This window comes from Chiloscyllium plagiosum, unplaced genomic scaffold (genome assembly GCF_037043375.1).
Source record: "Chiloscyllium plagiosum isolate Xiang-an unplaced genomic scaffold, Cpla_swu_hap1 HiC_scaffold_3, whole genome shotgun sequence".
Lineage (NCBI taxonomy): Eukaryota > Metazoa > Chordata > Chondrichthyes > Orectolobiformes > Hemiscylliidae > Chiloscyllium > Chiloscyllium plagiosum.
Genome location: NW_028270141.1, coordinates 56,703,744 through 56,847,922, shown reverse-complemented (window position 1 = coordinate 56,847,922; position 144,179 = coordinate 56,703,744). Strand labels below are relative to the sequence as shown.

The window sequence follows — 144,179 nt, the reverse complement described above, 5'->3', positions numbered from 1 at the left end:
GTGCAAAGCCGGTCGGGAAGGTAAGTGATTACTTTTAGAGTGGGTGTGTTCTAAACCCCAGGTCCTACAAAGTAGGGTCTCCCTCCCTCCCTCCTCCTCTAACCTTAATTAAGAGTCCACAGACGTGCCACAAAAAGAGGGTCTAAGGAAGTTTAGATCGAAAAGTGAGGCTTCAGCTCAGGACTCTTTGACAAGGAGGTTGAGTGAAGTGATTACACCACAGTTGAAGAGGGTGAAGAGGCCCAGCTGGTTCAGTGCGCTACGTGCTTGATGTGGGAGGTCAACGACTCTGGTGTGTCTGGCTCGTATATGTGTGGAAAGTGTGTGCACATTCAGCAATTGACCGAGCATATTGCAGCGCTGACGAAAGAACTCGAAGACCTTAGGCTCATCCGAGAAAACGAGATCTTTCTGGACAAGACCTTCAGCGATGTTATTACACCAATCATGCCAGAAGAGAGCAGAAGACAGCAAATGATGAGGAAGGCAGAGAGGAGACAGGTGCAAGAGACCCCGGGAGAAGTACCTGTCAGGAACAAGTTGAAGCTTTTGGAAGCAGAGACTGATGACACTGCCAGTTCGCAAGGCGGCCAAGTTTGTCAATCAAAAGTTGCCGCAGAGGCAGAGCGGAAGAGTCTGACATCGCATAGAGCCGTGGTAATAGGGGACTCCATCGTGAGAGAAACTGACCGGGGTTTTTGTGGCAGCAGACGGGATTTAAGGATGGTGTGTTGCTTTCCTGGTGCTAGAGTGAAAGACATCGCGGACAGAGTGCAGGAAATCCTCAAGGATGAGGGTGAAGAGCCAGAGGTGGTGGTACATGTCGGCACAAATGATGTCGGGAAGAAGAGGAGGAACATACTACAGCGAGACTTCGGAGAACTAGGAAGAAGGCTGAAAAGCAGGACATCCAAGGTGGTTATCTCCGGTTTGCTTCCAGTTCCTCGGGCTAGTGTGGCCAGAAACAGGGAGATAATGGACTTGAACGTGTGGTTGGGGAACTGGTGCAGGAAGCAAGGATTTAAGTTCTTGGATCACTGGGGTATATTTTGTGGTAAACATAAATTCTACAAGAGAGACGGCTTGCACCTTAATAGGTTAGGGACCAGTATTCTGGCAGGCAGGTTTTCTACTGCAACACCGCTACATTTAAACTAAGTAGCGGGGGGGGGAGGGGACAAGCTGGATGTTTAAAAAGGAAATTGAAGGGAAAGTTAGAACAAGAGAAGTCAAGAAAGACAACTGTATTAATGAGGCAGAAAACTCGGAAAGGCATCATGCTGTAAGGTTGAGTGAAATAAGGGTTGATGGGAAGGGTGAGAGCAGTAACAAATTAAAAATACTATACATGAATGCACGAAGCATTAGACATAAGATGGATGAGCTTGAGGCTCTTTTGGAAATTGGCAGATACGATATTGTGGGGATAACTGAGACGTGGCTTCAAGTGGACAGGGCCTGGGAAATGAATATTCAAGGATACACGTGTTATCGTAAGGACAGACTGACGGGCAGAGGGGGTGGGGTGGCCTTGTTGGTAAGGGACGATATTCAGTCCCTTGCGCGGGGGGACCTAGAGTCAGGAGATGTAGAGTCAGTGTGGATAGATCTTCAAAATACCAGGGGTAAAAAGACCCTCTTGGGAGTCATCTACAGGCCCCCAAACAGTAGTCTGGATGTCGGATGTAAGTTAAATCAGGAGCTGAAATTGGCCTGTCGCAAAGATGTCACTACAGTTGTTATGGGGGATTTTAACATGCAAGTAGACTGGGAGAATCAGGATGGTATTGGGCCACAAGAAAGAGACTTTGTGGAGTGCCTCAGAGATGGATTCTTAGAGCAGCTGGTGCTGGAGCCGACCAGGGAGAAGGCAATTCTGGATCTGGTATTGTGTAACAAACCAGAATTGGTCAGAGACCTCAAAGTGAAGGAGCCACTGGGAAGTAGTGACCATAATACTTCAATCTGCAATTTGAGAGGGAGAGGGTACAGTCGGAAGTGACAGTACTTCTGTTGAATAAAGGGAATTATGGAGCTATGAGGGAGGAGCTGGCCAAAGTTCAATGGTGCAATACCTTAGCAGGGATGACCGTGGAGGAACAATGGCGGATATTTCTGTGTATAATGCAGAAGTTGCAGGATCAGTTCATTCCTAAAAGGAAGAAAGATCCCAGGAGGAGGCATGGACGGCCGTGGCTGACGAGGGAAGTAAAGAAACATATAAAGTTAAAAGAGAAAAAGTATAACATAGCTAAGATAAGTGGGAAAACTGAGGACTGGGAAGCTTTTAAAGAGTAACAGAGGATTACTAAGAAGGAAATACGCAGAGGAAAAATGAGGTACGAAACTGGCCAAGAATATTAAGGAGGATAGTAAAAGCTTTTTTAGGTATGTGCAAGGCAAAAAAATGGTTAGGACAAAAATTGGGCCCTTGAAGACAGAAACAGGGGAATATATTACTAGGAACAAAGAAATGGTAGAGGAATTAAATGGGTACTTCAGATCTGTGTTCACTTGGGAAGACACAAGCAATCTCCCTGAGGTAACAGTGGCTGAAGGACCTGAACTTAAGGGAATTTATATTTGCCAGGATTTGGTGTTGGAGAGGCTGTTAGGTCTGAAGGTTGATAAGTCTCCGGGGCCTGATGGTCTGTATCCCAGGGTACTGAAGGAGGTGGCTCGGGAAATCGTGGATGCGTTGGTGATTATTTTCCAGAGTTCAATAGATTCGGGGTCGGTTCCTGAGGATTGGAGGGTGCCTAATGTTACACCACTTTTTAAGAAAGGTGGGCAAGAGAAAGCAGGAAATTATAGACCAGTTAGTCTGACCTCAGTGGTGGGAAAGATGCTGGAGTCTATTATAAAGGATAAAATTACTGCACATCTGGATAGTAGTAACAGGATAGGACAGAGTCAGCATGGATTTATGAAGGGGAAATCATGCTTGACTAATCTTCTTGAATTTTTTGAGGATGTAACTATGAAGTTGGACGAGGGAAATCCAGTAGATGTAGTGTACCTGGACTTTCAGAAAGCTTTTGATAAAGTCCCACACAGGAGGTTAGTGAGTAAAATTAGGGTGCATGGTATTGGGGGCAAAGTACTAGATTGGATTGAAAATTGGTTGGCTAATAGGAAACAAAGGGTAGTGATAAACGGCTCCATTTCGGAATGGCAGGCATTGACCAGTAGGGTACCGCAGGGATCCGTGCTGGGACCACAGCTTTTTACAATATATGTTAATGATATAGAAGATGGTATCAGCAATAACATTAGCAAATTTGCTGATGATACAAAGCTGGGTGGCAGGGTGAAAAGTGATGAGGATGTTAGGAGATTACAGGGTGACCTGGACAAGTTAGGTGAGTGTGCAGATGCATGGCAGATGCAGTTTAATGTGGATAAATGTATGGTTATCCACTTTGGTAGCAAGAACAGGAAGGCAGACTACTACCTCAATGGAATCAATTTATGTAAAGGGGCAGTACAGAGAGATCTGGGTGTTCTTGTACACCAGTCAATGAAGGCAAGCATGCAGGTACAGCAGGTAGTGAAGAAGGCTAATAGCATGCTGGCCTTCATAACAAGAGGAATTGAGTATAGAAGCAAAGAGGTGCTTCTGCAGCTGTACAGGGCCCTGGTGAGACCACACCTGTGTGCAGTTCTGGTCTCCAAATTTGAGAAAAGACATTCTGGCTATTGAGGGAGTGCAGCATAGGTTCACGAGGTCAATTCCTGGAATGGCAGGATTACCTTACACTGAAAGACTGAAGCGACTGGGCTTGTATACCCTTGAGTTTCGAAGATTGAGAGGGGATCTGATTGAGACGTATAAGATTATGAAAGGATTGGACACTCTGGCAGTAGGAAACATATTTCCACTGATGGGTGAGTGCCGAACCAGAGGACACAGCTTAAAAATACGGGGTAGACCATTTAGGACAGAGCTCAGGAGAAACTTCTTCACCCAGAGAGTGGTGGCTGTGTGGAATGCTCTGCCCCAGAGGGCAGTGGAGGCCCACTCTCTGGATTCATTTAAGAAGGAGTTGGATAGAGCTCTCAAAGATAGTGGAATCAAGGGTTATGGAGATAAGGCAGGAACAGGATACTGATTAGGAATGATCAGCCATGATTATATTGAATGGCGGTGCAGGCTCGAAGGGCTGAATGGCCTACTCCTGCACCTATTGTCTATTGTCTAAGTGATCAGTGCTGAGATGATGGATGCCATGAAGCAATTGGTGCATGTTTTTCAATGTTGTTGTGCTCGATACAATTGTAATCACTGTGAAGCAATTTGTGTCAAGGTATTCATTACTATTAGGATCAGTGCCTTGGTAATCAGTGTGAAGCAATGGTGTCCAGGTGATCAATGTGAAGTAATTGGTGCCAGCTTCTCAGGGTCGTGGTAATCATTGCCATGGTGATGGGTGTGAAGCAATTGCTGCTCAGTTGTTTGATGCCATGGAGTTCAGTGTAAAGCAATTGGTGCCAAGCTGACCACGGAAGCAATTCTTTCTACAGAGATCATTGACATGAGATCGGGGTGAAATGTATCAGTGCTGAGGTGTTGGATACCATGCAGACCAGTGTGTAGCAATTGGTGTATGGTTTTCAGTGTCATTATGATCAGTGCCATGGTGATCAGTGCAAAGCAGTTGGTGCCAAGGGTTTCCATTCTATTGGGATCAATGCATAGTGATCAGTGTGAACCAATTGTTGCCAAGGTGATCAGTGCCTTGGTAAATTGTGTGAAACAATCAGGCCCACATGACCAATGTGAAGTAATTGGTGCAAAGATTTTCAGTGCCTTGGTGCTAAGATGATCAGTGCCTTTGCAATCAATGAAAAGGAGTTTTTTCCTTGGGGAACTTTGCCATGGTGATCATGGTGATGCTATCAATGTAAAGCAATTCATGACATGATGATTAGTGTGAAGGGATTGTTGCCAAGGCTTTCAGTGTCATACTGAGCAGTACCATTATGATCAGCATGAAGCCAAATGGTGCCATAGTGATAATGTGAAGCATTTGGTGCTAAGGTGTAAAGTGTGGAGCAATTGGTATCATGTGTTATAATCAATGTTAAGCAGTTGTTGCCATGGTGATCAATGTGAACAATTTGGTGTCATGTTGGTCAGTGCCACAATGATCACTGTGAAGCAATTGGTAATAAAGTGATCAATATTTTGGTGATGAGTGTGAAGCTATATGTCAGATGGTTGACAGTGCCACAAGTGATCATAAAAGTGGTCACCAATATGCAGTAATTGGTGCCAAGGATGTTCAGTGCCTTCGTGATCAGTGCTGCAGTGATCGGTATGAAGCAATTGGAATCAAGCTTTTACGTTCCATGTGATCAGTGCCTTTAGTGGTAAGAGTGAAGCAATTGGTGTCAAGATTTTCAGTGCTGTAGTTTACAGTGCCTTGGTGATCAGTGTGAAACAATTGCTGCTCAGGTGATTGATGCCAAAATGATCAGTGGGAAACAATAGGGGCCAAGGTGACCAGTACCTTGGAAATCAGTGTAACCAGTATTTCCCAGGTGATCAATATGAAGCACTTGTTGCTGTAGTGATTAGCGTGAAGAACTTGCTGCTAAGGTAATCAGTGCTTTGGTGATCAGAGTCAAGACATTGTTCTGAAGTTTTGAATGTTGTACTGATCCAGTACCATTATGATCAGCATGAAGCCAGTGGTCTCATGGGGATCAGTGTGAAGCAATTCGTGCCTTGATCAGTCCCATAATGATCACTGTGAAAATTTGGTGCCAAGGTGATAGAACATTACAGTGCAGTACAGGCCCTTCGGCCCTCGATGTTGCACCGACCTGTCATACCAATCTGAAGCCCATCTAACCCATACTATTCCATGTACATCCATATGCTTGTCCAATGACGACTTAAATGTACTTAAAGTTGGCAAATCTACTACCGTTGCAGGCAAAGCATTCCATATCCTTACTATTCTCTGAGTAACGATCAGTGATCAGTGCTTGGTGACCAATGCAAAGCATTCGTACAAAGGCTTTCAGTACTGTAATGATCAGCATGTTACACTTGCTGCCATGATGATTGATGTGAGGCAATTGAGACCAATGTGACTGTGACCATTGTAAAGCAATTCGTGCCATTGTGATTAGTTTGTAACAATGGTGCCATGGTGACAATGTGGATTAATTGGTGCCAAGGTGATGTGTGAAGCAAATGTGTACCTTGTTAATCAATGCTATTGTGATCAATAGAGTCATTGAGATGTACAGCATGGAAACAGACCCTTCGGTCCAACTCGTCCATGCCAACCAGATATCCCAACCTAACCTAGTCCTACCTGCCAGCACCACGCCCATATCCCTCCAAACCCTTCCTATTCATGTACCCATCCCGATGCCTTTTAAAAGTTGCAATTGTACTAGCCTCCACTACTTCCTCTGGCAGCTCATTCCAGTCATGCACGACCCTCCTGCGTGAAAAAGTTGCCCCTTAGATCTCGTTTATATCTTTCCCCTCTCACCCTAAACCTATGCCCTCTAGTTCTGGACTCCCCAACCCCAGGGAAAAGACTTTATCTATTTATCCTATCCATACCCCTCATGATTTTATAAACCTCTGTAAGGTCACCCCTCAGCCTCCTACGCTCCAGGGAAAACTGCCCTAGCCTCTTCAACCTCTCCCTATAGCTCAAATCCTCCAACCCTGGTAACATCCTTGTAAATCTTTTCTGAACTCTTTCAAGTTTCACAACATCTTTCTGATAGGAAGGAGACCAGAATTGCACGCAATATTCCAACAGTGGCCTAACCAATGTCCTGTACAACCCCAACATGACCTCCCAACTCCTATACTCAATACTCTGACCAATGAAGAAAAGCATACCAAATGCCTTCTTCACTATCCTATCTACCTGTGACTCCACTTTCAAGGAGTCAGGAATCTGTGCTTCAAGGTCTCTTTGTTCAGCAACTCTCTCTAGGACCTTAACATTAAGTGTATAAATCCTGCTAAGATTTGCTTTCCTGAAATGCAGCACCTCACATTTATCTGCCACTTCTCAGCCCAATGCCCCATCTGATCAAGATCCCGCTGTAATCTGAGATCACCTTCTTTGCTGTCCACTACACCTCCAATTTTGGTGTCATCAGCAAATTTACGAACTATACCACTTATGCTCACATCCAAATCATTTATATAAATCATGAAAAGCAGTGGACCCAGCACTGATCCTTGTGGTGTTCCACTGGTCACAGCAATTGGTGCCACCGTAATCAGTGTGAACAATTGGTGTTCCGTGATCAGTGTGAAGCACTAGTACCAAAGCTTTAAATATCATAGTGATCAGTGTGATGCAATTGATGTCATGGTGATTAGCGTGTGGCAATTAGTTGAAAAGTGTGCTGCTGGAAAAGCGCAGCAGGCCAGGCAGCATCCGAGGAGCAGGAGAATCGTGCCCGAAACTTTTCAGCTCTGGTCTCCAGCATCTGCATCTGCACTTTCTCCTAGTGTGGCAATTTGTGCCAAGTTGACTGGTGTGATGGTGATTAGTGTGACCAATTAGTACCAATCCTTGCAGTGACTTGGTGTTCAATGTGAACCATATGGAGCCAAGTGTGAATCAATTAGTGTCATGTTGTTCAGTGCTATGGAAGTATAAGTTAAGCAGTAGTGATCCATGCCACAGTGATCAGTGTGAACAATTGGTACCATGGTGATTAGCTTGTAGTAATTTGTGCATTACTAACCAGGATGAAGCCATTGGTGCCTTGGTGATCCGTGTTAAGCAATTGGTGCCAAGGTGTTCAACGCCATGGTGATCAAAAAGAAGCAATTGGTGGTATGGTGACTAGTGCCACAATGATCATTGTAAAACAGTTAGTGACAAAGTGTTCAATTCTTTGGTGATCGGTATGAAGCAATTTGCCCAATGATTTTTAGCACCTTTATAAAAGCAAATTACTGCGGATACTGGAATCTGAAACTAAAAGAGAAAATGCTGGAAATCTCAGCAGGTCTGGCAGCATCTGTAAGGTGAGTAAAGAGCTGACGTTTCGAGTCTAACTGACCCTTTGTCAAAGCTCAAAGGGCAAAGGGTTAGTTAGACTCGAAACGTCAGCTCTTTTCTCTCCTTACAGATGCTACCAGACCTACTGAGATTTTCCAGCATTTTCTCGTTTGGTTTTTAGCACTTTAAGTGATCAGAAATCTGGTCATCAAAGTGATGTAATTGGTGGCAAGGGTTTTCACTGACATGGTGATCAGTGCTATGTTGATCAGTGTGAAGCAATTGCTATTCATTTGATTGATGTCATAGAGATCAGTGTGAAGCAATGGTGCCCAGGTGATCAATGTGAAGAAATTGATGCCATGGTGATCAGTGTGAAGTAATTGGTGCTAATGCAATCAGTGCTTTGGTGACCAGTTTGAAGCAGTTGATACTAAGATTGTGATTTGGTTGGACTGGGCTGTACAAAATTAAAAATCACACAACACCAGGTTATAGTCCAACAGATTTATTTGGAAGCACTAGCTTTTGGCGCACAGCTCCTTCATCAGATGGTTGTGGAGAATAAGATTGTAAGACATAGAATTTATAGCAAAGGTTTACAGTGTGATGTAACTGAAATTATATATTGAAAAAGACCTGGATTGTTCGTTAATTTTCTCATCTTTAAGAATTACCATTTTGGTTTCAGTTCTTTCATACATAAATCGCAAAATTTTTTTAAAAAGTTACATTCTCAAGTGAACTTTAATAATTGGTGTCATGTCGGCCCAGATAATGTATTGAAAGTGTGATTCTCCTTGTGTGAGGCTGTCTGTGCCACAATGGTCAGACTGATTCTAATCTAAAAAAACAGATTTACAGATTCTTACATGGATTTTTCATTGTCATAGTGATCAGTGTCATGAGGATCGGCATGTATCGGCTGGTGCCATGGTGGCAATGCAAATCAATTGATGCCATATTGATAGTGTGAAGCAATTGTTGCATTGGTGATCAGTGTCACAGCAATCAGTCTAAACAACTGGTGGTATGGTGATCGGTTTGTAGAAATTGATAATATTGCTGATTGGTATGAAGCCATTAGTGCCTTGGTCATCAGTGTCACAAGATCATTGTGAAGCATCTGGTTCGAGGGTGATCAGTGCTTGGTGATCATGTGAAGCTTTGGTCAAGACTTTCAGTGATCAGTATGAAACAATTGGTGCTAATGTTTTCAGTGCCATGGTAATCAGTGTGAAGGTCTGGCCTCAAGGCTTTCAGTGCCCTAGTGATCAGTGTGAGGCAATTTGTGCCAAGCTTCTCGGTGTGACACTGATCAGAGTGACCAGTTGGTGGCAAAGGTTTCAGTGTTTTGGTCATCAATGTGAACCATTTGATGCCATGGTGATAAATATGAAGCAATTTGTGCCATGTTGATCAATGCTGTGGTGATTAACGTTCAGTAATTGTTGTCATGGTGATCAATGTCACAGTGATCAGTGTGAACAACTGGTGCCATGGTGATTGGTTTGTGGTAATTGGTGCATTGCCAATCAGTATGAAGTCATTGCTGCCTTGGAGTGATCAGTGTGAAAAATTTTATGCCTTGGGGATTAGTGCCACAATGATCACTGTGAAATATTTGGTGTCAAGGTGATCAGTGCTTGGTGACCAGTGTGAAGCATTGGTAGCATGGCTTTCAGTGCCATAGTGATCACCATGCAGCATGTATGCCCTGATGATTGATGTGAAGCAATTGTTACCAAGCAGATTGATGGTGATAAGTTTGACTAATTGGTGCCAAGTGTGTCAGTGTCATGGTGATCAGTGTGAAGCATTTGTTGCCATGGTGATCAGTTACCAGCAGTTGGTGCAAATGCTTTCAGTGCCATGGTGGTTAGTATGACGCTTTTCAGTGCTATCGTGATCAGTGTGATGCACTTAATGTCATGGTGATCACTGTGAGGCAATTAGTATCAAGTCAATCGGTGTAACAGTGATCAGTGTAACCAATTGGTGACAAGCTTTCCAGTGCTTTGGTGATCAGTGTGAAACAGTTGATGCCATGGTGATCAGTGCCACGGTCATCATTGTGAAACAATTGATGCTGTGGTTTTCAGTGCCCTGATGATCAGTGCGTTGCTGATCAGTGTGAAGGAATTGTTGCCAGGGTGACTGTGCCTTAGTGATCTGTGTGAAACAATTGGCGCCATGATGATCAACATGAAGCAGTTGATGCCAAGCATTTCAGTGCCATTGTAATCAGTGCTTTGGTGACCAAAACTTTGAGTGCCATGGTAATCAGTGTGAAGCAAGTGGTGCCAGGCTGATCATTGTGTTATTACTTGGTGCCAAGGTTTCCAGTTCCTTAATGATCAGTGTGATGCAACCAATGCCATAGTGACACAGTAATCAATACAACGCATAGTGATCAGTATTACAGTGTTTAGTGTAATGAATTGGTGCCCTGTTGATCAGTGCCTTGGTGGTAGTGTGAAACAATTAGTGCCATGTTGTTCATGCGAAACAATTGGTGCTATGATGTTCAGTATGACGTAATTATTTCCATGTTGATCAGTTCTTCAGTGATAAGTGTGAAGCAATTTGTTCCATGGTAGTCATTTCCATGCATGCTGATCAGTGTAAAGCAATTGGTATCAAGGTTTTGAATGCCATGATGATCATTGCCATGCTAATGAGTGTTAAGCAATTGTTGCTCAGGTGATTGATGCCATAGAGATCAGTGTGAACCAATCGGTGCTACCGTGCAAAGTGCATTGGTAATTAGTGTGAAGCAATGGTGTCCAGGTGATCAATGTGAACTAGGTGCTCTGGTTTCCCCTCTCAGTCCAAAGATGTGCAGATTAGATGAGGCAAACCTGCTGCATATTTTCAAATGATCTGTATCCCTTTGTTCCCTGCACATTCATGTATTTGTCTAGATACATCCTAAATGACACTATCGTTTGTGCACCTACCATCTCTGTTGGCAATGTGTTCCAGGCCCCCCCCACCCTCTGCATAAAGAACTGCACATATCACCCCTAAACTTTCTCCCTTTCATTTTGAACTCATGACCCCTCGTAATTGAGTCCTCCACTCTGGGAAAGAGCTTCTTGCTATTCACCTTGTGTACACCTCTCATGATTTTGTAGGCCTCAATCAGGTCCCTCCTCAACCTCCTTTCCAATGTAAGTAATCCTAATCTACTCAAACTCTCCTCACAGCTAGCACTCTCCATTCCATGCAACAACCTGGTGAACCTCTTCTGCACCCTCTCCAAAGCATCCACATTCTTTTGGTAATGAAGCGACTGGAACTGTATGTAGTATTCCAAATGTGGCCAAACCCATGTCTTATACTGCCAACTTTTGTACTCCAATACTCCATCTGATAAAGGAAAGCATTCTGTATGCCTTCTTGACCACCCTACTGCCACCTTCAGGGAACAATGGACCTGAACACCCAGATCTCTCTGTACATCAATTTTCCCCAGGACTTTTCCATTTACTGTATAGTTCACTCTTGAATTGGATCTGACTTATACGTTTAATAGTAAGGTCCTAGGGAGTGTTGTTGAACAAAGAGACCTTGGAGTGCAGGTTCATAGCTCCTTGAAAGTGGAGTCGCAGGTAGATAGGATAGTGAAGAAGGCGTTTGGTATACTTTCCTTTATTGGTCAGAGTATTGAGTACAGGAGTTGGGAGGTCATGTTGTGGCTGTACAGGACATTGGTTAGGCCACTGTTGGAATATTGCATGCAATTCTGGTCTCCTTCCTATCGGAAAGATGTTAATAAACTTGAAAGGGTTCAGAAAATATTTACAAGGATGTTGCCAGGGTTGGAGGATTTGATCAAAGTTTGGGTGAAGATGGAGGATTTGAGCTATAGGGACAGGCTAAATAGGCTGGGACTGTTTTCCCTGGAGCGTCAGAGGCTGAAGGGTGACCTTATAGAGGTTTACAAAATTGAGGGGCATGGATAGGGTAAATAAGCAAAGCCTTTTTCCTGGGGTCAGGGACTCTAGAACGAGAGGGCATAGGTTTAGGGTGAGAGGGGAAAGATATAAAAGAGATCTACGGGGGCAACTTTTTCACACAGAGGGTGGTATGAGCTTCCAGAGGAAGTGGTGGAGGCTGGTATAATTGCAACATTTAAGAGGCATTTGTATGGGTATGTGAATAGGAAGGGTTTGGAGGGATATGGGCCAGGTGCTGGCAGGTGGGATGGGTATCTGGTCGGCATGGACAGATTGAACTGAAGGGTCTGTTTCCATGCTGTACATCACTATGACTCTATCATCTCGCATTTGTTCAACTGGCAGATGGATTGAACTCCATCTGCCAGTTCTCTGCCCATCTCTCCAATCTTTCTATATTCTGCTGTATTCTCTGACTGTCCCGTTCACTATCTGCTACTCCACCAATCTTAGTGTCGTCTGCAAAATTGCTAAAGAGGCAACCTACACCTTCCTCCAAAACATATATATCACAAACAACAGTGGTCCCAGCACAGATCCCTGTGGAATACCACTGGTCACAGACCTCCATTTTGAGAATGTCCCTTCAACCAGTATTCTCTGTCTTCCGTTGCCCAACTGGGTCTATGTGCGATACTCTTTGGTGGATTGGTGTGGACTTTTGGGCTAAATGGCCTGTTTCCACACTGTTGGGATTCTATGATTCTATCAATTGGTGTCATGGTGATCAGCATGAAGGGATCGGTCCTAATGTGATCAGTGCTTTGGCGATCAATTTGAAGCAATTGGTAGTAAGGTTTTCATTGTCATACTGATAAGAGCCATTATGATCAGCATAAAACCAATGGTGCCTTATTGATAGGTTGAATCAATTGATGCTGTGGTGATGATGTGAAAAATTTGGTGTCAAGGTGATAAGTATACAGCAGTCAGTGCTATGGTGGTTAGTTTGCAGTAATTGGTGCATTGCTGATTGGTATGAAGCAATTGGTACTTTAGGGTGATCAGTGTGAACCATTTGTGCTTTGGTGATCAGTGTCACAATAATGACTGTGAACCATTTGGTGCTAAGGGGATCAGTGATTGGTGACCAGTGTGAAGCATTAGTACCAAGGCTTTCAGTGATTAGCATTTTACATGTGATGCCATGGTGATCAATAAGAATCAAACTGATCAAAGTGGCAGTGATCCGTGTGATAAATTGATGTTAAGGATTTCAATGCCTTGGTGATCAGTGTGAAGCATTTGGTACCAGGGTGATCAGTGCAACAGTGATCAGTGCACCAGTTGGTGTCAGTGTGTTTTCAATTCCCTGGTTATCAGTGTGAAGCACTGGTACCAAGGATTTTACTCTGCTTAATCAGTGTGAAATAATTGGTTTCACAGTGATCAGTGCCAAGAGATTTAATGTCATTGTGATCAGCCTTGGTGATTAGTGTGAAGCAATTGGTGCCAAGGTTTTCAGTGCTATTGTGACCAATACCTTGGTGAGGATTGTGAAGCAATTGGTGCCAAGGTTTTCATTTGCACAGTATTCAATGCCTTTGTGATCAGTGCGAAGCAAATAGTGCAATGGTTTCTATGCCACTGTGATCAGTATCTTGGTGAGGATTATGAAGCAATTGGTGCCCAAGATTTTCAGTGCAGTAGTGATCACTGTGAAGCAGTTGGTGCCAAATTGATCAATGCTTTGGCGATCAGTGTGAAGCAATATGTCAGATGGTTTTCAATGCCCTAGTGATCAGAACCTTGGTCATCAACATGAAGCAACTGATACCAAGATTTTTCAGCATCATGGTGATCAGTGTGAAGCAATTGATGCCAAGATTTACAGTGCCGTCGTGATCAGTGCCTTGGTGAACAGTGTGAAACAAGTGGTGCCAAGGTTTTCACTTCCACAACAATCATTGTGAAGCAGTTAGTGACAAAATGATTAATATTTTGGTGATCAGCATGAAGCAATATGTCAGATGATTTTCAGTGCTCTCATGATCAGAAACTTAATCATCAACTAAGTGAGACAATTAGTGCCAAGGTTTTTCAGTGCCATGGTGATCAGTGATCATAAGTCATAAGACTCTTAAGAGTTATACAGCACAGAACTAGACCCTAGTCCAGTCCAATCATAATCCCAAACTAAACCAGTTCTACTTGCCTGCACTTGCGCCCATATCCCTCTGAACATTTATTATTCATGTACTCATCAAAATGTCTTTTAAACATTGTAACTGTATCCACCATTTTCGCTGGAGGTTCATTCCACACACGAACCACACTGTTTTAAAAAAAAAGTCCTTCATATCCTTTTTGAATCTTTCTTCTTTCACCTTAAAAATATGTCCCCTAGTTTTGAAATTTCCACCACCCTCAGGAAAAATCACCTCCCATACCCCTCATGATTTTAAAACTTCTATAAGGTCACCTCTCAACCTCCTACGCTCTCAGTGAAAATAAAAGTCCAAGCCTATTCAGCCTCTCCTTATAACCCAAACCCTCCATTCCCAACAACATCCTGGTAAGTCTCTTCTGAAACTTCTCTTAATATCCTTTCTATAACAGAACAACCAGAACTGGACACCGTAGTCCAGAAGAAGCCTCCTGTACAACCTTAATATAATGTCTCAATCCTGTTACTCAGAGGTCTGTGTAATGAATGCAAGTGTGCTAAACTCTTCTAAACACCCTATCAATATGTTACACAAACTTCAAGAAGTAATATACCTGGACCCCTAGGTGTTACTGATGTACAACACTACTCAAGGCCCTACTTTTAATTGTATAAGTCCTGCCCTTGTTTGTTTCACCAAAATGCAATACCACACAACAGTGTGAAGCAATTGGTGCCAAGGTTTTCAGTGCCACTGTGATCAGTGCCTTCATTGTCAGTGTGAAGCAATTGCTGCTAAGGGGTTCAGTACCATAGTGTTCGGTGCCATGATGATGATATGAATCTGTTTTTGCCAAGGTGATAAGTGTGAAGCATTTTTTACCATGTTGTTCAGAGCAATGGTTATCAATATAAAGCAATTTTTGCCATTGTGATCAATATCGTAGTGATTACATGAAGAATTGGTGCCACAGTGATCAGTTTGTAGTAACTGATGCATTGCTGATCATTATGAAGCCATTGGTGCCATGGTGATCAGTACAAAAGCAATCTGTCGCTTCAGGATCGGTGCCACAATGATCACTGTGAAGTATTTGGTGCTAAGGTGATCAGTGCTTTGTGACACTACGAAGCATTGGCATCAAGGCTTTCAGTGCCATAGTAATCAGCATGTGGCAGTGATGCCATGATTGGTGTGATGCAGTTGGTGCCAAGCTGATCAGTACCTTTGTGATCAGTGTGACCATTTAGTGCCAAGTCTTCAGTGCCTTTGTGATCATCCTCATCATTTGTGCCACCTACAGTCAGACCTCACCACCAGAGTTATATTCCCCCCGCCCCACCCAACAACTGTTATCAGCATTCCGCAGAGACCATTCCCCCCATGACTCTGTCGTTAGGTGCATGCACCTTCCTGTGCCACCACGACACATGTAAAGCCTGTGCCCACATCTCCCGCTCACCTTCACCCAACACCCCAAAGGAACCTTCCACAAGCAACAGAGATTTACCTGTACTGTGTCATGTACTGTGTCCGTTGCTCTCAATGTGGTCTCTTCTACATTGAGGAGATATGACGCCAACTTGCGGAATGTTTCAGAAAACATATCTGGGATACATGCACTAAACAACCCCACCACTCTGTGGCTGAACACTTTAACTCCCCCCTTCCCCTCTGCCAAGGACAATCAAGTCCTGGGCCTGTTCCACCGCCAAATCCTAATCACTCAGTGCCTGGAGGAAGAAAGCCTCATCTTTTGCCTTTAAATTCTCCAACCACACAGGATCAATGTGGATTTCATCAGTTTCCTCATTTCCCCTCCTCCTACCTTATCCGAGATCCAACCATCCAACCATCCAACACTGCACTGCCCTCTTAAACTGTCCTACTTGTCCATCTTCCTTCTCACCTATCTGCTCCACGCTCTTCTCTGACCTATCATCTTCACCCACACATTCATCTGCCTATCGTATTCCCAGCTACCTCTCCCCCCCCACCCCCGTCCCACCCCCTCCCACGTATCTCTCCACCCCCTCCCACGTATCTCTCCACCCCCTCCCACGTATCTCTCCACCCCCTCCCACGTATCTCTCCACCCCCTCCCACGTATCTCTCCACCCCCTCCCATGTATCTCTCCACCCTCTCCCATGTATCTCTCCACCCCCTTGGGTCACAAGCCTCATTCCTGATGAACAGCTTATGCTCAAAACGACAATTCTCCTGCTCCTCGGACGCTGCCTGACCGACAGTGCTTTTCCAGGACCACAGACTTTGGCTATGGTGATTAGTGTGAGCCAAACTGATTGATGTGATCAGTGTGACTAATTAGTGCTAAGTTTTTAGTACCATGGTGATCAGTGGCACAGTGATCAGTGTGCAGAAATTGGTGCCAATGTTTTCAGTGCTATATTAGTCAGTGTGACTAATTGGTGCACGGTTTTCAGCATCTTGGTGATCAACTGTGAAGTATTTGGTGCCAATGTAATAAGTGCTATGGTGATCAACTGGTGCCAGTGTTTTCAGTGCCATCCATGTTGGTCAGTATGACGATTTGGTACCAAGGTTTACAGAGCCATTTGTGTCCTAAGCCTTGGTGATCAGTGTGAAGTAATCGATGCCAAGGTTTTCAGTGCCATTATGGCCAGTGCCTTAGTGATCAGTGTGAAGCAATTGCTGCTCTGGTGATTGATACCATAGGGATCAATGTGAACTAATTGATGGCAATGTGATCAGTATGTTGGAAATCAGTGTGAAATAATTGGTTCCCAGATGATCAATGTGAAGCAATTGGTGCAATGGTGGTCAAGGTGACGTGATTGATGCTAATGTGATCAATGCTTTGACCAGTGTGAATCAATTGTTGCTAATATCAGCCCCATGGTGACAATGTGAGTCAGTTGTTGCCAAGGTGATAATGTGAAGCACTTGGTGCCTTGGTTGTCAGTGTTAACCAGTTGGTGCCTTGGAAATCTGTTTGAAGAAATTGATACATTGCTGATCAGTGTGATGCCATTGGTGCCACGGTGATTAGTGTAAAACATTTCATGCCTTGTTGATCAGTGCCACAATGATCACTGTGAAGCATTTGGATCCAAAGTGATCAGTGCTTGGTGACTAGTATGAAGCATTGCCAAAGTGATCAGCAAATAACAATTGATGCCCAGGTGATCAATGTAAAGCAATTGATGCCAGTATGACCAGTGTGAAGAGATTGGTGCTAATGTGATCAGTACCTTGATGATCAGTATGAAGCATTTGGTGCAATGGTGATCAGTGTGCAGCAATAGGTGAAATGGTTACAGCATCTTGTTTATCAGTATGAAGCAGCAATTGTTGCCATAGTGGTCAGTATCACAGTGATTAGTGTGGAGCAATTAGTGCTGTTTTGGTCAGTGTGAAACAGTTGATGCCTGATGCTCAGTGCCATGGTAATGAGTGTGAAAGAAATAACGCAATGTTGATCAGTGTGGACTCATCGGTGCTCTGCTGATAAATGTCATGTTGATCATTGTGAAACAGTTGGTGATAAAGTTTTCAGTTTCAAAGTGATTAGTGGCTCTGTGATCAGCAGGATGCCAATGGTGCCATGGTGATAATGTGAAGTAGTTGGTGCCATGCCAATTAGAACCACAATGATCAATGTGAAGCATTTGTTGTCATGGTGATGAGTGCCACAGTCATCAGAATGAAACAATTCATTGCCATAGTGATCAGTGTGATGCAATTGATGCCATAGGGATTGCTATGAGCCAATGGGTGTTATGCTAATTGGTGTGAATGTGATCAGTGTGACTGTAGCATTTGGTGGAATGGTGATCAGTACAAATCATTTGCCAATCTGAGCAGTATTATGATGATCATTTTGGCCAATTTGTGCCATGGTGATCAGTGTGAATTATTTGGCATCAAGCCTTTCAGTTCATCTGTGATCAGTGCCCGGCTGATCAGAATGAAGCAATTTATGCCATGGTGATGAGTGCAAATCAATTGGTGCCATAGTAATAATACATTCTATGTTTAGCAGTGTGAATCATTTGATGCCATAGGCTTCACTGCCCTGGTGATCAGTGCTTTGGTGATCAGTGTCAAGGAATTGTTGCCATGGTGACAGTGTCACAATGATCAGTGTAAAATAATTGGTGCTTGATGATCATTGCAGTGGTGATCATTGTAAAGCAATTGGTGCTGGCTTTTCAGTACCATTGTGATCTGTGCTTTGGTGATTAATGTGAAACAATTGGTACCAAAACTTTCAGTGCCGTGATGATCAGGTAATGCAATTGATGTCATGGTTTGAGGCAGGTTCCACTATTTAAAGAAAATAATATCGTTTATTTTTTAACACTTTAAAGTGCACATTAAACAACTATTCACAACTCTAAGCTCCCTTTCTCTTAACTGTTTATTATCTGCCTAGACCTCTATAACAAAATGCTGTTCCATTAAGACACTTATTAAAATGACATCAAATTAATTTCAAAACCACAAAGCAACTGTCATCTTTGGTGTCTGTCTTCTTCCGGTTGAAGATCTCCCTGGGTCGTTTTTGTTCTTTTTACTGTGAATACATTTCATATGAAAAGGTATCTTTTTGATAGAGAGTGTTTTCTAATTTCTTGGGTCTCTCTCACGATGGCAGTTGCTTTCTCTGCAATTTTCAAAATGTCTGCATTTTTAAACTCCCAGCATCGTATTGACTCTTTGGTTTGATGTTGGCAAAACAGAAAATTCAAACTCGATTGGGTTTTAGTATCCTGGGGCATGATTTAAACTGGGTAAATTTGAACTGTTGTCAAAACAACAACCAAAACTCAGGTAGCCATTTCACAGCTAAATGTTACATATTTTCAATTTTCCAGTACAGTCTGGTACTGCTATCTAGCCATATACACAGGTGCTTGTAATCTTTCAGTTCAGAACAGCATTCATTCTCTCTTAAGGCTACAGGACACACCTTTAACTTCATAACACAAGGGTGACAACGATCAGTTTGATTATTTGGTGCCAATGTTTTCCATGACATTGTGATCAATGCCTTGGTAATGAGTGTGAAGAAATTGCTGCTCAGGTGATTGATGTCATAGAGATCAGTGTGAACTAATTGATGCCAAAGTGCCCAGAGCCTTTGTAATCAGCGTGAAGCAATTGGTACTCTGGTTATCAGCATGAAATTATTGGTGCCATGTTGATTGGTGTGAAACAATTGGTACCATGGTGTTTGGTGTCAGAGATCAGTGTGAATCAGTTGGTGCCAATGTTTTTAGTGCCATGATATTTAGTGCTAAGGTGATCAATGTGAAGCAATTACTACCACAGTGTTCAGTGTCTTGGTGATCAGCGAGGTGCTGAGTGTGAAGCAATTGCTGCTCAGGTAATTTTTTTAACTTATATTTTTTAAATTCACACAAGGGATGTGAGCTTTGCTGGCAAGGCCAGCATTTATTGCCTATCCATAATTGCCCAGAGGACAATCACCTCGCTATGGGTCTAGGGTCACATGTAGGCCAGACAAGGCAAGGATGGCCATTTCCTTCTCTAAAGGACATTAGTGAACCAGATGGGTTTTTTTGACGATTGGCAAGGTTTCAAGGTCATCGTTAAACTTTCAATTCCAGATTGGGGTCATAGACATCAGTGAGAACCAATTGGTGCCAAGCTGATCAGTGCCTTGGTAATCAGTGTAAAGCAATTGGTGCCCTGGTGATCAATGTGAAGCAGTTGATGCCATGAATTTCAGTACTGTAGTGAACCTTAGTTTTCTCAATGTGACCAATTGGTGCCAAGGTTCTCAGCACTGTGATGTTCAGTACTTTGATGATCAGTGTAAAGAAATAGTTGCCAATGTGTTCGCTGTGAAACAATTGGTGCCAGGTTTTCAGTGAAATAATGATCAGTGCCTTGGCCATCAGTGTGAAGAATTGTTGCCACAGTAATCAGTGTCGGACATTTGGTGCCATGTTGTTCATTGCCATGGTAATGAGCGTGAAGCAATTGCTGCTCAGGTAATTGATGTCATTTAAATCAATGTGAAGCAATTGGTGTCGAGGTATTCAGTGTCATAATGATCAGTGCCACTGAGATCAGTATAAACCATTGGTGACATTGTGATCAGTGCTGTGATGATCAGTGTGAAGCAGTGGTACCGAGGCTTTCAGTGCCATAGGGATCAATTGATGCCATTATCATTAGTGTGAAGCAATTGGTGCCTAGGTGATTAATATGAACCCATCAGTGCCATTGTGATCAATGTGAAGCATTGGTACCAAAGATTTCAGTGCTGTTAGTGATCAATTGATGGCATGAGATTGGTGTGGGACAATTGAATCCATGTTGACTGGTGTGATGGTGACCAGTGTGACCAATTGATGCCAATTTTTTTCAGTGTCATAATGATCAGTGCTACTGTGATCAGTGTGAAGCAATTGGTGCCCAGGTGATCAATGTGAAGAACTAGTGCCCTGACGATCAGTGTTAAACCATTGATACAAAGGCCTTCTCTGCCAAAGTGATCAGTGTGCAGCAATTGATGCCATGGGGATTGGTGTGAAGTAGTTTGGGTGCCAATGTTTTCCATGCCATGGTGTTCAGTGCTTTTGGTGATCGGTGTGAAGCAATCGGTACCAAGATTTTCAATTTTTTGGTGATGAGTGTGAAGCAATTGGTTCCATTGTTTTCAGTATTGTAGTATCATCAGTATGAAATCATTGGTACCATGGTGATCAGTACAAAGAGTTTTGTGCCAAGATAATCAGTACTCTGGTGGTCAGTGTGAAGCCATCGTGCCATGGTGATCAGTATGAAGCATTTTTAATGCCAAATTGGTCAGTGCTTTGGTGAAGAAATTGGTGCCATGGTGATCAGTACAACCGTGATTGATCATGGCAACAATTGCTATTAATAAGTGTGAAGCAATTGGTGCCAGTGTTATCAGTGCCATGGTGATCAGCATGAAGTAATGTTTGCCATAGTGAATAGTGTCACAGTGATCAATGTGAAATAATTAGTGCCATGTTGATCAGTGACATGGTGATCAGTGTGAAACAATTGGTGCCATGTTTTTAGTGCCACAGTGACCATAGTGATCTATATCGTGCCACTATAGTGATCAGTGCTTTGACGATCAGTGTGAAGCAATTAGTGCCAATGTTTTCAGTGTCATAATGATGAGTGCCACTGTGATCAGTATGAAGCCATTGATGCCTTGGTGATCGGTGTGAAGCAATTGATGTCAAGATTTTCAAATCTTTGGTGATCAATGTGAAGTAATTGATGCCATGATGATCATTGTCATGGTAATAATGAGTGTGAGGCAATGGCTGCTAAGGTGATCGATGGCATGGTGGTTCGTGTGAAATCATTGGTGCCATGGTGATCAGTGCGAAGCATTTTGTGCCAAAGTAATCAGTGCCTTAGTGATCAATGTGAAGCAATTGCTCAGAAGATTTTCAGTACCACAGTGATCAGTGTTTTGGTGATCAGTGTGAAGCAATTGGTGTCATTCTTTTCAGTATTATAATTATCAGTGCTACTGTGATCAGTACAAAATCATTGCTACCATGGTGATCAGTGCAGCATTTTGGGCCAAGGTGATGAATGTTATGGAGATCAGTGTGAAACAATTGGTGCCATGGTCATCAGTGCAGCGGTGATCTGTTAGTAGCAATTGTTGCCATGATGATCAGTGTGAAACAGTTAGTGCCACTGTTATCAATGTCATGGTGATCAGTGTGAAGTAATTTTTGCCATAGTGATCAGTGCCACAATGATCAATGTGAAACGATTGGTGCCATTGATGATCAGTGTGAAACAATTGGTTCAATATTTTCAGTGCTATAATGGCCATTGCTACAGTGATCAGTGCTTTGGTAATCAGTGTGAAACATTTAGTGCCAATATTTTCTGTGTCATAATGATCAGTGCCACTGTAATCAGCATGAAGCCATTCATGCTTTGGTGATCAATGTGAAGCAACCAGTGCATTGATGATCAGTGTTAAGCAACTGGTCCCAAAGCGTTCATTACCATCATGATCAGTGTGCAGCAATGGATTCCTTGGGGATTAGCGTGAGGCAAATGGAGCCAAGCTAATCCATTTAACAGTGATCAGTGTGTCAAACAGTCCCAAGACTTCCATGCATTGGTGATTAGTGTGAAGCATTTGATGCCATGGTGATCGGTGTGCAGCAATAGGTGCCAATGGTTTCAATGCCTTGTCATTGCAACACAAGAACCAGGAGCAGGTGTAGACCATATAGCCGTTCGAGCTCGGTCCATTATTTGTAAGATCATGACTGATCTTTTCATGGCCTCAGCTCAACTTATCCACCTTCTCACCATAACCCTTAATTCCTTTACTATTGAAAACATTATCTTTCTTAGCTTTAAAAGCATTCAATGCAGAAGCCTCAACTACTTCACTGGGCAGGGAATTCCACAAATTCATAACCCTTTGGGTGAAGAAGCTCTTCCTCAATTCAGTCCTAAATCTGCTAACCCTAATTTTGAGGCGAGGCCCTCTTGTTGTAATTCCACCCACCAGTGGAAACATCCTCCCTGCTTTAATCTTGTTTATTTCCTTCATAATTTTATATGTTTCTATGAGGTTCCCCATCATTCTTCTAAATTCCAATGAGTATAATCCCAGTCCACTCAGTCTCTCTTCACAAGCTAACCCTCTCAACTCCAGAATCAACAGAGTGAATCTCCTTTGTACCCCCTCCAGTGCCTGTACATTCTTTCTCAAGTAAGGAAACCAAAACTTGAGGAACCAGTCCATGCCGAACATAATCCCAAACTAGACTAGTCCCACCTGCCTGCACCTGGCCCATATTCCTCAATCCTTTTCAATGTAAATGTCTTTTAAACACTGTAATTGTATACACATCCACCACTTCCTCAGGAAGTTCATTCCATACTTGAATCACTCTCTGCGTTAAAAAAAAATTGCCTCTCATGTCTTTATTAAATCTCTCTCCTCTCACCCTAAAAATGTGCCCTCTAGTCTTGAAATTCCCATCCTAGGGAAAAGACATTAACTCTACCATTTACTCTATAACTCTTTGGGTGACCTCTCAACCTCCTATGCTCCAGTGAAAAACGTCCCAGCCTTTCTTTATAATTCATCCACATCCAAAAACCTTCCATACCTGGCAACATCCTGGTAAATCTGTTTGAACACTCTCCAGCTTGATAATATCCTTCCTATAACTGGGCAACCAGAACTGGTCACTGTACTCAAAAAGAGGTCCTGTCAATGTCCTACACAACCTTAACATTACTTCCCAACTCCTATACTCAAAGGACTGAGTAATGAAGGCAAGTGTGCCAGATGCCTTTTTAACTGTTTATATTTGACACAAACTTCAAAGAATTATGTACATGCACCCCTAGGTCCCTTTGTTCTACAACACTAAGCAAGGCCCTACCATTAATTGGGTAAGCCCTACCCATGTTTGTAGTACCAAAATTCAATATCTGTTTGTATGTTTCTAACAGCATTCTATGGAACATCAGAACAATTCCAAGATAACAAATTGATGAGTGTCATAAATTGCAAGGTGATCACTGCAGTTTCTTGGTACTATGGTACTGACTATTCAATTAATTATTGAATACCACATCCAAAATGAGTGTGTGGAGAGAAATACCCCATCCATTGATATGAGTGGCTGCCTGAAGATAACACTCGAACTATTAACCATGAGAACCAGATTTCAAATCTTGATGTTTCCAGTCAAGTCAGAATTGTAATGAAGCTGAGAAATGGTTTATGCCACAAGCAGTATCTTTCCATGCTATTAATTCTCATTTTAATCTTTAAGGAGAAACATCTGAGGGTGCTAAATATTTTGGGGCTTTTTATTGGTGTTTAATTTTAAATAACTTACACATCAATGTTCTTGTGTAATGCATTATCTCCTGTGTTGGTTTATATGAAGTGATTTCTCTCTGGGGTGAAGCACTGGCTTGTGGGGAAGGTCATGCCACCAATCTCCCAGCATTGGCTGATTTTGTGTGTGTGCAGCTAAGACAGATCCAGATTACAATCCAGCTTCAGAGTTAACATCTTCCTGGATTTTAAAGGTTTAGACCTAAATGTTGCCATTTTGTTTTAAGAAATGAGGATTTGTGTGACTCATGAAGGAATTTGGTATTGCAGTGATTATGATAGTGGGCCAGTATTGAGATATACAGTACTGCAGTACTGGACTAGTATGGAGGTGTACAGAGTTATGCAAAGGGAATAGATTATGCACGTAGGGAAATTGTGTCATGTGGTGTAAAATTATGTCCCAATACATGTGTGAATCATAATGTAACACATGTATTGGGCCAAGCAGTGGAATGTGGTGAAACGGTTAAAAATTATGTCCCAATACATGTGTGAATCTAACCGGAATGGAGGTGTTGCTTAGTCCCGTGTGAATCTTATTACACACCTCCCCGTGTGAATCTTCTTATCTGTATGTAACCAGAATGGAATGTGTTTAGCCTTGCTCTGCTGTTCACATGAATGTTTATATCTGGAAAAGAGTATATCAGCTGGAAAAGTCTCCAGTTCGGTGAGTCTGCTCCGGGGTTACGTTTAACCGCCGAGCGTGGGTTGTTGGCAACCGCTCTACGAGAACTGACGGCTCCCAGTTCCGGTAACATGTAGAGTGAGTATAAGCCAGACCCGTTGTAAGTATGAGACCTGGTTGTGGCGACGCTGCGGGGAATAAAATGCTCATATTCTAGCAGACTCGCCTCTTGGTCGTTTGTTCTGTGTCAGACTACTCTCCTACGAACCTGACCTTGAGAATTTTTTAAAACAGTCATAACTAAACAAGAAATGGGTGAGATTGCACCTGGAGTACTGTGCACTTTTGGTCTTCTTAGTTAAGAAAGAATACACTGACATTGCAGGCAATCAGAAAAAAAAGTTTGGTTTATTTCTGAATGAGGGGAGTATCTTATGAGGAAATGTTGAGTAAGTTGGACTGATTGAAATTTAGAAGAATGAGTGGTGATACTATTGATCATGGAAGACTGAGGAGATTGGGTCACAGTGTATGGTTAAGAAAGAGATTGATAAATGTTTATATTTTAAGGCATCAACGTGTATGGGAAGAAAACAAACCCTAAGACCATAAGACATAGGAGTGGAAGTAAGGCCATTTGGCCCATCGAGTCCACTCTGCCACTTAATCATGGCTGATGGGCGTTTCAATTCCACTTACCCACACTCTCCCCATAGCCCTTAATTCCTTGCGAGATCAAGAAATTATCAATCTTTGCCTTGAAGATATTTAACGCCTCGGCCTCCACTGCGCACCTTGGCAATGAATTCCACAGGCCCACGACTCTCTGGCTGAAGAAATGTCTCTTCATTTCCATTCTAAATTGACACCCTCTAATTAAAACGCTTTGCCCACGGGTCCTAGTCTCCCTGCCCAATAGAAACAACTTCCCAGCATCCACTCTTTCTAAGCCATGCATCAACCTGTCAATTTGTATTAGATCTCCCCTCTACCTTCTAAACTCTAATGAATACAACCCTAGGATCCTCAGCCGTCCATTGTATGTTGGGCCTACCATTGTATGTTGGGCCTACCATTCCAGGGCCTACCATTCCATCTGACTCTCCACTGGAAACACTCCAGTGTCAGTTGTCTTTCCTGAGGTGTGGGGCTCAAAATTGGACATAGTATTCACAATGGGCCAAACCAGAGCTTTATAATGTCTCAGAAGCACATTTCTGCTTTTATATTTCAACCCTACTGAGATAAATGACATCATTACATTAGCTTTCTTAAATCATGGACTCAACCCGCAAGTTAACCTTTAGAGAATTCTGGACTAGCACTCCCAGATTGTTTTGTACTTTAGCTTTATGAATTTTTTCACCATTTAGAAAATAGTCCATGCCTGTATTCTTTTTTCCAAAGTGCAAAACCTTGCATTTGCTCACATTGAATTTCAACAGCCATTTCCTGGACCACTCTACTAAACTGTCCAAATCTTTCTGCAGCCTCCCCACCTCCTCAGAACTACCTGCCTGTCCACCTAACTTCATATCATCGGTGAACTTCACCAGAATGCCCCCAGTCTCTTCATCGAGATAATTTATTTATAAAATGAACAGCTGGGGCACCAACACTGAATCCTGCGGGACACCACTTATCACCAGCTGCCATTCTGAAAGAGAACCTTTTATCCCAACTCTCTGTCTTCTGTCAGACATCCAATCCTTAATCCATGCCAATAGCTCATCTCGAACGCTATGGCCCCTCACCTTATTCAGCAGCCTCCCGTGAAGCACCTTATCAAAGGCCTTTTGGAAGTCTAGATAGACCACATCCACTGGGTTTCCCTGATCTAACCTACTTGTGACTTCTTCAAAGAATTCTAACAGGTTTGTCAGGCACGACCTCCCCTTACTAAATCCATGTTGACTTGTTCTAATCCGACCCTGCATTTCCAAGAATTTAGAAATCTCATCCTTAACGATGGATTCTATAATTTTACCAACAACCGAGGTTAAGCCTATAATTTTCCGTCTTTTGTCTTAATCCTTTCTTGAACAAAGGGGTTATAACAGTGATTTTCCAATCATCTGGGACTTTTCCTGACTCTAGTGACTTTTGAAAGATCACAACCAACGCCTCTACTATTTCCTCAGCCACCTCCCTCAGAACTCTATGATGTAGCCCATCGGGACCAGGACAATTATCACTTTTAGACCTTTTTGGCTTTTTTAAGCACTTTCTCTTTTGTAATGGCTACCATATTCAACTCTGCCCCCTGACTCTTCTTAATTATTGGGATATTACTCATGTCTTCTGCTGTGAAGATTGACACAAAGTACTTATTAAGTTCTTCAGCTATTTCCTTATCTTCCATAACTAGCTTTCCAGCATCAATTTGGAGTGGCCCAATGTCTACTTTTGTCTCTCATTTGTTTCTAATCTATTGAAAGAAATTATTACTATAATTTCTAATATTATTGGCTAGCTTACCTTTATATTTGATCCTCTCCTTCCTTATTTCTCTCTTTGTTATCCTCTTTGTTTTTGTAGCCTTTCCAAACTTCTAATTTCCCAGCGCTCTTAGCCACTTTACAGGGTCTGTCTTTTTCTTTCATACATTTCCTGACTTCCTTTGTTAGCCATGGCTACCTAACTCCCCCAGATAATCTTTTCTTTTCTCTGTACTGTGTCCTCAATTATACCCAGAAACTCCTGCCATTGTTGCTCTACTGTCTTCCCCACTAGGCTCTGCTTCTAGTCAATTTTCGTCAGTTCCTCTCTCATGTCCCTGTAATTACCTTTATTTAACTGTAACACCGTTACATCCAATTTTGCCTTCTCTCTTTCAAACTGCAGACTGAACTCTACTACATTATGATCACTGTCGCCTAAGTGTTTCCTTATTTTAAGATCTTCTATAAAGTCTGGCTCATTACATAACAGTAAGTCCAGAATAGCCTGTTCCATTGTGGGGTCCATCACAAGCTGTTCCAAAAAGCCATCTTGTAAGCATTCCATGAATTCCGTTTCTTTAGATCCACCGACAACGTGCGTATTGAAATCCCCCATGATTACCATGACCTTCCCTTTCTGACATGCCCTATCTGTTTCCTGGTATATCTTGCCCCCTGGTCCTAAGAAGCATGAGGAGGCCTGTACATAACTCCCATTATGGTTTTTTTGCCTTTGTGGTTCCTCAACTCCATCCACACAGACTCCACATCATCTGACGTTACGTCATTCAGTGTCATAGATTTAATTTCAATCTTAACTAGCAAGGCAACCCCGCCTCCTCTGCCTACTTCCCTGTCTTTTCTATATGTTGTAAATCTTTAGATATTTAACTGTCAGTTGCTGTTTTCATTAGAGAAAAGAAGGTTTAGGGGTGACTTGATAGAGGTGTACAAGATGATTAGGGGTTTAGATAGGGTTGACCATGAGAACCTTTTTCCACGTATGGAGTCAGCTATTACGAGGGGGCATAGTTTTAAATTAAGGGGTGGTAGGTATAGGACAGATGTTAGGGGTAGATTCTTTACTCAGCGAGTCGTGAGTTCATGGAATGCCCTGCCAATAGCAGTGGTAGACCCTTCCTCTTTATGGGCATTTAAACGGGCATAAGATAGGCATATGGAGTATAGTGGGCTAGTGTAGGTTAGGTGGGCTTGGATCGGCGCAACATCGAAGGCCAAAGGGCCTGTACTGCGCTGTATTTTTCTATGTTCTATGAAACCCCTGCAACCATGTCTCTGTGATGTCTACCACATTGTAATCATTCACGATGATTTGTGCCGTTAATTCATCTACTTTGTTACGAATACTACAAGCATTCAGGTAAAGTGCCTTAACGTTAATTTTATTATCATTATTGGAGATATTGGAAATCATAAGATGTCCTAATATATCCTTCCTTTTTGCTGCATTCCTGGTCTACCTCGAATTTAAACCCACCTGCACACATGCTATTCTGCTGCTTATCTTTCCATTTAACTCCATACTCCCTGTGGCTTTCACTCTCCCTTCTCCCTGACTCAGAAGTTTAAAGTCCTACTGACCCACCCTATTTATCCTTTTCGGTAGAACACTGGTTTCAGGTCGATTCAGGTGGAGACTGTCCCAATGGTACAGATCCCTCCCTCCCCAGTTCCAAAACTGATGCCAATGCCATGTAAAATGGAATCCCTCTTTGCCACGTCTTTACTTCCCTAACTTTCTTATCCCTATGCCAATTGGCATGTGGCTCGGGCAGTAATCTGGAGATTTTGACCCTTGTGAACCTATAATTCAATTTCCTTCCTAGTGCTTGATAATCCCCAAACAGGTCCTCCACCCTAGCTTTGCCTATGTTGTTAGTCCCAACATGGACCACAACAACTGGATCCTCCTCCTCCTGCTCCAATATTCTTTCAAGCCGGGCAGGCAACACACCATGTGGGACTCCCAATCCGGCTTGCATAGGATACTATCTGTCCCCCTAATTATAGAATTGCCTTTAACAACTACTTGTATTTTTGCTCCTCCCTCTTGAATGGCCTTCTACACCATGGTGCCGTGGTCAGCTGGCTCATCCTATCCACAGCTCTTTCTCTCATCCGTACAGGGAGCAAGAATCTCATACCTGTTGGACAAGGTCAAGGGTCCTGCACTCCTGAACTCAGAATTTCCCTACCAGCCTCACTTAGTCACACCCCTGAACACACACTGAATTTGAATTACTTAATCTACCAGGTGTGACTGCCCCCTGAAACGAAGTATCAAGGTAATTTTCCCCCTTTTGAATGTGCTGCAGAGTTTGAAGCTCAGATTCCAGATCATCAGTTCTGATCCAGAATTCTTCCAGCAACCAACACTTGCTGCAGATGATGTCACTGCCATTAACAATGGAATCAGCTAGCTCCCACATCATACAGCTGCAGCACATCACCTACTCAGCCATAAATATTTATTTAATTGACTTTTACATATTTGTATCATCGATAGTCACAGGTGAGGTGCGGGAAGACTGGAGGTTGGCTAACGTGGTGCTGCTCTTTAAGAAAGGTAGTAAGGACAAGCCAGGGAACTATAGACCAGTGAGCCTGACATTGGTAGTCCGCAAGTTGTTGAAGGGAATCCTGAGGGACGGGATGTATATATATTTGGAAAGGCAAGGACTGATTAGGGATAGTCAACATGGCTTTGTGCGTGGGAAATCATGTCTCACAAACTTGATTGAGGTTTTTGAAGAGGTAACCAAGAGGATTGATGAGGGCAGAGTGGTAGATGTGATCTATATGGACTTCAGTAAGGCATTTGACAAGGTTCCCATGGGAGACTGGTAAGCGAGGTTAGATCTCATGGAATTCAGGGAGAACTAGCCATTTGCATACAGAACTGGCTCAAAGGTAGAAGACCGAGGGTGTTGTTGGAGGGTTGTTTTTCAGACTGGAGGCCTGTGACCAGTGGAATGCCACAAGAATCAGTGCTGGGTTCACTACTTTTCATCATTTATATAAATCATTTGGATGTGAATGTAGGAGGTACAGTTAGTAAGTTTGCATATGACACCAAAATTGGAGGTGTAGTGGACAGCAAAGAAGGTTACCTCAGATTACAACAGGATCTTGATCAGATGGGCCAATGGGCTGAAGAGTGGCAGATGGAGTTTAATTTAGACAATTGAGAGTTGCCTCATTTTGGGAAAGCAAATCTTAGCAGGACTTATACACTTAATGGTAAGGTCCTAGGGAGTATTGCTGAATAAAGAGACCTTGGAGTACAGGTTCATATCTCCTTGAAAGTGTGTCGCAGGTAGATAGGATAGTGAAGAAGGCGTTTATATGCTTTCCTTTATTGGTCAGAGTTTTGAGAACAGGAGTTGGGAGATCATGGTGTGGCTGTACAGGACATTGGTTAGGCCACTGTTTGAGTATTGCGTGAAATTCTGGTCTCCTTCCTTGTCGAAAGATGTTGTAAAACTTGAAAGGGTTCAGAAAAGATTTACAAGGATGTTGCCAGGGTTGGAGGATTTGAGTTATAGGGAGAGGTTGAATAGGCTAGGGCTGTTTTCCTTGGAGCGGCGAAGGCTGAGGGGTGACATCATGAGGGGCATGGATTTGATAAATAGACAGTCTTTACCCTGGGGTGGGGGAGTCCAGAACTAGACGGCATAGGTTTTGTGTGAGAGGGGAAAGATATAAAAGAGACCTAAGGGACAACTTTTTCATGCAGAGCGTAGTACGTGTATGGAATGAGCTGCCATAGGAAGTGGTGGAGGGTGGTACAATTGCAACATTTAAAAGGCATCTGGATGGGTATATGAATAGGAAGTTTTGGACGGATATAGGCCAGGTGCTGGAAGGTGGGATTAGATTGGGTTGGGACATATGGTCGGCATGGACGAGTTGGACCGAAGAGTTTGTTTCTATGCTGTACCTCTCCATGATTCTGTGATTTAATTTATTCATTAAATCATTTCTAGTACTTCTCTACTACGGTCTTATTCAAACAACCAATTAAACTTTTAATCAACCACACGATACACAGAAATGTAAACTGCAAAGCCTTACCTTATCAACACATGAGAGTCCTTCTTGATCAGAACTCCCACTCTTCCTGCTGCTGGAACGGAAATGGAGGGTTCCGTCAATCGATGTAAGGTTTTTTAAAACCTTAAAGCAGTGATTCACCTTCCCTCTCGGCCCCCTGATCGACGTTCCCGCTCTTCCTGCTGCGAATCTGTGGACTCTTATTTACGTTAGAGGAGCTGAGTGATAGGTAAATTCTTCAATAGCAATCACTTGCCTTCCCAACAGCCTCCCAGCTCTGACCTCACTTTCGCCCAGCTCCTGCTGCTCTCTTCTGTAAAAAAAAGTACTCCTTCTCCTAATTTCTCTTCAACTCAGAAACTAACTATTCATTGGTGTATTTTGTGGTTTAGTATTTTGCAATAATAAATTTAGCTATTTAAATGAAAGCTCAGATTATCATGTAACTCATCTCCATGGTTATATTGCAGTGGGAACAAATTATATCACAAAAACAAAATGATTACGTAGTCCTCATGTATTAACTGTCTTTCTCCCTCATTTTCCAATCATCCTACAATAGTAAAAAAGCTTTTATCTGAGAAGATCTGGTATATTTGAAGTGTGCAAGACTATTTATTCCCTGGTAAATTGCTCAATCACTGTGGTACATATGGTGTTGCAGTTTACATGTATGCAATCTCTGACCTGTTCCAAAGTCGGTGCCTATTAAATGATTGGTGATAGTTGCAGAAATAAATTCTGGAGAGGTGGCTCTCTGCTATTTGGTCTTACTGACTCTGTAGCTCTGGGAAATGACTTTTAAAAATTTAAATTTATTGATAAAAGTTTGAATTTTCCAGAGGGAGCTAAATTTGCTGCTTTGATCAGAGCTAAAAGCTAAGAAATGGAATGATGGCAATAGCATTTGGCAAGTCAATTCAACCAAAATGTATCACTTGTGTTGAATCCATAGCAAAACAGCTATTTGCAGCATTTGAGAGAGGTAAGTATGCAAGATGTTGCAAGATAGCAGCGAAGCTTGTCCATTCTGCTCACTCCTTTTCTTGCTCTTTATTTTTATTCCTGGTAGTGTTTCTTTTTTCTTCTTCTTCCCCTTCTTTCCTCTGCGTCCTGGCCTTCAATGCTGACACCTGGTGCACGGCGGCCTCTGGTGAGCAATGATTCCCGGTTTTTGGAGAGCAATGATTCCTGGCCTCCAGCGATAACTCCTGCCTTGGTGCAGCAGCCTCCTGTAGCAGCCTCTCAGCCTGACATAGCAGCCTTCCTGCATTGGCACGGCGACCTCCCAACTGGTGCAGTGGCCTCGCATCTAGCCAGGCATCCTCATGGCCTCCCACAATGGCATGGTGAGCTTCCGGACTCCTGCAGTATCATTCTCCCAAAGGGGCCTGCTGTCAATGCATGGTGGCCTTCCGGCCTGGCACAGCAGCCTCCTCCCATGGGGACCTCCTGGCATGTCATGGCAACCTTCCAGGCTCCTGCTGTGGTCTCCTCCTGTAAGGGCCTCACACCATGGTGTGGTGGCCTTCTGGCCTGGCGTGGCAACATCAGACAGTGGCTTCCTAGCATGGCATGGTGTCCTTCCAACCTCCTGCACCAGCCTCCTAGAGTAGCGTGTTGACGCTACTCTGTGGAGCCAGGGTCCAGTGCCGACTGGAAGCTAAGTGCCAGCATGGTCTGCTGTACTGAACACCTTTCTGCAATGCTGGATATTTTATTATTGTAAGAAATCTTGTAACAAAAGTTGACTATCCCTAATCAGTCCTTGCCTTTGTACTTTTGTGTCTAAGTTGGCACTGTAATTGGCAACAGAAACTTCTCACTATATTCATTGAGTTTACGCAATAATAAAGGCTATTCTATTCTAAATACAGATTGTTCAATTTTTCTGAATAAGTAAACAACAAAGTTACAGGATCTTAATCCGAATTTCTAACTCTAGTTATTTAGTTGCTTAACATTACTCACCTATAGCATTATGCTCATTACAATATATCTTGTTCTTAATCATTTCCTTTTTGAAAAGACCGAATCGAAGTAGCTTTAAACAAGACTTTGTTCTACTTCGCTGTTGGTTCAAGGAAGAGAAACTTCTAATCCTTAGCCTGATTAGTTTTTTCTCTTACGTCCTCAAATTCTGTGAGTAAATTTTTTAAAAGCCTGTTAACTTACACACGTCCTGTACATTTTATTTATCGATCTGGGTCCTACATCTTCAATCACTTCTCCATTATTTTTAAAATTTCATAATTCGCAGCCTGTGCGAAAAAGGATTTGGGCTGCCTGCTCACATAAATCCAACCGCCTCTCTGCTGCAACCCTGAGGGATTGCTGCACTGTTGGGTGTGCTGTCTTTAGAAAATATATCAAGTAAAAGTTCCATCTGCTCTGAGGTAAATGTGAATGATCCCAGGCCACTCATGCCCAGTCTTCTGGCCAATATTTATCCTTCAACGACTTCCTTGAAATCAGATGATCTGGTTATACTCACATTGCTATTTGTGGGATCTTGCTGTGCACAGGTTGGCTGCTGCATTTCTTACAACACAGTAGTGACTAAACTTGACAAGTACTTCATTGGCTGTTAAAGGCATTGGAATGATTTGTGATTGTGTTATTGGTCTGGCACACAATGGAAGTGGGAGGGAACCATTTAACATCTTCCCTTGCCAATTTGTGTTTACTGAGGATGCTGCCTATGTGATATGGTCAATCAACGGGAAGGTATGAGTGGAATAAGGCCTCTTGAATGCATTCCAGATGCCTTTTCTCTAGAAGCAGTCAGGACGGGTACATTTGCCCAATGGCAGGGAAGAGGATATCGAGCCTGACCTCTATGGTGTATGGGAAGATTTAGGTTGGGTGCAAGGTGTTTGTCCTGAGTGTTTTGGGTGCCTTCCAACTTCACCTGCCCTCTGCCGTATCACTTCCAGCCGGTACAGGCCAAGGAGATTGCACTTGTAGTTCACCAAAATATTCGTGCCAAAATAATCACAGTCACTGGTTGTATGTATGTGAGTGGGAGTGTATATGTATCTCCTTGTGTTTGTCAACATACGTATGTGTTTTCATGCATGTGTGTGTCTCTGTGTTCCTATATATTTGTGTGTGTGTCCTTGTTCGTGTTATTGAGTGTGTATTTAAATGTGTCTACGTCCAGAGCAATTACGTCCAGAGCAATTACGTCCTTTCTATAATATGGTGACCAGAACTACACACAATATTCCAGTTGTGGCCTCACCAGTATTTTATACAGTTTCGTCATTATATCCTTACTTTTGTCTTCTACACCTTTGGTAAAAAAGGAGAGCATTCCATATGCCTTCCTTAAAGCCTTATCTACCTGCTACCTTTAGGATCTGTGTACTTGCACGCCAAGATCTATCACTACATTAAGCCTCTCTATGTATTCCCATTTATTGTTTAGATTAGATTAGATTAGATTACATTACAGTGTGGAAACAGGCCCTTCGGCCCAACAAGTCCACACCGACCCGCCGAAGCGCAACCCATCCATACCCCTACATTTACCCCTTACCTAACACTACGGGCAATTTAGCATGGCCAATTCACCTAACCTGCACATCTTTGGATTGTGTATTTTCTTTTACTCTTTTACCTCCCTACATGCATTTATCACACTTATCAGAGTTGAACTGCATCTGCCACTTTCCTGCCCACTCCACCAACCCATCTCTATATAATTTTGGAGCTTACAGCTATTCTATACACAACCCACGACACTGCCAATTTTATGTTGCCTGTAAATTACCCAAAAGTGCCCCAATGTTCAAGTCCAAATTGTTAATGTACAAAACAAACAGCAGGGGTCCCAAAACTGAACTCTGCAGAGTACCACTTTAAAAGGTTTCCATTTGCAAGGATAGTCATCAACCATTAACCTTTGTTTCCCGTTACTAAGCCAACTTTGAATCCAGTTTGACACATTACCCTATATCCCATGGGCTTTTACTTTTTTGCTGTCTGCTGTCAAAATGCTGTCATCTTGTCAAATGCCTTATTAAAATTTCTGTCGACAACATCCACATTAGACAACCCTCCATGTCAATTCCTCAAAGAATTCAATTAAATTTGTAAGGCATGTCCTTCCCTGAGCAAAGCCATGCTGACTATTTCTGACTAGTCCAGGTCTTTCTAAATGACAGTTTAGCCTGTAGTTTCCTGCTTTCTGCCTTTCTCTCATTTAAAAAAAAAGTTACATTTGCTTTCTTCCAATCTATGGAAAATTACACAAATTGCAGAAATTTTGGAAAATTGAAAAAAACAATGCACCAACTACATCACTTGGCAGTTATCTTAACATGAAGTCTGTCAGGATTCAGGGGCTTATCAACCACATCTTAATTTACTCTGGAACACTTCCCTGGTGATTGCAATTTTCTTGAGTTCTGTGTTTACCTTCCTTTTCACAACTTACTACTTCTGGGATGTTACACGTATCTGCTGCAGTGTAAACCGATGCAATGCACTTTGGCAAACCAAAAGAATTGAAACTTGGAACCAATTACACTGTAAATCGATTGACTCTGTGGACCAGTTGGAAACTTCAAAGCTGAGTTTGACAAATCATTTTTTGGTTGGATGGTAATAGAGAAAAGGCAGGTTCATGCTATGAAGATACAGACCAGCCATGATCCAGTTGAACAGGCTTGAGGAGGTGATTAACCTCTTTCTGTTTTTATGAAGATGGACTGGCTGCTGTGCTTCCCTCATTTTAATATGCATTCAATTTAGCTTTAGGTAAACCGTTTATTGGTCCATAGTTGTGGGAGAAGCAAAGGTGGAGATTCAGAAGCATGACAAAGTGGACCCCTATTCCTCTCTTACCCTCAGAGTCACAGAAATAGTTTCTTATTCACTCACTGGCCAACATTTATTGCGTGTTGTGAGTACATCACCACATCACCTTTAATTTGGTTACTTAAATCTCTGTTCCAGCAACACATTTTCAGTACTTAAATCTCTTAGGCAATCAAGTACTAAATCCCTAATGATTTAAACTTTATTGCATGCAGCTAACAAAATGTGACCTCTCAAGTAAATAAGTTAAGCTTCACAAGCTAACTTGGCTATTACCAAATTAATGGTGGAATCTGGTTAGGATTTCAAGTACTGGTGGTTTGTGTCTCGAAGTTTCCAAGGTTTGATCCTTATACAGTGTTGTTCTTTGAAGTTCTGCTAAGTGTGGAGTTCTGGTGTTTAATTTTTGCACAGATTGTTGTCCTTCAGGTTATTATTAATGCTTTTTAAAAAAAAATTCTTTCAGCCAAATTACTACAAGTCTGCAGCTTGCCTTCTTATCAGAAGCAGCTTCTCTATCCCTTGTTACATTTGACCTTAACTTTCTGTTCAAAGACATAGTTTTCCTGTAGTTAACTCCTTAAAGGCTATCGTTGTCCATTGTGGTAATGAAGCATTCAGTTTACCAAGCAAGTGTCAAAGCAGTTTTATCTCCTTTTCCAGACATGGTTAATTGCTTTCAATTCCTGTTTGTCTATGTCCTTCAATAGCTTATTCCAGACAGAGTTATTACTGATTCTTTCTGCAAGTAACAGTTTATCTTTCTTGATTTGATCAATCTGTGAATAGTTACTAAAATTCTGAAGTCTTCAATATCACAGTTCCCTCCTCTATGTTCAATAGCTTTAATAAGATGAACAAACACGTGCAATTAGCCATTTTCCAACATATTGGTTCATATCCAAGCTGAGTTGCCACACCATGCACAATTTAAAAATGTACCATTTCACCATGCAATACAGATACAGGCAAACCAATATTCAATAATTAAATTGCAAAATAATGGTCTGTACATAAATCACAAGAAATAAAAATGCATAAAGCAAAAATAGAGTAATAATCATGCATTATGCTTCACAGTTTTAAACTTAACATGTTTTAACAGAGTTATAACAAACTGAAATGATATGAACTCATACAGTCATGTGTACGCTACTTGCCCCAATTTCAGATATTATCCTACCAAGAATATTTGTTAATGATTTTATATCTGTCTAGATTCTCTGACTATTCTGCTAAACCTTATCCTGTGTGACTTGTGTGCCTTTCTTAAACATACCTGTTATACCTGTTCCTGTGCAGGGCAACATAGTTCTCATATTTTTGCCGATAAGTCATAACCATTTCTTTAGGAGAAAGTAAGGACTGCAATACTGGAGAGTCAGAATCAAAAAGTATAGCACTGAAAAAGCACAGCAGATCAGGCAGTACCTGAGGAGCAGGAGAGTTGGCGTTTCAGGCATAAGCCCTTCATTCCTGACTGTACCATTGATCCAAATCATTTAGATAAATTGTGAAAAGTTGAGGAAATGGGGTTTAAGATCTGGGTTTCTACTTCTTATCCCAGTCAGACAAAAGAAATTGCCCTATTCAATTTGGAGGAGTTTCCCAGGCAAACCTCCAGACTAAGAATCCATGAGACTAGATATGGAAAAGATTGCCTCTGATACCACACCTCTTTATATATAGGAATAGCTTCTTGTAGCCTCTTTAAAAGCTACTGAGGGAAGGCAAGTGTGCAAAGCAAGGGAGAGGACTAGGGCAGCCAATCAATGAGGGGATTGGGTGACAGATTGGTGAGATTATGGGTGAAGGGGTAGACTAGGTCAAGATTTGGCTATTAGTGCTGCTCCAATCAGGTTTAGGCTGGGGTGGGAGTCATGATCTGGATTTCTGTGTTGGATTGGAGAGATTTGGACATTTTGGGGATGTTGTTGGACCCATGTTTTGGGTTTTGGAGGTTGTCACCCTGGGGGATTTTGGAGGAAGAAATGGAGTTCGGAGAAGTTTCTGATATCTATGGGACAATGGGGCAGAGTCAGAGTCTGGGGGAATACCAGGTCTTTGGAGACCACTGGTGGTGTCAGGAATTATTGGGTTGTGGAGTGGGAATCTGGTGTCAGTGGAGAGGTATAACTGTGTGGGGTCAGTGTTAAGTCCTGGAGCCCAGAAGTTAGCGCATGTTTTGATTCTTTTTCTTAGCTAACAACTCAGGTGGCTTGAATCTTCTGAAGTTCCAATTCTGAATCAGAGTTGGCTACATTTTCAGAGGGCTTCAGATTGTAGGTCAGAAATTTCCACTTGATGAGTAATTCCATCAGTTAGTACATCAGGATTCCACACAATCCTCGTGCACAACTCTTGTCTACACATTGGCAATGACTATCTCATGGAAGCTATGAGTCAAATATCCTAAAAAATTGTTGTATCAATCTACAGCTTACTGTTGCCTTCTCCAGGGCAATGAGGGATGGGTTTAAATGCTAGTCCAGTCAGAGGCACTCACATAATAAAAGAAATGTGAATGATCGAAAGGGTGAGTCAACATTTGGAACTAGGAGAGCTGGGAGAGTGTGGTCTGAGAAAAATACAGGGATCAAATTGGCAGAAATCAAATAGAAAAGAAATTGCAGTGGCTCGAGATTAACCCTGTACTGAGAGAAGGATGACTTTATGCTTGTCCTGTTTTATTTCAACTTGCTGCCAATTTCATCTCATGAAAATGGAAACGTTTCCACCTGCAAGTGAAAATTACTGTTGTTCCAGCTCAGAGTAGGAAAATAGATGATGAGGTTGTCTACAGGTAAAGCGCAGCAGGTCAGGCAGCATCCAAGGAGCAGGAGAATAGATGATGAGGTTGTCTACAGGTAAAGCGCAGCAGGTCAGGCAGCATCCAAGGAGCAGGAGCCCTTTCCTGAAGAAGGGCTCATGCCCGAAATGTCGATTCTCCTGCTTCTTGGATGCTGCCTGACCTGCTGCGCTTCTCCAGCAACACATTTTCAGCTCTAATCTCCAGCATCTGCAGTCCTCACTTTCTCCTGTCTATAGGTAAAGCATAGAATCCTACAGTGTGGAAATAGGCCATTAGGCCCAACAAGTCCACACTGACCCTCCAAAGAGTAACCCACCCAGAACCATTTCCCAAGCCCATTACTCTACATTTACCCCTCACTAATGCACCTAACCTACACATCCCTATACATTATGGGCAAGTTAGCATCACCAATTCACCTAACCTGCACATCTTCGGATTGTGGGTGGAAATTAGAGCACCCAGAGGAAACTCATGCAGACATGGGGAGAATGTGCAAACTGCACACAGACAGTTGCCCGAGCCTGGACTTGAACCCAGGTCCCTGGTGCTGTGAGGAAGCAGTGCTAACCATGTTTAGGGCACACTGACAATCAATAAGTAAATCTGTCTCTTCAGTGTACAGCCTGATTCCTTTATTCTCAAAATAGCCTGATGGAGAAGATGGGAGTAATTACCACAAAACACCCATAGGCCCTCTTCAATATTCATCAATTATGTTAAGTTGATGACTCCTTCCTGTGTAGCTTGCTCTCTACCCTCTCTCCCAGCCCTTTTAAAAGTGCTTTATCTGTAATTGTATTTGCATAAGGAAGAACCTGTAGTATTGGCACCAGTAGAGTCAGTATAGTATGAAATTCCAGCACCAGTGGAGGGTACATTCCATAAATAAACTTGATGTGATACCTGTAAAGCTGTTTATGGCACTAGTGGTCATGCTTTAAATAATACTAGGTATAGGACAGTTTCTGCTAGTCATGTTACTAATAATACTGGTTATGGCATCAGTTATGCTGGTTATGCTGCTAAACTTGTTTGTGGTACCAGTGGTCATGTTCCAAGTGATTGGTTTAACACATTGACACCAGGGATGGCAGGAATGAAGTCTGAAGAAAGACTTGTTAGAAAGTTAAAAATCACACAACACCCGGTTATAGTCCAACAGGTCTAATTAGGAGCACTAACTTTTGGAGCGTTGCTCCTTCACACAACGACCTGATGAAGTATCAGCACTCTGAAAGCTAGTGCTTCCAATTAAACCTAGTGGACTATAACCTGGTGTTGTGATTTTTAACTTTATACACCCCAATTCAACATCGGCATCTCCAAATCATAGATTTGTTGGGACTACTGGCTGGCCAATATTTATCGCCAAACCCTCATTGTACTTGAGAAGCCGGGAGTGGAGCTGCAGTCTTCTAATCTTCTTGAGCTGAGAAGAATGAGGGGGAATCCCATTAAAACCCATAACATTCTAACAGGATTAGACAGGGTAGATACAGGAAGGGTGTTCCCAATGACTGGGGAGTCCAGAACCAGGGATCCCAGTCTAAGGATACAGGATGGATTATTCAGGACTGAGATGAGGAGAAATTTCTTCATCCAGAGAATATTGAACCCTTGGAATGTCCTACCACAGAAAGCAGTCAAGACCAAACCATTGCATGTTTTTAAGGTTTTAGATATAGTTTTTAAGACTAAAGGGATCAAAAGGTAATGGAAGAAAGGGAGACCAGGTTGCTGAGTTGGATGTTGTGATAATGCTGGTCCTTTAACAAGGTTATGTTGTTCTTGTTTTTTTCAGGAGGTCATAAAGACACAGGTTCCGAAATGTTTGGTTTGATTTACTTGAGGGAGCTTTTAAGTTTTTTGAAAAAACCCACTAGTACAATGAAAGGCGAGTAGCCAGTTCTCCCAGCTCAGTTTTCCTGTGGTTTGGTTTGAATTTTAGCAGTCTGGCTGTTCAGAGCAAGCAGTCGGTTTTGAGGCTGCTGTTCAAAGAAAATACTACGTGAAAGAAGGTGTTCCATGCTGAAAGGTCTGGCCTGGCCCATAACAATGTTCAGCCATGATCATATTGAATGTCAGGACAGGCTCAAAGGACTAAATGCACCACTCTTTTCTCCTATCTTCTGTGTAAAATCCAGAATGACAATCTCAATGCAGTACTCAAGGAGTACAACGTTGTTGGCAGTGCACATGTGGTGTTAAATTGAACCTCCAACTCTCAGCATAAAAGGTCTCCTTAGCTCTGCATGCAAAGAACAGCAGTGGAGATTATGCCATTAAATGTCCATAAACTGATCTTTATCACAATACAGTTGTGGGAGCTTGTTGTGCAAAACTTTCATGCAGCTTTTTTCCTACACTACGACAGTGACTTCACTGTAAAAAGTGAAGGTCTTACAGCTCTTTTGTCAATTCATAAGCAAGGGAAGGGATATGATGACCTCGAGGTATTGTCATTGGACTATTAATCCAGGGACCCAGGTAAAGGTCTGAAAACCTGGGTACAAATCTATTCAAAGTAGATGGTGAAATTTGAAATCAATAAAAATCTGGAATTAAGGGCCTAATGATGACCATAAAATTATTGTTGATTATTGGGGAAAAATACCCATCTGGTTCACTAATGCCCTTTTAAAGAAGAAAATTGTTGTCCTTACCTGGTCTGGCCTATATGTGATCCCAGACCAAAGCAATGTGGTTGACTGTTAACTGCCCTCTGGGCAATTAGGGATGAGCAATAAGTGCTAATCAGTGATGCCCACATGTAAGTGAATGAATTTTAAAAAAAGGGAAATTGCAGCACTGTCCTGCGTTCTTCTCCCTATGATCATAACTGCACAGCATAACTCAATTTTTTTGCCTCGTTAACATTTTGAAAATTAATATTGTTCATTGGTGAAAATAAGAATTCTGCATTTAAAATTCAATGTATTGACATTAAACAATGACAATATGATGCTGTTTCTATCTTTTCAATGTTCTACACTTTTCACAGGGTGTATATTGGAAGAAATGCACACTATAGTGCTAAATTGAACCATGGCTCACATTGTGTAATTCTTCATTCCTGCAGCAGTTACTGGATGATCTTTACACAATTTACACATTCAATAACTATGACTGGTAGTGGTTCCATTACATTGCATGATTTGATACTATTTACTGGTTTGCTGTTTTGGAATAGGAGGTGCACGAAGGTGCAGTAGTAGTACTGGATGATTGGAGGGAAGCAAATGTTGTTCCTCTGTTTAAGAAAGGGAATAAGGAAATCCCAGGGAATTACAGACCAGTTAGTCTTATGTTGGTGATAAGCAAGGTACTGGAAAGGATTCTGAGAGATAGGATTTATGACTATTTGATTAAAGATAGCCAGCATGGCTTTGTGAGGGGCAGGTCATGCCTTACAACCCTTAAGAGTTCTTTGAGGATGTGACGAGACAAGTTGACGAAGGTAGACCAGTGGATGTGGTGATTATGGATTTCAGTAAGGCATTTGATATGATTCCCGATAGTAGGCTCATTCAGAAAGTTAGGAGGTATGGGATACAGGGAAATTTGGCTGTCTGGATACTGAATTGGCTCTTTGAAAAAAGACAGCGAGTGGTAGTGGACGGAAAGTATTCCGCCTGGAGGTCGGTGATAAGTGGTATCCTGCAGGGATCTGTTCTTGGGCTTCTGCTCTTCGTAGTTTTTATAAATAAGTTAGATGAAGAAGTGGAAGGGTGGGTTAGTAAGTTTGTTGATGACACAAAGGTCAGTGGTGTTGTAGATAGTTTCAAAAGCTGTTGCAGTACACAACAAGACATTGACAAGATACAGAGCTGGGCTGACAAGTGGCAGACAAAGTTCAACCTGGATAAATGCAAATGATTCATTTTGGAAGGTCGAATTTGAATGCTGAATACAGGGTTAAAGACAGGATTCTTGGCAGTGTGGAGGAACAGAGGGATCTTAGGGTCCATGTACATAGATCCCTCAAAGTTGCCACCCAAGTTGATAGAGTTGTTAAGAAGGTACGGTGATTTGGCTTTCGTTAACAGAGGATTGAGTTTAAGAGCCTCGAGGTTTTCCTGCAGCTCTATAGAACCCTGATTAGACGACACTTGGAATATGTGTCCTGTTCTGGTCGCCTCATTATAGAAAGAATGTAGATGTTTTAGATTAAATTACTTACAGTGTGGAAACAGACCCTTCCGGCCCAACAAGTCCACACTGACCCGCCGAAGTGCAACCCACCACACCCATTCCCCTACATTTACCCCTTCACCTAACACTACAGGCAATTTAGCATGGCCAATTCACCTAACCTGCACACTTTTGGACTGTGGGAGGAAACCGGAGCACCCGGAGGAAACCCACGTAGACACGGGGAGAATGTGCAAACTCCACACAGTCAGTCGCCTGAGGTGGGAATTGAACCCGGGTCTCTGGTGCGTTTAGAGAGAGAGTGCAGAGGAGATTTACCAGGATGCTGCCTGGATTGGAGAGCATGTCTTATCAAGAGAGGTTGAGTGAGCTAGGGCTTTTTGCACTGGAGAGAAGAAGAAAGATTAGATTAGATTAGATTAGATTAGATTACTTACAGCGTGGGAACAGGCCCTTCGGCCCAACAAGTCCACACCGACGCGCAAAGCCAGCCAGACCCATTCCCCTACATTTTACCCCTGCCCCTTACACTACGGGCAATTTAGCATGGTCAATTCACCTAATCTGCACATCTTTGGACTGTGGGAGAAAACCGGAGCACCCGGAGGAAACCCACGCAGACACGGGGAGAATGTGCAAACTCCACACAGTCAGTCGCCTGAGGCGGGAATTGAACCCAGGTCTCTGGCGCTGTGAGGCAGCAGTGCTAACCACTGTGCCACCGTGCCGCCCAATTACAGATTTTTTTTTTTTACAGATTACAGAAGAGAGAGAGGTGTACAAAGTAATGAGAGACATAGATAGCCAGGGACTTTTTTCCCAGGGCAGAAATGACTGTCATGAGGTGTCATAATTTTAAGGTGATTGGAGGAAGGTATAGGGGAGATGTCAGCGGTAGGTTCTTTACACAGAGAGTGGTGAATGCATGGAATGCACTGACAGCAGTGGTAGTAGAATCAGAGACATTAGGGACATTTAAGCAACTGCTGGACAAGCACGTGGACAGCAGTAAATTGAGGGATGTGCAGGTTAGTTGATCTTGGATTAGGATAAATGTTTGGCACAACATTGTGGGCTGAATATGTTCTATTGCATAAACAATGTGAGACACATTGTATGAAATTTTGGGAAAGACTGGAATGTAAAAATGTGGAATTCTATGTCAGTCAATTTATACATGTTTCTATAATCAGTAGAACCAGTTCTTTCATTCCCACTACTAGAGTGTAATTCTTTATTCATGTCTAGCAAGGAACAGACCACCTCACCCCACCCGACTGACTCACAAATCTTGCCACTCGAGGGGACTGCTCAGTTTGCCTCAGCATAGCACCAGCCCTGATCTCAATGGATTTACTCACTCTGTTGTCAAAAGGTCAGGGTGTGCTGCATTTGGACAATGGCTCTTGTGAAATAGCTGAACTATAATGTTATCTGGTGATGAGCTTTGGAATCCAATGCAGCCCAAATTATTTTACAAGTGCTGCTAGATCACAAATAACGATGCAGCAGGAAACCAAAATAATTAGGCAGATCAGCTAAAATCTGTAAGAGAAGGAGAGGCTGACAGCATGTGTACTGGCACGTTGTCTGAACTGGAAGCTGCTGATAATGTCAAATGTTTAATCAACTTGAACAAAACAAAGAAGGGGAGAACATAGAACATTACAGCGCAGTAGAGGCCCTTCGGCACTCGATGTTGCGCCGACCTGTCATACCAATCTGAAGCCCATCTAACCTACAGTATTCCATGTACGTCCATATGCATGTCCAATGACAACTTAAATGTACTTAAATGTACTTGGCGAATCTACTACCATTGCAGGCAAAGCATTCCATACCCTTACTACTCTCTGAGTAAAGAAACTACCTCTGACATCTGTCCTATATCTATCACTCCTCAATTTAAAGCTATGTCCCCTCGTGCTCACCATCACCATTCTTGGAAAAAGGCTCTCCCTGTCCACCCAATCTAACCCTTTGATTATCTTATATGCCTCCATTAAGTCACCTCTCAACCTTCTTCTCTCTAACGAAAACAGCCTCAAGTCCCTCAGCCTTTCCTTGTAAGATCTTCCCTCCATACCAGGCAACATCCTAGTAAATCTCCTCTGCACCCTTTCCAAAGCTTCCACATCCTTCTTATAATGTGGTGACCACAACTGTACACAATACTCCAAGTGCAGCCGCACTAGTGTTTTGTACAGCTGTAGCATGTCCTCATGGTTCCGGAACTCGATCCCTCTATTAATAAAAGCTAAAACACTGTATGCCTTCTTAACAACCCTGTCAACCTGGGCGGCAACTTTAATGGATCTGTGTACCTGGACACCGAGATCTCTCTGCTCATTTACATTACCAAGAATCTTACCATTAGCCCAGTACTTTGCATTCCGGTTACTCCGACCAAAGTGAATCACCTCACACTTGTCCGCATTAAACTCCATTTGCCACCTCTCAGCCCAGCTCTACAGCTTATCTATGTCTCTCTGTAACCTACAACGTCCTTCGTCACTATCCACAACTCCACCAACCTTAGTGTCTTCTGCAAATTTACTAATCCACCCTTCTACGCCCTCATCCAGGTCGTTTATAAAAATAGCGAATAGCAGTGGACCCAACACCGACCCTTGCGTACACCACTGGTAACTGGACTCCAGAATGAACATTTCCCATCAACCACCACCCTCTGTCTTTCAGCAATTACTGATCCAAATTGCTATATCTTCCACAATCCCATTCCTCCCTATTTTGTACAATAGCCTATTGTGGGGGACCTTGTCGAACGCCTTGCTGAACTCCATATACACCACATCAACTGGTTTACTCTCATCTACCTGTTTGGTCACCTTCTCAAATAACTCACTAAGGTTTGTGAGGCATGACCTACCCTTCACAAACCGTGCTGACTATCCCTAATCAAATCATTCTTTTCCAGATGATTATAAATCCTATCTCTTGTAACCTTTTCCAAAACTTTACCAACAACTGAAGTAAAGCTCACTGGTCTATAATTACCAGGATTGTCTCTACTCCCCTTCTTGAACAGGGGAACCACATTTGCTATCCTCCAGTCTTCTGGCACTATTCCTGTAGACAATGGCGATTTAAAGATCAATGCCAAAGGCTCAGCAATCTCCTCCCTGGTTTCCTAGAGGATCCTATGATAAATCCCATCTGGCCCAGGGGACTTATCTATTTTCACACCCTGCAGGATTTCTAATAGCTCCTCCTTGTGAACCTCAATCACACCTAGTCTAGTAGGCTGTATCTCAGTAATCTCCTCGACAACATTGTCATTTTCTAGAGTGAATGCTGTTAAAAAATATTAATTCCCTTATCTCCTCTGACTCCACACACAACTTCCCACTACTATCCTTGATTGTAAAATGTGAGGATAAAGGGCAACACTGTGAACACACAATACAAAAAGGCAGCATAAAAGGTGAAGAAAAAGGCAAAGAATGAAGGTACTGAGCTCTCTCCACTGTAAAACTAGAAGCCTTCACAGTTCACATTCCAACAAGAAGCTGCATCAACGCCCGAAGAGTTAATATTGGCCATAAAATTAACTGATGGAAATGTGTTGCTGGAAAAGCGCAGCAGGTCAGGCAGCATCTAGGGAACAGGAGAATCGACGTTTCGGGCATTAGCCCTTCTTCAGGAATGAGGAAAGTTGGTCCAGCAGGCTAAGATAAAAGATAGGGAGGAGGGACTTGGGGGAGGGGCGTCGGAAATGTGATAGGTGGAAAGAGGTCAAGGTGAGGGTGATAGGTCAGACTGGGGTGGGGGCGGAGAGGTCGGGAAGAAGATTGCAGGTTAGGTAGGCGGTGCTGAATTTGATGGATTTGACTGAGACAGGCTGGGGGGAGGGGAAATGAGGAAACTGGTGAAATCCGAGTTCATCCCTTGTGGTTGGAGGGTTCCCCAGCCTGTGTCCTTCTTTTGCAGGGCAATGGAAATCTGTGGAGACTAAAGACTAGAAATTAATCACATTTAAAACTAAATACATCATCAGCTTGTCAAGATAGATTGTTAAGAAACTGATAATGGAATCATGTTTGTTGTTATTTTAAGTGGAATTGTTAACCAGCGAACACTGAGAAAAACTCAGTGGATTACTATCAATTTCACACTGTCCTTATTGAGATGCATTTCTATTACATTTTTATTTTTAAACTGTGAATATGAAAAGGAAGTGAAAAGAGGAAATATGTAAAACTGTACCAGAATCTAAACTAGACAGGCTTCAGTCAGAATGGATTTTCAACATTTTCCATTTTCAGTCTTTGTATAAGACTGGAAAATAATCTCAAAAACAATAATGGCAGCAGCAATTATAGCTAATGCTCCAGAGATTCAACTTCTCATTCTTTATCTCTCAATTACTTTACTACGGCCCATGGTACAGTTGGGATTTGAATGAAAAGATTAATCAATGAGACAAGAAGCAATTCTTTCATTTGAACCCAGCTATGTGTGTGTGGAATACACTCTTATCAAGTTTACTACTAACCGATATTTTCCCCTGCATCTCCAATGCTTCCAAGTGGAAAAAAACATCTTGGCTCACCCCTTCTCTCCTCTGTAACTGAATCTATTCCCACAAGCCACCTCACAGCCTTCAGAACCCAGAATGTTATGATCCTTCAACTCTGGTAAATTCCTCTTTGCTGTCACTGGTGGCCCTGCATTTAGATGTCTTAATCCTACATTTTCCAGAAGGGAGTGGTTCACCGAAAGAGTTAATGTTGAGTTCAGAGTTCTTGAGTTCAGAGCAGGTTCACTAGTCTGATATTACATATGAAGGCACTGTTGTATAAGGATAGATTGAGTAGATTATGCCTGTCCTCGTTGCAGTTTAGAAGAATGAGAGGTGATCTTACTGAAACACAAGATCCTTTGAGGACCTTGGCACGGTGGGCGGCACGGTGGCACAGTGGTTAGCACTGCTGCCTCACAGCGCCAGAGACCCGGGTTCAATTCCCGCCTCAGGCGACTCTCTGTGTGGAGTTTGCACATTCTCCCCGTGTCTGCGTGGGTTTCCTCCGGGTGCTCCGGTTTCCTCCCACAGTCCAAAAATGTGCAGGTTAGGTGAATTGGCCATGCTGAATTGCCCGTAGTGTTAGGTGAAGGGGTAAATGTAGGAGAATGGGTCTGGGTGGGTTACGCTTCGGCGGGTCGGTGTGGACTTGTAGGGCCGAAGGGCCTGTTTCCACACTGTAAGTAATCTAATCTAAGTAATCTAATCTAAAAAAACCTAAATTTGCTGACCTAATGGGTTAGATATTAAAAGGTTGTTTCCCCTTGTGGGAGTGTCTAGGACCAGAGAGCACAATCTCAGGCTTGGGAGTTTTGCATTTAAGGCAAAGATGAGAAGGAACTTCTTCTCAGAAGGTCATAAATTTTGGAATTCTTCACTACAAAGAGCTTTGAGGCTGGATCATTAAGTATATTCAAGGCTAAGACAGACAGATTTTTAATCAGTAAGGAAATTAATGGTTATGTGGAAGCGGTAGGAAAATGGCATTGAGGATTATCAGACCAACCATGAGCTCATTGAATGGTGGAGCAGATTCAATGATTGAGAGGCTGACTTCTGCTCCTATGTTTTATAACTTCATTGGGATGGTCACTGTTCTGTGTGTGTGTGTGTGTGTGTGTGTGTGTGTGTGAGAGAGAGAGAGAGAGAGAGAGATGGTGCTGGTAATTGTTAATGCTGAGTTAAGGTCTAAGTTTAGTACTTATCTAGTGGTTAGAGTAGGCTGTTAATTGTCTACATTTTCTGGGAGACTACTAATCTTGTAAGTGCTGTCACCACAATATTAATGCAATTGTTGAGACTGTTAGTTATGGATTACCACTGCAGTGTCAGTGGTGTTACAGTAATAGTCAGTGCTATTGAAATAGTCATTGCATCACTGTAATAGTATCATTAATTGTTTGCTAAGCATGATTAAAATAGCATCTGTAAGTCATTGTAATAGTTTTTTCTGTCAGCATTCTGCAAAATTACGCAGTGAGAACAGCCTGTGTTATGTTATCATTTCTGGGAAATAATTAACATTTACAATACTACTCTAAAGCCTTCCTTCCAAATGCACATGAAGTATTTAAATACTAACAGAAGTAGCAAGTTCACATAGTCCATGAAGAAACCTCAGGACTGACTCAGTTTTTAGCATCTTAATTAACATGCTAAATCAATTAAACCTTGCAGAAATGGAGTTGTGTATTTGACAAATTTGAGTAGTAGGAGCAAAGTTTAAGCAGTAGAAATTAGTCTTGGGGACAAACCATATAATATTAGGCATTGTGTATAAGAACGATATTACTAATATACGAATCTGATGGTGTGAGTCAGTCTTCAATGCTTAGGAGCTTCTGATTCCATTGTTTTGCTTAGTCGAGGTCTTTCCAACTACTTCTCCCAACAAACATTACATAAAGGAAGTTCACAATGGGAAAGGCCCAAGCAGAGCAGGGCTTTGCCATCCTCAGAGGAGAAAGTGAGGTCTGCAGATGCTGGAGATCAGAGCTGAAAATGTGTTGCTGGAAAAGCGCAGCAGGTCAGGCAGCATCCAGGGAACAGGAGAATCGACGTTTAGGGCATAAGCCCTTCTTCAGGAATGAGGAAAGTTTGTCCAGCAGGCTAAGATAAAAGGTAGGGAGGAGGGACTTGGGGGAGGGGTGTCGGAAATGTGATAGGTGGAGAGAGATCAAGGTGAGGGTGATAGGTCAGACTGGGGTGGGGGCAGAGAGGCCAGGAAGAAGATTGCAGGTTAGGAAGGCGGTGCTGAGTTCGATGGATTTGACTGAGACAAGGTGGGGGGAGGGGAAATGAGGAAACTGGTGAAATCCGAGTTCATCCCTTGTGGTTGGAGGGTTCCTAGGCGGAAGATGAGGCGCTCTTCCTCCAACCGTCGTTTTGTTGTGGTCTGGCGATGGAGGAGTCCAAAGACCTGCATGTCCTTGGTGGAGTGGGAGGGGGAGTTGAAATGTTGAGCCACAGGGTGGTTGGGGTGGTTGGTCCGGGTGTCCCAGAGGTGTTCTCTGAAACGCTCAGTAAGTAGCCGGTCTGTCTCCCCAATATAGAGGAGGCCACATCGGGTGCAGAGAATGCAATAGATGATGTGTGTGGAGGTGCAGGTGAATCTGTGGCGGATATGGAAGTTTCCTTTGGGGCCTTGGAGGGAGGTGAGGGGGGAGGTGTGGGCGCAAGTCTTGCACCTCCTGCGGTTGCAGGGGAAGGTGCCGGGAGTGGAGGTTGGATTGGTGGGGGGTGTGGATCTGACGAGGGAGTCACGGAGGGAGTGGTCTTTATGGAATGCTGATAGGGGAGGGGAGGGAAATATATCCTTGGTGGTGGGGTCCGTTTGGAGGTGGCGGAAATGACGGCGGATGATGCGCTGTACATGGAGATTGGTGGGGTGGTAGGTGAGGACCAGTGGGGTTCTGTCCTGGTGGCGGTTGGAGGGGCGGGGCTCAAGGGCGGAGGAGCGGTAAGTGGAAGAGATGCGGTGGAGGGCATCGTCGACCACGTCGGGGGGGAAATTGCAGTCCTTGAAGAAGGAGGCCATTTGGGTTGTGCGTTTTTGGAACTGGTCCTCCTGGGAGCAGATGCGGCGGAGTTGAAGGAATTGGGAGAATGGGATGGCGTTTTTACATGGGCCAGGGTGGGAGGAGGTGTAGTCCAGGTAGCTGTGGGAGTCGGTCGGTTTGTAGTAGATGTCCGTGTTGATTCGGTCGCCTGAGATAGAAATAGAAAGGTCGAGGAAGGGGAGGGAGGAATCTGAGACTGTCCAGGTGAATTTGAGGTCGGGGTGGAAGGTGTTGTGAAGTGGATGAACTGTTCAACCTCCTCGTGGAAGCACGAGGCGGCGCCGATACAGTCACGAGGCTGCGCTTTTCCAGCAACACATTTTCAGCTTTGCCATCCTCAGAGCCTTCTCTATTATGACTAACAGAGAAAGTTTCACTCTAAAATACCTTGTGCAGCAGATACTCAAATTATTTTCAGCATAGCCGTGAGTAATATCATGTGAGTGATCAAAATGAAAGTTTGAGACAACAGATGACAACTCTGGTGCTATATCTCACCAGACTCAGACTAGCTCTCTCTCAGTTTTAGCGGCTGGGAAACTGTTAATTCTTTTTAACACATTTGACTCTTTTTTTTAAAAGAAAGGCTTTAAAATTATTTTATTGCAGGTTCATTTGATTTCGTAGATTTTTTATCTTTCACATGTGGTACTGTCTGGTTCAGCATTTATTGCTCATGCCGCGTTGCCCTTGCAAAGGTGATCATCAACTGCCCTAGTTTGTTGCTGCATTTCATTTGGGTTTAGGTAGACCACAATGTGATGAGGTAATCCCAGAACTTTGACCCAACAACACTGAAGGAATGCAATATATTTCCAAGTCAGGATGGTGCGTGACTTGGAGGGGAACCTGCAGACGGTATCTACTGTCCTTTTCCTTATAGATGGCAGTGGTTGTGGGTTTGGAATGTGATGTCTAAGGATCTCTGGTGAACTTTGTGGATAATACACACTGCTACTACTGAGGAGGTGGAGGAACTGGATGTTTGTGGATATGATGCCAATTAAACAGGTTGCTTTCTGCTGGATGGTGTCAAGCTTCTCAAGTGTTTTTGGAGTTGCACACATCCAGAAAAGTGGAGAGTATTCCATCACTGGTGCCTTGTAAATGGTGGACACTTTTTGGGGTTCAAGTTAATCTCTAATGTACTTGCTACTCTTCGGCACAAGATAACACATTATTGACAGACACAGTGCTTTTAATTGAGCAAGAATTTATTAATAAAATAAGCAATGTGATATGACAAATTTACAATGCTCATGACAAATTTTGAACTCACATGCCACAGAGGTAGTGGATCACATCTATAAATTGCTTGAACTTTACAAATGTAGAGGCTGTATTCCAGTCAGTACACACATGGGACAGTCTTAGCATCAAACAAAAACATGCACCTCAAATTCACTGTGAAAATTAATCAAGTTTAAGATGGACTGGAAGCCTCTGTGGGGAGTCTGTGTGTGTTTGTGTGTGTCTGTGAATGTGAGAGAGAGGGAATGTGTGTGAATATTTCAGGTCAGTGACCCTTCTTAATTATTCTGGTCATCAACCTGAAATATTAACTGTTTCTCTCTGCACAGATGCTCTCAGACCAGCTGAGTATTTCCCCCAAGTAGTCCCTGGTGTTTTTCGTAATGTTTACCCTTCAAACAAAATCATTAAAATAATAACTTAGTCATTATACCATTGCTGCTTGTGGGAACCTGCTGTGTGCAAAGGACACACTTCAAAAATAATTCATTAACTGTAAAGCCCTTAGGTATGCCCAAAAATTCCTATATAATTGCAAGTCTTTCTTTCTGAAGGACAGAGGTGATGCAATACAAAATTATGCTTCTCACCAAAGAAAGTCAGCTGTTCATCCTAAATCTAAGATCATATTCAAATTCTACCATTCATATACCTCATAATAAAACAATTAAACTGAAAGCTAATACTGTGTAATCAAGCTAATACTGTGTGTCATTTATTAAGCTGGATTTACAAACGATCACATTCAATCAACATTAGAGTCATAAAGAAATGCAGCATGGAAACAGACCCTTCGGTCCAACTTGTCCATGCTGACTAGGTATCTTAACCTAATCTAGTCTCATTTGCCAGCACTTGGCCCGTATCCTTCTAAACCCTTCCTAATCATATACCAATCCAGATGCCTTTAAATACTGCAATTGTACCAGCCTCCACCACTTCTTCTGGCAGCACATTCCATCCGCGTGAAAAGGTTGCCCCTCAGGTCCCTTTTATATCTTTCCCCTCACCCTAAATCTATGCCCTCTAGTTCTGGACTTCCCCACCCCATGCCCCATAGACTTTGTCTATTTATCCTATCCATGCCCCTCATAATTTTTTAAACCTCTATAAGGTTACCCCTCAGTCTCTGACGCTCCGCAGAAAACAACCCCAGCCTATTCAGGCTTTTCCTATAGCTCAAATTCTCCAACCCTAGTAACATCTTTGTAAATTTTTTCTAAAGTTTCACAACATCCTTCCAATGGAAGGAGACCAGAATTGCCTGCAATATTCCAAAAGTGGCCTAACCAATGTCCTGTACAGCCACAACATGACCTCCCAACTCCTATACTCAATGCTCTGACTAATAAAGGAAAGTATACTAAACGCCTTCATCTACCTGCGACTCTACCTTCAAGGAACTATAAACCTGCACTCCAAGGTCTCTTTGTTCAGCAACCCTCCCTAGGACCTTACCATTAAGTGTATGAGTCCTGCTAAGATTTGCTTTCCCAAAATGCAGCACCTCTCATTTATCTAAATTAAACTCCATCTGCCACTCGTTAGCTCATTGGCCCATCTGATCAAGATCCCGTTGTACTCTGAGGAACCTGCCCACTACACCTTCAATTTTGGTGTCATCTGCAAACTTACTAACTATATCTCCTATGTTCACATCCAAAAAGTAGAGGACCCAGCACCCGATCCTTGTGGCACTCCACTGGCCACAGGCCTCCAATCTGAAAAGCAACCCTGCAGCAGCACCCTCTGTCTTCTACTTTTGAGCCAGTTCTGTATCCAAGTGGCTAGTTCTCCCTGTATTCCATGAAATCTAACCTTGCAAACCAGTCTCCCATTGGGAACCTTGTCGAATGCCTTACTGAAGACCATACAGATCACATCCACTGCTCTGCCCTCACCAATCCTCTTTGTTACTTCTTCAAAAATCTCAATCAAGTTAGTGAGACATGTATCCCACGCACAAAGCCATGCTGACTATCCCTAATCAGTCCTTGCCTTTACAAATACATGTAAATCCTGTCCCTCAGGACTCCTTCCTACAAGTTCGCCACAACCAATGTCAGGCTTACCAGTTTGTGGTTCCCTGGCTTGTTCTTACCGCCCTTCTTAAACAGTGGGCCCATGTTAGCCAACCTCCAGTCTTCCAGCACCTCACCTATGACTATCGATGATACAAATATCTCAGCAAGGTGCCCAGCAATCACTTCCCTAGCTTCTCACAGAATTCTAGGGTACACCTGATCAGGTCCTGAAGATTTATCCACTTTTATGCATTTCAAGACATCCTGCATCACCACCTACAGAGGTATGGACGTTTTTCAAGATGTTGCCATCTATTTCCTCATATTCTATATCTTCCATTTCCTTCTCCACAGTAAATACTGATGCAAAATACTCATTTAGTATCTCCCCCATCTCCTGTGGCTTCACACATAGGCTGCCTTGCTGATCTTCGAGGGGTCCTATTCTTTTCCTAGCTACCCTTTTGTCCTTAACGTATTTATAAAACCCTTTGGATTCTCCTTAACCCTATTTGCCAAAGCTATCTTGAGTGCTTTTGGCTCTCCTGATTTCCCTTTTAAATATACTCCTACTGCCTTTATACTCTTCTGAGGATTGCTTTATTCATTGTTGCACTTCACATTTTAGCCTTATTTTCATCTGAAATATATTTCAGTACACTGTGTCTGAAACATGTGGACAGCAAACTGTCATGAAAGTCAAGAGTAAAGCCAAACTTGGTCTCAGGTCAGGTAAACATGTGCTTTTCTCAGCATTATAAAATGCCACCATTAGCCCAGACATGGTCAGAGCATGGACAAGCAGAGAGCTTTCAAGAACTAAAATACATGGTCAGAGAGCTCTGCCTCCATCACCAATATGAAGTCATAGCTGCACTACAGTCTCAATCTACAGGTATTCTAAAGAGAACGTCTCTGTGAGCTTCTTAAGATTTAGATTAGATTACAGTGTGGAAACAGGCCCTTCGGCCCAACAAGTCCACACCGACCCGCTGAAGCGAAACCCACCCATACCCCTACATTTACCCCTTACCTAACACTACAGGCAATTTAGTATGGCCAATTCACCTGACCCTGCACATCTTTGGATGGTGGGAGGAAACCGGAGCACCCGGAGGAAACCCATGCAGACACAGGGAGAACGTGCAAACTCCACACAGTCAGTCGCCTGAGGCGGGAATTGAACCCGGGTGTCTGGCGCTGTGAGGCAGCAGTGCTAACCACTGTGCCACCGTGCCGCCCACTATCTGTTGCCATTGACTTAGAGTCTTCTGTGTTCTCAAGCAGGCTCTGAGGATTATTAACATTCTTTGCCATTTGATTGTCACTTTCCTATCCAATAATGGAATCAGCTCTGGCTATGTCACTGACAGTGTTGCTGCTTTGATCTGACTGCTGTTTGTCTGCTCCTAGCCCAGTTTCAGTGCAGGAAGCTGATTCTCTCTGGGCTCTAGCACTGCTTCTCAGGCTACTACTCCCAGTGCTGCATTTTCTCCTTTCTTCACCCAGAGGTTTCTTCTCTGCTGGAAAGGATGCTTTGGTAACTGTGTTTCTTCCTCCTAAGTTGTCCTTCCTCTGAGGGCCCCGGACAAAGTTCTCTGCTGCCATATAATGCAGCCTGGCGAAACGCTGCAGCCTCCTCCGTTCCTTCCTTGATTTGATTGCGCAGACAAAGTATTCCAAAGCATTATGTACCATATTGGACAGAATTTCTTCAACCAAAGACTCCTGCATTATGAAGCAGACTAAGTGAATCTGGAAGCTCTCAAACTTAAACTCTCCGAGACCTTTTAGAATGCAGGTGATTCTTAGATAATTGTGTGTTGGGACCTTTATAAAAAAAAGCGAAGTCAACTTGGAAATTAGTAAGCATGATGTACTCAAAAGCACAATAAGCACTGGCTTAAAAAATCAAAAGCAGCAAATGATGGAAACACTCTGCAGGTGCAGCAGCACTATGCAGAGAGATAGAATTAACACCCTGGATTTATCCTTGGCCATTTAGCTATTATTCCATTGTAGATGGGAGTTGTAAATGGAGACACTGCTGAAACACATTGTAAAGGATTGTCCAGAAAACTGAATTTTCCACAGGACTATCCTCTACCACGTGGAGTCTTCCACAAGTCTGCATTTAAATCAAAGTTCTTGGAGGATTCCAATGAAATTAAGCAAAATAGCTGCTCAAGAAAAGGTAGATTATTAAAAATGTAGTCTAACTCCTATACAACTGATCCCATACTAACCTCACACACCTCCAACTGCACCCTACCACCAGACCCTAACCTGAGCTCCTGTCCTGCTCCTGACTCACTACCTCTCCCAAAATTCCCATTCCCCTACTCTGGACCTGACCAACCCTGCCCTACCCATTCCCCCATTGTAGATTTGGCAAACTGTTTGCCCACAAGGAGCTAATTCCCCATCACCCACTCCTGAACAACTCCCTCCTTTTCTTGCCCATCTATCCCCCCTCCAGATCAGCTGTGCCTCTGCTACCACCCCCCAGCTCCATTCACCCTGGGATCCCACTCTCCTTTTCCCATCTCCACCTTCCTCCTCTAAAAACTCCATGAAATCCTGGCACATTGTGCTATAACCATTATTTAATTGACTGTTAATGCAGTCACCACTGGTAGGCCAATGAGAGTGCCTCGGCCACTCTGTGTTTCATCCCAAAAAATCCAGCACCATTGCATAAACCTGGACATAGTTACTCTTTGCTTTTTTAATTTAAGAAATTCCTATGATAAAAAAAGGTACAATAAAATTAATTTGAAGACCTTTGATAGCTGGTTGCAAATCAGTAGTACGTTTTCACACTTTTACTTTAGTGAGACTTCATTAAAATATCTCGTTGTACTGGTCCTGACCCACAGAGTTCAGAAAGATAATAGTTTGAAATGTAAGGAATTAGTCTCTCAGGCAACACTAAAACAGACTGCATTCTGCACCCTGGCAAATACATACAGGTACCAGAGACTGTCTTATGATGAGAAGTTGAGTAGGTTGGGATTATGTTTATTGCATTTTGTGAGAGAATGATAGGATGCCTTGTTGAAACATACAAGATTCTTAGGGAACTTCATAGGGTGGGTATAGAAATGTTGTTTCACTTTGTGGGAGAGTCTAGGACCAGAGTGTATAATCTCAGAATAAGCAATTGCAAGTCCAAAGTAGAGATGAGGAATTTTGTCTCTCTCAGTATTTTCAATCTGTGGAAATCATTACTACAGAGGGTGATCAAGGTTGAGGTAGACAGATTTTTAATCAGTCAGGGAATCAAGGGTTTTGCAGATAAAGCAGAAAGCCTTTCTTGATGATCAGCGATGATGGCAGAGTTGACTTGATGGGCTAAATGGGCAACTTCTCCTACATCTTATGGTCTTTTGAGTGCATATGAGTGTGCTTGAAAATTCAACACCTGTGTGAAAGAGTCAATGGATATTTAATTCCAAATGTTCAGACTCTGCTGATCTCCATTCAAAACATTATGTGGTACATAGCTGTACAAATTGGGGAAAGTTGATTGAATCCCTGGTTTGTGTCAAGTTAGATTACTTGAGTTGAGTTATACATGAGGAGACTGTTTTGTTTGGTGTTACTGCAAAAATGAGAGACAGGGGAGAAAGCAAGACTCTGTCCTTTTCCCAATCTCTCCTACAAGAAAATGTTCAATTTTGATGTTCAATGAGGGCCATTGTTGTTGCAGTAGGTGTTCAGGTTGATAAGAATCTGCAGGCCAAGAGGAGAGGAGGAAGAGATAGGATGCTTTCAAACCAGATTTACATGCTTGCAGTAACCTTAATCTCTTCTGCCATCAGCTCTTCAGTGTGCCAGTTCAGGCCTGGTTCTTGTAGTGGAAACAGCCTAGTTCATTAATGCAAAACATTCATTATAAAGTGCACACAAAATGAGGGCAAAGTTCAAACAATTACTTTGCAATAATCAAAAAAGTGAAGCCAACCATTGGATATAGCACATAGAACATAGAACAGTACAGCACAGAACAGGCCCTACAGCCCGCGATGTTGTGCCGACCACTCCTAATGTATGCACCCTCAAATTTCTGTGACCATATGCATGTCCAGGTGTCGCTTAAATGTCCCCAATGACCCTGCCTCCACAACTGCTGCTGGCAACGCATTCCATGCTCTCTCAACTCTGTGTAAAGAACCCGCCTCTGACATCCCCTCTATACTTTCCTCCAACCAGCTTAAAACTATGACCCCCTCGTGTTAGTCATTTCTGCCCTGGGAAATAGTCTCTGGCTATCGACTCTATCTATGCGTCTCACTATCTTGTATACCTCAATTAGGTCCCCTCTTCTCCTCCTTTTCTCCAATGAAAAAAGTCCGAGCTCAGTCAACCTCTCCTCATAAGATAAGCCCTCCAGTCCAGGCAGCATCCTGGTAAACCTCCTCTGAACCCTCCAAAGCATCCACATCTTTCTTATAATAGGGCGACCAGAACTGGACGCAGTATTCCAAGTGCGGTCTAACCAAAGTTTTATAGAGCTGCAACAAGATCTCACGACTCTTAAACTCAATACCCCTTTCTAACACCTTTCAGATGACAGGCGTGAGACATACTGGTCTGTAATTGCCGGGGATTTCCCTATTTCCTTTGTTGAAGAGAGGAATTACATTTGCCTCTCTCCAGTCCTCAGGTACGACTCCAGTGGAGAGCGAGGATGCAAAGATCTTCGCAAGTGGCGAAGCAATCCCATTGTTAATGAAAGCCAAAACACCATATGCTTTCTTAACAACCCTGTCCACTTGGGTGCCATTTTAAGGGATCTATGTACCTGCACCCCAAGGTCTCTCTGTTCCTCCACACTGCCAAGAATCCTATCCTTAATCCTGTACTCAGCTTTCAAATTCGACCTTCCAAAATGCATCACCTCGCATTTATCCAGGTTGAACTCCATCTGCCACCTCTCAGCCCATCTCTGCATCTTGTCAATGTCCTGCTGCAGCCTACAACAGCCCTCTATACTGTCAACGACTCCTCCAACCTTTGTGTCATCTGCAAACTTGCTGACCCATCCTTCAATCCCCTCATCCAAGTCATTAATAAAAATTACAAACAATAGAGGCCCAAGGACAGAGCCCTGTGGAACACCACTCACCACAGAGTTCCAGGCAGAATATTTTCCTTCTACTACCATTCGTTGTCTTCTGTTGGCCAGCCAATTCTGTATCCAGACAGCTATGTTCCCCGAATCCCATTCCTCCTGACCTTCTGAATGAGCCTACCATGGGGAACCTTATCAAATGCCTTGCTGAAGTCCATATACACCACATCCACAGCGCGACGCTCATCAACTTTTCTAGTCACATCCTCAAAGAACTCGATAAGGTTTGTGAGGCATGACCTGCCCCTAACAAAGCCGTGTTGACTGCATTTAATCAAGCCATGCTCTTCCAGATGGTCATCAATCCTATCCCTCAGAATCCTTTCTAACACCTTTCAGATGACAGACGTGAGACATACTGGTCTGTAATTGCCGGGGATTTCCCTATTTCCTTTGTTGAAGAGAGGAATTACATTTGCCTCTCTCCAGTCCTCAGGTACGACTCCAGTGGAGAGCGAGGATGCAAAGATCTTCGCAAGTGGCGAAGCAATCCCATTTCTCGTTTCCCAAAGCAGCCGAGGACAAATCTGGTCCAGGCCTGGTGACTTGTCAATCTTAATGTTTGACAAAATTTTCAGCACATCAGCTTCCTCTATCTCTATCCATTTCAGCATGCACACCTGCTCTTCAAAGGTTTCGTTCACTACAAAGTTCGTTTCTTTCGTAAAGACAGAAGGAAAAAACTCATTTAGGGCTTCCCCTACCTCCTCAGACTCCACACACAAATTCCCTATGCTATCCCTGGTCAGCCCTACTCTTTCTTTGACCATTCTCTTCTTCCTCACATAAGTGTAAAATGCCTTTGTGTTCTCCCTAATCTATTGTCCCTAATCTTTCTCGTGCCCCCTCCTGGCTCTCCTCAGACCATTTTTAAGCTCCTTCCTCGCCTGCCTGTAATGCTGTAGAGCTGAGCTTGACCCTAGCTTCCTCCACCTTATGTAAGCTACCTTTTTCCTTTTGACGAGAAGCTCCACCACTCTCGTCATCCAAGGTTCCTTTATCTTACCACTTCTTGCCTGTCTCAGAGGGACATATTTATTCATCACTTGCAACAACTGTTCCTTAAACAGTCTCCACATGTCTATAGTGCCTTTACCATGGAACAATTGCTCCCAATCCATGCTTCCTAACTCATGTCTAATCGCATCATAGTTTCCTCTTTCCCAATTAAATATCCTCCCATTTTGCCTAATCCTCTCCTTCTCCATAGCTATGTAGAATGTGAGGCAGTTGTGGTCACTATCACCAAAATGCTCTCCCACAACAAGATCTGATACCTGCCCTGGCTCGTTTCTGAGCACTAAGTCTAGAATGGCCTCTCCCCTTGTCGACCTGTCAAAATACTCAGTTAGGAAACCTCCTGAACACACCTTACAAAAACAGCTTCATTCAAATCTTCTGCTCAAAGGAGGTTCCAATCACTATTGGGAAAGTTAAAGTCACCCATCACAACAACCCTACTACGTCCGCACTTTTCCAAAATCTGCCGACCTATGCTTTCTTCCATCTCCCTGCTGCTATTGGGGGGCCTGTAGTAAACCCCTAAAGAGGTGACTGCTCCCTTGCTGTTCCTAATTTCCACCCATACTGACTCGGTAGGCAGATCTTCCTCGACAATGGAAGCTTCTGTAGCTGTGATACCCTCTCTGATTAGTAGTGCTACACCCCCTCCTCTTTTTCCCCCCTCCCTATTCTTTTTAAATGCTCTAAACCCTGGAACATCCAGCAACCGTTCCTGCCCCTGAGAAACCCATGTCTCTGTTATGGCTACAACATCATAGCACCAGGTACTGATCCATGCTCTAAGTTCGTCACTTTTATTCCTGATACTCCTTGCGTTAAAGCAAACACACTTTAACTGATACCTTGGTTCCTTGCCAGGAAAATCCTCCCCACTAGCTGGTCTACCTCTTGCTGTTGCCTCCCCTGCATCAACTCTCACCTCCGGTATACAGCTCAGGTTCCCATCCCCCTGCCATACTAGTTTAAACCCTCTTGAACTACTTGAGCAAACCTTCCAGTTCAGATGCAACCCGTCCTCCTTGTACAGGTCCCGCCTTCCCCAGAAGGCATTCCAATTATCTATATATCTGAAGCCCTCCCTCCTACACCAGCTGCGCAGCCACGTATTAAGCTGCGCCCGCTCCCTGTTTCTCGCCTCGCTATCTCGTGGCACCGTTAGTAAACTAGAGAACTTTACTCTGTTCGTCCTGCTTTGCAGCTTCCATCCTAACTCCCTGAAATCCACTTTTTATATCTTCGATCTTTTTCCTGGCTATATCATTAGTGCCAATATGTAACAAGATTTCTGGTTGTTCACCCTCCCCTTTTAGAACCTGATACACCCGATCGGAGACGTCCCGGACCCTGGCACCAGGGAGGCAACATACCTTCCGGGAATCCCAATCCTGACCACAAAATCTCCTGTCGATTCCCCTAACTATCGAGTCCCCTACCACGAGTACTTTTCTATTCTGCCCCCTTCCTTTCTTTGCCACAGTGTCAGGCTCAGTGCCAGAGAACTGACTGCTATGGCTTTCCTCTGGTAGGTCATCCCCCCACCCCCTAGCAGTATCCAAAACGGTATACTTATTGCTGAGGGGAATGTCCACAGGGGATCTCTGCACTGTCTGTCTGTCCCCTTTCCTCCCCCTAACTGTAACCCATTTATCCTTGTCCTGAGCCTTAGGAGTGACCAACTCCCGGTAACTCCTCTCAATTACCCCCTCAGCCTCCCGAATGATCCGTAGTTCATCCAGCTCCAGCTCCAATTCCCTAACACGGTTTTCAAGGAGCTGGAGTTGGGTGCACTTCCCAGCGGATGTCGCCAGCGGAGACGTGTGCCATGTCTTCCACCTGCCACATTCTGCAGGAGGAGCAAGCAATTGCCCGAGCATCCATACCCAACTTATCTGAACACGCACTCAGTACTAAAGTAGAAAGCTTAGTTCAAGTTGTTATAAAATCAGTAACAAACTTATATTCAATAGAGGAAGTTTAGAATGAACCTTACCTTATTAACTAGGTTAGAGGAGGAGGGTGGGTGGGAGACTCTACAGTTGTAGAGTCTCGGGTTTAGCCGCCTTGCTGATATATATGGTCACTGCTTTCCTTCCTGGCTGCTGCTCTGGTCCTCGTCACTTCCCCCGCTGCTCCCGCTCCTTCTGTGAAAGGGAAAACACAGCTGTCCGCTACCGGTAAGTAATTTTAAAACAAAACTGCCTTACCTTAGCTGCAGTCTTCCGGGTTCGTCTTACCTCCGCTGTTGCTTGCACTCAAAATGGCCGTTGGCGTCGAAGGGCGAGTATTTATACTCACTGCTTTCCTTCCCGGCTGCCCCTCTGGTCCTCGTCACTTCTCCCACTGCTCCTGCTCCTTCTGCGAAAGGGAAAATACCGCTGTCTGCTACCGGTAAGTAATTTTAAAAAAAACTGCCTTACCTTAGCTGCAGTCTTCCGGGTTCGTCTTACCTCCGCTGCTGCTCGCAGGTGTGGTTATGTTTCAGCTTGTCATGATCTCCTTTCGACTTCGTGAATATCTCATCAATATAAACACCTGGACACAAAATGTATAAAATATATATCAAAACAGTACTTTGATTTTATATAGCTATATTAGGAGGCATTGGAGAAGATACAATTTTTTATTTTAAGGTTCTTGCCAATGTTCCCTCCAAGCACATTGTTTGCTTAGATGTCACTCAGATTGCTTTTCGCCTTTAAGAAACTAGGCATGCGACTACATAGTATTTAAAAAGTACTTATCATTGAGATGAACAGGCCACATACACACGCTTAGAGAAATTCAGAGGAGTCACTGTTTATAAGCATCAGGAAGATTGAACAGGGTGCAGATCTGGGAAGTAAAAAGTTGGGAATAGTTGCAGTTCTTTAAGATTTTGAAAAGGGTTGGATAGGGTAGACAGCGAGAGGTGGTATTTGCTTGTGGGGAGTTCAAATCTAGGGGCTGTAAGTGGAAGGTAATTGCTAATGAATAGAATTAGGGTGAGGGCGAGATTAAGGTTCAGGAATTGAAGGCAAACATCAGTGTGATTAGAATGTGGCAGAACATCTGGACTAGTATATGACGGAAACAGTATTACGTCAGTTGCTATCTGGTGGTGCTAACTGCAGAGTTCTTGACTTACCATCTGGTTTTAATGTAGTCTCCTACATATAAACCTTCAGATTAGCGTAAATGATGAAGTGTTTTGTTTCCCATGGTGTTGTCTGAGTATAAATCAGAAACAACTATACTCCCACCTCCATTTTGACCATCGTTTTTCAGATTGGGCCTTGATTAGCTCAGTTGGCTGAATGGCTGGTTTGTGATGCAGAGTAACACCAACCATGTGGGTTCAATTCTGGCACTGACTGAGTTTGCCATGAAGGTCCCTCTTTCTCAACCTCGTTCCCTCAGGTTAAACTCAGCACCAGTCATCTCTCTCCAATGAGACAGCAACTTCTATGGTAGAACTATTGCCAGTTCACCTAACAAAGGGGAAGTGGCAGCAAAATGATAATGTTACTGGCCTGGTAATCTAGGGGATATAGGTTCAAATCCCATACAGTATATGATAGCATTAGTTTCAGTGACTAATCTGACTAATTGAAAGCTGCTGTCAGTAATGGAACCATATTAGCCCAAAGTTAAAAATCACACAACACCAGGTTATAGTCCAACAGGTTTATTTGGAAGAATTTTTAACTTTGTACACCCCAGTCCAACACTGGCACCTCCAAATCATATCAGCCCTGATTGTTATAAAAACCCAACACAGGAATGTCTGCTTTCCTGACTTGGTCAGGCCCAAATGTGACTCCAGAGCCACAATGATGTAAATTAACTGCCCTCTGGAATACTTGGCAGAGCCACTTGTTTCAAAAGCATTTAGGGGTGGGCAAAGTTGTTGACTACATCCACCAGAAAGTTGTGTCCACATCCCACAAGAGAATTTAAGAAACTCAAATTTCAGGATCTTTATTAAATTCTCCCCAAATCTTCACAATCCCAGCTTTCCTGTACATAATTGCAGTCCCACAATTCTGGTCCAATTTCTGGTCAATCTCTTTTGTACCCAAGACTTTACATCTTCCCTAAATGATGCTCCAGATAACGAATTGCAATTGGCTCCCAATGCTTGTAGTCTGAGAGGCAGGAAACTAGTGCCAGATGATAGCATTCATTTGCAGTGACCACAATGATATAGTTGGTCAGAACGCATAGTGAGAATAGAGTGTGTACAATCCAGGGACGTGCAAGATTGAAACTTACTGGGTAGCCATGTCATTACATGTACAAATCTCTTGCTGCAAAGAAACATCTCTTTGGATTGAATGAAATGTCAGCTTTATGATCTCTCTGCAAAAGATCAGATTAACGAGGATGAGCTTGGTGCAAACTAACAGGACAATTAAAATAGCTGCAAACTGCAGCTTGACTGCTCCACAAAGTGGTCACTCAATCTCACATGTAATGATTGTTGTACGGGTGAGACTGTGCTGAGTACAAAAATATAATCAAGTCAAAGGAACAAAGAGTAAATCACTTCTCTGCAACCCCCTCTGCCCTGGGAGGTGTGCTTTCAAGAGTTGGATAGTGAGGAGAGAGGAGGTATAAAAACATTTGTTCTTCTGTGTTATCGGTTTTTGGGGAAGGAGAACTGAAGGGTAGTCCTTTCAGAACATCGAAAATGGAAAGCCAGAGGTGGGGATTGGGATAGAGGAAATGAAGGCCTCATAGCAGAGCTGGTGGAAATAATGGAGGACAAGGCTGTTCGTAAGGACAAGGTGAATGCTATCACAGTTCTGGAGGGTGAGCTAAGGGTTGAGGCCACAAGAGTGGTTATAGCCAACCCCACAGTGTAGGTGTGGGAAGAATAACCAGTTGAGGAAAAAGGAAGGCATGTTGGAAGTACCAGCTGGGAAGTTGGCATCATCTGGACTGATGTAATGGATATGGTGAACGGCCAACAATGCTCTCAACAATACCCAAAGAGAGTTCCTTGATTTTGACCAAGCAATACTGAAGGAATGGTGATACATTTCCACGTCAGGATAGATGGTACTTAGAGGTGTTGGTTATCCCATGGACCTATTGCCCTTGTCCTTAGATTCCATCACACTTCTGACTTGTACCTTTTGAATGATCGATGGGCTATTGGGAGTCAGGAAGTAAGTTACTCACTGCAGAATTCCTAGCTCTGACCTCCTTTTGCAGCCACAGTATTTATATGGCTAATTTAGTGCAGTTTCTGGTGCATGGTAATCCCCAGAATGTTGATAGTGGAGGGTTCCATAATGGTAGCACCGTTATCAAGGGGTGATAGTTAGATTCTGTCTTATTGATGATGGTCATTGCCTTGTGTTGTGATGTTGGGTTGAGTATTTATGGATTGAAAGACAGGGTGTTAGAATTTTGTTTAAGTGAAATGATAGCGGGGGAGAGTGCATGGTCCCTTGAAAAGATCATGTGTTTTACCAAAGAGAGTATCTGTGGGCAGCAATTTGCCGGTTGCAGATGCTCGAATTGAAACAAATGTATCAAAGGCTATACTGTTAGTAGGCAAAGCAACATTTTTATCTAGACAACAGATTTTTAAATTTAAACCAGGCATAAGGCGACTAAGGACCAATTAAATTTAAATCTGATAGTTTTGACAACCTAGAACTGAGCTGATTGCAAAGAAATTAATAGGTCATCAAGGGTATAAAAGAAGAGGGCATTTGAAAATCAGCGGAGAGCTAACTGTCACCAGAAGAGATGGTGATGGCTAGCACTGTTAGGTTTCCTTCTTGAGATTCTTACATGCTTGATGCAACTGCAATACGCCAACTTTTGTGAACAGCCTAACTCAGTACGTTGACAGGCCGACGAGGGGAGAGGCCATTTTGGATTTGGTGCTCGGCAATGAGCCGGGGCAGGTGCCAGATCTTGTGGTGGGAGAGCATTTTGGTGATAGTGACCACAACTGCCTCACATTCTACATAGCTATGGAGAAGGAGAGAAGCAGGCACAATGGGAAGATATTTAATTGGGGAAAAGGAAACTATGATGCTATCAGGCGTGAGTTGGGAAGCATGGACTGGGAGCAATTGTTCCATGGAAAGGGCACTATAGACATGTGGAGACTGTTTAAGGAACAGTAGTTGCGAATGATGCAACTGAGACAGGCAAGAAGGGGTAGATAAAGGAATCTTGGATGACGAGAGCAGAGGAGCTTCTCATCAAAAGAAAGAAGGCAGCTTATGTAAGGTGGAGGAAGCAAGGGTCTTGCTCAGCTCTGGAGGATTACAGGAAGGTGAGGAAGGAGCTCAAAAATGGTCTGAGGAGAGCCAGGAGGGGGTACGAAAAAGGCTTGGCAGGAAGGATTAGGGAGAATCCAAAGGCATTTTACACTTATGTGAGGAATAAGAGAATGATCAAAGAAAGAGTAGGGCCGATCAGGGATAGCATAGGGAAATTGTGTATAGAGTCTGAGGAGGTAGGGGAAGCTCTAAATGAGTTTTTTGCTTCTGTCTTTACGAAAGAAAAGGACCTTGTAGTGAATGAAACCATTGAGGAATAGGTAAGCATGCTGGAACTGATAGAGATTGAGGAAGCTGATGTGCTGAAAATTTTGACAAACATTAAGATTCACAAGTCACCAGGGCCAGACCAGATTTGTCCTCGGCTGCTTTGGGAAGCGAGAAATGTGATTGCTTCGCCACTTGCAAAGATCTTTGCATCTTCGCTCTCTACTGGAGTCGTACCTGAGGACTGGAGGGAGGCAAATGTAATTCCTCTCTTCAACAAAGGAAATAGGGAAATCCCCAGCAATTACAGATCAGTCAGTCTCGCGTCTGTCATCTGCAAGGTGTTAGAAAGATTTCTGAGGGATAGGATTTTTGACCATCTGGAAGAGCATGGCTTGATGAAATGCAGTCAGCATGGCTTTGTAAGGGGCAGGTCATGCCTCACAAATCTTATTGAGTTCTTTGAGGATGTTACTAGACAAGTTGATGAGGGTCGAGCGGTGGATGTGGTGTATATGGACTTCAGCAAGGCATTTGATAAGGTTCCCCATGGTAGGCCTGTTCAGAAGGTCAGGAGGAATGGGATACAGGGAAATTTAGCTGTCTGGATACAGAATTGGCTGGTCGACAGAAGACAGTGAGTGGTAGTGGAAGGAAAGCATTTTGCCTGGAAGTCAGTGGTGAGTGGTGTTCCACAGGGCTCTGTTATTGGGCCTCTACTCTTTGCAATTTTTATTATTGACTTGGATGAGGAGATTGAAGGATGGGTTAGCAAGTTTGTAGACGACACAAAGGTTGGAGGTGTCGTTGACAGAATAGAGGACTGTTGTAGGCTGCAGCATGACATTGACAGGATGCAGAGATGGGCTGAGAGGTGGCAGATGGAGTTCAACCTGGATAAATGCGAAGTGATGCATTTTGGAAGGTCGAACTTGAAAGTTGAGTACAGGATTAAAGACAGGATCCTTGGCAGTGTGGAGGAACAGAGGGATCTTGGTGTGCAGGTACATAGATCCCTTAAAATTGCCACCCAAGTGGACAGGGTTGTTAAGAAAGCATATGGTGTTTTGGCTTTCATTAACGGGGGGTTGAGTTTAAGAGCCATGAGATCTTGTTGCAGCTCTATAAAACTTTGGTTAGACCGCACTTGGAATACTGTGCCCAGTTCTGGTCGCCCTATTATAGAAAAGGTGTGGATGCTTTGGAGAGGGTTCAGAGGAGGTTTACCAGCATGCTGCCTGGAATGGAGGGCTTATCTTACGAAGAGTGGTTGACTGAGCTTGGACATTTTTCATTGGAAAAAAGAAGAAAGGGAGGGGACCTAATTGAGGTGTACAAGATAATGAGAGGCATAGATAGAGTCGATAGCCAGAGACTTTTTCCCAGGGCAGAAATTGTTAACACGAGGGGTCATAGTTTTAAGCTGTTTGGCGAAAAGTATAGAGGGATGTCAGAGGCGGGTTCTTTACGCAGAGAGTTGAGAGAGCATGGAATGTGTTGCCAGCAGTAGTTGTTGAAGCGAGGTCATTGGGGATATTTAAGAGACTGCTGGACATGCATATGGTCACAGAAATTTGAGCGTTCATACATTAGGTTTACCTTACATGAGGATCAATGGTCGGCACAACGTCGTGGGCTGAAGGGCCTGTTCTGTGCTGTATTGTTCAATGTATTTCAGCAAGTACAAGCTTTTGGAGGATTACTTAACACTCTTCGTGATGTTTGTGGAGTGTGTCAAGCGATGTTCTCTGAACAAGGGAACTGTCCTCCCTTTGTACAGGGTTTTACATCATTCAGTCATGCACGCAAAACACAATCCAAGAAAAAGTTTCTCTTGTTCAGACAGCGTTGCTTGACATGCTCCGCAAGCATCGCGAAGAGTGTTAAGTGATCCTCCAAAAGCTTGTGTTGCTGAAATAAATCGTAGTTGTTCCCAGAAGTTGTCATATTGCAGTTGCATCAAGCATTTAAGAATCTTAAAAAGGGAACTTAATATTTGGTGACAAGAATGGGATTCCAACATATATGGAACTTCTTGGCAGACTAAGTAAGTGATCGCTTACGTGATGGTAATGTGAGACAGATGGGCCCACTAGGTAAGATTTACTTTGATCTCTCTCACTAACCTATCACTTAGTCGACCCCTCATCCCCTAAAACTCTGTAGTGACTGAATCTCTGAGATAGCTTATGCACTTATATGCCAATGCGTTCGTTCCAGGGAGGTTAGAGTCCCCCTGGAATATGGAGTTTAGAGTTCTCAGAACTATAAGTTACCCAAAAGGGAGGTTAGAAACCCCTGGAAATCACAGGTTAGTATCTTCTAACAGCAGGGTCTCTTACGCCCCAGAACATAGTACATAAAACGAAGGATAACTACTGTATCTGTCTCAATCACCCTGTCTGCGATCAGTTGTTAAGAGGGGAAATCCCTCACGTGAAGGTCACCCTGAAGTGGGCATGGAGAATGAGGACACTGAACTATTATATAGAGATAAGTTAGGAAGTTGCAACTTAAAAAAAAAAGGGGCAGACATTGGATAAGTCGGGTGCCAGAACCTTTTGCATCCCCAAAATGAGGAACGGTTCAGGCGCCTGATAGGATGTTTAAATAAAAGAATTGGGAAATGAAATTTGGCTGATGGGAGGAACTTGGGACATAGAAAAATGTTTAAAACCAGAGGAGGCAATTTGGAAATGTAATGGGGCGACTAAATGGAAAACTTTAATATCCGTGGGGACAAAGACTGCTGAGGAAATAAAATCTAAACAGACCAGCTGGGTGAGTAATGCACGTCAAAGAGGGCTCTGAGTGTGTGATCATGAGGGAAACCCTAACTCTTGGGAGGTGCTGAAGAATCAGTGTGAAGATTATGATTTCGGTAGAGAAAAATAGGAAAAACTGAGAAAGGATAGGCAAAGTAAGGGATCAGGGTTGAAATGCCAATCTGGACAATTGAGGTACCTCCTGACATGTCTGGTCTGCAAATAATGTTTCAAAATCATGACACTGATGACCAGCTATGATCACAATGCGGATCTCTGACCTCCTCAGGGTCACCTATTCAGAATTCACTATATGTCTAAAATCTCCTCAAAGCCATTCTCCTTCCCAAGCAATTGGCCATAATCAAATGTGCTGCCCATGTAATGGACAATACGGACATCAGCGGTGGCAATGCCAGAGCTGATCGAGCTGCCAAAGACGGGGCAACAGCTCACAATTCTATTGTGTTCTCCATGAACCTGCAGGTACCAAATTGATCACCTGCGTGGAAAACAATGAGCATACTATGAGCATTAGTAAGACATATGATAAGGTTCCCCATGGTAGGCTTATGCGGAAAGTCAGGAGGCATGGGATAGTGGGAAGTTTGGCCAGTTGGATAGAGAACTGGCTAACCGGTTGAAGTCAGAGAATGGTGGTGGATGGTAAATATTCAGCCTGGAGCCCAGTTACAGGTGGAGTTCCGCAGGGAACGGTTCTGGATCCTCTGCTGTTTGTAATTTTTATTAATGACTTGGAAGAGGGAGTCGAAGGGTGGGTCAGTAAGTTTGCAGACGATACGAAGATTGGTGGAGTTGTGGATAGTGAGGAGGGCTGTTGTCGGCTGGAAAGGGACTTAGATGTGATGCAGAGCTCGGCTGAGGAGTGGCAGATGGAGTTCAACCCTGTCAAGTGTGAGGTTGTCCATTTTGGAAGGACAAATAAGAATGCGGAATACAGGGTTAACGGTAGGGTTCTTAGTAAGGTGGAGGAGCAGAGGGATCTTGGGGTCTATGTTCATAGATCTTTGAAAGTTGCCACTCGGGTGGATAGAGCTTGTAAGAAGGCCTATGGTGTATTAGTGTTCATTAGCAGAGGGATTGAATTCAAGAGTCGTGAGGTGATGTTGCAGCTGTATAGGACCTTGGTAAGGCCACATTTGGAGTACTGTGTGCAGTTCTGGTCACCTCATTTTAGGAAAGATGTGGAAGCTTTGGAGAGGGTGCAGAGAGATTTACCAGCATGTTGCCTGGAATGGAGAATAGGTCGTACGAGGATAGGTTGAGAGTGCTAGGCCTTTTCTCATTGGAACGGCGAAGGATGAGGGGTGACTTGATAGAGGTTTATAAGATGATCAGAGGAATAGATAGAGTAGACAGTCAGAGACTTTTTCCCCGGGTACAACAGAGTGTTACAAAGGGACATAAATTTAAGGTGAAGGGTGGAAGGTATAGGGGGGATGTCAGGGGTAGGTTCTTTACCCAGAGAGTGGTGGGGGCATGGAATGTGCTGCCTGTGGGAGTGGCAGAGTCAGAATCATTGGTGATCTTTAAGCGGCAATTGGATAGGTACATGGATAGGTGCTTAAGCTAGGACAAATGTTCGGCACAACATCGTGGGCCCCTGACCCAGAAGATGCATGGGTGTTCACATTCTGCTTCAAAAGGCCTCTGGATCCCTCCAGTCAGCCAAGTGTGTATACCTGATGCTTTGTTACCAATGCTTATTGACTGTTTTCATACTGAGGGAAAAGTGAGGACTACAGATGCTGGAAACCGGAGTTTAGATCAGAGTGGTGCTGCAAAAGCACAGCAGGTCAGGCAGCATCCGAGGAACAGGAAAATCGACATTTCGGGCAAAAGCCCTTCATACTGATACCCACCTTGGCGAGGAGGAGAAGAGAGAGGAAATGCAAAGGTAGATTAGACTTTTAGATTAGATTACTTACAGTGTGGAAACAGGCCCTTCGGCCCAACAAGTCCACACCGCCCCGCCGAAGCGCAACCCACCCACACCCATTCCCCTACATTTATCCCTTCACCTAACACTATGGGCAATTTAGCATGGCCAATTCACGTACCTGCACATTTTTGGACTGTGGGAGGAAACCGGAGCACCCGGAGGAAACCCACGCAGACACGGGGAGAATGTGCAAACTCCACATAGTCAGTCGCCGGAGGCGGAAATTGAACTCGGGTCTCTGGCGCTGTGAGGCAGCAGTGCTAACCACAGTGCCACCGTGCCGCCCCAAAACTTTTGGCTGCTATCATCATCTCTGAAGTTTCTCCATCTATAGGTAAAGCATGCCTTCGGACTACTGCCCGTCCCTCCACAACCTGATCTAAGTCCCACTCCACTTAGCCAGCCTCCTGGAAATGTTACCCATTGCGCACTCAGCACCAAGTCACATTCCTGGGGATCTTGCTCAGTGCTTCTGATAGACAATTCACCCTGGAACGTGTCGCACCCATTCTGGTGATCCTTCCTGCTCTCCCAACACCAGCACTGCCTGCCGGAGTAGGAGGACACAAGGGATTCAATCAGATCCCTAGTCACAAGCAGGAAAAGTGAATAAGCTAACAATGGTGAAGAGGAGGTCCATACGCTTTTTGTCAGTGGCTTTCCTGTGGACATTAAACCATGTGAGTTTTACCTTCTCTTCCGACCATTTAAGGGATATGAAGATCCACTGATCAAGTTAATGTCAAAACAGCCAGTTGGCTTTGTTACATTTGACAGCAGAGTGGGAGCAGAAGCAGCAAAGAATGAATTAAACGACATTTGATATGATCCCAAAACTCTTCAGACTCTCCGATTTGGAATTTGCAAAGGCGAACACTAAGATGGCCAAAAGCAAACTGCTGGCCACACCTAACCTCACAAATATGCACCATGCCTTGGGAGCACACTTCATTGCTTGGGAACCCCTACAACATTGCAGGAACAGCACTGATCCTTGCATCTCCAGAGGTCTGGACTCCACTGTACACAACAAAATTGACCGCTGCTAGATTGGATTTTGTTTTCAGGTTGAACTTTACTGAAGGATATTTTGAGTAACTGGCTCATTTCCACTCAACTTGAAAGGGATGGAGTGGTTACTAAGGGCTGTGGATTTAAGAACTTTACTGGTGAACGCTTTTTTTTCCACATAGGAGAATCCTGGGGATCCTATCTACTGCATGGATTAGTAATTCTTGTTGTTATAGTCATTGCACATTCTGTGTCAATAACTTACTTAAATACTGGCTGGCAGATTCTTATGAATACACAGGTAGTGCATTTTTCAGCCCCATTTAGTTGGTTATCATGGAATGATAAAAGGAGGGAATGAGATGTTAAAGAGTTAATTTGTTCTGCTGACATGTAAGAAATTGCATGTCCCAGGGGTTGTGTTTTTTCTGTTTTGCAGGTAGATATGACAATCTAATCATACTCTAAGTGTTGCACTTTAAGGAACAACCTAATCTCTCACTGTTTTAAGGAATAACCTAGTCACACATTTGTTTCTAGAAATAATCTAATCACTTTACATTGTTTTTGGGTGGCATGTGACTATGAGTAGCAGGGGAGTGTGTCTTGCGTGCATGAATGACTGACCTTGATGTAAAACTCTATAAAGGAGGGATGGTTCCCTTGTTCAGGAAGTCTCGCTTAACATAATCTGCAAGCACCGCAAAGATTGTTAAATTAGATTAGGTTAGATTCTCTACAGTGTGGAAACAGGCCCTTCGGCCCAATTAGTCCACACCGCCCCTCCGAAGAGAAACCCAACCAAACCCATTCCCCTACCCTATATTTACCCCTGACTAACACACCTAACACTGGTGGGCAATTTAGCATGGCCAATTCACCAGACCTACACATCTTTGGATTGTGGGAGGAAACCGGAGCACCCAGAGGAAACCCACGCAGACACAGGGAGAATGTGCAAACTCCACACAGACAGACAGGAATCGAACCCAGGACCCTGGTGCTGTGAGGCAGCAGTGCTAACCATTGAGCCACCATGCCGCCCCAAATGATCCTCTAAAAGCTTGCAGTTGATGAAATAAATCATGGCTATTCCAGAAGTTGGTATATTGTAGTTGCATCAAGCGTGTAACAATCTTAAGAAGGGAACATAACAGCGTGAGGGGACATAACTTTAAATTGAAGAGTGATAGATACAGGACAGATGTCAGAGGTAGTTTCTTTACTCGGAAAGCACTCAGAGGAAACCCACGCAGAGACGGGGAGAATGTGCAAACTCCACACAGGCAGTCACTCAAGGCGGGAATTGAACCCGAGTCCCTGGTGCTGTAAGGCAGCAGTGCTAACTACTGAGCCACTGTGCCGCCCTCATCTGACTAAAGGTATAATTGCATTCTTAGCTAGTATTTCTGACACCAGAATTCAACAGAGAGAGGCATTCCTGAAGCAAGAATTCGAAGAAGGTGTCCCTGACAGAAGATCAGTAGACAGGGCGCAGAGCATTCCAGAAGATGTATCCTGGTTGTAATTCCGATCTGGGTAATCCAAGATGGAGGATGGGAAAGATTTCTGGCTGTAACAGCTGCTCCTTTTTTGAGGTATTTTAGGTGCTGGAGGTGATTTCCTCGAATTCTAGGAGCACCAGTTACTGTTTCATATGCTGTTGCATTGTTTTGGAAGTTTGGGAAAAAATGTCAAAACAACAGCAGTTTTAAAAGACAGAAGAACAGACAAAAGAAACACATGATGAGGTCATTGCAGGAGAGAGAGAGAATCTGCACAGTTACTGCCTTTGCTGTTTTAATTCATGTATCATTGAACAGTGGAGTGCATCTGGGAAAATTAACAAACAGTGAAATTCACAACTGATCTTGGAGGAACTGTTGGGCGAAGTTCACAGCACAGAATCAGATAAGTTAATTGTTGTTTTAAATGTGGCCTACAGAGAATCTGCAGTAGTGAGTAGAGTGGGTTCTTTCTTGATTATATGTTTTTGGAGATATGTCTCTTGATTAAACTTAAAATATAAGCCATAACTATTAGTTTAACCTGGGGCAGTGTTTGTACAGGAATAAGACAGTGTTAATTTCTGGGTCTGTAGATTGTGAAGGAGCAAAAATGGCCTTTAATAGAGTGATATGTACTTCTTGTCAAATGTGGGAGTTTAAAGAGAGTTTAAGGGTTACTGTGGATTATATCTGCCGTAAATGCTTTTGGCTGTGAGTCTTATCAGATCAAATGGATCGGTTGGAGAGACAATTAGAAGCAATCAGGAATTTGCAAAAGCAACAGTATGTGATGGATGTCAGTTATAGGAAGGGGGGAAAATCTCAGATACAGTCAAATCGATGGGTTAACTCCAGGAAAGGTAAAAGAGGTAGGCAGCTAGTGCAGGAGTCTTTTGTGGATATACCCGTTCCAACAGGTATGCTGTTTTGGAAAATGTAGGGGGTGATGGATTCTCAGGGGAACGTAGCACGAACAGCCAAGTTTCTGGTATTGAGACTGGCTCAAATGCAATGAGCGGTACGTTGGGTTCCAAGAGATCAATTGGGTTAAGGGATTCTCTAGTCAGAGGTACAGACAGATGTTTCTGTGGCCAGCAGCGAAAAAGCAGAACGGTGTGTTGATTCCTCGTGCCAGGATCAAGGATGTCTCAGAGAGGGTGCATAATGTTCTCAAAGGGGAGAGGGATCAGCAAGAGGTCATTGTCCACATTGGAACCAATGACATAGGAAGGGAAAAAGTTGAGATTATGAAGGGAGATTACAGGGAGTTAGGCTGTAATTTAAAAAGGAGGTCCTCGAGAGGAGTAATATCAGGATTACTCCTGGTGCTCTGAGCTAGTGGGCGGCATGGTGGCACTGTGGTTAGCACTGCTGCCTCACAGCGCCAGAGATCCGGGTTCAATTTCCGCCTCAGGCAACTGACTGTGTGGAGTTTGCACGTTCTCCCCGTGTCTGCGTGGGTTTCCTCCGAGTGCTCCGGTTTCCTCCCACAGTCCAAAGTTGTGCAGGTCAGGTGAATTGGCCATGCTAAATTGCCCGTAGTGTTAGGTAAGGGGCAAAGGTAGGGGTATGGGTGGGTTACGCTTCGGCGGGTCGGTTTGGACTTGTTGGGCCGAAGGGCCTGTTTCCACACTGTAATGTAATCTAATCTAATCTAAAATCTAGTGAGGGCAGGAATAGGAGGACAGAGCAGATGAATGCATGGCTGAGGAGCTGGTGTATGGGAGAAGGATTCACATTTTTGGGTCATTGGAATCTCTTTTGGGGTAGAAGTGACCTGTACAAGAAGGTCTGATTGCACTTAAATTGGAAGGGGACTAATATACTGGCAGTTAAATTTGCTACAGTTGCTCGGGAGGATTTAAACTAGTAAGGTGGGGGGAGAACCCAGGTAGATAGTGAGGAAAGAGATCAATCTGAGACTGGTACAGTTGCGATCAGAAGCGAGTCAAACAGTCAGGGCAGGCAGGGAGAAGGTAGAACTAATAAATTAAACTGCATTTATTTCAATGCAAGGGGCTAACAGGGAAAGCAGATGAACCTCAGGGCATGGTTAGGAATATGGGACTGGGATATCATACCAATTACAGAAACATGGCTCAGGGATGGGCAGGACTGGCAGCTTAATGTTCCAAGATACAAATGCTGCAGGAAGGATAGAAAGGGAGGCAAGAGAGGAGGGGGAGTGGCATTTTTGATAAGGGATAGCATTACAGCTGTGCTGAGGGAGGATATTCCCAGAAATACATCCAGGGAAGTTATTTGGGTGGAACTGAGAAATAAGAAAGGGATGATCACCTTATTGGGATTGTCTTATAGACCCCCTAATAGTCAGAGGGAAATTGAGAAACAAACTTGTAAGGAGATCTCAGGTACCTGTAAGAATAATAGGGTGGTTATGGTAGGGGATTTTAACTTTCCAAACATAGACTGGGACTGCCATAGTGTTAAGGGTTTAGATGGAGTGGAATTTGTTGTGAGTACAAGACAATTTTCTGATTCAGTATGTGGATGTACCTACTAGAGAAGGTGCAAAACTTGAGCTACTCTTGGGAAATAAGGCAGGGCAGGAGACTGAGGTGTCAGTGGGGGAGCACTTTGGGGCCAGCAACCATAATTCTATTAGGTTTGAGATAATGATGGAAAAGGATAGACCAGATCTAAAAGTTGAAGTTCTAAATTGGATAAAGGACAATTATGATGGTATTAGCAAGAACTTTCGAAAGCTAATTGGGGGCAGATGTTCGCAGGTAAAGGGACAGCTTGAAAATGAGATAACGAGAATCCAGAGAGAGTATATTACTGTTAGGGTGAAAGGAAAGGCTGGTGGGTATAGGGAATGCTGGATGACTAAAGAAATTGAGGGTTTGGTTAAAAAAAGAAAGAAGCATATGTAAGGTATAGACAGGATAGATCAAGTGAATCCTTGGAAGAGTATAAAGGAAGTAGGAGTATACGTAAGAGGGAAATCAAGAGGGCAAAAAGGAGACATGAGGTAGCTTTGGCAAATAGAATTAAGAAAAATCCAAAGAGCTTTTACAAATACATTAAGGACAAAAGGGTAACTAGGGAGAGAATAGGACCCCTCAAAGATCAGCAAGGTGGCCTTTGTGTGGAGCCACAGAAAATGAGTATTTTGCATTAGTATTTAGTGTGGAAAAGGATATGGAAGATATAGACTGTAGGGAAATAGATGATGACATCTTGCAAAATGTCCACATTACAGAGGAGGAAGTGCTGGATGTCTTGAAATGGGTAAAGGTGGATAAATTGCCAGGATCTGATCAGGTGTACCCTAGAGCTCTGTGGGAAGCTCGAGAAGTGATTGCTGGGCCTCTTGTTGAGATATTTGTATCATTGATAGTCACAGATGAGGTGCCGGAAGACTGGAGGTTGGCTAACGTGGTGCCACTGTTTAACAAGCCAGGTAAAGACAAGCCAGGGAACTATAGACCAGTGAGCCTGACATCGGTGGTGGGCAAGTTGTTGGAGGGAATCCTGAGGGACAGGATGTATTTGGAAAGGCAAGGACTGAATAGGAATAGTCAACATGGCTTTGTGCCTGAGAAATCATGTCTCACAAACTTGATTGAGTTTTTTGAGGAAGTAACAAAGCAGATTGATGAGGGCAGAGCAGTAGATGTGATCTATATGGACTTCAGTAAGGTGTTCGACAAGGTTTCCCATGGGAGACTGATTAGCAAGGTTAAATCTCATGGAATAAAGGGAGAACTAGCTATTTGGATACAGAACTGGCTCAAAGGTAGAAGACAGAGGGTGGTGGTGGAGGTTGTTTTTCAGATTGGAGACCTGTGACCAGTGGAGTGCCACAAGGATTGGTGCTGGGTCTTCTACTTTTTGTCAATTACATAAATGATTTGGATGCGAGCATAAGAGGTACAGTTAGTAAGTTTGCAGATGACACCAAAATTGGAGGTGTAGTAAACAGCGAAGAGGGTTATCTTCGATTACAAAAGGATCTGGACCAGATGGACCAATGGGCTGAGAAGTGGCAGATGGAGTTTAATTCAGATAAATGCAAGGTGTTGCATTTTGGGAAAGCAAATCTTAGCAGGACTTATACACTTAATGGTAAGGTCCTAGGGAGTGTTGCTGAACAAAGAGACCTTGGAGTGCAGGTTCATAGCTTCTTGAAAGTGGAGTCACAGATAGATAGGATAGTGAAGGTATGCTTTCCTTTATTGGTCAAAGTATTGAGTACAGGAGTTGGGAGGTCATGTTGCAGCTGTACAGGACATTGGTTAGGCCACTGTTGGAATATTGCGTGCAATTTTGGTCTCCTTCCTATCGGAAAGATGTTGTGAAACTTGAAAGGGTTCAGAAAAGATTTACAAGGATGTTGCCAGGGTTAGAGGATTTGAGCTATAGAGAGAGGCTGAAGAGGCTGGGTCTGTTTTCCCTGGAGCGTCAGTGGCTGTGGGGTGACCTTATAGAGGTTTATAAAATTATGAGGGGCATGGATAGGGTAAACAGGCAAAGACTTTTCCCTGAGTTGGGGGAGTCTAGAACTGGAGGGCATAGGTTTAGGGTGAGAGGGGAAAGATTTAAAGAGACCTAAGGGGCAACTTTTTCACATGGAGGGTGGTACATGTATGGAATGAGCTACCAGAGGAAGTGGTGGAGGCTGGTACAATTGCAACATTTAACAGGCATTTGGATGGGTATATAAATAGGAAGGGTTTGGAGGGATATGGCCAGAGACTATGTGGTTAATGTTAATTCAAACCAAGTTGGTAGGCAGGTCTAGTGAGGTGTTTGCAGCGCCATCAGACGTAGTGTCAGGAGAATATGAAGAGGTAAAAAAGATTATTTTGAGTGCCTACAATTTGGTACCAGAAGCATATAGACAGTGGTTCAGAAATGTAAGAAAGGAACCGGGTCACACATCAAGTTTGAAAGAATTAAACAGAGCATTTTTGATAGACGGATGAGAGCATTAAAGATAGAAAAGATGTATAAAGCTCTTTGAGATACTATTCTGCTGAAAGAGTTTAAAAACTCACTTTTAGAAGTGATGAGAATTCATGTTGAGGAACAGAAAGTTAAAACAGTGAGAAGAACTGCAGAGATAGCCGATGAATATGCATTAGTGCATAAATTGAAATCCAGCCTCCGACAGCAATTTCATTCCATGAGGGATAGAAATTGGGAACAACAAAAAGCAAATCACTGGGAGCAGTTAACCACAGGTGAAAAAGGAAATCCAAGAGGGTGGAAAAGCAGTGAACGACCTCACATGTTTTGACTGTAAGAGAGTGGGACACACAAAGTCACAATGATGCTTGTTTAGAAAGCCACTGGGGACAAAGGATGTGGTGAAAGAGGCTAAACAAGTGGGATTAGTTGAGTTAGTGAAGGAAATCCCAAGAGAAGTCAAGGAGCTGCAGAAGAGTGCACAACCTAGTCACAGGCTGGATAGTAACATAGCGCCCAATCCTTTCAAAGACTTCACCTGTGTGGGTAAGATTTACTCAGGTAGAACAGGGGGAGTAGGTAAAGAAGTTAAAATATTGGGAGATACAGGAGCAAGTCAATCTCTAATAATCAGAGAGGAAAATATTTGCTCTCCTTCGAAATGTTGCCCAAGAAAGTGGTAATCTGTGAATTAAATGGAGAGAGGAGTAGTCTTCCCCTGTGTAAGATAAGGCTAGGAAGTCCAGTCAAGATTGGGGAAGTGACAGGGGAGTGATTGAAAGAGTGGCTATTCCAGGAATACAGTTTTTTCTTGGAAACGATACAGCTGGATCAAAGGTGGGAGTGATACCAATTGTCGTGGAGAAACCGAAGGAAAACCAGGGAACTGAAGAGTTTAAAAAAAGAATACACCGGAATTTTTCCAGACACAGACATAAGTTAAAGTAAGAAGGGAAAACCAAGGAGAAAGATGAAGGAGTTGAGGTCCAGTTAGCTGACACCCTGTTTGATGTTATAATAAAGAAAGAAGCTGAGCAGGTCGAGGATCACTTTTAATTCTGAAAGATTAATGGAGTTACAACAAAAAAGATAAGATAATAAAAATTTATATAATAATGCATCCTTTAAAGGAATCAGAAGATATTCCAGAACATTATTATCTTAAGGATAAAGTCGTAAAGTGGAAGTGGAGACCTTGGTAGGTTAGTGCAGATGAGAAATGGGCGAATGTTCACCAAATTGTGTTGCTGGTAGCATACAGACAGGAAGTGTCGCAAGTAGCGCACCAATTACATATAGGAGGTCATCTAGGAATGAGGAAGACTCGAACTAAGAAACAGAAGCATTTCTATTGGCCTGGATTACATAAAGATATGGTTTTATTTTTTGCCATACCTCTCGTACGTGTCAAATGGTAGGAAAGCCACAGGCAGTGATCAAATCAGCGTCTTCGATGCTGAATCCCCAATTTGAAGAACCATTTACATGGGTTATGAATGATTGTATGGGTCCCTTCCCTTAAACCAAAAGTGGGAATCAATATTTACTAACCAGAATGGATGTGGCTTTCAGGTTTCTGGTGGCAATTCCATTATGGAATGTTAAGGCAAAAAAAGTTGTGGAGAAGTTGCTTGCTTTCTTTACCCATTATTGATTACCCAGGGAGGTTCAGTCAGACCAAGGATCCAGTTTTACTGCCAAATTATTTAGGAGGACGTGGATAGTTTAGGCGTTAAACACTTGACATTAAGGGCTTAACATCCTGAATCCCAGGGAGCATTGGAAAGGTGCTCATTAAGGATCATGTTGATGGCTTATTGCCAGGATTACTGAAATGATTGAGATAAGGGTATCCATTTATATTATTTGATATTAGAGATGCTCCAAATGAATCGACCCAGTTTATGCCATTTGAATTGATATTCAGACACAAAATCAAGGAAAAGTTGATAATTCCGAAATCTAAGATCTCACAGTTAGATTATGTATCTGAGGCAAGAGACAGGTTAAAAAGCACCTAATGAAGCAAGAAGCAGATAAGAACTCTAAAATTCATAGTTGTCCATGGGGATAAAGTATTGATGTTGTTATCAGTGGTAGGAGATCCCTTCAAATCAAGATAAAGAGGAAGTTAAGTTGGGTGTATTAATTGATAAAGATGCCAGATAGGAAAAAAAAATTATCAGGTGTGTCATGTGAACATGTTGAAACAGTATTGTTACTGAGAAAGGAAGCCAGCAAAAACAGGTATTAGTTACTGCCACTCAGAGTGAGGAATCAAATACAGAAGATATAGATTTTGATGTGCCTCAGAATAAATTGACGAATGAAGAAGTCCTCAAGGAATTTGATAGTGTAGTGAGCTATCTGCCTCAGGAGCAGAGAACTGAATTGAAAGACTTATTGCAGCACTATGAGGACACATATGGAAATAGAATGGGAAGGACTAATACCATACTTCATGAGGTTGACGTAGAGAATGCTATTCCAAAAAAACAACACCCCTACAGGTTTAATCCTCTCAAAGCAGCACAGATACAGAAGGAAATGGAAGAAAACATCACCAAAGCGAGTGGAGTTCGTTGGTCGTGTTGGTTTCTAAACCTGAAGGTAATCCATGATTCTGCGTAGACTTTAGAAGATCAATGCTGTGACTAAATCAGACTCTTGGCCAAGTCCAAAGCTGAAGGACTTTAGGAAAAAGTTGGACAAGCCACTTACATCACAAAGTTGGTCTTACTTTGTAGTTACTGGCAAGTACCTTTGTTGGAAAGAGCAAAAGAGGTTTCTGCTCTTGTAACCCCAAAGGGTTATAGCAATTTAAAGTAAAAGTACTGCTTTGCCTGCTAACAGCATAGTCTTTTGATACAAATGTTTTAATTCAAGCACCTGCAAGTAGCAAGCTGCTGCCCACAGACACGCATTTTCAAATCGCTAAGCACATAAAAAATCTTTTAGAGACCATGCCATTCTTCCACCCCCATCAGTTTATAAACATCAAATTCTAACATTGTCGTTCAAACCACAAATACTCTACCCAACTTCGCAATACCTCCCCCCTTAAAAAAAATTTAATCATCATGATTAAAAGATGGCTTCATACACCAGTCACTGAAAGTAAGGTGGCAGGTGCAGCATGCGTACTGCATGTTTCACTTCATAATGAGAGGATGTCTTGCTGCAATTGTACAGGGGCCTTGGGTGAGATCATACTTGAAGTATTGTGTGCAGCTTTGGTCTCCTTATCCAAGGAAGGACGTTCTTGTTATAGACAGGGTGCAGCAAAGGTTTAACAGACGAATTCCTTGCATGGCACGACCAACTTATGAGGGGATACTGGATCAGTTAGGGCTGTATTCACTAGGATTTACAAAAATGAGGGGGAAACTCGGAATTCTATAAAATTTGAAAAGGACCTGATAGGGTAAATGCAGACAGAATGAGGTCCAGATCTGGGTGTCACAGTCTAAGGATATAGGGTAGGCCCATTTAAGACTGAGATGAGTAGAAATTTCTTCACCCAGAGAGTAGTGAGCCTACTGTAAACTCTGCTACTGTAAAAAGTTGAGGACAAAACATTGAATGTTTCCAAGAAAGAGTTAGATATAACTCTTGGGGCTAAAGAGATCAAAGGAACTGCAGGATCAAAGGGAGACAGCGGGAATTGATACTAATTTGGATGTTCAGTTATGAATATATTGAATAGCAGAGCAGGCTCAAAGGACAAATGCCGTATTCCTGTTCCTATTTCTAGTTTCTTTGTCCAAATGCAGCACAACCTGGATACTATCAAATATAAAGGAATATTCTTGCCACAGAAGCATAATGCAATGATCATCTTCAGTAAGAGAGAATTTAACCATCTTCCATTCAGTATCACCATCACTGAAACCCCCATTATCAACATTCTGGGGATTACCATTCACCGGAAACTGCACTTGACTAGCCATACAAATATGGTTGCTACAAAAGCAGGTCAGAGGCGAGGAATTCTGCAGTCAGTAACCTAACTCCTGACTCCCAAAAGCTGTCCAAGTCACAAGTCAGGACTGTGATGGAATGTTTCTAACTTCCAAACCCATGACCCCTATCATCTAGAAGGACAAGGGAAGCAGTTACACAGGAGATTCACCACCTAGAGGTTCCTTCCAACCCACTCACCATTCTGGCTTGGAAATCTATTACCATTCCTTCAGTACTGCTGGGTCAAAATTAGGGAACTCTCTATAGGTATTGTTGGTACTAGCATTGGCAGTTCATCACCATCTTCACAAGGACAATTCAGGCGGACAAGAATGCTGATCCAGCCAACAATTACCCTATGAATCAACATGCAACCATATCCTTGCTCACTAAAGGGACTAATAAACCATTGAAAATTGATAGAAGATAAACCATGATCTTGGTACCTGGGACTTCGATGTTGTGGCCATTTCGGAGATATGGTTAGAGCAGGGACAGGAATGGTTGTTTCAGGTTCCAGGATTTAGATGTTTCAGTAAGAACAGAGAAGATGGTAAAAGAGGGGGCGGTGTGGCATTGTTGGTCAAGGACAGTATTACAATTGCAGAAAGGATGTTTGGGGACTCGTCAACTGAGGTAGGATGGGCTGAGGTTAGAAACAGGAAAGGAGAGGTCACCCTGTTGGGAGTTTTCTATAGGCCTCCGAATAGTTCCAGAGATGTAGAGAAAAGGATAGGAAAGATGATTCTCGATAGGAGTGAGAGAGACAGGGTAGTTGTCATGGGGGACTTCAACTTTCCAAATATTGACTGGGAACACTATAGTACGAGTACTATAGATGGGTCAGTTTTTGTCCAGCGTGTACAGGAGGGCTTCCTGATACAGTATGTAGACAGGCCAACAAGGGGCGAAGCCACATTAGATTTGGTACTGGGTAATGAGCCTGGCCAGGTGTTAGACTTGGAAGTAGGTGAGCACTTTTGTGATAGTGATCACAATTCTGTTATGTTTACTTTAGTGATAGAAAGACATAGGTGTATACCACTGGGCAAGAGTTACAGCTGGGGGAAAGGCAATTACGATGTGATTAGGCAAGATTTAGGAAGCATAGGATGGGGAAGGAAACTGCAGGGGATAGGCACATTAGAAATGTGGACTTATTCAAGGAAAAGCTACTGTGTGTTCTAGATAAGTATACACCTGTCAGGCAGGGAGGAAGCTGTAGAGCGCAGGAGCCGTGGTTTACAAAGGAAGTGGAATCTCTGGTCAAGAGGAAGAAGAAGGCTTATGTTAGGATGAGATGTGAAGGCTCAGTTAGGGCGCTTGAGGGTTACAAGGTAACCAGGAAAGACCTAAAGAAGGAGCTCAGAAGAGCCAGGAGGAGACATTAGAAGTTGTTGGTGGATAGGATCAGGGTAAACCCTAAGGCTTTCTATAGGTATTTTTGGAATAAAAGAATGACGAGTAAGATTAGGGCCAATCAAGGATAGTAGTGGGAAGTTGTGTGTGGAGTCAGAGGAGATAGGGGAAGCACGAAATGAATATTTTTCAACAGTATTCACTCTAGAAAACGACAATGTTTTTGAGGAGATTACTGAGATACAGGCTACTAGACTAGGTGTGATTTGAGGTTCACAAGGAAGCGGTATTAGAAATCTTGCAGAGTGTGAAAATAGATAAGTCCCCGGACCAGATGGGATTTATCCTAGGTTCCTCTGGGAAGCCATGGAGGAGATTGCTAAGCCTTTGGCATTGATCTTTAAATCGTCATTGTCTACAGGAATAGTGCCAGAAGACTGGAGGATAGCAAATGTTCCCCTGTTCAAGAAGGGGAATAGAGACAACCCTGGTAATTATAGACCAGTGAGCCTTATTTCAGTTGTTGGTAAAGTTTTGGAAAAGGTTATAATCATCTAGAAAAGAATAATTTAATTAGGGATAGTCAGCACAGTTTTGTGAAGGGTAGGTCGTGCCTCACAAACCTTATTGAGTTATTTGAGAAGGTGACCAAACAGGTAGATGAGAGTAAACCGGTTTATGTGGTGTATATGGATTTCAGCAAGGTGTTCGATAAGGTTCCCCACAGTAGGCTATTTTACAAAATGCAGAGGAATGGGATTGTGGGAGATATAGCAGTTTGGATCTGTAATTGGCTTGCTGAAAGAAGATAGAGGGTGGTGGTTGATTGGAAATATTCATCCTGAAGTCCAGTTACTAGTGGTGTACCGCAAGGGTCAGTGTTGTGTCCACTGCTGTTCGTCATTTTTATAAACGACCTGGATGAGGGCGTAGAAGGGTGGGTTCGTAAATTTGCAGACGACACTAAGGTCGGTGGAGTTGTGGACAGTGACAAAGGATTTTATAGGTTACAGAGAGACATAGATAAGCTGCAGAGCTGGGTTGAGATGTGGCAAATGGAGTTTAATGCAGACAAGTGTGAGGTGATTCACTTTGGTCGGAGTAATCGGAATGCAAAGTACTGGGCTAATGGTAAGATCCTTGGCAATGTAGATGAGCAGAGTGATCTCGGTGTCTAGGTACACAGATCCTTGAAAGTTGCCACCCAGGTAGACAGGGTTGTTAAGAAGGCATGCAGTGTTTTAGCTTTTATTAATAGAACCATGAGGTTCTGGAACTATGAGGTTATGCTACAGCTGTACAAACTCTGATGCGGCCGCACTTGGAGTATTGTGTACAGTTCTGGTCACCGCATTATAAGGAGGATGTGGAAGCTTTGGAAAGGGTGCAGAGGAGATTTACTAGGATGTTGCCTGGTGTGGAGGAAAGGTCTTACGAGGAAAGGCTAAGGGACTTGAGACTGTTTTCGTTGGAGAGAACGAGGTTGAGAGGTGACTTAATAGAGACATATAAGATAATCAGTGGGTTAGATTGGGTGGACAGGGAGAGCCTTTTTCCAAGAATGATGATGGCGAGCATGAGGGGGCATAGCTTTAAATTGAGGAGTGATAGATATAGGACAGATGTCAGAGGTAGTTTCTTTACTCAGCGTGTAGTAAGGGTATGGAATGCTTTACCTGCAACGGTAGTGGATTCGCCAACTTTAAGTACATTTAAGTCATCATTGGACAAGCATATGGACGTACATGGAATAGTGCAGGTTAGATGGGCTTCAGATTGGTATGACAGGTCGGCACAACATCGAGGGCCGAAGGGCCTGTATTGCGCTGTAATGTTCTATGTTCTAACTGTAATCCATTCTAAAGACTGTAATATGCCATGGAGTTTGAATTCTGTTACATTCCTATCAGGTTTACTCAGAAGCAAGCTTGATGTAAACAACAGATATTGTCAATGTGTCTACACTGATCTGTCAGGAGCTAAATTCAACAGAACAAAAGGATCTGAAGGAGCTTTCTTTCATCCGTCACATTTCATGAAATTTGTCGAGATAATGATAATTAATTCCAATAGATAAGAATTCAAAGCTCGAAAACAGACCGTTCAGTCCAACTGCCTATACTGACATCTGTGCTATGCAAATGTTTCCTCCTACCCAATGTATCCAAATCACAGAATTGTAATGGCACAAATTAAGATTATTTAACCTCTATATCTGCACTGAATGAGCATTCTGGTTCACTGCCAATCTCGTGCTTCTCTTCCCCTAATTCTGCACTTTGTTTCTGTGTAAATAATCAAAGCAAAGGTCCTGATAGTCACCTTTGACAGCTGCTGTCAAAGGATAAGTACATAACGTAAGACTGATTTTAATGTTCTGAGAGGGAGGAGTGGTATGAGTGAGGTAATTAATGTCTGTTTAATAATCTCTCAGGATAAATACTCAATCATCAAATTTTTCTTGGTTTTGCTTAATTTCCTCGGAATCTGCCAAAATCTCCAATTCAAATGGAAACTTTCAGAGATTTATGGCATACAGAATTTACCCAGTGGAAACTACCAAGTTCCTTGGCATTTTCTTAACTGTCTGCTGCAGTGGGAATTCCAAAAGATCCCCATGTGCAACTCCCATCTACACTGGACCAATGACTGTCTGGCCATTGGAACACCATACCAATAGTTCCATTCAAAATCAATCCAGAAGTGATCGTCACTTAAACAGAATCCACAGTACTCATTTGGGTTACATTTAGAACATAGAACGTAGAACAATAAACAATAGGCATGGCTGGGCCCTACGGCTCATGATGTTGTGCTGAACATGATGCCAAATTAAACTAATCCCTTCTGGCTGCCCTTATTCCATATCCCTCCATTCCTTGCATATTCATGTGCTTATCTAAAATTCCCTTAAACGCACCTAACATATCTGCCTCCTCCACAACCCCTAGCAGTGCATTCCAGACTCCTACCACTTGTAAAAGACTTGCCCCTCACATCTTCTTTGAAGTTAACCCCCCCTCACCTTAGTGCATGCCCCTTAAGATTAGACGTTTCAACTTTGGGAAAAAGATTCTGACCATCAACCCCTATCTATGCGTCTCATAATTCTGTAGACCTGTATCAACTCTCCCCTCCGCCTCCATCACTTTAGTGAAAACAGCCTGACGTTTTGGAGCATCTCCTTATAGCTAATATCCTCTAATCAAGACAGCATCCTGGTAAACCTCTCCTCCATCCTCTCCAAAGTCTCCACACCATTCCTGTAATGTGGCAACCAGAATTGAATGCAATAATCTGAGTGTGGCCTGACCAAAGCTGTAACATGACATCTTGACTTATATCCTCAATTCCCCGCCCAATATTTACAGCATATTGGCCTAGTATTTTTACGAACGTTTAAAAACTTAAAAGACAAAAGGAGTCTTGAGATATCTGGTCGGCATGGACGAGATGGACCGAAGGGTCTGTTTCTGTGCTGTACATCTCTGTGACTAACACCTCCTAATAATGCAAGCAGGCTGGACAGACACTCTTAATCCTGTAAGAAGTAGCAACAAGCACTTCGCACGTTTCAATCCATCTCCTATCTCCCAGGATGGAAGTCCTTCAAACCTTTGTGTATTATAAACAAAATAATGTAACACAATAATAATGTATTTTAATATATGTAAGAACTGTGTATGAAGGGGCTCTTGTAACAACTGTATTTTGGGATTGTAATGCTGCCTCAAACTTGTGCTGTACTACTGAATAAAAGAGGAAAAGTGAGGACTGCAGATACGGGAGATCACAGTGGAGAGTGTGGTGCTGGAAAAGCAAAGCAGGTTAGGCAGCATCCGAGGAGCAGGAGAATTGATGTTTCAGGCATCATCCCTTCATCAGGAATGGCTGATGCCTGAAACATCGATTCTCCTGCTCCTTGGATGCTGCCTAACCTGCTGTGCATTTCCAGCACCACTGAATGAAAGAGGCTATTTCGTCACTCACCGATTCTAGTCATTATTTGAACACGAACCCACAACTCACTCACTCTCGCCCTCACACACACACACACAAATCGATGGATGAATTTGCATACTTGTTCAAAAAGTACACAATCTGAAGGCAATCAGTCCATGTGAAATTTTATATATTCCTACTTTTAAAATAGAACCAGTCTGACTCAACATTGGAAAACAGAGTCTTACCTCAGGTCTTTAATGCATTGTCTGAGCTGAGCTGTCACTTTTTTGTTATAAAACCTTAAGTTATCTCAGGAATGTGACTTGAAAGAAGTTCTGGGATTTATATATTAATGAATCAAAAACTGCAACCCATTCGAAGTGATTAATACTTAATAGTAATCTAAGTTTGTTTAATATGTCGCATATTTTGAACTTTGACTATAAATTCTGTGTCCTGTGATCCTGCCCTGCTTGCTACCTGATGAAGGAGCAGCACTCTGAAAGCTAGTACTTCCAAATAAACCTGTTGGGCTATAACCTGGTATGTGATTTTTAACTCTGACCAATGAAGGCAAGCATGCCATACCACAGCATGCCATGCCATACCTTTACCACAGTATCTACAAGTAGTTCTGGATTAACACGTGGTTCAGCAGCATGATTTAGCTAAAGCCTTAAGCGTTCTCCAAAATACCTTTCCTTAAGTCCATTAGCAATAGCGTGATTCCAGCGGGGATCAGTTTGCATGCATCATTTTGCTAATGCGCTGATAGGCATGCTGAAATCTCCATGCCACTCTGCACATGCGCCAGTGTTCTTGCAAATCTGCATGTGCTGGTGTCTGCACATGCATGACATTGGTGCCGCTCTTCATGCTGTTTTGCGTATGCACCAAAGTCTTTGTGTCATTCTGTGCATGCAAGGTGTCAGCCGAAGTCAACATGCCAACCTGAGCATGCATGAAGTCAGCCCCAATCTTCGTGCTGTTCTGCACATGCGCAGATGTCAGCTGCTGACAGAGTAGCTTTCTGTGACAGGTACTATATTCAAAGTTTGTGCGAAGATTTGTAGCTCGGCTGCTCCTAGGGGTTCTGTTCGCCGAGCTGGAAGTTTTGTTGCAAACGTTTCGTACCCTGGCGTTGATGATCCGGTGTGTTTTTTCTATTTCCGTGTTTTCACACCGGATCATCAACGCCACACTCACAGGAATCCAAGTCACGAGAGAAGAAGAAAAGGATAGCCAGCTCCCATTCCTAGACGTGATGGTACAGAGAACACCGAACGGAGAATTCACTACAGGGGTATATAGGAAAGCCACACACACAGACCAAGTCCTAAACTATGAAAGTAACCACCCCAACACACACAAACGAAGCTGCATCAGGACACTATTCAAAAGGGCCACAACACACTGCAGTACACCAGAACTGCAAAAAGAAGAAGAGGAACACCTATACAAGGTATTCGCCAAAAACGGATACCCGCGCAACTTCATCAACAGATGCCTAAGAGAAAGACCACGGAACAAGGACATACCACAACCAAAAAGACTAGCCACACTACCATACATCAGGAGCATCTCAGAACTGACAGCCAGACTACTGCGACCCCTAGGACTCATAACAGCACACAAACCAACAGCCACGCTCAGACAACAACTCACCAGAACGAAGGACCCGATACCCAACATGAGCAAAACTAATGTAGTGTACAAAATACCATGCAAGGACTGCACAAAACACTATACAGGACAAACAGGAAGACAGCTAACTATCTGCATACATGAACATCAACTAGCCACGAAACGACACGACCAGCTATCCTTAGTAGCCACACACGCAGACAAGCAACATGAATTCGACTGGGACAACACTACTATCATAGGGCAAGCCAGACAGAGAACAGCCAGGGAATTCCTAGAGGCATGGCATTCATCCACAAACTCCATCAACAAACACATCGACCTGGACCCAATATACCAACCACTACAGCGGACAGCTGAAACTGACAACCGGAAGCGGCAGGGACAGACCACTGTAAACACTGGAGGAAACATCAAAGAAGTGCTTCGCAGGAGGCTCCCAAGCACTGATGATGTCGCCTAGCCAGGGGACGAAACGTTTCAAACAAAAACTTCCAGCTTGGCGAACAGAACCACAACAGGTACTATATAAAGGGCAGCTTTCTTATTTTTTTTAAATGTACTGTGATAAATTAACTTTTGTTTTGCTAGATAATGTGATTTCAACCTTCATTCAGGTTGTGCTTTAATTTGTGTTAGACTTGGGATGATTTTTGAGTGATCATGAGTGATATTTTTTGCTGGTCTGCCCCAACTCCAGTTTTCCCACAGGCCCCATTATTTATATTAAGTGAGGTTTCTCCTATAACAGCTATGGTGTTATAGGAGAATTGCCTGTACTTGTGTGACCCAATTCAGGGAGCTATGGACTTGAACCCCAAGATCCATCATCTGTACCTCAATGCTGTTCAGGGTCCTGCCATTAACTGTATACTTTTCCATAAGAGTTGATCTCCAAAAGTGCAGCACCTCAGACCTACCCAGATTAAACTCCATCTGCCAGTTCTCTGCCCATTTTTGCAACTGATCTATATCATGCTGTATCCTTTGACAACCCATCCAAATTATCCACAACTCCATCGATCTCTGTATTGTTCAAACTTAGTAATCCACCCAGTGACATTTTCATCCAAGTTATTTATATATATATATCACAACAGCAGAGGTCCTGGTAGAAAAACACTCTTTCACAACTACCCTCTGCCTTCTATGGCTAAGCCAACTTGGATTTCAAGCAGCCATGTCACCGTACGACCCATGCATTTTAACATTCTGGATGAGACAAAATCCACGTAAACAACATCCAGATCTGAATTAGCAATTCTGTGAAGAATATTGTTACGTGATTTTTGAAAACTATAAAACAAAGAAGATAACAGTCTTCTGAAGACCAAGGCAATCATCAGCAGGGACAGGAATGGTTGTTGCAGGTTCCAGGATTTCGATGTTTCAGTAAGAACAGAGAAGATGATAAAAGAGGGGGCGGTGTGGCATTGTTGGTCAAGGACAGTTGCAGAAAGGATGTTTGGGGACTCGTCAACTGAGGTAGGATGGGCTGAGGTTAGAAACAGGAAAGGAGAGGTCACCCTGTTGGGAGTTTTCTATAGGCCTCCGAATAGTTCCAGAGATGTAGAGAAAAGGATAGGAAAGATGATTCTCGATAGGAGTGAGAGAGACAGGGTAGTTGTCATGGGGGACTTCAACTTTCCAAATATTGACTGGGAACACTATAGTACGAGTACTATAGATGGGTCAGTTTTTGTCCAGCATGTACAGGAGGGCTTCCTGACACAGTATGTAGACAGGCCAACAAGGGGCGAAGCCACATTAGATTTGGTACTGGGTAATGAGCCTGGCCAGGTGTTAGACTTGGAAGTAGGTGAGCACTTTGGTGATAGTGATCACAATTCTGTTATGTTTACTTTAGTGATAGAAAGGGATACCACTGGGCAAGAGTTACAGCTGGGGGAAAGGCAATTACGATGCGATTAGGCAAGATTTAGGAAGCAGGGGATAGGCACATTAGAAATGTGGAACTTATTCAAGGAAAAGCTCCTGTGTGTTCTAGATAAGTATATACCTGTCAAGCAGGGAGGAAGCTGTAGAGCGCGGGAGCTGTTGTTTACGAAAGAAGTGGAATCTCTGGTCAAGAGGAAGAAGAAGGCTTATGTTAGGATGAGATGTGAAGGCTCAGTTGGGGCGCTTGAGGATTACAAGGTAGCCAGGAAAAACCTAAAGAGAGAGCTCAGAAGAGCCAGGAGGAAACATGAGGAGTTGTTGGCGGATAGGATCAGGGTAAACCCTAAGGCTTTCTATAGGTATTTACGGAATAAAAGAATGACAAGAGTAAGATTAGGGCCAATCAAGGATAGTAGTGGGAAGTTGTGTGTGGAGTCAGAGGAGATAGGGGAAGCATTAAATGAATATTTTTCAAGAGTAATCACTCTGGAAAACGACAATGTTGTCGAGAATACTGAGATACAGGCTACTAGACTAGGTGGGATTGAGGTTCACAAGAAAGAGGATTTATAAATCCTGTAGAGTGTGAAAATAGATAAGTCCCCTGGGCCAGATGGGATTTATCCTAGGATCCTCTGGGAAGCCATGGAGGAGATTGCCGAGCCTTTGGCATTGACCTTTAAATCGTCATTGTCTACAGGAATAGTGCCAGAAGACTGGAGGATAGCAAATGTGGTTCCCCTGTTCAACAAGGGGAGTAGAGACATCCCTGGTAATTATAGACCAGTGAGCCTTACTTCAGTTGTTGGAAAAGGTTATAAGAGATAGGATTCATACTCATCTAGAAAAGAATAATTTGATTAGGGATAGTCAGCACGGTTTGTGAAGAGTAGGTTGTGCCTCACAAACCTTATTGAGTTATTTGAGAAGGTGACCAAACAGGTAGATGAGAGTAAACCGGTTTATGTGGTGTATATGGATTTCAGCAAGGTGTTCGATAAGGTTCCCCACAGTAGGCTATTGTGCAAAATGCGGGGGAATGGGATTGTGGGAGATATAGCAGTTTGGATCTGTAATTGGCTTGCTGAAAGAAGACAGAGGGTGGTGGTTGATGGGAAATGTTCATCCTGGAGTCCAGTTACCAGTGGTGTACCGCAAGGGCCGGTGTTGGGTCCACTGCTGTTCGTCATTTTTATAAACGACCTGGATGAGGGCGCAGAAGGGTGGGTTAGTAAATTTGTAGACGACACTAAGGTCAGTGGAGTTGTTGATAGTGGCGAAGGATGTTGTAGGTTACAGAGAGACATAGATAAGCTGTAGAGCTGGGGTGAGATGTGCCAAATGTGAGGTGATTCACTTTGGTCGGACTAACTGGAATGCAAAGTACTGGGCTAATGGTAAGATTCTTGGTAGTATAGATGAGCAGAGAGATCTCGGTGTACAGATACACAGATCCTTGAAAGTTGCCACTCAGGTTGACAGGGTTGTTAAGAAGACATACAGTGTTTTAGCTTTTATTAATAGAGGGATCGAGTTACGGAACCATGAGGTTATGTTACAGCTGTACAAAACTCTGATGCGGCTGCACTTGAGTATTGTGTACAGTTCTGGTCATCGCATTATATGGAGGATGTGGAAGCTTTAGAAAGGATGCAGATGAGATTTAACTGGATGTTGCCTGGTATGGAGGGAAGGTCTTACGAGGAAAGGCTGAGGGACTTGAGGCTGTTTTCGTTGGTGAGAAGAAGGTTGAGAGGTGACTTAATAGAGACATATAAGATAATCAGAGGGTCAGGTAGGGTGGACAGGGAGAGCCTTTTTCCAAGTCTGGTGACAGCAAGCACGAGGGGGCATAGCTTTAAATTGAGGGGTGATAGATATAGGATAGGTGTCAGAGGTAGTTTCTTTACTCAGAGTAGCAAGAGTATTGCTTTGCCTGCAACAGTAGAAGGTTCGCCAACTTTAAGTACATTTAAGTCGTCATTGGACAAGCATACGGACGTACATGGAATAGTGCAGGTTAAATGGGCTTCAGATTGGTATGACAGGTCGGCGCAACATCGAGGGCCAAAGGGCCTGTACTGCGCTGTAATGTTCTATGTTCTATATCAGCAAACAAATGATAATCCACAAATTCAAACAGACCAGGAAACAGAGCAAAGTGAAATTTCCTCACAGTCTGAGAGTTGGCCAGTGTCATGCAGAGTTAGAGTCAAAAATATTGCAGATGCTGGAAGCCAAATTAGATAAACAAGAGGCTGGAAAATGCAGAGACCCAGCTAATTAATACCAGGCTTATTTCATAGAGTAATACAGATGTACAGCATCGAAACAGACCCTTCAGTCTCCCAACTCGTCCATTCTGACCAGATATCCTAAATTAATTTAGTTCCATTGACCAGCACTTGGGCCGTACCCCTCTAAACCCTTCCTAGTCATATTCCCATCCAGATGCCTTTTAAATGTTATAAATGTACCAACCTCCACTATTTCATGTGACAGCTGATTCTATACACACACCACCCTTTGTGTGAAAAAGTCGCCCCTTAAGTCCCTTTTAAATCTTTCTCCTCTTACTCTAAACTTATGACCTCAAGTTCTGGGCTCCCCCAACCCATGGAAAAGACCTTGCCAACTTATTCCCATCCATGCCCCTCATGATTTTATAAACCCTAAGAAGGTCACCCCTCAGCCTCCGATGCTCCATGAAAAACAGCCCCAGACTATTCAGCCTCTCCCTGTAGCTCAAATCCTGGCAACATCTTTGTAAATCTTCTCTTAACCCTTTCAAGTTTCACGACATCCTTCCTACAGGAGGGAGACCAGAATTACACACAATATTCCAAAAGTGGCCGAACCAATGTCCTGTACAGCTGCAAAATGATCTCCCAAGTCAATGCACTGACCAATAAAGGAAAGCATACCAAATGCCTTATTCAGTACCTGTCTACCTGCAACTCCACTTTCAAGGAACTATAAACCTGCACTCCAAGGTCCATTTGTTCAGCTATACTCCCCAGGGCATTTTCATTAAGTGTATATAAGTCCTGCCCTGATTTGCCTTTTCCAAAATGCAGCACCTTACATTTATCTAAATTAAACTCCATCTACCACTCCTCGGCCAACTGGTCCGTATGATCAAGATCCCATTGCAATCTGATGTAACCTTCTTCGCTGTCTAATACACCTCCAATTTTGGTGTCATCTGCAAAATGACTAACTATACCTTTTATGTTCTCATCCAAGTCATTTGTATAAATGCTGAAAAGCAGTGGACCCGCAGCAGTCATTGTGGCACATCATTGGTCACAGGCCTCCAGTCTGAAAAGCAACCCTCCACCACCTCTGTCTTCTACCTTCAATCCAGTTCTATATCCAATTGGTTCATTCTTCATGTATTCCGTATGATCTAACCTTGCTAACCAGTCTATCACGAGAAACCATGCTGAATGCCTTACTGAATTCCATATAGATTTTGTCCACCCCGCTGCCCTCGTCAATCCTCTTTGTTACTTCTGCAAAAAAAACTCAATCAAGTTAGTGAGGCATGATTTCCCATGTACAAAGCCATTTTGACTATCCCTAATCAGTCCTTGCCTTTCCAAATACATGTAAATTCTGTACCTCAGGATTCCCTCCAACAACTTGCCCACCATTAATATCAGGCGTACCGGTCCATAGTTCCTTAGCTTTTTATTACTACCTTCCTTAAATAGTGGCACCATGTTAGCCATCCTCCAGTCTTCTGGCACCTCACCTGTGGCTATTGATGATCCAAATATCTCAGCAAGGAGCCCAGCAATCACTTCCCCAGCTTCCCATAGAGTCCTAGGTACACCTGATCAGGTCTGATGGATTTATCCACCTTTATGCATTTTAAGGTATCCTCCTCTATAATATGGACATTTTTCAAGATGTCACCATCTATTTCCCCACATTCTATATCTTCCATGTCCTTCTCCACAGTAAACACTGATGCAAAATATTCATTGAGTATCTCCCCCCCATCTCCTGCGATTCCACACATCTTTCATGGGTCCTATTCTTTCCCTACTTACCCTTTTGTCTTTAATGTATTCATAAAATCCCTTTTGATTCTCTTTAACACTATTTGTGAAAGTTATCTCATGTCCCCTTTTTGCCTCCTGATTGCCCTCTTAAATATACTCGTACTGCCTTTATACTCTTCTAAGGATTTGCTCAATCTCTGCTGTCTATACCTGACTTATGCTTCCTTTTTCTTGATGAAAACCTAAATTTCTCTAGTCATCTAGCATTCCCTATATCTACCAGCCTTGCCTTTCACCCTAACAGGAACATAATGTCCCTGGACACTCCTTATAGCATTTTGAAGGCATCCCATTTTCCAGCCTTCGTTTTACCTGTGAATATAGGTAAAACTTTTGAAAATTCTTGCCTAATACAGTCTAATTTAGAACTTCAGCTTTTAGATCCTATCTGTCCTTTTCCACCACTGTTTTAAAACTGTACTATTATGGTCGCTGGCCCCAAAGTTCTCCCCCACTGACACCTCAGTCACTTGCCCTGCCTTATTTCCCAAGAGGAGGTCAAGTTTTGCACCTTCTCTAGTAGGTACATCCACATATTGAATCAGAACATTTTCTTGTGCACACTTAACACATTCCTCTCCATCTAAACCCTTAACACTATGGCAGTTCCAGTCTATGTTTGCAAAGTTAAAATCACTACCATAAAAACCTTATTATTCTCATAGATAACTGAGATCTCCTTACAAATTTGTTTCTCAAGTTCCTGTTGACTACTGGGGGGTCTATACTACAATCCCAAAAAGGTGATCATCATCCCTTTCTTATTTCTCAGTTCCACCCAAAACGTCTCCATGGACTCATTCTAGGAATATCCTCCCTAAGTACAGTTGTAATGTAATCCTTTACCAAAATGCCTCTCCTTTCTTGACCCTCTTTCTATCTTCCAATAGTGTCTAGATCCTGGAAACATGAAACGCTGCCTGTTCTGTCCATTCCTGAGCTATGTTTCTGTAATTGCTATGATGCCCCAGTCCCATGTTCCTAACCATGTCCTGAGTTCACCTGCCTTCCCACCTTACTAGTTTAAATCGTCTCAAGCAGCTCTAGCAAATCTCCCTGCCACTATAGTAGTGCCCTTCAAATTCAGGTGCAATCAGTCCTTCTTGTACAGTTCACTTCTACCCCACAAGAGATTCCAATGATCCAAAAATGTGAACCCTTCTCCCCTGCACCAGCTCCTCAACCAGGCATTCATCTGCTGTCCTCCTATTCCTATCTTCATTGCACCAGAAATAATCCAGATATTACTACCCTCGAGGACCTCCTTTTTAAATTTCTGCCTCACTTCCTATATTCTCCCTTCGAAATCTCATTATTTTTCCCTCCTATGTCATTAGTTCCAAAGTGTACAATGATCCCACTTCCCTTGAGAATATTCTACATTCATGTCCGAGATATCCTTGATCCTGGCACCAGGGAGGTAACACACCATTCTGATTTCTCACTGTCGGCCGCAGAAACATCTGTCTTTGCCTTTGACTAAAGAGTCCCGTATCACAATTGATTGCTTGGAACCTGATGTACCCTCGATTATATTAGAGCCAGTCTCACTATCAGAAACTTGGCTGTTCATGCTACATTCCCCGAAGAGTCCTACATTTTTCAAAACAGCATATTTGTTTGTGATGGGGATAGCCAAAGGAGACTCCTGCATTACCTGCCTCCCTCTCCTACCTTTCCTGGAGGTAACCCAACTGACTGTACCTGTGGTTTTTCTCCCTTTCTATAATGCCATCCATCACACACCCAGCTCCTGTAAGTTCTCAAACCACCGCTCTAACTGATTCATGCTATCTGATAGGATTTGCAACACACTTACTGCAGACATAATCATTAGTAACATGAAAACACTCCCTAATGTCCCATATCCGACAGGAAGAGAACATCACTCTACTGAAGGCCAGCTTTGCACCTTAATCTACAGACCCAGAAAATAGCAGTCTTACTGATCTAAAAAAAAGCTCTAACTTAGTATCTATGTTTTGTATTCTTAAATTTTAATCAAGACTCCGATCTCAATAAAACATATAATCAAAAAGACCCCACTCTAATCACCATTGTAGGTTAACAAAAACAAAATAAGTTTCACTTACAAACTGTGCGCTTATCTGCACCTGTGTTGTGAGCTCTCCCACACAGGTTCCTCCAAGGTCAGCTGTGATTTTCACTGTTTGCTAATTTTTCTTAGTCGCACTTCAATGTCCAGAAATACTTGAACTCAAACAGCAACGGCCATTGCTGGGCAGATTCAGTATGTCAAACGACAGTGTCGGTTTCTTTCTCTCTCACGCACACACTGACCATGTGGTTGCTGCCTTTGTCTCTCTTCCGCCTTTTTAAAGTGTCATTGTTTTGATCTTTTTTTCCCAAAAGTTCTAAACAAAAGCAACAGCTTATAAAACTAATTACTGCTCCTGGAATTCAAGGAAATTAGCTCCAACACCTCAAATACCTCAAAAAACAAGTAGCTCTTACAGCCAAATTTTTTTCCCATCCTCCATCTTGGATTAGCCACTAATGGTTATTTAACATTGGAATGGCTGTCTTGAGTCAGTTCTGCTCTGAAGTAAAAGCATGTCTAATTTCAACCAATGGGAAAAATACAGTCTGCATTCAGGAAGAGTGCAAAGAGCCTGTGGTCATACAACAACCCAAGTACTTGGCTCTCTTGTATGTTGGTCTTCTAATGGGACTTCAGAGAAACACAACACCGTGTTGGCCTCATATTCTTGAATCAGAAAGGCAAGAGATGCAAAGAAGTAGAAGATTTGAATGCTATAAGGCTAAATTACAGCTAAAGATTTGATAGCAAAGCGATGCCTGGCGAACGAATGGCAAACATTCTGCGGAAGCCCAATGAACCCAAGGTAAAAGACATAAACAGCTTCAAGCAAGGACATTGAAAATACTGCTGCAAGGCCTTCAACATTTCTGGTAAAGACTGCCACTAATGAACCAGAGAATCACAACACAAAAGGAGGCCATTCAGCCATCATACCTGCACCGGGTTCTCTTCCCTAGTGCTAAACCCTTGCCTTTCCCCTTATCCCTGCACCGCATTTCTGTTAAAATAATCATCTAATGTCCTCTGGATTACCTCCACCAAATGTCTAGGCAGTGCATTCTATATTCTATTAGCTATGTGAAAAAGTACTTTCATTTCCCTTGCTTCTTTGCACAGCACTTTACCCAATCTGTTCCTCTGCTGGCTGACATTTCACACTAGGGAGAAAAGCTCCCTTTGGTGCAGGTGGTCAGCTGTACTCATCACCAGAGGTACGAGCCCCTTCAAAATCTCCCAAGACAATAACTACCCCCAACCCCTTTTACGCTTGCCATGGTCTTAGCCTCAAACCCTCCTAAATATTAATCAGTCCTGCAACAAGTTAATTTTTCTTCTTTTTAATAGTGATTCCCCATTACTGATGGCCCCAGTTCAAGGGGATATTCTTTCCCTCTACAACATTGATAAATCTCCTCAAGGTCTTCTCTGTTAATGGGGAATGAGCCTCAATATCTTGATTCTCTCCATCTAACTGCAGTTTCCTTTCAAGTGCATTGCCCTGATGAATTTGCTTTCACCTGTTTAAACAGACCACAGCCTTAACGGGGTACTATACTCTGTGTCCATTTGGACCTACGTGGGTGTGGGCACAAGTCAAAATGAAGCAGCAGATTGCACACAATTTAAAACAAATAAATAGCATGCAGGAGGCCAGGAGTGACCATCTGGTTGGTACAGTTGGTACAAGCTGCCCAGGTGCTCACTCTTCACTGATTCACATGAATGAGCATGTGACTCAATTTTTTTGGGTGAGTAACACTGGAGTCTGGCTGAGGGCACATGTTGGTTTAATAGTCATGTCACTAGACTAGTCAACTGGGGATATGAATTCACATTAGATTGTGAAGTTCAAATTCAGTAAACAAATTCAGAATTGATAAGTTACCACAGCTGCCCTCCTGAGTCGGCATGATCAACTCCTCAGAAAACGGCATGATCTAAAATGCTGGCTTTGCAAATCTAAGTTAATGTTAGTTTTAAGTTGAGAATTGTACTTGAAAGACACATCAGGTTTTAAAATTATTTTTATGATTGGGGCCAAATTCTGATTGGTGGGGCCAAACTCTGATTGGTTTAATGGCAGCCTCACTGCCAACAGAAAAAATACTACATTTGTCAAAAATTGAAATATAATTAAAAAGACCTGAGGCTTTGGGAACTTTTGCACCCTGATCCTTTCCTAGTTAGTGGAAACCATCTCAACAAGTAGGTCACAATGTTAAGGACAATCCCAAGGCATTTTATCAGGCGCAAGAGGGTAGCAAGAGAAGAATTAGGATAAGGGAGAGAGGTTATATGTGGAGCCAGAGGAAATGGGTGCGATCCTTAATGAGGATCCTTAATCGGTATTCACCAAAGAGAGGGGAATTACAGATGTTGAGGTTAGGGAAAGGTGTATGAATACTCTTGGGCAGGTTAATATAATGGAGGAGGAGTTGTTGGGTGTCTTGAAATGCATTAGGGCCAGGTCTATCCCACTATACTGCAAGGGAGGAAATAGCTGGGGGCCTTAACAGATATCTTTGCATCCTCTCTGGCCTCAGACAAGGCTGCAGAGGACTGGAGAATGGCCAATATTTTTTAAGAAAGGAAACAGAGATCTTTCAGATAATTACAGGCTGGTGATGTCAGTGGTGGGGACATTGTTGGCCGACGTTTTCTGAGGAGTTGACAAGAATAATTGGTGAGTGATGGGTAATGGATGTTGTCTACATAGACTTTAATATGACATTTGAGAAGGTAGAGTCTCATGGGATCCAGAGTATGCTGGTTATATGGACACAAAACTGGCTGGGTCATAGAATAGTGAGAGTAACGGTGGAAGGGTGATTTTCAGAATGGAGATCAGTAACTAGTGGTGTTTATGAGGGTCAGTGCTGGAAGCTTTGTTTATAATGTAGATAAATCATCTGGAGGAAAGTGAAGGTGCTGTAAATTATCAAAAGATACAGCAGGAGACAGATTGCAGATTTGACCAGAAAATGGCAAATGGAGTTTAATCCAGACAAATGTGAGGTAATGCATTTTGGAAGATCAAATTCAGGTGCAAATTGTACAATAAATGGCAGAAACCCTAGGAATATTAACATACAGCGGGGTCTGGGCGTACAGCTCCATAGATCCCTGAAAGTGGCAACACGGATTAAGTGGTCAAGAAAGCATACAGCGCACTCGCTTTATTCAGCCGAGGCCTCGTTTATAAGAATTGGCAAGCTATATTACATACAACATAGAACTATACAGCAAAGGAATGGGCCCTTCCATCCACGAAGTTGTGCTGAACATGATACTAAATTAAACTTCTGTCTGCCCTTGGTCCATGTCCCCCCATTCCTTGCAAATTTATGTGCTCATCTAAAAGTCCTTTAAAGGCCCCATTATATCTGCCTTCACATCTACTCCTGGCAGCGCGGGCTCATGCCCGAAACGTCGATTCTCCTGCTCCTTGGATGCTGCCTGACCTGGTGCGCTTTTTCAGCAACAATTTTCAGCCCTTGCTTAAGAAGCATAGCAGGGAATAATCTAGGTAATTACAAACAGGTGAGCCTGACATCAATGGTAGGAAAGCTGCTGGAGAAGAAGATACTGCAGGTTAGGATCTATTTACATTTGGAAGAAAATGAGCTTATCAATGATGGGCAGCATAGTTTTGTGCAGGGAAGGTCACATCCTACCAACTTAATAGAATATTTTGAGGGAGTGACAAAGTTGATTGGTGTGGGAAGGGCTATTGATGTTATATACATGGACAGCTTTAAGGTGTTTAATAAGGTTCACAATGGTAGGCTGATGGAGAAAGTAAAGTCACATGGGGTCCATGGTGTACTAACTAGATGGATAAAGAACTGGCTAGACAACAGGAGACAGATAGTGGGTGTTCAGGTCCATTGTACCCTGAAGGTAGCCAATCAGGTTGATAGTGTGATCAAGAAGGCATATGGCATGCTTTCCTTCATCAGACGGGGTATTGAGTACAAGAGTTGGCAAGTCATGTTACAGTTGTATAGGACTTTAGTTCTGCCACATTTGGAATACTGTGTACAGTTCTGGGTGCCACATTACCAAAAGAATGTGGATGCTTTGGAGAGGGTGCAGAGCAGGTTCACCAGGATGTTGCCTGATATAGAGGGTGCTAGCTATGAAGCAAGGTTGAATAGATTATGATTATTTTCATTGGAAAGGCAGAGGTTGAGTGGGTACCTGATTGAGGTCTACAAAATTATGAGAAGTATAGACTGGGAAAAAGCTTCTTACAGTCTACCCTAAGTGGGGGACTCAATTATTGGGGTCACAAGTTCAAGGTGAGAGGGGAAAGGTTTAATGGAATATGCATGGCAAGTTCTTTACACAGAGGGTGAAGGGTGCCTGGAACGCATTGCCAGCAGAGGTGGTAGAGGCAGGCACAATAGCATCAATTAAGATGTATCTAGACAGATACATGAATGGGCAAGGAGCAGAGCGATACAGATCCCCTTGGAAAATGGAGAGCAGATTTAGATAGAGCATCTGGATTGGTGCAGGCTTGGAGGGCCAAAGGGCCTATTCCTGTGCTGTAATTTTCTTTGTTTTTTGAATCCCAAGATCACTCTGTAAATCAATGGTGTTCAGGCCTTGCCATTAACTGTATACTTTTCCTTAATGGTTGATCTCTGAAGGTACAGCACCTCACACTTACCTGGATTAAGCTCCATCCACCAGTTTTCCGCCTAGATCTGCAACTGATCTATATCCCAGTGTATCCTTTGACAACCCTCGACACTACCCACAACTCCACTGATATTTGTATCATCTACAAACTTACTAATCCACTCAACTATATTTTCATCCACGTCATTAATATACATCACAAATAGCACAGGTCCTGGGAGGGATCCCTGCAGAACACCGCTAGTTACGGAAAACACCCATCCAGCCAGAAAAAAACAGGTTCATTATCCTCTTATTTCTACGGGCAAGCCAATTCTGAATTCATGTAGCCAAGTCACCTTGGATCCCATGTATCTTAACTGCTGAATGAGATTCCCATGAGGATCCTCGTTGAAAGCCTTACTAAAATCCATGTAGAAAACATCTACTGCTCCACCCTCATCTATCAGTTTTGGCCACATTTGGAGTATAGTGTGCAGTTCTGGTCACCACACTAACAGATACACATGGATGCAAAAAAGGTTTGCCAGGCTGCTTCCTGGTCTGAAGAATTTTACTGGAAGAAGTAGTTGGATAAAGTTGGATTGTTTTCACTGGAAAGATGGAGACTGAGGGGTACCCTGGTAGAGGTCTACAAAATTACAAGAGGCATAGTTAAAGTGGATAGTCAGAGGCTTTTTCCTAGAGTGGAAAAGTCAATAACAAGAGGGCACAGGTTCAGTATGAGAGGGGGAAAGTTTAGGGGAGAGGTATGCAGAAAATTTTCAGAGAGGATGGTGGATTCTTGGGATACACTAAAGTGGAGGTGGTGGAAACAGGTGTGTTAGCAACAATTCTTGATTGAGACACGAAAAGGAGGCGAACAGAGAGGTGGAAACCTTGCCTGCTAATTACATAGAAGGCCTAAATAAGGATAAGGAATCGGTGCAAGCTTGATTGGTTGAAGGGCCTGTTCCTGTGCTGGATTGTTCTTTGCTTGTTGTTCAATTCTTCTTTCTTTTGTTTGTATTTTAATGACAGTGAGAATAAAGTGTGTTTTGCTTAAAGGTAAGAAGTGTGACCAATAGAATTACATCTGGGGACACAATGTGTTACACTTGCCTTTAAATAAGCTAGACGTTAGGGTCCAGGATATCTCCTTGATACACTTGCATGGGGTTTGGCCTCAGTCCACAACAAATTGGGACTCTTAATTGGGATCAAAATCTCTAATTTCTGGTTTGGTTTAGTCTTATTCGGTGAGGGCAGAGTGTTGGACATGATCTATATGGACTTCAGTAAGGCATTTGCCAAGGTTCCCCATGGGAGACTGGTAAGCAAGATATCATGGACTACAGGGAGAACTAGCCATTTGGATACAGAACTGGCTCGAAGGTAGGAGACAGAGGGTGACAATGGAGGTTGCTTTTCCAATTGAAGGCCTATGACCAGTGGAGTGCCACAAGGATCGGTGCTGGGTCCACTAGATTTCATCATTTATATAAATGATTTGAATATGAACATTGGAGGTATAGTTAGTAAGTTTGTAGATGACACCAAAATTGGAGGTGTAGTGGACAGCAAAGAAGGTTACCTCAGAGTACAACAGGATCTTGATCAGATGGGCCAATGGGCTGAGGAGTGGCAGATGGAATTTAATTTAAATAAATATGAGGTGCTGCATTTTGGGAAAGCAAATCAGAACAGGACTTATACACTTAATAGTAAGGTCCTCGGGATGTTGCTGAACAAAGACACCTTTGAGTGCAGGTTCATAGTTCTTTGAATGTAAAGTTGCAGGTAAACAGGATAGTGAAAAAGGTGTTTGGTATGCTTTCATATCAAACTAATGGCATTGACTATAAGAGTTGGGAGATCATGTTGTGGCTGTACAGGACACTGGTTAGGCCACTTTTGAAATATTGCATGCAATTCTGGTCTCCTTCCTAACGGAAAGATGTGTGAAACTTGGAAGGGTTCAGAAAAGATTTACAAGGATGTTGCCGGGGTTGGCAGTTTGTGCTATAGGGAAAGGCTGAATAGGCTGGGGCTGTTTTCCCTGGAGCATTGGAGGCTGAGGGGTGACCTTATTTAGGTTTAATAAAATCATGAGGGGCATGGATAAGATAAATAGACCAAGTGTTTTCCCTCACCATTGCCTCTTATTCAAACTATCACATTTGAATTCTAGCAATTTCCAATGCATCACTGTCAAAAGATGTATCTGGGGAGTTCGTTGAAGTAAATAAAGCCATCTTAAGTGCATATGAATTAGTACTAGAAGCCCACAGACATTTTAGGAACTTAAGGAGGGAACCTGGCATATAGTGATTGAAAAGATCAAACAAAGTAACTTTGATAGGTGGATAAGGACATATGACACGCTTAGAGAGACTACTATTTTGGATTTGGAGATGCCGGTGTTGGACTGGGGTGTACAAAAGTAAAAATCACACAACACCAGGTTATAGTCCAACAGGTTTATTTGGAAGCACTAACTTTCAGAGCACTGCTCCTTCATCAGGTGATTGTGGAGAATAAGATTGTAAGACACAGAATTTATAGCAAACGTTTACAGTGTGATGTAACTGAAATTATATATTGAAAAAGACCCAGATTGTTAAAGTCTCTCATCTTTTAGAATGACCATGTTGGTTTCAGTTCTTTCATATCTAAATCGCAAAACTTTTTTTAAAAGTTACATTCTTACAATGATCATTGTGGCGCTTATCACCATACCACTAATTGCTTCCGTTTGATCACCATGGCAGAGAACACCTTAGCACCAATTGCTTGACACTGATCACCAAGGCACGAATGGCTTCATATTGATTACCAATGCACAAATTACTACAAACCAATCACCATGGTACCAATTGTTCACACTGATCACTGTGGCATGGCTCACTACTGACACAATTGCTTAAGTTATATCTCCATAGCACTGATCAACATGATACTAATTGGTTCACACCTATTACCTTGGCTCCATATGGTTCACTTTGATGACCAAGGCACTAATTAGTCACACTAATCACCATTACACCAGTCAACTTGGCACAAATTTCCACACACCAATCACCATGACATCAATTGCATCACACTGATCACTATGACACCTAAAGCTTTGGTACTAGTGCTTCATACGGATCATGGAACTGAAAACATTACCACCAGTTCTTGAAGTGGGAGGCCATCTGGGATGTTCTGGAGTGGAATTGCTTCTCCCAGGAGCAGAGGAATTTGGAGTAAGGGATAGCGTTTTCCAGCATCACCTTGGCACCTTGGTGTGGGTTTCCTCCGGGTGCTCTGGTTTCCTCCCACAGTCCAAAAATGTGCAGGCTAGGTAAATTGGCCATGCTAAATTGCCCGTAGTGTTAGGTGAAGGGGTAAATGTAGGGGAATGGGTCTGGGTGGGTTGCTCTTCGGAGGGTCGGTGTGGACTTGTTGGGCCGAAGGGCCTGTTTCTACACTGTAGGGAATCTAATCTAATCTAATCGCTTCACACTGATCACCATGGCATTGATTTACCATGGCACTGAAAAACCTTCACAACAATTGCTTCATGTTGATGACTTAGTTTCTAATCACTCAGGTACTGAAATCCATAAGAGCAAAGCTATCAAATCCTTCGCACTGATCACCATGGCATCAATTGCTTCGAAATGATCAACCAGGCACTGATCATTACGGAACTGAAAGGCTTTTCACCAAATACTTCACACTTATAACAATAGCACCAATTGATCAAAATGATCACTATAAAACCATCAGGTTCGCACTAAATGATTAATGCTGATTATCATGGCACCAAATGCTTCATACTGATGACAAAGGCATTGAAAACATTGGCACCAATTGATCACATTCACGCAATTAACATGGCATCCATTGGTTTACACCAATCCCTATGACATCAATTGCATTACATTTAAATCCTTATTTGGAGATGCCGGTGTTGGACTGGGGTGTACAAAGTTAAAAATCACACAACATCAGGTTATAGTCCAACAGGTTTATTTGGAAGCACTTGCTTCAGAGCGCTGCTCCTTCAGGTGATTGTGGAGAATGAGACTGTAAGACACAGAATCTATAGCAAAAGTTTACAGTATGATGTAACTGAAATTATATATTGAAAAAGACCTGGATTGTTGTTAAGTCTCATCTTTTAGAATGACCATGTTGGTTTCAGTTCTTTCATATGAAAATTGCAAAACCTTTTTTAAAGTTACATTCTCAAGTGAACTTTAACAATTAATGTCAATATGGCTCAGATAATGTATTGAATGTGTTAGTTCCTGTGAGGCTGTCTGTGCCACAACAGTCAGACTGATTCTAATCTAAAAAACAGATTTATAGAATCTTACATGGATTCATGCAGTTTTTGTGCAAAGTAAAATGTATTTTATTTTATTAGATTACTTTCAGTGTGGAAACAGGCCCTTCGGCCCAACATTCCACACCGACCCGCCGAAGCGCAACCCACTCAGACCCATTCCCCTACATTTACCCCTTCACTAACACTACGGGCAATTTAGCATGGCCAATTCACCTAACTTGCACATTTTTGGATGGTGGGAGGAAGCCGGAGCACCCAGAGGAAACCCACGCAGACATAGGGAGATTGTGCAAACTCCATACAGTCAGTCGCCTGAGGCGGGAATTGAACCCACCTCCAAACAGACCCCACCACCAGGGATATATTTCCCTCCCCACCCCTATCAGCGTTCCGGAGAGACCACTCCCTCCGCGACTCCCTCATCAGGTCCACACCCCCCACCGACCCAGCCTCCACTCCCGGCACCTTCCCCTGCAACCGCAAGAAGTGCAAAACTTGCGCCCCACACCTCCCCCCTCACCTCCCTCCAAGGCCCCAATGGATCCTTCCATATCTGTCACAAATTCATCTGCACCTCCACACACATCATTTACTGTATCCACTGCACCCGATGTGGTCTCCTCTACATTGGGGAGACAGGCCGCCTATTTGCGGAACGTTTCAGGGAACACCTCTGGGACACCCGCACCAACCAACCCAACCGCCCCGTGGCTGCACACTTTAACTCCCCATCCCCAAACCAGAAGCTCCCCCGCCCACCCCCAAACCCCATCCAACACCATCCCCCACCCACCCCCTGCTCGGCCTCCATCCGCCCTGCCTCCTCTTCGGGGCAGTCGGAGCTGACACCAACAAGACTGGTGCTGCTGCCTTTTGGGGGTAGGGTGAGTCTCCAAATAGCACTTGCATGTGTGCGTGCACGCGCACACGTTTTAACTGTAACTTTTTGACAGGTTCCATCTTTGCCTTGTACAGGACAATGTTAGAGAGATTATCTGGGGAAGAGGGGTTTAGGGTACAAGCCTGTGTAAAACTCCAGGGAAGGTGTGGAGAGAGAGAGAGAGAGATATTCAGAGGCAGTGCCAGTGCCCCCATCAGTCCAGGACTGTTCTCGGCAGCACTTTTGATCACTGTAAACAAAAAATGCGTTCAGTGTTGGACACAATTTTTGATGTAATGTTTCTATCGGGACCTTGAGATCTCCTTCGGATAATATGATTTTCACATAAATGGTATTCGGATAATCGAGGTTCCCCTGTATTCCATATGTGGACTACCCAGGGCTCTATAGAGTTGCGGCATAATCTTGCAGCTCTTAAACTCAATCCTCCTGCTAAACAACCCTATGAACTTGGGTGGCAACTTTGAGAGAACTATGGACATGGACTCCAAGATCCCTCTGTTCCTCCACACTGCTAAGAATCTTGCCTTTAACCCTGTATTCTGCATTCAAATTCAATTTTCCAAAATTCACTTCACATATTCCAGGTTGAATTCCATCTGCAATTTATCAGCCCAGTTCTGCATCCTGTCAATGTCACATTGCAACCAACAACAGCCCTCCACACTATCCACAACTCCACCAACCTTTGTGCGATCGGCAATATTACAAACCCAACCTTCCACTACCTCATCAAAATCATTTATAAATATCACAATGAGCAGAGATCCCAGAACAGATCCCTGCAGAACATCACTGGTCACCAAGTTCCAGGCTGAATACTTTCCATCTACTACCACTCTCTGTCTTCTATGGGCCATCCAATTCTGTATCCAGACTGCCAAATTTCCCTGTATCCCATGCCTCCTTACTTTCTGAATGAGCATACCATGGGGAACCTTATCAAATGCCTTGCTAAAATCCATGTACACAACAGCCACTAACTTCATCAATGTGTTTTGTCACCTACTCAAAGAATTCATTAAGGCTTGTAAGGCATGACCTGCCCCTCAGAAAGCCATGCTGACTATGGTTTTCCATGTACTCATAAATCCTGTCTCTCAGATCCACTCCAATGCTTTGCACACCAGAGACATTAGACTGACTAGTCTGTAATTCCCAGGATTATCCCTATTCCCTTTCTTGAACAAGGGAATAATATCTTCCAATCATCTGGCACTACTCCAGTGGTTAGTGACAGCGCAAAGATCATTGCCAAATGCATAGCAATCTCTTTCCTCGCTTTCGGTAAACACCTTTGATGTAACCCGTCTGGCCCAGGGGACTTATCTATCCTTATGTTTTTCAAACTTTTCAGCACTTCCTGCTTCTTAACGTCAACCTGTTCAAGGATATCAGTCTGTTTCATGCTGTCCTCACAAACGTTAAGGTCCCTCTCAGTAGTGAATACTGAAGCAAAGTATTTATTAAGGACCTCCCCTTTCTCCTACAACGCCCTCCACTATCCCAGATCGGCCCTGTCCTGGCCATCTGGCCATCCTTTTGTTCTTCACGTAAGTGGAGAATGTTTTGGGGTTTTCCTTAATCCTACCCGCAAAAGCTTTTTCATGCCCTCTTCTAGCTCTCCTAGTCTTTTCTTCAGTTCCTTCCTGGCTATCTTGTAACCCTCTAGAGCCCTGTCTGATCCTTGCCTCCTCAAACTTAAGTAAGCTTCCTTCTTCCTCTTGACTAAATGCTCTATATTCCCTGTCTCCCAAGATTCCTTCACCTTACCATCCCTTCCTTGCCTCAGTGGGGCAAACCTATCCAGCACTTTCAGCAAGTGCTCCCTAAACAATCTTCACGTTTCTGTCATGCATTTTTCTGAGAACATCCCAGTTTCTGCCAAATAGCATTGTAATTCCCCCTCCCCCAATTAAATAATTCCAAATAGCATCTGCATTTGTCACTCTCTATGACTCTAGTAAAGGACAGGAAGTTGTGATCACTATCATTGAAATGTTCTCCCACCAAGAGCTCTGACACCTGGCCTGATTCATTACCAAGCACCAAATCCAATATGGCCTCCCGTCTAGTTGGCCTATATCCATATTGTGTCAGGAATCCTTCCTGGACACACCTGACAAAAACCTGGTTCCATTAAAACTAGTTGAACAAAGTAGATTCCAATCAATATTAGGGAAGTCACAATCATCTGTGACAACAACCTTGTTACTTCTGCACCTTTCCAAAAGCGGAGATATCAACATTTTGGGTGTAATCTTTCTTCAGGACTGGGGACGGGTTTAAAGGGAGCTGTACATAAGGCTCCATATCCATTCTATCAAGACCCTCAGGACATTTTATGTTTCAATAAAGTCACGTCTTACTCTTTTACACTCCTGTAGATACAAGCGTCGCTTGTCCAACATTTCTCACCCATCAGATAATCCACCATTAGTCTAGTAAGTGTGTACAAGAAAATTTTCTGATTCAGCATGTGAATGTACCTACTAGAGAAGGTGCAAAACTTGACCTACTCTTGGGCAGGTGACTGAGGTCTCAGTGGAGGAACACTTTGGGGCCAGCAACCATAATTCCATTAGATTTAAAATAGTGATGGAAAAGGATAGACCAGATTAGATTAGATTAGATTAGATTAGATTACAGTGTGGAAACAGGCCCTTCGGCCCAACAAGTCCACACCGACCCGCCGAAGCGAAACCCACCCATACCCCTACATTTACCCCTTACCTAACACTACAGACAATTTAGTATGGCCAATTCACCTGACCCTGCACATCTTTGGATGGTGGGAGGAAACCGGAGCACCCGGAGGAAACCCACGCAGACACGGGGAGAACATGCAAACTCCACACAGTCAGTCGCCTGAGGCGGGAATTGAACCCGGGTCTCTGGTGCTGTGAGGCAGCAGTGCTAACCACTGTGCCACCGTGCCGCCCACAGATCTAAAAGTTGAAGTTCTAAATTTTGACGGTATTAGGCAAGAACTTTCAAAAACGGATGGGGGTAGATGTTCGCAGGTAAAGGGACGGCTGGAAAATGGGAAGCCTTCAGGAATGAGATAACGAGAATCCAGAGAAAGTATATTCCTGTTAGGGTGAAAGGAAAGGCTGGTAGGTACAGGGAATGCTGGATGATTAAAGAAATTGAGGGTTTGGTTAAGAAAAAGAAGAAAGCATATGTCAGGTATAGACAGGATAGATCGAGTGAATCCTTAGAAGAGTATAAAGGCAGTAGGAGTATACTTAAGAGGGAAATCGGGAGGGCAAAAAGGGACATGAGATAGCTTTGGTAAATAGAATTAAGGAGAATCCATAGGGTTTTAGAGACATTAAGGACAAAAGGGTAACTAGGGAGAGAATAGGGCCCCTCAAAGATCAGCAAGGCGGTCTTTGTGTGGAGCCACAGAAAATGGGGGAGATACTACATGAATATTTTGCATCAGTATTTAATGTGGAAAAGGATATGGAAGATATAAAATGTAGGGAAATAGGTGGTGACACCTTGCAAAATGTTCATATTACAGAGGAGGAAGTGTTGGATGTCTTGAAATGCATAAAGGTGGATAAATCCCCAGGACTTGATCAGGTGTACTGTGGAACTCTGTGGGAAGCTAGAGAAGTGATTACTGGGCCTCTTGCTGAGATATTTGTGTCATCAATAGCCACAGGTGAGGTGCCAGAAGACTGGAGGCTGGCAAACGTGGTGCCACTGTTTAAGAAGGGCGGTAAAGACAAGCCAGGGAACGACAGACCAGTGAGCCTGATGTCGGTGGTGGGCAAGTTGTTGGAGGGAATCCTGAGGGACAGGATGTACATGTATTTGGAAAGGCAAGGACTGATTAGGGATAGTTAACATGGCTTTGTGCGTGGGAAATCAAGACTCACAAACTTGATTGAGTTTTTTGAAGAAGTGACAAAGAGGATTGATGTGGGCAGAGTGCTGGATGTGATATATATGGATCTCAGTAAGGCATTCAGCAAGGTTCCCCATGGGAGACTGGTTAGCAAAGTTAGATCTCACGGAATACAGGGAGAACTAGCCATTTGGATACAGAACTGGCTCAAAGGTAGAAGACAAAGGGTGGTGGTGGAGGGTTGTTTTTCAGACTGGAGGCCTGTGACCAGTGAGTGCCACAAGGATCGGTGCTAGGTCCTCTACGTTTTGTCATTTACATAAATGATTTGGATGCAAGCATAAGAGGTACAGTTAGTAAGTTTGCAGATGACACCAAAATTGGAGGTGTAGTGGACAGCAAAGAAGGTTACCTCAGATTACAACAGGATCTTGACCAGATGGGCCAATGGGCTGAGAAGTGGCAGATGGAGTTTAATTCAGATAAATGCGAGGTGCTGCATTTTGGGAAAGCAAATCTTAGCAGGACTTATACACTTAATGGTAAGGTTCTAGGGAGTGTTGCTGAACAAAGAGACCTTGGAGTGCAGGTTCAAAGCTCCTTGAAAGTAGAGTCGCAGGTAGATAGGATAGTGAAGAAGGCGTTTCATATGCTTTCTTTTATTGGTCAGAGTATTGGGTGCAGGTGTTGGGAGGTCAAGTTGCGGCTCTACAGGACATTGGTTAGGCCACTGTTGGAATATTGCGTGCAATTCTGGTCTCCTACCTATCGGAAAGATGTTGTGAAACTTGAAAGGGTTCAGAAAAGATTTACAAGGGTGTTGCCAGGGTTAGAGGATTTGAATTATAGAGAGAGGCTGAACAGGCTGGGGCTGTTTTTCCTGGAGGTCAGAGGCTGAGGGGTGACCCTATAGAGGTTTACAAAATTATGAGGGGCATGGATAGGATAAATAGACAAAGTCTTTCTCCCTGGGGTGGGGGAGTCCAGAACTAGAGGGCATAGGTTTAGGGTGAGAGGGGAAAGATATAAAAGAGACCTACGGGGCAACTTTTTCACATGGAGGGTGGTACATGTATGGAATGAGCTGCCAGAGGAAGTGGTGAAGGCTGGTACAATTGCAACATTTAAGAGGTATTTGGATGGGTATATGAATAGGAAGGGTTTGGAGGGATATGGACCGGGTGCTAGCAGGTGGGACTAGATTAGGTTGGGATATCTGGTTGGCATGGATGGGTTGGACCAAGGGGTCTGTTTCCATGCAGTATATCTCTATGACTCTATAAACATTCTCACAACAGTCTCCAATGCATTTCTTTAAATAAAGTGATCAATAGTGTACACAGTACTCCAAATATGATCTCAGCAATGCCTGCTCTTGCATTCAAATCCTCTTGCTATAAATTTAACTCTGTATTAGCTTTTCTAATTACTTCTTGTACATCCTGTCTTAATCCTCTGTGATTCATGCACTATAAACCCAGATCTCTCTGCATCTCAAGCATCTACAACCTCTCATTTAAGATTACATGCTCCCTTTTAATTCTTCCTTCCAAAATCGACAATTTCATATAATATGGTACTCCCTACACCATGAGCCTTTAATTTCCATGAAATAATTTAACATGGCACTTTATGAAATTCCTTCATTCCATACCAATCTGAAATCTCTATGCATGTAAACAATATGCTGCTTTTCAATGCTTCCTGCCAAGTGGACAACCTCACATTTCCCACATTAAACTCGATCTGCAAATTTACCAACACCCATTTATCCTTTTCAGATTCTTTGTATCCTTCCCACACCTTGCTCTCATATATATCTTTGTGTTGTCAGCAAATGTGCCTCCCTCATCTATAGAACATCCCTATCCATATCATTTATGTAGAGTGAGACTGTTGAGACCCCAGCTCTGATTCGAGGCATTCCATTAGTTACAGGTTAACAACTGGAAAATGACCCATTTATCTGGACTCCCTTTCATTTTTTACTTCTTTTTTTCTGAATTTCCTGTTCATAATTTTTTTCTTTTTTTATTTCCCTGACACTACTGCCATACAGTAGTAGTGCTTATATTTGGGCTCCCTTTCATGTTATGATACCAATTAATTCAATTAACCAATAAGTATCTGGTTGACACGTGGCAGGTTGAATAGATGTCACTCAAAACAATGACATCACCATCCTCAGACAGATGTCAATCACATCTGAAAACCTCACTGTCTTGGATTAATGTTCTACACTTATTTTGTACTGTACCAACTTGCTTCACTGATTGTTTAAACAGACTCTGTACTCTGTTACAGTGCTGTTTAAAACATCTCTGTAGATTGTTACAGAGTGGTATTTAAATTGACTCTATGGACTGCTACAGTACACAGTTAAAGTAGATTCTGCAGACTGTTCCAGGGTTTTGTTTAAATAGACTCTATAAACTGTCTGTTATTGTGTGCTGATTAAATAGATTCTATGGACAGGTACAATGTGTTGATTAAATAGTCACTGTAGATTGTCTGTTACACAGTTGCTGTTTAAATAACTCTGTAGTTTAAATAGACTCAGTTACAGTGCAGGGTTTAAATAAACTGTAGATTCTCTGTTACAGAGGAGTGTTTAAATAGACTGTGTAGACTCTCTGTTACAGTGGAGTGTTTAAATAGATTCTGTAGACTCTGTTACAGTGCAAGGTTTAAATAGACTCTATAGACTGCTGCAGGGCTCTGCTCAAATTGACTCTGCAGATAGTTACAGTGATATATTTAACTAGACCAAATAGATTGTTATACTGAGCAGTTTAGATTGTTGCTAGTTTCTGTTTAAATAGAACCTGTAGAGAATCACAGTGCACTGTTTAAATAGACTTTGTAGACTGCCACAGGTGCTGATTATATGGAGTTTGTAGATTGTTAGTCTGCTATAGGGTTCGAGCCTGTAGACTGTTTGCTACAGTGCACTCTTTAAATATACTCTTCAGACTACTTGCTACAGTGCATTGCCTTAAAAGTATTTGTGAACTGTCAAAGTGAGCTGTTTAAATAGGCTCTGTAAACTGTGACAGTGTGCTGTTTAAATAAAAACTGAAAGAATTATGGATGCTGTAAATCAGAAACAAAAACAAAATTATTGGAAAAGCTCAGATTTAATATTTCAAGTCAAATGACCAGTCCTCAGAACTGTAGACTGTCCTGAGGAAGTAACACTCAACCTGAAATGTTAAATCTGATTTCTCTCCACAATCAGACTGGAGCCCTGTGACCAATGGAGTGCCACAAGGATCAGTGCTGGGTCCTCTACTTTTTGTCATTTACATAAATGATTTGGATGCAAGCATAAGAGGTACAGTTAGTAAGTTTGCAGATGACACCAAAATTGGAGGTATAGTGGACAGCGAAGAGGGTTACCTCAGGTTACAACAGGATCTGGACCAGATGGGCCAATGGGCTGAGAAATGGCAGATGGAGTTTAATTCAGATAAATGCGAAGTGCTGCGTTTTGGGAAAGCAAATCTTAGCAGGACTTAATGGTAAGGTCTAAGGGGGTGTTGCTGAACAAAGAGACCTTGGAGTGCAGGTTCATAGCTCCTTGAAAGTGGAGTCGCAGGTAGATAGGATAGTGAAGAAGGCGTTTGGTATGCTTTCCTTTATTGGTCAGAGTATTGAGTACAGGAGTTGGGAGCTGAAAATGTGTTGCTGGAAAAGCGCAGCAGGTCAGGCAGCATCCAAGGAACAGGAAGGGCTCTGATCTGATCTCCAGCATCTGCAGCCCTCACTTTCTCCTACAGGAGTTGGGAGGTCATGTTGCGGCTGTACAGGACATTGGTTAGGCACTGTTGGAATATTGCGTGCAATTCTGGTCTCCTTCCTATCGGAAAGATGTTGTGAAACTTGAAAGGGTTCAGAAAAGATTTACAAGGATGTTGCCAGGGTTGGAGGATTTGAGCTATAGAGAGAGGCTGAACAGGCTGGGATTGTTTTCCCTGGAGCATCGGAGGCTGAGGGGTGACCTTATAGAGGTTTACAAAATTATGAGGGGCGTGGATAGGATAAATAGACAAAGTCTCTTCCATGGGGTCGGGGAGTACAGAACTAGAGGGCATAGGTTTAGGGTGAGAGGGGAAAGATATAAAAGAGACCTAATGGGCAACTTTTTCACGCAGAGGGTGGTACGTGTATGGAATGAGCTGCCAGAGGATGTGGTGGAGGCTTGTACAATTGCAACATTTAAGAGGATGGGTATATGAATAGGAAGGGTTTGGAGGGATATGGGCCGGGTGCTGGCAGGTGGGACTAGATTGGGTTGGGATATCTGGTCGGTGTGGACAGGTTGGACCGAAGAGTCTGCTTCCATGCTGTATATCTCTATGACTATGACTCTAAATCATTTACGTAGACCAAGAACAGCAGAGGTCCCAACACTGAACACTGTGGAACACCATTAGTAACAACTCTTCATTCCGAAAAGCATCCTTCGACCACTATCCTCTGTCTCCTATGGCTAAGCCAGTTCTGGATCCATCTTGCCAGCTCACCCCGAATACCATGTGACATCATCTTCTGTAGCAGTCTACTATGAGAGACCTTGTCAAAGGCTTTACTAAAGTCCATGTAGAAAACAGCTGCTTTTCCTGTCAATCATCTTTGTCACCTCCTCAAAAAACTTGATCAAATTAGTGAGGCATGGCTTCCCCCACTCAAAACCATGCTGTCTGTCGCTAATAAATCTATTTGCTTCTAAATCCATATCAGTCTCATCCCTGAGAATTTTTTCCAATAATTCCCCGACCATCTGATGTGAGGCTCACAAGCCTGTAATTTCCCAGATTATCTCTGCTAACCTTCTGAGACACTGTGACAACATTGGCTATTCGCCAGTCCTCTGGGACCTCGCCTGTGGCCAAAGAGGATGCAAAGATGTCTGTCAGTGCTCCAGCACTTTGTTCTCTTGCCTCCCTCAATAATCTGGGATCAATCCCATCAGGACCCAGGGATTTAGCCATCTTAATAACGTTTTAAAATGTACAACACCTCTTCCTAATTAATAGCAACTTGGTTTTGCCTTCCCTGACATCATCCTCCACCAATTCCTTCTCTTTGATGAATACCGACACAAAGTATTCATTTAGAACATAGAACAATACAGCGCAGAACAAGCCCTTCGGCCCTCGATGTTGCGCCAACCTGTGAACTATTCTCAGCTCGTCCCCTACACTGTCCCAAAATCATCCATGTTTAGGACCTCACCTACTTCTTATGGCTCCACACATAGATTCTCCTTTGTTCTTGAGAGGGCCAACGCTTTCCCTAGCTACCCTCTTGCTTTTTATATGTGTATAAAAGGCCTTTGGATTCTCCTTAATCCTGTTTTCTAGCAACTTTGCATGACACCTTTTAGTCCTTCTGATTCCTTACTGAAGTTCTTTCCTACTTTCCTGATATACTTCAAGGACTTTGCCAGTTCCCATCCTCCTAGATCTTACATACGTTTCGGTTTTCTTTTTGACCAAGATTATAACTTCCCTGGTCATCCAACATTCACGTACCTTGTCATACCTATTCTTCATTCTTGTAGGAACATGCCATTCCTGAACTCTTATCAACTGCCATTTGAAATACTCCCACATATCTGATGTGGATTTACCCTCAAACAGCTGGCTCCAATCAAAATTCTCCAGTACCTGTTGCAGTTTGCCTTCCCCCAATTTAACACCTTCATCCAAAGACTGCTGTTGTCCCTTTCCATGAGTACCTTAAAACTTGTGGTATGATGGTCACTACTCCTGAAATGCTCCCCCACAGAAACTTCACTCACCTGGCCAGGCTTATTTCCCTCAATCAAGTCCAATATTACCCCTTCCCTCATTGGACTGTTTAGAGTCACAGAGATGTACAGCACGGAAACAGATCTTTCGGTCCAACTCATCCATGCCAACCAGATCTAGTCCCACCTGCCAGCATTTGGCCCATATCCCTCCAAACCCTTCCTATTCATACACCCATCCAGATGCCTTTTAAATGTTGCAATTGTACTAGCCTCCACCTCTTCCTCTGGCAGCTCATTCCATACATGTACCACTCTCTGAGTGAAAAAGTTGCCCCTTAGGTCTCTTTGATATCTTTCCCCTCTCACCCTAAACCTACACCGTCTAATTCTGGACTCCCCCATCCCAGGCTAAAGACTGTGACTACTTATCTTATCCATGCCCCTCATGATTTCATAAACCTCTAAAATGTCACCCCTCAGCCTCCAACACTCCAGGGAGAATAGCCCTAGCCTATTTAAACTCTCCCTATAGCTCAAATCCTCCAACCCTGGCAACATCCTTGTAAATCTTTTCTGAACCCTTTCCAGTTTCACAACATCTTTCTGAAAGGAAGGAGACGAGAATTGCATGCAATATTCCAACAGTGCCTAACCAATGTCCTCTACAGCCGCAACATGACCTCCCAACTCCTGTACTCAATACTTTGACCAATAAAGGAAAGCATACCTTCACTATCCTATCTATCTGTGACTCCACTTTCAAGAAGCTATGAACCTGCACTCCAAGGTCTCTTTGGTCAGCAACACTCCCTAGAACCTTACCATTAAGTGTATAAGCCCTGCTAAGATTTGCTTTCCCAAAATGTAGCACCTCACATTTATCTGAATTAAACTCCACCTGCCACTTCTCAGCCCATTGGCCCATCTGGTCAAGATCCTGTTGTAATCTGAGGTAACCTTCTTCACTGTCCACTACACCTCCAATTTTGGTGTCATCTGCAAACTTACTAACTGTACCTCTTGTGCTCGCATCCAAATCATTTATGTAAATGACAAAAAGTAGAGGACCCAGCACCGATCCTTGTGGCACTCCACTGGTCACTGGCCTCCAGTCTGAAAAACAACCCTCCACCACCATCCTGTCTTCTACCTTTGAGCCAGTTCTGTATCCAAATGGCTAGTTCTCCCTGTATTCCGTGAGATCTAACCTTGCTAATCAGTCTCCCGTGGGGAACCTTGTCGAACGCCTTACTGAAGTCCATTTAGATCACATCTACTGCTCTGCCCTCATCAATCCTCTTTGTTACTTCCTCAAAAAACTCAATCAAGTTTGAGAGACATGATTTCCCACACACAAAGCCATGTTGACTATCCCTAATCAGTCCTTGCCTTTCCAAATACATGTACATCCTGTCCCTCAGGATTCCCTCCAACAACATGCCCACCACTGACGTCAGGCTCACTGGTCTATAGTTCCGTGGCTGCCCTTACCACTCTTCTCAAACAATGGCACCACGTTAGCCAACCTCCAGTCTTCCGGCACCTCACCTGTAACTATCGATGATACAAATATCTCAGCAAGAGGCCCAGCAATCACTTCTCTAGCTTCCCACAGAGTTCTCAGGTACACTTGATCAGGTCCTGGGGATTTATCCACCTTTACCCATTTCAAGACATCTAGCACTTCCTCCGCTGTAATATGGAGATTTTGTATGATGTCACCATCAATTTCCCTACAGTCCTCTCTATTGTTTTACGATGTTCAAATACAGGGTAATGTTCACTTACATCAGACTCCTGCAATTGTTATTAACTTCTCTTCCAGAACCACCCCGAGTACAGTAGCAGACCGATGGTGAATATGTCTTCTCAGCAAAGGCTAAACAGGTTAAGACTCCATTCACTGGAGTTTAGAAGAATGAGAGGTGATCTAATTAAAACGTGTAGGATTCTTAAGGGATAAATGTTGAGAGGATAAATGTTCCCTCTCATGGGAAAATCTAGGATCATAGGCATTGTCTCCAAAAAAAGGTGCCAATTTAAGACTGAACTCAGATAGGGAGGAATTTCTTCTCTCAGAGCATTAAGGGTCTGGAACTCCTTGCCAAAGAGAGCTGTGAGGGAAGAGATTGTGTGTATATTTGAGGTTGACACGGTTTCTTGATCAGTATGGGAATCAAAATTCACAGGGAAAAGACAGGACAGTGGACCTCAGATCAGTCATAATTCTATTGAATGATGGAGCAGGATCAAGGGCCCAAACAGCCTACTTCCGTTCTTGTTACTTATGGTCTTACAGTCTTAACAGGACTCATGTGAATTCACACATAGACAATCAGGCTCTGGAATGAACTCACTTTTACAATTTGAGGTTGCATGAGAATATTCAGGTGCACAATTAACAAATGTGTCAGCAGCAAGCAAGCTGAAGAAATACTGGAAAAAGCAGTGTTAAAGACATGAAGATATTTGATATTGGTCACAGGGAACATGCATGTGGAGCTCAGCTTGGAGTCAAATAGGACCTTGAATTATGAACTGCCTGTTCTTCGCCCCCACTCAGAGAGTTGTCAGGGAGAGGGTTGGAATCAATGGCTAGGGAACATGGTTTATAGTGAGGGAACTGTAGGCAAGTCTTCAACCTTTCTCACGTTTAGATGCAGGAAACGGTTGCTTATCCAGGCTGGACAACAGCTAGAGGTAGTGGAGATATGAGGTGAGGAGCTGATGGTGAGGTACAGTTGGCTGCTGTCTGTGAACACTCTGAAAACTGGCATGTTTTACAGTAACAGGATGAATCCAAATGGGAACACAGTTGTGGGTTAGCCATGGTTCAACAAACTGATCGTTGAATGAAAAGATTGTGACAAAAGTCAATCCAATAGTGCAGTAGAGCTGTTAATCCAAGGGCCCCTCAAGCAGCCATGAAAAATTCCACTCCACTATTTGGAAAGAGGGAGTCATATCCCCATGACCTGACTAATTTCTATCAGATAATCAATATTAAAGCAATTCATCCAGGCATTTATCATATTGCTGTTTATGGGAGTTTGCAGTGTGCAAATTCATAGCATGTTTCCTACTTTACGACAGTAGTTACATTTTAAAAGAGCTTCTTCAGCTGCAAAATGCCTTGATGCATCATGAGATGGATAAAATGGTATAGAAGTGCAAACCTTTCTTTTGCAAACAAAATTTGATATGCAAGGCACTTCGTACCTGAAACATTGAAATCTGTACATTGCAAGATAGGCTGTACACATCTGAATAGAAAGGACTGATCACTAGTTGAGCTAACAGAGTGTGGACCAGTTGCTAACCTATTTTGTAGGAGTGGTTGCTTGTGCAAAGATAAATGCAGCGGACAGAAATGTGTACTTTCAATTGAGTTTGTTGTCTAACAGTAGCTCTGAATCACATGACAGTCTAATGAGATATTAAGTATTATGTAATAAACATATCCTGTTTGTCAAGATTAAGCCTTGCTTCTGCCAAAGACTTCATCCTACCCCACTTGATGTTGGAGGAATTGGGGACAGGGAATCTGCAGAAGGCATCTCAGTTGGTTCCACCATGCTAACTGAAGGCTCAATTTTGTTATGTATCCCAAAAACTTGCACACATCTTTCACAGCTCACATGCAGTTATTGACATTCATTCTTTCTGGTAATAAATGAAGTTTGCACTACATTATTTCCATAATTTAATAAAGTTTACATTCTGAGCAAATTGATGGCCTCAATGATTTAATTCTAAATCCATCTCCTTCAACATTCTAGTCTGAGATACAAATGCTACATTGTGCTGACCACAAACCACGTACCTTCGTATTGTATTTCATTCTTGCTACTTAGACTCTTTGATGCACTTCTCTTCCCCAAAATGACTGTCAGCAGAAGATATCCCTGACCCAGCAGCGGTTCAGCATTATCCTATAAGCAATACCAGGCGAAACCCATTCTGAGGCATTTTGTCACCTGTTCCAATGAGACTATTAGCATATACAGGATTCAAGTACACCAGTGAAGTACTAGACTTCAACTTGGCAATTGAGTGAAGCTGAAAGGGAGAAATACAATGGTTGTGAATCTGCTCATGAGTGAAAGTGGGTGAGTTATCTCACTCAATGATTGGATTACATGCCAGTTTCTGTGTCAGTGCGACACTGCCCATCTCTCCCCCCCTCCTCCTCTTCCTCCTCCTCCCTCCCCTCCCCTCTTCCTCCTCTCCCCTCTTCCTCACTGGAACAGAGATGGGTCTAATAACTTTAAGGCATAAAGTCGTCTGCACGTGGCTCCAATGGCAATGCAAGGTTTAAGAATACAAGGACTTGTGGGGAATCTAATAACATGATTACAGAAAAGCATTGAATAGAATGGCAGTAGGAATAATTAAATTCATTCTGTATAGACAATTGTTAAAAAAAAATGGCACTTCATATGAATCATGCTCAAACCCACAGCTATGCTCCTTGCAGGAAAGGTGTAAGATGAGAACTAAAGGTTTGAAGTGTCGGTGTTTCCAGATGATGCTGCTCAGAACTCTTGAACTGGAGTGCAAATTTGAGAAACTCTAACATGTAATAAGGCATGAAGGATTTCTGGAGAAATTTTTGCCAAGAGTACTGGCACTTGACTGTAAAATGGAAGTTCAGCAAGGGAAGAGGATGACTGTCAATCAGCAATGGAGAGATGAACTGAGTCCCACACACATTGATCCTGGACAATGATAAAGTATTTCTAAATACTTTTCACCCATTTGTTCTTGGGATGTGGACACCAGTCCCCAGCTGCCCCGGATAAAGCGATGATGATCTGCTTTCTTGAACTGCTGCACTTCTTGGGTATGTTAGGGAGACAGTGAAGGAATATTGATATAGTTCCAAGTTAGGATGGTTTGTGGAGCTTGGAGAGTAACTCGATGAAAGGAGATGAAGTGTTAAAAGCACACTGGGGGCTAGGAGTTCAAGTGAAACAAAGTGGATCCTAAGATCCCCTCTAAATATTACTCAACTAGCTATTTGGAAAATAGATCAGAAAGGTAGGCACTTGACGACAGATATATTGTGAAAAAGAAATTTCATGAGACCTTGGCAGATGGATTAGATGGAACTGACCCTCAACAGAGGAGTAAAGCTCTGAACGAATAGAGTAAACAAGGTTGCAGATCTTAAATGGATATGTGAGGGATGGGATCAATCAGGAAAAACAACAAAATTGATAATTTAAATAGAAATTAAACTGGATAAGTAATCAGGTCAGATGATGTATCCAAAAGATTGAAATATTAAATAACTAAAATAATTTCAGCAGAAATGACAATGACAATTCTGTTTTTAATACAGTATGAGAAAGAACATCACAACAGAGAGACTGCTTCAGAATTTTGTTACCCATGTAAGGGTTCTGTGTATTTAGTTGGTGGGCAAGAAACACATCAAGTGACTTCAGGGTCCAAATATAGCTAAGAGAAAATCATATGGTGACTACTGCAGGGATATGACCCCTGATTGGTCATTACTAAGACTGAAATATTCCTTGTTATAAAATCCTATCGGAAGGATGTTGTGAAACTTGAAAGGGTTCAGAAAAAATTTACAAAGATGTTGCCAGGGTTGGAGGATTTGAGCTATAGGGAGAGGTCGAACAGGCTAGGGCTGTTTTCCCTGGAGATTCGGAGGCTGAGGGGTGACCTTATAGAGGTTTATAAAATCATGAGGGGCATGGATAGGGTAAATAGACAAGGTCTAGAGGACATAGGTTTAGGGTGAGAGGGGAAAGATATAAAAGAGACAAAAGATATAAGGGGCAACTTTTTCACACAGAGGGTGGTGCGTGTATGGAATGGGCTGCCAGAAGAAGCGGTGGAGACTAGTACAATTGCAACATTTAAAAGATATCTGGATGGGTATATGAATTTGAAGAGTTTGGAGGCAGGTAGGACTAGATTAGATTGGAATATCTGGTCAGCATGGACAAGTTTGACTGAAGGGTCTGTTTCCATACTGTACATCTCTATGACTCTAAGCATAGAGAAGTGGGAAATGGAGGCGAGGACCCTGGTGCGTTTAAGAACACCACTATTATTTTAACAAGAAAAAGTATAGCTGAGGGGAAAAATAAGCAGTGCAAACCCCAAAGTCAGAATGAAAGACTAAAAATTGTAATACAAAGCTGCCAAACACATCACCTGGTGTCAAAATTACACTGTATTCATTCTGAAATTGGACAGGCTTGAATCAGAGAGTTATTTAATGGGAGATTTTAAATTTCATAAACTAGGAAGAGCAGAGTAGCAGTGAATTTCTAAACAGAGTTTCCAGGTAGTTTTCTGGAGCAATCTGTTTTAGAACCAACAAGAGGGAAGGTTATAGTAGATTTAGTCCTGAGCCAGACTTAGCTAATAATCAAATATCAGGGGTTATTTACTAACTACATTCATGATATGGTCAAATTCAAATATCAGATTTAGTCCATTTACTGTGTACAAGCTCCCTGTAGAGCAATCCAAACAATGTCCATACCTGTACGGTTTCTGTAGCCCTGAAAATTTCGCTCACTCAAATGTCCATCCAACTTCCTTCTGAAATCATTTATTGTTTCCATTTCAACCAGCTTCACAGACAGTGAGAATCAATATTATTACTACTCGCTACATAAAGTACTTCCCTGAATCTCATGCTCTAACTTTCTAGTCTGTCTCTCCTCGTCCACGTAGCATCAGAGAACGGAAACAGCTTTCCCTTGTTTATTTTGTACAAAACTGCAATAGCCTTGTACACCTCCATCAAATCTTCCCCCATTTTGTTTGCTCCAAGTAGAACCATATCAGAATCTCCAACCTAACCTGGTAGTTAAAATCCATTATCTCTGGAGCTATTCTGGTAAATTTCCTCCACACTCTCACAGATTCTCACATTCTACCTAAAATGAGGAGATCAGAACTCAATTCTCCCTTTGTGGCATAATCAGAACCTTACAAAGATTCAGCAGAACTTTTCTGATTCTGTACTCTATCATATTTATGAAACCTAAACTCCTATGTTTTGCTAACTGCTCTCCCAATATGCCCTACTACTTTCAAATACGAATGGCTCTCTGTCCCTGCACACTCTTTAAATGGTGCCCTTGAGGTTATATTGCCTCTCAATCCTTTCTGTCAAAATACATGACCCCACAGTTCTCTGTTCTAAATAATATGTCACTTGTCTGTCTAAACTTCTAACCTATTGTTGTTCTTCTACAGTCCATTGGTACCATTCTCACCGTCAGACAAACTTCCAAGTTTGGGATGACTGACAATGCTAACATTTCTCTATATTTCAATATTGTAGTCATTTATATTTAACACATAAAAATGCACTGACCATCACGATGCACCACTGTCCACCGTCCTCCAGTCTAAAAAACAACCATTTATCACCACTTGTTGTTCCTGTCCTTTAATTTCATGAACATCAATGAAAAGTTAACCAGACTTTTGTATGTGTTACTTCATAAAACTTCATTAAAATCAATTTTTGACAAGTACTGTGATGTCGTGTGATTTTGGCATTAATGAAGGTTTTGTGTTTCCAATCAATAATTTTGCATATTTCTGTATCATTCTGTATCAAATTTAAGGTGAAGGGTGGAAGGTATAGGGGGGATGGCAGGGGTAGGTTCTTTACCCAGAGAGTGGTGGGGGCATGGAATGCGCTGCTGTGGGAGTGGCAGAGTCAGAATCATTGGCGGCCTTTAAGCGGCAATTGGATAGGTACATGGATGGGTGCTTAAGCTAGGACAAATATTCGGCACAACATCGTGGGCCGAAGGGCCTGTTCTGTGCTGTATTGTTCTATGTTCTATGTTCTATTCTCATTGAATCACACTTCGTGATGAAGGGATTCAAACTGGATGATTCAAGTCCGAGAAGGAAAGGGCAGCAGATACATGGGACCATCACCACCTGCAAGTTTCCCTCCAAGGTACTGAACATCCTGACTTGGAATTATATTGCTATTTAACAAATGTTTACCAGATTTCTTCCTGGGATGGCAGGATTGACGTATGAAGAGAGACTGGATTGATTAGGACTACATCCACTGAAGCTTTGAAAAATGAGAGGTGCGATCTCATAGAAACCTATAAGGTTCCTAACAGAACTAGACAAGGTAAATGCAGAAAGGAAATTCCAGATTACCAGGAAATCTAGAACCAGGGTCACGGTTTACAGAGAGAAAAAAATACACCCAGAGATTGGTGAGCATGTGGAATTCTCTGGCTCAAAAAGCAGTTGAAGCCAAAACACTTGTTTCAATAAAGAGCTATTGTTCTCAGGGTTAAACAAGTCAAAGGGTACAGGGAGGAAGCAGAACCAAGGTACTCTTTTTAAAAATTCATTCACAGCATGTGGGCATTGAATTGAATTGATCTGAATTTATTGTCACGTGTACTGAGACACAGTGAAAAGCTTTGTCTTGCGAGCAATATAGGCAGATCACATAGTTAAGTAGCATAGATGAGTAAATAATAGGTAAACAGTGGCAAAAACAAAAACACATGTACAGGCAAATGTTAAGGGTTAAGAGATTGCTGGCTAGTCCAGCATTTCTTCCCATGCCAAATTGTCAAGAGGGCAGTTAAGAGTCAGCCACATTTCTGTGGTTCTGGAGTAACATGACCAGACCGAGATTTCCTTCCGTGAAGGACATTAGTGTACCAAATGGGTTTTTCCAACAATTGGCAATGGTTTCATGGTCATCACAGACTCTTAATTCCAGGATTTCTTTTTCTTGAATTCAAATTCCACTATCTACCATGGCAGAATTCAAACTTAGGTCCCTAGAACATTACCTGGTCTCTAGATGAACAGTCTAACGATAATATCACTAGACTGTCACCTGTCCATCTCCCACCGAGTTGAATGCTCAGCCATGATCATATTGAATAGTGGAGAAGACTCAAAGGCCTGAATGGCCTACTCCCACTCCTATTTTCTACATTTCTATGCTACAACGTCGCTCGGTCAAACTCCCAAAATTCTCTCCCTAAGGCATTATGGGTCTACCTACAGCATATAGATTGCAATAGGCCTTCTTACAAGCTCTATCCACCTGATGCCAGTCCTGAAAATCAACATAATTGAACATTTTGGGAATAACTAAAATAAGGGTAAAGTTGCCAGTCAAGACGACCATTTGGCTGCTCTCACAGAGAAACACAAAACTGGTGGAAGGTTTATCTGAGGGTCACCACACCTCACGCAAAGGGGCAATGCTCCTTTCATGGTACCTCAGCCAGTGCAAGAATTAACACTTGCTGCCAGCATCACTCTACTCCACAAACTAGCCATCCAGCCAACTGAACTAACGTACACCATTTTTTCAAGCTAGATAACACATGATCCACCTGCAGTTGGATCTATCCAACTTGACCGATCAAAGATTAATTGCATACTATGTAGTGCAGTGTAAAATTACAGAAATATACGGGACTTTTAAAAGTCCGATGTTTCTTTTCTTTTCAAACAGTAAAAAGCTCTAGGCAGAGCTCTGAGGCCCTGCTAAATGTGACTTGTGACTTCAATCAAGCCAATCTAAGGAAGTGTTGCCCAAGTACCACCAGAACATTACCTGCTCCACCAAAGGCCTGAACATTTTAGACCACTGCTACACCACTGTGAGAGATGCCTACCGCTCCATCCCCCGTCCTCATTTCGGGAACTCCAACCACAATGCTGTACTTCTCCCGGTTTACAGGCAAAAGCCAAGTACGAGACCCCCCTCGCGGATACAGGTCCAATGCTGGTCAGAGGAGGCAGTGGATCAACTCCGGTGCTGTCTGGAATCGGCTGATTGGGTCATGTTCAAACAGTCTGCAGGTATCTTGGACGAGTACACCACCACCATCACAGACTTTATCAGCAAGTATGAGGAGAACTGCATACCGAGGAAGTCAATCCAGGTGTTCCCCAACAGGACACTCTGGATGAATCAGGACATACAGAATCTGCTAAAAACCAGGCGTGAGGCCTTCAGATCAGGAGACCCACTCAAATATAAGGAATCCAAGTATGACCTTTGCAGAGCCATTAAGACAGCTAAGGACCAATACCGATCCAAACTAGGGACCCAGACAGATACCCGGCAACTATGGCAAGGATTGAATGACATAAGGTTCTAAAAAGAGATAGTGCAAGATAGCAGACAATGACATATCTCTTCCAGATCGTCTCAATGCCTTTTATGCTTGCTTTGAGCAGAATTTCGGTGGAGAGGTAACACGTACTCTGACAAGTTCTGACGAACCTATCACTGCATCAGAGGTCAGGTCAGTTTTCCATTGTGTGAATCCAAGGAAAGCGATGGGACCAGATGGAGTACCAGGCCGTGCATTCAGAACATGCACAGATCAACTGGCAGAGGTCTTCTCGGACATCTTCAACCTCTCCCTGCAGCAGGCCACTCTCCCTGCCTGTTTCAAGAAGGCCAACATCATCCCTGTGCCTAAGAAGGCTCATGCAGCATGTCTCAATGACTACTGCCCAGTGGCCCTAACTTCAGTGGTCATGAAGTGCTTTGAAAGGCTGGTCATGGCATTAATCAACTCCAGCCTCCCCACGACTCTTAACCCACTCCAATTTGCCCATCGGACCAATAGATCCATGTCAGATGCCATACCACTTGCGCTTCACTCCTTCCTAGAACATCTTGACACCAAGAACAGCTATCTGGGCGGCACGGTGGCACAGTGGTTAGCACTGCTGCCTCACAGCGCCAGAGACCCGGGTTCAATTCCCGACTCAGGCAACTGACTGTGTGGAGTTTGCACATTCTCCCCGTGTCTGCGTGGGTTTCCTCCGGGTGCTCTGGTTTCCTCCCACAGTCCAAAGATGTGCGGGTCAGGTGAATTGGCCATGCTAAATTGCCCGTAGTGTTAGGTTAAAGGGGTAAATGTAGGGGTATGGGTGGGTTGCGCTTCGGCGGGGCGGTGTGGACTTGTTGGGCCGAAGGGCCTGTTTCCACACTGTAAGTAATCTAAAATCATCTAAAATCTATCTAAGAATTCTACTCACTGACTACAGTTCAGCCTTCAACACTATTATCCCCTCGAGACTGATTACTAAACTTAGTGATCTCGGACTAAGCCCCACTGTCTGCAACTGGATCCTGTTTCCTGACCCACAGGCCACAATATTTCATCGCCACTAACACTCAACACTGGAGGCCCCCAAGGGTGCATACTCAGCCCCTACTGTACTCATTGTATACCCATGACTGTGTCGCCAAATACCAGACCAATGCCATTTACAAGTTCGCTGATGACACCACCATAGTCGGTCGAATGTCAGATGGTGATGAAACAGACTACAGACGGGAGGTGGAAGACCTGGAAAAATGGTGCATTGAGAACAACCTACCTCTCAATGCCAGCAAAACCAAGGAACTCATTAGTGACTTTCGGCAGTATGTTACTCATACCCCCCCTACACATTAACAGCACAGAGGTGGAACGAGTGGAGAGTACCAAGCTCCTGGAGTGGTCATCCACAACAAGCTTTCTTGTTACACTGGTTACAAAGGCCCAACAACACCCCTTTTTCCTCAAGCAGCTGAGGAAATTTGGCATGACGGTGAATACCCTTGCTAACTTTTATTAGTGCGCAATCAAGGGCATTCTGTCTGGATATATCACTACCTCGTATGGCAACTGTACTATTCAAGATCGGAGACGGTTACAGAGAGTGGTGAACTCAGCCCAGACAATCATAAAGGCCAACCTCCCATCTACAGACTCTATCTACCAAGCACGCTGTCAAGGGAAGCCGCCAGCATTCTTAAAGATCCATGCCACCCTGGAAATGTTTTTCTACAACCTCTACCATTGGGGAGAAGTTACAGAAGCCTGAACACACGCACCAGCCAGTTTTGTAACATCTTCTACCGTACTGTTATTAGAATACTGAATGGTCTCACAAACTCTTAACATTTGCCTGTACCTGTGTTTTTGTTTTTGCTGCTGTTTACCTATTATTTACTATCTATGCTCCTTAACTAAGTGATCTGCCTGTATTGCTCGCAAGTCAAAGCTTTCCACTGTGCCTCGGTACACATGACAATAAATTCAACTCAATTCAATTCAATTCAGAGAGGAACAAAAGAGATTGGTCTATGCCCACTGACCATTAAAATGTGGACATCCACTTTGAAAGACAATCAGAAATGCCAATGAATCATTTCTTTTGCTGGTATTTATGACCCTATGGTATATAAATTGTTTTCTTACAATTATATATATAATGTCAGGTATATAGTTCTGAGTGCTGTACTTTAGAATGGGTTTACAAGCTTTGAAAGGAATTTGGTACAGTTGCACCAGAATATTGTCCCCAAATTGTTAAATTCTAACAGATTACCTAAACGAGAATACTTTAAACTCACTGGAGCCTAAAAAGTGGTTTGGCTTCTCACTCAGAAACACCTCCGCGTGATAGCAACAGATTTTTCGCCCTGGGCAGCCCGTTCTACAAAATAATTTTACATCTCAAGTGGTCAGATTTTGTGTGAAGCATACTGGACTAGGCTGGAAAGGCCGAATGGCCGTCTGCGTGTTTTCCTGTTCCTTAGCACAATTCTGATTTCAGGACGGAGAACATCAGTGTGACAGGTAGCCGTGCCCATCGCTCTACACCTGTCTTTCCTTGCCCTGCAAGTGCCCCCACCCTCTCAACTCCACATTTGCCCTCTCGCCGTTTTACCTGCTCCTGGCTCTTCTGCTCTGTCCTCGGATGCTGCCTGAATTGCTGTGCTCTTCCAGCACCACTGATCCCATCCATCCTCTTCTGCTCTTGTCTGTCTTTCTCTCTCCGTCAGAGGCTGACGTCTCCTGGTCCTCTGCTGGATACTGCTCCGGTTCCGAATGGCATAGCCAGGTCGAATCACACTCGCCCACCGAGCCGGGCTCCCTAGCACTCCAGAATTGTGAGTTTCCCATTAACGAGAGGCCAATGCCCAGAGACAGCCGTGCACACCCATACAAAACCACCCATCCACCCTGGGCTGCCACTTATTTCAGCGGCTTCGACCTGCCTCTTTGGAATTATAATTAATAAATAAAAATTCTACACACATTCGGTTAGTTTCTAGCCAAGCAGGAACATACACGCCCAGTGAAACAGAACAAGGTAAGTTGTTGTTCAGTGTAATATTGACGATCTATAATACGAAGACTCTCTATGCTATCTCGACTGACCACTGCCCCGGGCCGCCTTTTAGCACCAAATTCTGGGTTGTTTCGGTCAAACTTCCGGCTTAGGGAAAGGGACAGAGTAACCGAGGAAGATAGACAAATCTGGGAAAGGGAACCGGCGGCATCTGCTGTACAGTGCTCACATTGCAACCAAATACTATTTCAGACCAAGTACCAAAAATTAACCTCACAGTAGCTCACTTGCTCTGACCACCTCGGTCCTGACCTTGGAAGTTTCGTTCAGCCCATAGTACCCCAGGCTAATTAAAGCTGAATGGAATCCCACATTTCCAGGATAAGCCTGAAATCTCCACTAATTACCCCATTCTCTCCCCTCACAACAGTAGACCCAACTCAGGAGAAAATCATAATCAGTTTTAAACAAGTGTTCTCAATTTCTTTGAACATTTTAGTTTATTAATAAAGAAAATTCCCTGAAGGTTTTCAGTCTGACAATCGAGAATTATCCAATCAGTCTGTGAATTCTTGAATTCTGTGAAGTCAGGACTGTGGTGGAATACTACCCACTTGCCTGGATGAGTGTAGCTCAAACAATGCTCTAGAAGTTTGGAAATCTGCCATCCTCAGCTGGTCTGGCATACACATCACACCAGACACACAGCAATGGGTTGACTCTCAAGCCATTCAGTTGTATCAATCGCTGCAAAGTCTCAATAAAGTATTGATAACCAGACAGATCATCTGGCATCAACCTGGGCACCAGAAACAACAACAATAGAAACAGTATTGTCGACTGTACAAGATCCTGTTACTAACATCTGGGGGCTAGTGCCAAAATTGTGACAGCCACCTCATAGAGTAGTCAAGCAATAGCCGAGCATAGTCATACTCAGAGAATTACATCTTATAGACAATGTCCGAGACAAAATCATCCCCATCCCAGGATATCTCCTGTCCCTGTAGCAGGCCAGACCCAGCAGAGGTCGCAGCTCAGAATTATGCAGTTGAGGGAGTTGTCCTGGGAGCCCTCAATATTGATTTTGGATCCCATGAAATCTCATGGTATCAGGAAACCTCCTGCTGGTTCCCATGTACCATCCTCCCTCAGCTGATGAAACAGTACTCCTTCATGTTGAACAATATTTGGAGGAAGCACTGAGGGTAGCAAGGGTACAAAATGTACTCTAAATGGGGATATCAATGTCAATCACCAAAAATAGCAGCAGCACTGCTAATCAAGCTAGTTGGATCCTAAAAGCTGTGAGATTGGGCCCGGGGCAGGTGCTGTGCAAATCAACAAGAGGAAAAAACAAATTAGACTTCATCCTTACCAATCCACTAGCTGAAATGCATCTGTCCATGACAGTTTAAGAAAAGTGACCACTGCACATTCCTTGTGGAGATGAAGTCCCACCTCCACATTGAGAATACCCTCCATCATGTTGTATGCTACTCTCACAATGCTATATGGTGATTTCAAACAGAAACTCAAACAATTCAAGGCTGGGCATCCATAAGACACTGTGGCCCATTAACAGCAACAAGAGTAGTACTCCAATAAAATCTGCAATCTCATGGCCTGGCATGGTCTCCAATTCAATCCTTACCATCAAGCCAGGGAATCAACTCTAGTTTAATAGAAAGTACAGGAGGGCATTCAAAGAGTGTTCTGAGGAAGGGTCACTCAACCCAAAAGGCAACTCTGATTTCTCTCCACAGGTGGTGCCAGACCTAATGAGCTTTTTCAGCAATTTATATTTTTATTTCAGGAGCAGCGCCAGACATACCAAAAAAAGAAGTGTTAGCCTGGTGAAGCTACCAAACAGGCTGACCAGCATGCCAAGCAGCAGAAGCAGCAAGTGATAGACTGAACTAAATGATCACACCACCAGCAGATCATATCTAAGCTGTGCAATTCTATCACATCCAGTCATGAATGGTGGCAGACAATTCAACAACTTATGGGAGGGTGAGACTCCACAAATGTCCCCATCCATAATGATGGGAGAGCCCAATTCATCAGTACAAATAACGAATGCCAAAATTCCTAAATAGTACCAAAGACTTGTACTCCAGAACTTCCTGCACCCCTCATAAAGCTGTTCCAGTAGAGTTAGAATATTGTATTTAACTAACAATGTGGAAAATTGCCCAGATATGTTCTGTACACAAAAAGTAGGGCAAATCCACTGACGGCCCATCAGCCCCATCATCAGTAAAGTGGTGACAGAGGGGATCATCAACAGGGCTATCAAGTGCACATGCTTAGCACTGATGATCAGTTTGGGTTCCACCAAGGCCACTCAGCTCCTGACCTCATTGCAGCCTTGGTTCAAGTATGAATAAAAGAACTGAATTCCAGAGCTGATGTGAGAGTGAAAGCCCTTGGCACCAAAGCCACATTCAACTAAATGTGGCATCAAGGAGCCCTAGCAAAGCTGGAATCAATGGAATCATTGCTGCTGGATGGAGTCATTCCTGGTGCAAAGAAAAATGGTTATAGTTGCTGGAGGTCAGTCATCTAAGCTCTTGGACATTTCTACAGGAGATCCTCAGGGTAGTATTCTAGGCCCAACTATTTCAACTACTTCATTAATGACCTTCCCTCCTTCAAAATGTCGGAAGTGGGGATGTTTGCCAATGATTGCACAATGTTCGGCACCATTTGTGACTCCTCCGATGCTGAAGCAGTCCACACTCAAATGCAACAAGACCTGGACAATATCTAGACTTGGGCTGACAAGTAGCAACTAACATTTGTGTCATATAAATGCTGGGCAATGACCATGTCTAATAAAACACAAGTTAACCACTAACCCTTGACATTCAATGGTGTTACCATAACTGAATCCCACACTATCAATTTCCTGGAGGTTACCATTGACCATAAACAGATATTTCCATTGGTGTGCATTTCTGAACCCTTGAGTGCCTGGACTCAGGCTCCTTATCAATGTCAGTGACCTTCTGCATGACTAATACTGCAAACCTCCTGTTAAAAGCACCAGCGAGGTATTGGAAACCATTGTACTGTGCTGTACCACAAGTAGAAATTCACCAGTACTGCAGCTTAGGGAGGTCTAGAGTGTAACAGGTCCCAAAGATCAGTGGAATAGTCATAAAGCCAGAGAGTCATAGAGATGTACAGCACGTAAGCAGACCCTTTGGTCCAACTCATCCATGCTGACCAGATATTGTAACCTAATGTAATCGTATTTGTCAGCTTTTGGCCCATAGCCCTCTAAACCCTTCCTATTCATATACCTATCCAAATGCCTTATAAATGTTGTAATTGTACCAGCCTCCAACACTTCCTCTGGCAGCAGAGTCCATACATGCACAATCCTCTGCATGGAAACATTGCCTCTTAGGTCCATTTTAAATCTTACCCCTCTCATCCTAAACCTCTAGTTCTGGACTCTCCCCCCCCCCCCCCCCCACTCAGGGAAAAGACCTTGTCTATTTACCCTATCCATGCCCCTCTTGATTTTATAAACCTCTATGAGGTCACTCCTCAGCCTCCGATGTTCCAGGAAAACTAGTCCCAGCCTATTCAGACTTTCCCTATAGCTCAAATTCTCCAACCCTCGCAACATCTTTGTAAATCTTTTCAGGACCCTTGCAAGTTTCACAACATCCATCCAATGGGGAAGACCAGAATTGTACACAATATTCCAAAAATAGACTAACCAGTGTCCTGTACAGCGCAACGTGACCTCCCAACTCCTATATTCAATACTCTGACCAAAAAAGAAAAGCATACCAAACACCTTCTTCACTATCCTACCTATGTGTGACTCTTCTTTCAAGGAACTATGAACCTGCCCACCAAGGTCTTTTTGTTCAGCAATATTCCCCAGGTCATTTTCATTAAGTGTATAAGTCCTGCTCTGATTTGCCTTTCCAAAATGCAGCACCTCACATCCTTAAAACATTGGAAAAGACCATCCAGCTTTTTGTTTTGTCTAATCTAGCTGGCTTTGACAGCAATCAGCTGTACCTCTCCCAGTTTAATACTGGGAGAGTGTTGGCTTACTTGCAACACAGAATAGTGCTTACTTATGGTGACCAAATTCAGTAGTAGCTACATGTCAATGTGAAGAATTTAATTTAATTCTCTAACTTAAAGCAACAGGGCTGACTCAACAAGTTCTCTTGATGCACAGGCACTGTTAAACAGTTTGTGTGGAATCAAAACAGACTGAAGATAAATGAAGGATATATTTATCCATTCTTAATTGCGAATGGTATAAGGATAAGATGAACTGAGGGCATTGTGGAGATAAATTGTTGCTGCTCAATAACAAGATTCTGAACTCTGTATTGAAAGCCTAAGGGGAAATTGGGAATCTGTTTCTTGATGTTGAGATTAAGATTTTGTCCATTTTCACGCTGTTTTCACAAATATCTCACCATTGTACGTGCCACACCAAGACATTGATTCTTGAAATCTAAGTGACATTCTGTAGAATTGGAAACTGGCTCTCTAGAACAATCTGGGCTTTTCCTGTTTGTGTGCCTAGCCAGTAGTATTTCGGGAATATGTCTCATAAATTTCAGTTTACAAGACTTGGAGGATTTGGATAGAGCCTGCCTTCAACCTAAGAATTTAAAAAGACTTGGTCCTCTGCCGTGTTACACTGCCTGACTGTAACTGCCAAAGTAATAGCTGGTTTATATTCAGCAGGGCTTAAACTGAGACAGGGCAATGTGTTTTTCCTTTTCAATCAGGGGAGCTTTTTACCCCATCAGCCAGGCTGGGGAAAGGCCAGAGATCGACTCCATGCTTGTTCAGTGACTAGCACTTTCTGGTCTGACTCACTGGGTCTTGGTTCAAACCCTATTGAGGGCAAAAATTCAGGTTGACATCGAATATAGAACAGTACAGCACAGGAACAGACCCTTCAGCCCACCATATGTGTGTTGATCAGGATGCTATTGTAAATAAATTCCATCTGTTTGCACATTGTCAGTATCTCTAATCTCTGCCTGTTCATGTGTCTAAGTGCTTTTTAAATGTTGTTTTTACCTCTGCTTCAACCACCTCCCCTGCTAGCACACTCTGGGCGCCTATCACCCTCTGTGTAAAAAACCTTCCTTCAATAATCTACCAAAAATAATCCATGTTTGTCAAAACTCCAATGCAGGCAACATCCAGGTAAACCTCTGTTGCATGCTCTCCAAAGTCTCAACATTCTTCCTACAGTTTGGTGACCAGAATTGCCACACAATATTCTGAATATGGAGTAATAACTGAAGTTTTATACAGCTGCAACATGACTTGCCAACTCCTATACTCTATTGCCAACTGATGAAACAGTTGCCTTCTTTGCCATCTTATGCACTTGTTTTGCCACCTTCAGGGAGCTATGGACTTGGACCCCAAAATCCCTCCTTATGTCAATGCATGAAAGGGTACTGCCATTCATTATATACATTTCTGTTGCATTTGACCATTCAAAATACATCGCCTCACGCTTGTCTGGATTAAACTCCATATGCCATTTCTCCACCCAACCTTCCAATTGGTCCACATTCTAATTTATCCTTTGATAACTTTCCCTATAATCCACAACTTCCACCAATTTGCGTGTTATCTGCAGACATTAATCAGATCACCTACATTTTCATCCAAATCATTTACATATATATATTCCAAAAAAATAGAGGTTCCAGCACTTGTGGAACACCATTGGTCACAGACCTCCAATCAAGAGAATACTGTGCTGACTGAGGAGCCATCTTTCAGATGAGATAGTAAACCAAAGCCCCAGCTGTCTGTTTGAATGGTAATTAAGGCCACATTGACGCTAATCCATAGAAGAATGGTGACCCAGCCAATCCCTATTCCATCAGCCAACATCAAAGCAAACGTTGAAAGTAGAACCATGCCATTCAGACCTGTAAGCCTGTTCCACAATCATGACTAATCATCCGAATTTGTACCCTGTTCCTGCTTTCTTCCCACATCTTTTAGACCTAAGGACATATCTAACTTCTTCCAGAAAAACATTCATTGTTTAGGCCTTACTTGCTTTCCGTGTCAGAAAATCCACAGGCTCACCACTCTCTGGGTGAAGAAATTTCTTCCCATCTCAGGAGGAGCTCAAAGGAGCAAATGACCTTTTTGTAATGGATTTAATTGGGTCAGCCAAGTGGACCTCAGAGTATGAGTTCACTGCTTGTGGCTGTTAACCTGGTCAAATCAGGGACCCCTGGCTATAGATATAAAGAGGAGTGTCTGACGTGCTGTTCATACTGAGAGCTGGTTCTGAGGAAGACAGACCTGGATCAAGTACTCCGCACGTGTAAATAAAGGGTGACTTGGTGATGGGATACTGGCCTCAATGGTAGGGAGAGGAAAAAAAACTCCTGAAGAAATGTGCTTGCAACAACGTCTTTGAGTTATGGGTTAGCATTTATTGCATTGTGTCAATATTTGGGAAGCTTGACTTGTTTGATCCTGCCATTGAAGACTGGGGCTGAAAATGAGTTGCTGGAAAAGCGCAGCAGGTCAGGCAGCATCCAAGGAGCAGGAGAATCGACGTTTCAGGCACAAGCCCTTCTTCAGGAATGAGAAAAGTGTGTCCAGCAGGCTAAGATAAAAGGTAGGGAGGAGGGACTTGGGGGAGAAGCGTTGGAAATGTGATAGGTGGAAGGAGGTTAAGGTGAGGGTGATAGGCCGGCGTGGGGGTGGTGGCAGAGAGGTCAGGTAGAAGATTGCAGGTTAGGAAGGTGGTGCTGAGTTTGAGGGTTGGGACTGAGACAAGGTGGGGGGAGGGGAAATGAGGAAACTGGAGAAATCTGGGTTCATCCCTTGTGGTTGGAGGGTTCCTAGGCGGAAGATGAGGCGCTCTTCCTCCAACCGTTGTGTTGCTATGGTCTGGTGATGGAGGAGTCCAAGGACCTGCATGTCCTTGGTGGAGTGGGAGGGGGAGTTGAAGTGTTGAGCCACGGGGTGGTTGGGTTGGTTGGTTCAGGTTGTCCCAGAGGTGTTCTCTGAAACGTTCCGCAAGTAGGCGGCCTGTCTCCCCAATATAGAGGAGGTCACATCGGGTGCAGCGGATGCAGTAAATGATGTGTGTGGAGGTGCAGGTGAATTTGTGGCGGATATGGAAGGATCCCTTGGAGCCTTGGAGGGAAGTAAGGGGGGAGGTGTGGGTGCAAGTTTTGCATTTCTTGCGATTGCAGGGTAAGGTGCCGGGAGTGAAGCTTAGGTTGGTGGGGGGTGTGGACCTGACGAGGGAGTCATGGAGGGAGTGGTCTTTTTGGAACACTGATAGGGGAAGGGAGGGAAATATATCCCTGGTGGTGGGGTCTGTTTGGAGGTGGCGGAAATGACGAAGGATGATACGATGTATCTGGAGGTTGGTGGGGTGGTAGGTGAGGACCAGTGGGGTTCTGTCCTGGTGGCGATTGGAGGGGCAGGGCTCAAGGGTGGAGGAGCGGGAAGTAGAGGAGATGTGGTGGAGAGCATCGTCGATCACGTCTTGGGGGAAATTGCGGTCTTTAAAGAAGGAGGCCATCTGGGTTGTACGGTATTGGAACTGGTCCTCCTGGGGAGCAGATGCGGCGGAGACGAAGGAATTGGGAATATGGAATGGCATTTTTACAGGGGGCAGGGTGGGAGGAGGTGTAGTCTAGGTAGCTGTGGGAGTCGGTCAGTTTATAGTAAATGTCTGTGTTGATTCGGTCGCCCCAGATAGAAATGGAAAGGTCTAGGAAGGGGAGGGAGGAGTCTGAGACGGTCCAGGTAAATTTGAGGTTGGGGTGGAAGGTGTTGGTAAAGTGGATGAACTGTTTAAACTCCTCGGAGCACGAGGCAGCGCCGATACAGTCATCGATGTAGCGGAGGAAAAGGTGGGGAGTGGTGCCAGTGTAGCTGTGGAAGATGGACTGTTCCACATAGCTGCGGAAGATGGACTGATCTCCAACATCTGCAGTCCTCACTTTCTCCATTGAAGACTGGGCCCAATATGTGGAAAGAATACATTTTTTCTCTGGGCAAATGACATTAGGGCAGATGAAAAGCAATGAGTAATTCTCCTGACAGCTTGTGAACCTGCAGTTTTTTTGGTTATTAGGAGCCTAACCTGAGCTACCATATATTAAAATAGTTCAAGAGTTGATGGATTTAGTAAAGGAATATTACATCTCCAAGCCTTCTCTGATCTGGTTAAATGGTCACATGGTTCGAATGGAGGTTGAAACTAATGTGGCTGTTATCAGTGATTGCAGATCAAGTCTTTAATAAAATTTGCTCTGGACTCCAATCCTTAAGTTTAATGCTGCGAGATCAAAAAGTGAAAGAGGAGGGCAAAATAGAGTCAGAGGGGGAAATAAAACACTCCACACCCTGTGGTGCCCACCTTTCCCTGAAAACGTCAAGGGTGTGTGTAGACACTGCATGGTCCTTCTCCAGGGACATCCAGGCCCACACTCTCTTCAATGCATTCACATCTTTCTCATAATGTCGTGTCCACAATTGTATACAATACTCCAGATGATCTAAGAAGTATCTTGGGCACATTCAACATCATCTCCTTGCTTTTGTACTCAATGTTTCTATTAATAAATTTGAGAACTCTATATGCTATACCTCTCCTACCACCTTCAATTATCTGCGCAAAGATACACACAGCTCCTGCACCCCTTTTAGAATTGTACCCCTATTTTGTATTGTCTTTCAATGTTCTTCTGACCAAAGTGCACTATCTCATACTTTGCTCCATTGACCCTCATTTGTCATCAATTTTGTCAATGTCCTTTTGGGGTTCCACACTGTCAGGCCTAACAGGACCAGTTCTCCTCCCCCCCAGTCCAAAACCTGAATCTGGCCCCACCACTATCCCTTGCAACCTAACCCCACCCTGCCTACACCACCCCAGGCTCAAAAGCCTCCCCAATCCAACATCCAGACCAACCTGAAAACCTGATCCATCCTAAACACTCATCCATTGACCTTGAACCATAATCCCTAATCTACCTGGCACCCTACCCCTCACCCACATGTGACCTTACCTCCCATTCCCACATGGCATGCTAACCCATCACCTACCTGCTACCATACTCCCTCACCCTTTCTGCCTTCTTCTCCTACCTGGCACCTTATTCACTCACCCAGCTGGCATCCTATCCCTCTTCCCCACAAGGCACCTTATTCCTTCACTCACCTACCACCCTAACTCCACATCTCTCTTACTCACTGACCCTTTCATGATCTGTCCAAGGGTCAGACTGAGCTCCTGGACATTTAAATCTCAGAACACAGCATACTACCTGTTGAACAAGGGTTTCCAATTTCCAATCTGAAAGCTGGGGTTTATAAAGTTAACATTCATGCTTGCTCTCTATAGAGCAATCTAGCCAGCCCTAGCTTCCCATTCTATCCCAAAATCCTGCAGATTTATTTCCTTCAAGTTTCCATCCAATTTTCTTTTGAAATCATTCTCTGTCTAAACTTATAGCAAAAGGAAAGACTTGCATTTCAAAACATCTTTCACAGCTATTGGACATCTCAAAGCACTATTCAGCCAGTGCAAGTGTAGTCATCATTGTTATTTGGAGACTGCAGCAGCCAAGTTCAACTCAGCAAAATCTCACAAACTGCAAGGTGGTAACAAGCAGATAATTTACATTAGTGTTGTTAACTGCAGGATGATTATTGGCCAGAACATCAGGGAGAAAGCATTTGCTGTTCTTCGAAATAGTTATGTATGGGGATAGCACAAGAATACAACATTGTTGTAGATAGTCAGCCATAATCTGGAATTGCTGAGCAGGCTTAAGGTCTACTCTTATGCTCCCAAGAATATTTTTATGTTTCATTGGATAGACAACACTTGCTGTATTGCAACACTCCCTCAATTCTGCACTGATGTGTCAGCTTGTGACTGCTGTATTGTCGGTCTTATGTGGGACTTGAACCGAGAACCACATATCACAGAGTTAGGTCTGCTTCCTGAGAACACCCTGGTCTAATCTCCCAAGGCTGCAAGTTCCATGGCCTCCTGAAGGATCTGTTGCCAAAATCTACTCTTGTAAGTTAGCAGAAATCTGGGGTGAAATAAAAACAAACTTTTGAGGATGCTAAAGATCTGAAATAAAAACAGAAAGTACTGAAAAACTCAACAGGGCTGGCAGCACCTGTGTAGAGAGAAACAAAACTAATGCTTCAAATGCAATATGATTCTTCTTCAGATCTGGAATGGAAGACAGATTTGATTAGATTTTTAGATGAATGACTGTGGAGGTACAGGTGTTGGATTGGGTTAGACAAGGTCAGAAGTCAGACAACACCAGGTTATATCCCATCAAGTTAATTTAAAATCACAAGCTTTCAAAGCACTGCTCCTTCATCAGGTGGAGACTCCCATGGGTGGCCTCCCAACAAATAATATTTGCATCACAAAAACAACACAAGGGCAGCACAATGACTCAATGGTTAGCACTGCTGCCTCACAGCACCAGGGACCCAGGTTCGATTCTGGTGACTGTCTGTGTGGAGTTTGCACATTCTCCCCCTATCTGCATGGGTTTCCTCTGGGTGTCCCAGTTTCCCCCCACAGTCCAAAGATGTGCAGGTTAGGTGAATTGGTTGTGCTAAATTGCCCATAGTGTTCAGGGATATATAAGTTAGGTGTATTAGTCAGGGGTAAATGTAAAGTAACAGGGTCAGGGAACGGGTCTGGGTGGGTTGCTCTTCGAATGTCGGTGTGGACTTGTTGAGCCAATGGGCCTACTTCCACACTGTCGGGATTCTATTATAACAGCCAGTGACCGTATCCAACAAAAGACAATCTAACCACCACCGCTTGACATTTAATGGTGTTACTTAGAACATAGAGTAGTACAGCACAGTATAGGCCCTTCAGCCCTTGATGTTCTGCCAACCTTTTCACCTCCTCTGAGATTATACTAACCTATGTACCCTTCATTTTACTATCATCCATGTGCCTATTTAAGTATTGCTTAAATGTCTCTAATGTCTCTGACTCTACTACAACTGCTGGAAGTGCATTCCATGCACCCACCATTCTCGGTGTCAAGAACTTACCTCTGACATCGCCCCTAAATCTTTCTCCAATCACCTTAAAACTATGTCCCCTCGTAATATTCATTTCCACCCTGGGAAAACATTTCTGACTATTCAGTCTATCTATGCCTCTCATCATTCTGTTCACCTCTATCAAGACACCTCTCATCCTTCTTCACTCCAATGAGAAAAACCCTAGCTCCCTCAATCTTTCTTCATAAGACATGCCCTCCAGTCCAGGCAGTATCCTGGTAAATCTCCTCTGCATCTTCTCTAAAGCTTCCACATCCTTTGTATAAAGAGGCAACCAGAACTGAACACAATATTTGAAATGTGGTCCAACCAGGGCTTTTACAGCTGCAGCATAACCTCTTGGCTTTTAAACTCAATGCCGCTGCTAATGAAAGCCAACGCATCATACAGCTTCATAACACCCCTATCAACTTGGGTGGCAACTTTGAGGGATCTATGGGCATGGACCCCAAGATCCCTCTGTTCCTCCACACTGCCAAGAATCCTGCCTTTAGCCCTGTAAATTGCATTCAGATTATACCTTCCAAAATGAATCACTTCACACTTTTCTAGATTGAACACCATCTGCCACTTCTCAGCCCAGCTCTGCATCCTGTTAATGTCCCATTGCAACCTACGACAGCCCTCCACACTATACGCAACTCCACCAACCTTCATGTCATCAGTAAAGTTACTAACCGACCCTCCCACTTCCTCATCCAAGATTTCTTTAAAAATTACTAAGAGCAGAGATCCAAGAACAGATCCCTGAGAAACACCAGTGGACACCGAGCTCCAGGCCGAATACTTTCCATTAACTACCATCCTCTGTCATCTCTGGGCCAGCCAATTCTGTATCCAGACAGCCACATTGCACTGTATCCCATGCCTCTTTACTTTCTGAATGAACCTATCATGAAGAACCTTATCCAATGCCTTGCTAAAATCCATGTACGCCACATCCACTGCCTTACCTTCAGCAATGTGTTTTGTCACATCCTCAAACAATTCAATCAAGCTTGTGATGCATGACCTGCCCCTCACAAAGTCATGCTGACTATCTCTAATCAAGCTCTGCTTTTCCAGATAATCATAAATCCTGTCTCTCAGAATCCTCTCCAATAATTTGCCTACTACCTAGTAAGATTGACTGGTCTGTAATTCCTAGGGTCATCTCTATTCCCTTTTCTGAACAAGGGAATAACATTTTCCACCCTCCAATCATCTGGCACTACTCCAGTGGACAGTGAGGACACAAAGGTAAAAACAATGACTGCAGATGCTGGAAACCAGATTCTGGATCAGTGATGCTGGAAGAGCACAGCAATTCAGGCAGCATCAGACGAGCAGCAAAATCGACGTTTCGGGCAAAAGCTCTTCATCAGGAATAAAGGCAGAGAGCCTGAAGCGTGGAGAGATAAGCTAGAGGAGGGTGGGGCTGGGGAGAAAGTGGCATAGAGTACAATAGGTGAGTGGGGGAGGAGATGAAGGTGATAGGTCAGGGAGGAGAGGGTGGAGTGGATAGGTGGAAAAGGAGCTAGGCAGGTCGGACAAGTCCGGACAGGTCAAGGGGAGAGTGCGGGCTGGAAGTTTGAAACTAGGATGAGGTGGGGGAAAGGGAAATGAGGAAGCTGTTGGAGTCCACATTGATGCCCTGGGGTTGAAGTGTTCCGAGGAGGAAGATGAGACGTTCTTCCTCCAGGCATCTGGTGGTGAGGGAGCGGCGGTGAAGGAGGCCCAGGACCTCCATGTCCTCGGCAGAATGGGAGGGGGAGTTGAAATGTTGGGCCACGGGGCGGTTTGGTTGATTGGTGCGGGTGTCTCGGAGATGTTCCCTAAAGCGCTCTGCTAGGAGGCGCCCAGTCTCCCCAATGTAGAGGAGACCACATCGGGAGCAATGGATACAATAAATGATATTAGTGGATGTGCAGGTAAAACTTTGATGGATGTGGAAGGCTCCTTTAGGGCCTTGGATAGAGGTGAGGGAGGAGGTGTGGGCTCAGGTTTTACAGTTCCTGCGGTGGCAGGGGAAAGTGCCAGAATGGGAGGGTGGATCGTAGGAGGGCGTGGACCTGACCAGGTAGTCACGGAGGGAACGGCCTTTGCAGAAGGCGGAAAGGGGTGGGGAGGGAAATATATCCCTGGTGGCGGGGTCTTTTTGGAGGTGGCGGAAATGTCGGCGGATGATTTGGTTTATGCGGAGGTTTGTAGGGTGGAAGGTGAGTACCAGGGGCGTTCTGTCCTTGTTACAGTTGGAGGGGTGGGGTCTGAGGGCGGAGGTGCAGGATGTGGACGAGATGTGTTGGAGGGCATCTTTAACCACGTGGGAAGGGAAATTGTGGTCTCTAAAGAAGGAGGCCATCTGGTGTGTTCTATGGTGGAACTGGTCCTCCTGGGAGCAGATATGGCAGAGGCGGAGGAATTGGGAATACGGGATGGCATTTTTGCAAGAGATAAGGTGGGAAGAGGTGTAATCCAGGTAGCTGTGGGAGTCGATGGGTTTGTAAAAAATGTCAGTGTCAAGTCGGACGTCACTAATGGAGATGGAGAGGTCCAGGAAGGGGAGGGAGGTGTCAGAGATGGCCCAGGTAAATTTAAGGTCAGGGTGGAATGTGTTGGTGAAGTTGATGAATTGCTCAACCTCCTCGCGGGAGCACGAGGTGGCGCCAATACAGTCATCAATGTAGCGGAGAAAGAGGTGGGGAGTGGTGCCGGTGTAATTACGGAAGATCAACTGTTCTACGTAGCCAACAAAGAGACAGGCATAGCTGGGGCCCATACGTGTGCCCATGGCTACCCCTTTGGTCTGGAGGAAGTGGGAGGATTCAAAGGAGAAACTGTTAAGGGTGAGGACCAGTTCGGCCAAACGAATGAGAGTGTCGGTGGAAGGGTACTTTAGATTAGATTAGA

The 144,179-nt window shown here is 43.3% G+C and overlaps 1 protein-coding gene across 1 annotated transcript; it reads right to left on the bottom strand.

The window, feature by feature from the left end:
* Nucleotides 1–54,751: 54,751 nt before the first annotated feature.
* ogfrl1 (opioid growth factor receptor-like 1) lies at nt 54,752–130,258 on the bottom strand. The gene is given in 7 exon segments (XM_087975747.1): nt 54,752–55,673; nt 56,451–56,503; nt 56,506–56,515; nt 57,575–57,641; nt 62,379–62,463; nt 129,454–129,536; nt 129,771–130,258. Coding segments are annotated over 7 exon segments (1,386 nt in total). The 5' UTR covers nt 130,007–130,258; the 3' UTR covers nt 54,752–54,821.
* Between the last annotated feature and the right edge of the window lie 13,921 nt (nt 130,259–144,179).